Source organism: Hydractinia symbiolongicarpus, chromosome 1 (assembly GCF_029227915.1).
Source record: "Hydractinia symbiolongicarpus strain clone_291-10 chromosome 1, HSymV2.1, whole genome shotgun sequence".
Classification (NCBI taxonomy): Eukaryota; Metazoa; Cnidaria; class Hydrozoa; order Anthoathecata; family Hydractiniidae; genus Hydractinia; species Hydractinia symbiolongicarpus.
The window spans coordinates 19290025-19434203 of record NC_079875.1 but is presented as its reverse complement, the minus strand read 5'-3'; the positions used below and the strand labels follow the sequence as shown (position 1 = coordinate 19434203).

The following is a 144179-nucleotide window of genomic DNA, read 5'->3' as shown; positions in this document are numbered from 1 at the left end:
TCGATTTCGACGAAACGGAAGAAGGGAATTCAAAAGAAGAAAACTCAAAAGGACAGGAAAAAAATGATGATGAACCAGCAAGGCATGGTAAGCTTGACCGTGATGAAGAAGAAAAGGTAGAAGAGGGCGACGATAATGAAGGGGATGACAACGAGAACGATTTTACAACGTAAACTTTGAGGGGAGTCACATGTAGTAAGAGGTTATCAAAATATATAGTGCACGTTTATTTATTTAAAATGCCAACATAGCAGACAGGACATAATTCAGAAGAACCTTATTTCGGACTTTAAAGTAGTTATTTACAGTCGAAGCTTCCCAATAAAAAATGTAGGCAGCAAACAGCTAAATTTGTTCAAGAAAACGTCGAATCTCGCAATACTTTAATTTGGGAAACGTTCGCGAGATTGAAATTTTTCGTGAAACTTTGTCTCGCAAAAGATATTCTGTTCAAATTTTTTAAATTTTTATTTCACGAATTTTTTTAAAAGCCTTCACTTTTGAATTTCCAAATTTGTCTCGAAACTAGGAAATATATTTGCATAAATGAAGCGTTATGCTTCAAACATGCTTATCTTCAGAAAATATTGCAATAAAAACGGAAACACTTTTCCCTATTTTTTATAAATCACGAATCAGGAAAGTTTATCTTGCGAAAACTTCATCCAAAAGATTTTGCGAGTTCTTAGGCTCGCGACTGATTTTTGAAATGAGGGTTGATGTACTGCAACGTTGGTATTTAAAATACCATGCACAGCATTATTTAATATTTATTAAACCTCGTTCCCAGCCCCTATTGTCTTTTGTTTTGTCGCGATATCCTGGTGGGGGCGAGATAAGCATTTCTTATCTTTACTTTTTCTACTATTTTCTTTTTATTTTTTTTTAAAAACAAAGAATAACACCCCACCTTTTTTGTCTTAGGGGTCCAAGTTAAGCCTTTCACGAAAAAACGAACGGTTCGAACGTTTGATGAAGTAACACGACATGAACCTTATGGAGAGGAGGACATAGTCGATTATCGTGATTTTAGCGTTAGAAAACATACTTCTTAAGTCAATTTTCTTTACTAATAAAATATGCAGAGGGGTCTTATTTTTTAGATATTTGTGTGAATTTTTGTTTTTTACTTGGAACATGTATATTTGAATCAGTTTTTCGTAATATTTTGGTAAAATCTTATCCTACTTTCAAAATATGCACGTTGCCACTATATTTACATGCCTGCATGTTAACCACGGTTGTGGACATGCCCTGATGTTAACCACGGTTGTGGACATACCCGAATGTTAACCACAGTTGTGGACACGCCTTGATGTTAACCACGGTTGTGGACATACCCGAATATTAACCTCGGTTGTGGACATTCCTAGATGTTAACCACTATTGTGAACATGCATGGATGTTAGCCACGGTTGTGGACTTGCCGTACAGGGTGACCACTCCTTAAAATCCTAAAATAACCTTAGATAAAGAAAATCTCTTTAAAAGTACTTAAAAATATACTTAAAAAATTGAAATTTTAGCTATTCTCCTTAATTGAATTTCCGCCCGAAGGCGTAGGAAATTCTTTAAAACCGTCGTTTTTTTCTTTCGGAGCATTTTTTGAGAAAAAATCGACCCTGGGATTTCACGTTCCTCTGAGATGAGGATAGATAACTGACTAACTAACTAACCCTGTCCCAAAGGGTCAATTGCAACGTCACAGATTTAAACTTCGTACCCAAGCTCCCGAAGTACTGGGAAGTCATCTAAATGACGTGTCAGGCCAAAATTTCTCCAAAAATTAAAACTACTTTGTTTTTGACAAAATTTGGCACAGTTAACAAAAAAAGTATGCTGAATATAATTGTGACATCATAATTTTGGTTTATGTCACCTAAATGTCATTTTAGGCCAAAATTTCTCCAAAAATTAAAACTACTTTGTTTTTGACAAAAATTGGCACAGTTAATAAAAAAAGTATGCTGAAAATGATGGTCACATCAAATTTTGTCAACTAAATGCCGTTTTCAACCATAAATGATAGGCTGTATTTTTTTGTTAGCAATTTCTTTTGAAATGTGAGTTTATTATGACACGTTTCGTTTTGTTTGCGTTTGTTGTAAGATATAATGTCACTTGTGTGCTTTATCTTCAGAGCTTCATGCACCAAACCTCTTCGAATGTTTGGCATGATTTGGCATGACACAACAAATTAGCAGGTTGTCATCAAATATTTTGGTAGCGAGTGAAAATTCTTAGAGCCCCCAGGGCTTCTTGTTTCTCCTTAATTTTTCTGATCGTAACTTTTTTGAAAATGTGTTCATGGATTGTTTATCACATAAGACGCATTTCTCTGTTACCTGAAATCCTATATTTTCTCTCCTTTAGGGCATAGTTTATATGCATGATTTGTATAATATGTATAATTTTCTTATCATAGAACATAGTATGTAACATAAAAGATAGAGAACTAAAATTGGTTTTCTCCTTAATTATACTTATTTTTTTATCTGTATCAGTATCAGTGCTCAAAAAAGATATTTCAGCAACCCTACTAGCATCTGTTAAAGACAGTAGCCACTTTTAAACTTAACTGCTTGTCTGATAAACAGACTTCCGGCATATTCCTTAAATATTTAAGAATCTGTTCAACATCCCAAATGAGAATAGCAGCCCTTTCCTAATAATTTTTCTGCCTCCAAACTTTTCCTGAAATGTTTCATGACAGTAATTGATTTCTGCCCACCGCTACGCTAGGCGGAATCTTTAAAATCGCCTTGAGGGATACAGAGAGAGACATAAGATTTGATGAATCCCTTTGTTGTCACATGTAACATGCATCTTATTGTTTAAGACTGTTAAACTGTCTTGGAAAGTAAACATAAATAGCTTAAACAATAGCTTAGCTAACTTATGCATATATATAACATGACATAATACACTGAGCTAAATGTTATATCTTGATGTCTGAGTCATATTTATTTAGCTAGTCATTATGCCCACAACAATCCAGTTATAAACATTTCCAATCATGCAACAAGAAAGACTCTAACTGCTTTAAAAAATGCATTCGCTGATATGGTCTTAGTTGCCAAGTAGTGTTGTTTTTGCTACGCACAACAATCTTGAAATGCATAACTTGATTTAATCTCAGCTAGTCATATGCAACAATATGCCAGAAAAAGTTGCAGCAGTTCAGTTTTTTCAATTTATTGCAGTTAGTTTACATTAAATACAAGGTCTTGATACACATTAAGAATTAAAATTTTCGGTAATTTTCGATAATTTTTTGTATATAAATGGGTAAGTCTATTGAATGAATTTTAAGCATTTGGAGTGTACATAAATTTAATCAAGATTTAAAAAAGGGTCTTCAGGGTCCAACCAAATGTGAAAATAACAAAAATAATAAGTTTAAAAACTGCATTTTTTATTGATTTTCTGATTACCCTATATATATTTTCTATGCACTGATCTTTTTTCAAAAAACTTAAAAAAACCAAAATTTTCGGACAAAAACTTTCGGCAGACACGAATTTCGGCTGGAAAAATTTTCGGACAATAAAAACACGAAAGTTGGATCAGAATAGCATTATTATTATTATTATTATTATTATTATTAAACGAAACTGAATTGTCGAAATTAATTTGGAGATTAAAAGACGATGGAACAGACTTTGAAATCTAATATGGAGTATTGAAAAACGCGCAATGCCGTATAGGACAGGAGCGCGCACGTGTGTTTCGTACCTAACAGAAAAAGTAGCAATTGTACGAGCTGAACCAAAGGGACTGTTAAATAAAAGAACAGAACTTGTCAACAAATGCCGCCATCGTAATAAATTCACTTTAAAAAGGTAGAAATGAACTGTAACGAACAATGTATTTATTTGTATTTTTTGTTTCATTACGTTTTATCACGTAATTAAAAGGTTTATACTTTATTTAGTACCAACTTGTATAACTTTTATCAATTGCCTGAAGATTGCTAAGAAGCATGAAACTTTAAGTAACAAAAACGAATGTAGTTGCTCTGTTATACATTGAGCACTCTGTTTGTATTTGTGTTAAAAATAACTTCGTGTTTATATAGCTATGTATGTAGACTATATCCAGTCTTATCATGTTACACCTCACATATATGAGCTGACATTAAAAGAACTGTCAAATAAAAATTGACACTTAAAAATTTAAATAAAAACATTAAATGTTATGTTAAATAAAAAGAAAGCGTTTAATTATCACACGCAGTGTTGTTATAGAACAAGACTCGTTCGATATTACTTCGTAACGGCTGATTTCTTAACCCCTATTTGGTCCGGGGTTTTTCGAACATAAAATGGGGGCGAATTCCGCCCCCGCCCCCTTTGATGTTCTGATAAATCTGCACATGCGCAATATTTATTTTTAAAGTACTACGTAATTTTCGCGAATAAAAATATCTTTTTTGCTTTCATGACGTTCAAATTCCAAAATAAACAAAATGGCGACGTAGTTGAAGTTTAAAAAAATAAGAAAGACCAAGCCAAGTCGAGCATGCACTACTTGACCACGATTACTTTATCTAAGGCAGATTGTCTAGTAAATACGGATGCTTGGTAAATGAAGTAAAGATTTTATCTAGCTAACCTTTTATTGTTTGTTGACTTGATTTTGATTGATTTGATTTCCTCTTTTATTTAATGTCGATTTATAGCTATATATATTTATAAAACAAAATACAACTGTGATAAATAAATCATAACATGGCGATACGGGGCATAGAAATCCCTGTAGCTCACTCTATAATGATGAACACACACATGTATAAAGGATGGTTTTCACCATTGTTTCAAATTTTATACGAATTGTAGCTACATGGTTCTGATCTGACCCAACTATACACTTTAGACTCGGGACTAGCCCATCTTTAGACAGGATGGTCTGTCAAAAGACAGGTAGGTGCAATCACAGTTGAGATGACCTATCTACTGACATGTATGGACATATGTATGCAAGTTTGTCTTAAGTTGGTACAAGGAGGGTGCCGATAAGCCGCAAACACCCGTATATATACGGGCGAGTTCGGGCGACTTTTCAAATAAAATTGGCGGTTGTCCCCCGAAACCGCCCGCACTTTCCCGAACTTGCCCGGAACATTCCCGAAATGCAATTCCTTGTAACAAACCATGCGGACGATGGTTGGGAAGAAGGCGCTTGAAGAGAAACGAGTTAATAAAGTTTATATATAAGTTATTTATAAAGTAAACTTTTTCAAAACCCATCAAAAACAGTTCTTCTAAGAATTTCGCTACCACATAGTAAGTTTATTTTAATTTATATAGTTTTTTTGAATCATATATTAGTGTCTGTTTTTTTATTCTTAGGGCATTGCTCGGGCCTATGGGGGTTTTTCAGGCGAATAGGCAAACTCACCCAAAAAACGCCCGCACTTTTTACGGTGTATGGGGCTTATCGTGTTGGTACATAGGCCTTACTATATTTGGCGATTCGGTTCAGCTTTGTTGCCGTAGTGATAATTGACATTCGGCTTAATTGACGAGTCGCATTTGTGCTACATCCGCTATTTTTAAATTTTCCCTGGGTGAAAACAAGCCTAGTTCGTAGGGGGAATAATGGTAAAAAATGTGGTAATGGAAGAATAATTAACTAACGAAAGGTAATCACAATAAAAATCTGTCTGGAAATGATGCTTAGCTATCTGGATTTTGCTCCAAAAAATTATGTTTGCTCCTTAAAACTCCAAAATCTGCGTAGCTCTACACTCTCTTCACCTAAAATACGGAAACTTTTATGACCTCTATCGGGTGATTGCGTATTTTGTGTTCTAAACCACCAAAGAGTGACTATTACCCGATAGAGGTACTGTTCTGACCCATCTACGGACACCGGCCCAACTTTGGACGCGGGACTGGCCCGTGCTTAAACAGGCCGGCCTGTCAAAAGACGGGTCGGTGCATTCGCAATCGGGATGGCCCATCTATTAACAGGCCCGGCCCAACTTTGGACAAATGTATGCAAACACGTCTTAAGTTGGTACAGGCCCAACTATTGACGAAGGAATATCTTGCTTTTAAAAGTCGTATCATCAGATGGGACAAACTTAACTGTACACAAAAGTCTCTTGCAATTTTAGAAAATGTTTCATAAGATGGGACAGGCCTAACTATTGACAAACAATTCCCATGCCTTTAAAAGACTGTGTCATAAGATGGGACAGGCCCAACTATTGACAAACAATTCCCATGGTTTTAAAAGACTGTGTCATACGATGGGACAGGCCCAACTATTGACAAAGGACACTTGTGTTTTCAAAAATCATAGTAAAAAAGGGACAGATCCAACTATTGACACTTTTTAGAAACAGCCACAGCATGGGTCAGTTTGAAGACTCACAGACTAAAGTTAAGCCTTGATGGGAAACATACTGTTTCAAATCTAAAAAAAATTGAAGACAGGTCTGGCCCAACTGTGGACAAATGCAGTGTCTATAAGAGAGGACAAAAGAAAACAAAAAATATATGGAGGAAAACAAATCATGAATTCTCTAAATATAATCTATTACAAATATAGCTAGCTAAAGTAATGAGCAACACAAATAAAATGTCGTGATTTTTTCCCTTAAAAATTGAACAAACACAGACATAAATTCACAAATATTAGTAGCACAGTCGGTAGAGCATACGACTCATTTCCAAGCGGTTGTGGGTTTGATCCCCACATAATGCTGTTGTCCAGTTGGGCAAGAATTTCAAAAAAGATTTCTGTAGCTCAAATGGGATCTTAAGGACTCTGCTGATACTACTTAAGGAAACTGGTGATACTGATCACATAAAATATAAATTAACTTATAATATTTCTTTAAATCATAGTCCATCTTTCTGTTTCTTGAATTTATAACAAAATATTTCAATCATGTATGCTCCAGCCGAAACGATTTTCGTTTCTTACGTAATAGGTCAAGTTGCAATAATTCCATCAAAGATTATATTGAAAATTATGCATAGCAAAATAGCTTAAAGGTTACCTCCTGCTAAAAATCAAGTTGAGCTCATATGAAAGATCTTTGAAAGTTGTCTAGAAATCTTTTTATTTTTTTCAAAAATCTTTATCTGTTCTCGAGAATTTTGTCTTAAAAGTAGCGCTAATTATGCGAAATTGTGACGTCATGAGTATGCATTGAGCATAATTATGGTAATCTTATTAGTCCAAATTCTAAAGAACCAATCAAGGATTTTATAAAAAATATTCAAATTCCTAGACAACCTTTCAAGCTCTTTCATATGAGCTCAACTTGATTTTTCACAGGAGGTAACCTTTAAACAACAGCTTAGCTATAGCTATATACCTTTAAATATATATAATATGAAATTACACTGAGCTAAATGTTATATTTTGATATCTGAATAATAATTATTTAGCTAGTCATTAAGCACACAAACATCTCCAATCATTCAACAAGAAAGTCCTCAACTGCTTTTTAAAATGCATTTGCAGATATGGTCTTGCACCAAGAGTTGCCAAGTAGTGTTGTTTTTGTTACTAACAACAATCTTGAAATGCATAACTTGATTTAATCTCAGCTAGCCATATATAACAATATCTCGGCAAAAGTTGCAGCAGTTCAGTTTTTTCATTTTTTTGGAGTTAGTTTACGTTAAATACAAGGTCTTGAAGTATGCAAACATCTTTTAACGCCATGTCGCAAGTTGGTCCTGGCCCGTCAATTGACAGGGCAGCATGTCAAAAGATGGGCCACTGTGTCAAAAGATGGGCAGCTTAGCTATAGCTATATACCTTTAAATATATATAATATGATATGTATATATATATATAATAAATATATATATATATATATAATATGTCAAAAGATGGGCAGCTTAGCTATAGCTATATACCTTTTATCGCATTTTAAAAGTTTATAAACAAAAAGCGATGATAGAAATGTTTTTTTAGATCGTATTTTAAAAGTTTATAAACGAAAAGCGGCGATAAAATGTTTTTTAAGATCGCATTTTAAAAGTTTATAGACAAAAAGTGGCGATAGAAATGTTTTTTTACATCACATTTTAAACATTTAAAAAACAAAAAACGGCGATAGAATTTTTTTTTAGATCGCATTTTAAAAGTTTATAAACGAAAAGCGGCGATAGAAATGTTTTTTAAGATCGCATTTTAAAAGTTTATAGATGAAAAGCGGCGATAGAAATGTTTTTTTACATCGCATTTTGATTCACGAAAGATTAAAATCTATTTATAATGTAGCTAGCTTTATGGCAACGAATTAAAACGTGTTAATTTATTTTTTTGCCGTCGGTCTTTGATTTAATTGATAAACTAACAGTCTTTACAATAGAAGTTATGTATCGTGGAAGCCACGATGTAATATTTAATTTTCATTCACGTAGTCCACGAAACATGATCGTGAGGTCCACGATTGTTAAAAAAAATACTCATCGTGGACTATCGTGGCTCGTGCGTAACATGAAATAAACACGAACCACGATGTTAACAAACCTTTTCACAGTACTGTAGCTAGCTAGCTAGCTAGCTAGCTATGCTAAAGATATCAATATTTCTCTACTATACTTTGTTTCAGATATGATAAAAAAATATGCAAATTCTGATTATCAAATTGTTCCTACGCTACTCAGTATATCTCATCATAGCTTTGTTGAAGTACTAACTCTCTTCCTTCAAGGTAAAACAAAGCTTGCAAACACCCCCCAAAGAGCGCCTAACATTTTTCATGTAACTTAATTATTTTAAAGAAGATATAGACTGGGAAAAACTGAACAACATCTTCACAAATATGACTGGCATAACGAATTTCAAAAAAAAGATGTGACTAAAATGCTATCTATTTTTTATTTTTTATGCTATATGTTATGATATGTCTTCAGCGATAGTCCCAAGCAAATCTGCACAAACAACTGTCAAATCAAACATTTAAGATACCGCCGAAATTTCACAAGAAGGAGAAGACAAATCCACAAAATATTGAACAATACCACTTGACCTGCAAAAAAGGAAAAACTAGTCAAGGAACTCCTTGAAATTGAAAAAAATTTACCAAAAATCTTATTTAAATGGAAATCTACAAAAAGAGAAAACAGCTTTAGAAGCTATCAAAAAAAACTCCTAAATACTTTTATTCATATGCAAAAAAGTTTTCAAAAATAAAAACAAAAATTGGACCACTTATGGATCACAGCAACAAATTAAAGCATCAGAGCAGAGACATGGCTGAAATCCTTTCCTGTCAATATAAAAGAGTATTCAGTGAGCCAAAACATGTAGAAGACATAACAATCAACCTACCCCAACATGCATCAGAAATTCCAGAACTCCACTTCTCTCAAAAAGACATCTTCAATGCAATCAATGAACTCTCTGACAACTCTGCACCACGCCCAGATGGCTTCCCAGCAATTTTTTTGAAGAAGTGTAAAACATCGCTATCTGTACCACTTTTTCTGTTATGGCAACAATGTATGGACTGTGGTAAAATTCCCCAAATTTTAAAGCACTCACTAATCACCCATCATTTCAAAAAATCACCCACATTTCAAAAGAGAAAAAAAATCTGATGCATCCAATTACTGCCCAGTAGCCTTGACATCTCATATTATTAAAATTTTCGAAAAGGTCGCCTGAAATCACATTACCTGCTACCTTGAAGCAAACAAGCTACTTGTCGAAAATCAACATGGTTTTCGGTCTGGCTGGTCATGTCTAAGCCAAATCTTAGACCACTTTGATAATGTGATACACTTTTTGACGGAAAACTAAATTGTGACATTGTATACCTTGACTTAGCGAAAGCCATCGACAAAGTGGATTTTACCATTGTCTTAAAAAAACTTGAAAAACTTGGAATCAAAGGAAAATTATTTAACTTTGTTGAAGCTTTCCTGACAAAGCACACCCAATCAGTCATTGTCAATGGAATGGAATCACATCCTGTTGCTGTTATTTCAGGCGTACCCCAAGGTAGTGTGCTTGGACCACTTATCTTCATTATCCTCCTTGGAGATATAGACTCAAATGTCAGTGACAGTATTGTACGGTCATTTGCTGATGATACAAGGGTTACCAAGAGCATCGACTCTCTCAGGGACATGGACAAGTTGCAAAGTGACCTTCAAAAAATTTATAAATGGGCATAAGATGCAGACATGAAATTTAATGATCTAAAGTTTGAGGTCTACGTTATGGCATGAACGTCACCCTGAAAAATTGTACATCGTATCTTTCCCCCTGTGGATCCATCATCACAGAGCGTGAGGAACTTGAAAGATCTTGGTATCATATTATCCACCAACTGCTTCTTTCATAAATGACAGTAAAAACATGATGTCTTGGATTTTAAGAACTTTTTACACCAGCACGAAGGATCACCTTATGACCATGTGGAAATCTCTGGTTCTTCCTCTATAACAGTACTGTTCAGTCCTATGGAGTCCACATAAAGTTGGAGAGATACAGACGATAGAGGCATTGCAATGGTCATATATACGAAAAATCCGAAACTTGACCAATCACAACTATTGGAAAGCATTAAAAGAACTGAAATTGTATTTATTGGAGCGTAGAAGGGAAAGGTATCGAATAATTTATATTTGGAAAATCATGGTACAAATTGTACATTGTACAGTTGGTACAAATGTCAATCTGACAATTCAAAGCTATTATCATCCTCAGCATGGGCGGAAAGCAAAACTTCAGCGTAGTCCATACAGTAGGGTGGCAGAGTTAAGTTTACCAATCCATGGAATAAGGGTCTTTAATATTCTCCCCAAATCCATCCGTAATATGTCTGGTTGCACACTGGACCTCTTTAAAAACAGCCTTGATAATATTGGTGTAAACTTAATGTTCAATCCAGTGGAGGACTGGCACACAACTGCTAATCCTGAAGACTTTCTTCATAAGCCTACAACAAGGTACAACAACAAGGTTAGCTTGCTATACTGGCTTCTTACTATAACTAACTCCAATCACATGTCTATAAGACAACTAAAATGAGCTTCAGAGCTTCCACATGTACGACCTAGACTGAAAATATGCATCATGTAGCCAATCAAAGTCAAGAAGTCATCAATAGCATTGGAACAGCACAGTGAATTTTTTTTTAATCTGTGAATCAGCGCAAAATAAGTTTATAATTTAATGTAAACAAAAATTATATTGCACTTTTGGCCAGCGACTTGCCCTTTTTAAAAGCAATTTTGAGAAAGAAAATACTCACCTGATTCAGGTAAGTCTCTCCCGATCGGTTGGTTGAGCACTCACTTGATCGGGTGATTTACCTGATTGGGGTAGAGGAAGATCCCGTACTGACAAAGGAATCTTCCACTTTTAGAAACTGTGTCCTTAGATGAGACAAACTCAACTGTACACAAGGCTCTTGGAATTTTAGAAAATGTGTTATAAGATGGGACAGGCCTAACTATTGACAAACAATTCCCATGCTTTTAAAAGACTGTGTCAACAAGATGGGACAGGTCCAACTATTGACAAAGGACTTGTGCTTTCAAAAATTGTACCAAAAAAGGAACAGGCCTTATTATTGAGACTTTTTAGAAACAGCCACAACATGGGCCAGTCTGAAGACTCCCAGAATAAAGTTAAACCTTGTAACACAGGCAACACACTGTTATGAATTTTAAAAAAAATGAAGACAGGCGCAACTGTAGACAAATACAGTGTCTATAGGAGAGGACTAAAGAGAACAAAAAAATGTATGGTGGAGAATAAATCATGAATTCTCTAAATATAATCTATTACAAATATAGCTAAAGCAATGAGCAATACAAATACCATGTCATAATTCTTTTTTCGTAAGAATTGAACAAACACTGACATAAATTGACAAATAAATTTGATAAATGGGAATTAGTAGCACACTTGGTAGAGCTTTCGACTAATGTCCAAGGGGTTGTGGGTTTGATTCCCACATTGGGCTTCGTCCAGTTGGGAAAGATTTTTAAAAAGGTTTCTCTAGCTCAAATGGGAGCTTCAAAAACTCCACTTGAAATTGGTGAGATTGATCACATAAAATATAAATTAACTCATAACATTTCTTTAAATCATAGTCATAGTATATATCTGTTTCTTGAATATACAGTACCGCCTAAATGTAACTTTACATGTACGCTAGTTTTAGGACCTCGTGTAACGATCTCATATCTACATAAAGAACCTTCACATCTTTTGTTTACACAGAAACTTAATTGCTTTCTATTGTTATCGTTATGCGCAGGTCATAACAATAAGATTTGATGAATCCCTTTGTTGTCACATGTAACATGCATCTTATTCTTTAAGACTGTTAAACTGTCTTGGAAAGTAAACATAAATAGCTTAAACAATAGCTTAGCTAACTTATACATATATATAACATGACATAATACACTGAGCTAAATGTTATATCTTAATGTCTGAGTCATATTTATTTAGCTAGTCATTATGCCCACAACAATCCAGTTATAAACATTTCCAATCATGCAACAAGAAAGACTCTAACTGCTTTAAAAAATGCATTCGCTGATATGGTCTTAGTTGCCAAGTAGTGTTGTTTTTGCTACGCACAACAATCTTGAAATGCATAACTTGATTTAATCTCAGCTAGTCATATGCAACAATATGCCAGAAAAAGTTGCAGCAGTTCAGTTTTTTCAATTTATTGCAGTTAGTTTACATTAAATACAAGGTCTTGATACACATTAAGAATTAAAATTTTCGGTAATTTTCGATAATTTTTTGTATATAAATGGGTAAGTCTATTGAATGAATTTTAAGCATTTGGAGTGTACATAAATTTAATCAAGATTTAAAAAAGGGTCTTCAGGGTCCAACCAAATGTGAAAATAACAAAAATAATAAGTTTAAAAACTGCATTTTTTATTGATTTTCTGATTACCCTATATATATTTTCTATGCACTGATCTTTTTTCAAAAAACTTAAAAAAACCAAAATTTTCGGACAAAAACTTTCGGCAGACACGAATTTCGGCTGGAAAAATTTTCGGACAATAAAAACACGAAAGTTGGATCAGAATAGCATTATTATTATTATTATTATTATAAACATAAAATTGGGTTCCATATTATACAATGATTCTTTGCCCTAAAATCAAATAAAGAAATAAAATGAATAAGTACATTCAATTTAGATAAATTATCAATAATATTGGTTTAAAACGGATAAAATCAGAAGTGAAGAGTACATAGAAACTGACTTAAAATTGCGTTACGGTAGAATGAAGAGCGTTGGAATATAAAGGCCGATATTGAAACCTGGAACAGAATGGAACATTGAAAAAGAAATCAAACAAGATTGGTAAAATAAAATCAAAAGAAAGAAATTAGAATCAAATTGATAATGCACGAGCAAGACCTTTGTCCCTATAAAATTGATTTGCTTTTGAATAAAAACTATTTTTCTCTTTTATTTGTCTGACCGCCAAAGGAAGTTCATTAAATATCTTCGCTTGGCTTTGGAAGGTTTTCGAATCATTAGTGTGATCGATCATTGGACCTTGAGCATTAGATCGTAATGTTCTCGTGTAGCTAATGATTTTCAGTTTGAGGTAACCTGGCCAAAGCTCGTCGTTGAGCACACGATACGCCAGTTTAACGACATTAAAATCAATGTTTTCTCGAATTGGCAACCAATTGAGGGACAATACTTCAGGAAACTTGGCGTGACGACCAAGAACGTATCCAGCAGCACAGTTTTGAAGCCGCTGTAACCGTGTTTGAAGGTAGATTGGAGATTGTCCATACACAACGTTACCATAGTTGAGAATCGATAGGATGAGAGCTTCTGCTAAGGATTTACGTACCTTATACGGCGTGAATCGTTTGAAGCTTTTAAGTGCTCGAAGGGTACAATATGCTGACTTGAGAACAGAGTTGACTTGTTCTATCCAAGCTAGATGCTGATTAAACTTTACACCTAGTAGCTTTGCAGATTGTTCTTGTGGAATGGATCTACCTCTGGATCGAATAAGGTAGCTCTTCTCTTTTGTTTCTTTCATTCTGGACGAGGAGAATATAATTACTTTCAGTTAATCACTGTTGAATACAAGACTGTTTTCAACTGACCATTGCGAAAGTGATTAGATGTCGGATTTGAGACCTTGTATAGTATGAAAAATATCATTGACTTTGCATGATCTGTGAATTGTTGTGTCATCAGCGTACTGGATAGATTCAGACTGGATATTTTTAGGTAACTCGGTTACGTAGATGTTAAAAAGAACAGGACCCAAAATGCTTCCCTGAGGAACGCCAATGCATATGGGAAGGTGATGTTTTGTCGTCAATTTTTACGAACTGCTTCCTGTTAGCAAGATAGCTCGATAGGATTTTGGTCGTGCTTTTGTCAAAGTTTAAAGCGGCAAGTTTTTGTAACAAAATACTGTGATCAATAGTGGCAAATGCTTTTGAGTAATCAATTAATACTACTGCTGGAACCTCATTTCTGTTCAAGGCTTTTTGGATTTCGTCTCTGAATTTTAAGAGAATTGTGGTGGTTGAGTGTCCTTTCCTGAAACCTGATTGTGTGTTGTTGTAGATGGCTGTTCGTTCAATGTACTCGTTGAGCTGATGCAAAATCACCTTTCGTAGACCTTTGACATTACTGGCAGAATGGAGATTGGCCTGTAGTCCTTCAGATGCAGCGGGTTGTCAACCTTTGGTATTGGGCAGACTCGCCCTGTTTTCCAACTGTTAGGAAACATCTGTTGGTCGATGGAATTGTTAATGATGTGGACAATAGGTGATGTAATATTGTCAGCAACTGGTTTCAGGAATTTTACTGGTATTTGGTCGTATCCAGTGGAGCAGTCGTTTCGAAGAGTGGTAATGATTCTCTTCACTTCGGAAAAGTTTGTATGTTGCAGAACAAAAGCGTCGTTTCTCTGATCAATCCGAAGGTTATTTATAAAGTGATTTTGATCGAACGGTTTATTTACTTTGGTGCAAAGTTCAGCTGCAAGGTTCGTGTAGTATTTGTTGAAGTCACTCTGATGTATTTTGATTCGTTTGTTTGCTGGTTTAAGTATCCTGTGGATTGTTTTCCACATCTCCTTGGTATTTTTCGAGCTCAAGGATTTTTTAATGACGGATGCTTTCTTGGCTTTTAAAGTTTTCTTGTAATCGTTTCTAGCATTTCGGTAGAGAGCTTCTCTTTCTGGTGTGTCATTTTTGTTTTTCTCCGCAGGTGTTCTAGGTTGTTTTAGCTGCTATAACCTTGGGGTCATTCATTCAAGGTGCAGGAGGTCTCGAGAATATGACTTTTCGGATTGGCGCATGTTCGTTGATGCAGTTTGTTATCAGATTGTTCATTACAGAAATCTGATCGTCAGGATCGTCAAAACTTTACACAAGGTTAAGCAGGAATTGCACAAAATCTTTAACAAAAATGTTCATGTCAAGGTTTTTCTCATTCTGGATGTATATTTGTATCTTGGTTCGAATTGCTCTTTTTTGATGTTAAAGATGGTGTACGGGGAGTCGTGATCTGAGATTTCGAGCTTTATAAGCTTGTTTTGGATGTTGCTGCTTATATGGTCGATTAAAGTTATTATTTTTTAATAAGTCAAAGGTTTGGGATTCCTCGGTCAACAAATTAGTTTTTATAATTATTTTTGTTCCGGATTGCAGGAGTGTGATTTTGATAAAAACTGGGCTCCAGATGTTTTTCTTATTTGTTGTTTGTAGTCAAATCTGCCAAATTTTTTTCCTGAAATTTCCTTATGTTCCAAAGTCATGTTTCAGCTTTTTTTGCTTACTAAATTTATACATCTAAAACGTTTGAAGCAGTTTTTCTAATTCCAAAGTTAAGGCTCTACCGTTTTAGCCTGTTGTCCAGTTCAGAAATATATCATGACATGGTCATAATGTACTGGATGACATCAGCCAATTATTTATGCTAAATAAGGTTTAAACAATTAATATGAGATAATGAATTAACTATAGCAATCTTTTTAGATCAAATTTTGAGGATGTAAAGTAATTTTGTCTCCTGATAAGCAAATGGGATTGAATTGAATCGCCTTGTAAACCTAATTTAGACCGTTATTTATTTTTATTTAAATTGTTTTCATTTAATTTTTTTTAACCACTAAATGCAAAAATCAAGTTAAATTGGAACGAATATAGCAAAACTGTACAGACTATAAAAATATTATTATATAAAAAATAATTTGAAGTTGACAATTGTGGGAAGATTCAATAAACTCAGTAAACTAAGCTTGTGGCAATTTTGAAAATAAGCATAATCATGTGTTTTTCATAAGCATACCCATGAAAAAACGAGTTCATGCCAGTAAGCATAACCTAGGCATATTTTGAGCCTGAAAAAGTACTTTTTATAAGCATTACAGTCGAAACAATTTGAAGATTTAATTCTTTTAGCACTTAAGGTACCCATGTTGATTTAAAGCCCAAATTCTGTCGAGGTTTACTGCCCAACCTGTTTTGCAGAATTATTAAAGAAGACAGGGGAAGATAATTGATAGAGAATAGCGTGAAGAAAGTAATAACAATTTGTTTGACACATTGAAAATCCCACGAACATCACAATGCTTTTCTGTATGCAAAGTCAGTGAGTAACAGATTTATGGATTTTTTTGTAAACAATGGGGCAGTAGAATGGCAGTGGAAGTATATTTAGAATAAAAATTTGTATAAAGGAGTTAAAAGTAAATTCTGTCAACAGAATTTCTTTCATTATATTTTCCATTATAAATGTTTCTGTAAAATAGAATACAAATTTAAAACCAAAAAATTGATTGAGCATGTCCATGTAAGTATGGTGTGACACTTAAGAAACCTTGTTTATTGACCTTTTGGTGTTAAATTCATAAAAGAATGTCCTTGCAATGTGCTGATGAAGGAACTGTGTTGTGTTTTCTTGCCTTGAGGTGATCGCATATTGTTCCCGACCAAAATAAGTGAAAGCCATTGTAGGAGCTGGTTAAATGCAACCACTTTCTTCCTCCAACATTGCCACCCCATGACTTACAGCCAAAGATCCAACAGGGTTTGCTGTTTTTGATACATTTCATTTTGTAATTTTATAATTCAATCTATATATATAAAACTTATTAAGATATTTTAATCTTTTTATGGTTGTCTTTTGAATAATTAAACTTAAAAAATAACAAAATAAAATGTAAATCAAAAAAAACCGTAACAGGAAATTGACTGTAACCAAATTTCATGTAATGATTTTATGATTTATTGTTAGATTTGTTAGCTGTAATGTTAAATATTGTTATTAGCCACCACTCTGATTTCAATAATTAATTTACATTAAATATTATTCCACAAGAGTTTTAGTTACAAAGTTTATTTTATGTCTTCCCTTAAGATTTTTTATAATGTGAGTTTAAATTCGCAGCTGTGAACTTTGATGGAACTTACTCTTTGGATGTTTTCCATACCCAAACAGTGTGACATGTTAAGTAACAATAATGACTTACTTTGATTGTCTCACTTGATTACTAAGTGGTATCACAAACACAACCAGCAGGAACACAACTTGATCCATAACACAACAAAACAACTGGATATCAACACAACTGCACAACCACTTGAGGCCCCACCAAGAACATTCACTATTGTTTACAGTCTATATTATGGAGACAACATATTAATATCAACAATCTCCCTTCTCTTTCTTCAATTAGTGAATGTTGGTGAGAATCTGTGTCTTCTCATTTTTATTAGCCTTTTTCAATTTCTGTAAATCAACTCAATCATATGTACACTATTTACAAACTTCTTCACTTTCTCAACCTACAGCCGAGCCTCTGCAATTGCTTGCAAAAGTCGACTTGACGAAGCTCCATTCTTTGTCATTGTATCTGCCATTTGGTCTTTTGTTGTTATACAACTAAGTTTTGAAATTTCTTTCTTTTCTATCATTTCTTTCAAGATGGCAATGTCGACTCTTAATCTTCTGTCCAAAATACCTTACTAGAATGTGCAGCATCTACCAAAGACTTGCAATCCGTATACCATTCCATCACAATCTGGAGTCCTTTGCCAACAAAGACAACATCTCGAATAATACTCGATACCAGTATGACGATTCTGCAGCTTCTATAGGAGCTAACGTTTCTGCTGATAGTGTACTTTTGACAACTCGTCTAACTCTTTTTGACTGCCAAGCTAAGGGGATGGTAATTGACTTATCTTTGTTACTTAGGAAGATAACATAACCTCCTTGTGAACCTCCATCACTCAAATTCCCATACGAAGCATCACTATAACAAATACGTTTGGCTTCTTCAATATTGCCTACACTTGGAAAGTGGAGTGCAACATCATTTTTCTTCACCTTACATACAACTGTGTTTAAATATGTCAGGTCACCAACAGTAGCTTTGCTTACAAGCTTAGCTTTGCTTCCATCAGCTGACAACAATCAAACAATATGTCTGGTCTTGTCTGAGTAGCTACCCAATTTAATTGACCAATTAATTGCCTCATCGTTGTCTTTTCCTCATCACTTCTGATTTGGATAATCTCTTTTTAGGTAGGTAAATTTCTTGGATACTATTTACATATGATATCTGATCTAACATTATCTCGTTGTCTTTACAAATGAGGTTTATACCAAGGTATTTGAACGCAACTGATTTTTCTACACCAACTAACCAAGATTTTTCTTATCTCTTCAATACTCTCTCAAAATATTCGCTCCCTCCCCGACAAAAATCATCAACGTGTGTAGAAATAATACCTGCTAGTTTACCATTGTGGTGCCAATAAAATAAACCAGAGTCATATTTACATACTTTAACATTCAATTTTGTAAGTTCTTCATAAACCTTAAGATACCAAGTCCTTGAAGCATCGTTTAATCCATAAACACATGTCTTTAATTTCCATACTGTTCCCTCTTTGTAGGCTTCCTTGGGTGGACGTATATATAATTCTCTGTCAATAGGCTTTCCTTGAAGAAATGCTGCTTTAATGTCGATGGAATGGCATGCCCAATTCATGACAGACATAATAGCAAACATAATCCTAAGTGACTCTTTACAGCAGGTCAGAGAATCTGTTTGTACATCTGCTTTATCTTCAAATCCTCTTGCTACTAACCTTGCTTTAAATTTGACCAAACCAGACTGGTCACATTTATTGGTAATCACCCATCTTGTCGATATCAATGATTGCTTAGACACTGGAACCTCTTCATAAACATTGTTTTTGATCCAATTTTCCAGCTCATTCGTTTTTGCTTGCTTAATTAATTCAGTCTCTGTGCTGTCAACTAACAGCTTTTCATTTATAAACTTTTAAAATGTGTTCTTAAAAAACATTTCTATTGCCGCTTTTCGTTTTTAAACTTTTAAAATGTGATCTTAAAAATATTTCTATCGCCGCTTTTCGTTTTTAAACTTTTAAAATGCAATCTAAACTTTTATTTTTAATTACTGCAATTAAAATTTTTAAAAGAGTTCGCGCAAAATAGATTGCTGAAATTGATCTTGCAACCTATCGATCATGTGGGGTCATTGTTTATCAGCAAGGCAATTTTTTTCTTAAAAAAACAAAATTTCCTAATAGCCTTCACTACCCATTCTGTCTTGATCTGCATAGCTGACCCTTCTACAACATCATCATCAGACAAATTATCCTCATCCCAATCTAACTCAGTGTTAAGCAACCTGTAATAATAATTTTTCCAAGCTACCCTTTCTACTCCTCTGTGCTAGCCAAAACACCTTCATCATTACGTATACACTTCTCACCTACAACATCTTGATTAGTCTTCATTTGCTTTGCTATCTTGAATACCTCATTGCGCTGGTCTTCCCTTGTTAACACATCTCCAAATCTGTTTCTCTCCGCTTCTGATTTTACACTGCTGTACGAGCATGACGCTTAGCTTCTAAGTAAATATTTTTACTACCACCTGACTTCCACTATTTCCAAAGTTTCCTCTTTTCCTTTATACACTGGTCAACCTCATTATTCCACCACCAGGTCTGTCTATGTCTAGCTGGTCCTTCCGTCCACCCACAGGTATAATCAGAAGCTTCTAGAAGACAATTCTTCAAAGTAGTCCAAGTACTTTCAACATTGTCACTATCACACTGACCATTGTGGGTTAACTGCTGAACTTTTGCTACAATCTCTTCCTTCAGCTTCCAGACTGTACGACGGGGCCTGTACTTTCCCTTGGCTTCTTTAACACTCTTCAAGATAATATCACAAACCAGCAACCTATGCTGGGAAACACACTCTTCCCCCGATATAACTTTCACGTCCTTCACCACTTTCTTGTCTGACTTTCTAACCAGGAAGTAATCTATCTGTGTCTTACAGCCACCTGACTCATATGTTATCAGCCTACTCTGTCTCTTACTAAATAATGTGTTGCAAACCACCATGTCTGTTGCCATTCCAAACTCAAGCAATCTCTCCCCTTCCTTATTTCTGCTCCCAAATCTATAGCCTCCATGCACACCTCTATAACCTTCAGATGACTTCCAAACATGACCATTAAAGTCGCCGCCCACCATGACAAGTTCAGTGTCTCTAAACTTTGATGTGACTGCTATTAACTCATCATAAAACTTATCTTTATCTTCCTCACTGAGTCCACACTGTGGAGCATAAACTGACAGAAAAGTGACAATCCTATTACCTATCAAAAACTTTATCACTATAATACGACTATTAACACGCATAACATCTATCACTTTTTCTACCCACTTCTCTGCAACGAATATGCCAACTCCTCCATATCCATCACTATTACCAATCCAAAAAAGCTTATACCTTCCCTCCTACCTTCCACAAATCTCACTGAAGCTCCTCTCCACCTGACTTCCTGAACGCAACACATACCAACAGATCTACATTCTAACATTTCAACTACTTCACCTGCTCTACCTCTCAGAGTACCAACATTTACACTAGCCATCCTCAACCTAGTTTTATCTACCTTGTGATCTGATAGCTGGGTAACGGTCTGACGATGATCAGACCGTTACCATTACAAATAGACAGACACAGTCTCTGTATTATTATAGGAGATACACTATACTATACTATACTTATGGTAAAAATCATTTTAATTTTTATAAAAATTAAAGCGATCTATGAAGATGATCCTTAACGTAATATATTAGTTAACCATTTTCTATAGGTGATATTGTATTTTATCATAGTTTAATTTAATCTTATTAAAGCTTATAAGAATTTTTAAAGAAAATTGTAAATTCAAACAAATAATAAGAATACTAGCTCTATTCCTGTGAAAGAATCCACTATATTCTCATTTAATCTATACTGAGACATATACATGAAAAAGTAAACAACACAGCCCTGCGAATTTTACAATCTGCCTTATTTCACAACCTGAGCATTGATAAAATACAACTCAAACTGTTCAGCAAAAGTGATAGTGTCCAACAACTGCAGCATATGTGACATTTTAAAGCCAAATATAATTAAATTATTTGCTCTGACAATGCGAAAAAGTAAATCAGAAAATAAGTTTGACCAAAAGTTCACCATGCATAACATTTCAAAATACATCTCACCAACAATACTTAAATGTGAATTTTTTAAAGTCACAATCTGCGTACCCGCTGAAAAAAAAATCCAAAAATATGAGTATGTGCAACAAAAATGATATAAACGCAAAATGTCAAAAGAAATCGAAGGTGTCCAAGGACCGTTGGTAAAGTTCTGGTATACGTGTAACTGACCCATTTTTTGCTTGGGACGAATCCGGAAGTTTATTTTACTTGATATGCAATAACCAAGTAAGCTTCTAATCAAATTTCGTACATCATACAAATTTTCATATTTAAATCAAACAATTGACCTTGGACATATTTTTTTGATACATTTTTAATAAGTTCTGTTTGTGACGTTACATCATCGGACATTTTTCTTCTTTATAAAAAATATGCTCGACAACAACAGATCATTTTTTGTTACATTTTATGTTCAAACTATAATGGAATGTGATAGTAGCAACCTCAGTCCCAGAACACAAATATGGAAGATATAGAAGAAGAAACAAACTTTAACCTTGTTGTGATAAGTTTGTGATGAGCATGCTTTGTTTACAATAACCTTTTCAGGATTAATTTTAAGGTAATGAGTACAAGATAGACAGCTTTCTTCGCTTCAGTTTTCTCTCTTTAGTTAATAAACCACTTGTTTCCATGAGATACGGCACGCGCATGTCAAAACAGGATAAAGGGGTATTATTTTTGCACTGTTACGGCCCTATGCCTTTAACATAAATAGGAAATATACCCCTGTTTTGCCTGATGTGGCAAAACAGGGGTTTATTAAATGTGTTAGTTGCAGTGTCTTCATTGTGAAAAAATTATCGTGAAGGTCCAGGAAATTGAGAAAATAGGTCATACTGACGTTAAAAGTATCACAGTTTGTCCTAAGTCCATTGTGAAAATTCACAAGTTCAAAGTGCCTGCGTATAATATGGAAACGCCGTAAATCATTGCTTTTGACTATGATCTTAATGATTAAGCATTCAATCCAATAATTTTTGGAACATGATTGTACTTACATAAAATCCAATTATTTTAAAATTTTCTCACATAGTTATTATCATTATCAGATTATTGGGCAGGTATATTAATCATCTTCTTTCAATCTGATCTAGGCTGTGTTAATTTCAAACTCAAATTACTCAGCATCTCTGTCTGTCTGCCTACCTGCCTGCCTGCCTGCCTGCCTGTCTGTCTGTAATGTTTCTCGAAAAAATAAAGCAATATTATGCAGATGATATTAAGCTGCGAAGTTAAATCTTAATTTGAAAATAAATTTTTTTGTTTATTTTTCTTTGCTGCTTAAGATTGTATCAGCTAAATATAGAAAACACTAACTGCTTGTCAATCTTTTCTCAGATGTTGTTAGTGACAAAACATTTTTTGTTTTCTTTAGATCTTAAACAAGATAAAGTTAAAGTGAGCAATAAAAATAGTTGTGATAATTATGAATTCTGATATATTAACAACTCTCAAAATTTTAATTATCGGAGAGAGTGGAGTTGGAAAATCTTCATTACTTCTTCGTTTTACAGACGACACTTTTGATCCTGATATTGGAGCCACGATTGGTGTAGATTTCAAAGTAAAAACCATTGATATTGATGGGAACAAAATGAAGCTAGCACTTTGGGACACAGCAGGTCAGGAACGTTTTCGTACATTGACACCAAGCTATTACCGTGGTGCGCAAGGTGTAATTTTAGTGTACGATGTGTCTGTGGCACAAACTTTTGAGAAACTAGAAGACTGGCTAACAGAATGTGAAACATATGCTACAAAACAAGACATCATAAAAATGCTTGTAGCAAACAAAATTGATAAACCTGGCCGTCAAATAACAAGACACGAGGGGCTGCAGTTTGCAAAAAAACATTCCATGTTATTTATTGAGGCGAGTGCTAAAACAAAGGACGGTGTTGAATGTGCGTTTGAGGAACTTGTGGAAAAAATCATACAAACTCCCGGACTTTGGGAACATGATACCAAAAGCAGTGGTAGCATCGGCTTAACAAACCAGGCAGGGGTGTCTGGACAGGGTGGGTGTGGATGTTAGCAAAGAGGATTTTTTTTGTTTAAACAAAGCATGTTTTCTTTCATATAGTGTGCACTTTATTAACTAGTATATAAGCAACTACTAACTGTAGTGCAGCACCACATTTATCTTTTTTTAAATGCTGATTAAAAAGAGCTAAAAGGAGATATTGTGTATGTGAAAAAATACATGTACCAGGGTATGTATGTTTCCAAGATACATGTCAATAGCAAAAGGCAATGTTCAGAAAGATCCTCAACATTAATTACTTCTTGTGCTGATATTAAAAAAAATACCCCAATGCCTTTAACTTCATTAAAAACCTATGTATCATTTAAAATTTTGATATGCATAGTTGAATCTCATAATCATATACACGAACATGTAAAATTGAAAACATCCATGATATATATACCAATGCAATGTTAGTACCACTCAAATTTAATTTCAGTGTTTGCTTATATAATGTTTGATTGTTTTTGATAAAAAGCATTTCTTGAATTTACAATTTCTTGCCCTTGTGTATTTTCGAAACTGTCTTATTTTACTAGCTAACCAAATATAATGCTGGTTTTTGGTTTTTTCTTGCATTTATCATTATAAACTATTTTTAAACTATACGGGTTCAGAGAAAATACGGAATTCAAACAAAAATACAATAGCTTGAAAACAGAAATGTTTTATGTGTTTTCATCTGTTTTTCAACAACAGCAGACACCATGTTTTCCCTTTTTTTATTGAAACTATCAAATTAAGCTGATTAAAAGAGCTGTGAATAATTTTCAGTATGTATATACGTTAGGTGATGTTACATCAATAGTCATTTTTTTCTTTTTTATCATTAACTCCCCTCAGAAGGTGCAAAATCACATTCACATTATGCAAAAGTTATTTGGCTTTGCATTGGCGGCTTGCACTAAAGAAATTATAAAGAAATTATTTTGGTTCAAACAATTCTGGAAAAAACTTTTTCAAAAATCTCATTATAATAATTTTTATAAATTTGCAAAATCTAGCTTAAAAGGCAGTCTGTATAGATTTCTATTTTAATAAAACGACTCACGTGTAAACACAGTATTAATCATTTAAAGTTTAATAAAAGTTGATTTTTTTACCCTGAATTGTTTGAAGCGAGAATAGTCACATTGCTAGGGTTTCTAATAATTATAATAATAATAATATTTTGAAAATTATATTTTAAACTCTAAAATCAGAATTTTTTGTATGCAATTTATATGTTTATTTGCACCGTGAAGGATCCAAACTTATACGGTAACAAATTTTGTAAGTATATCATGAATGAATATAATTCTTTTTGTATGCAACCGAGAGGCTGGGATTTAGGTCAAGAAAACTTGAGCAACTGCTAAACAACTGGCAAGGTTAAAATTTAAGCAAAGATGGCCTAAACCTGAATAATCTTATAAAATATAAATATTGTGCTGAGCAACTATCAGACGGAACACAAAATCTTGCCCTGAGTAACTATGGCTGAAATGAAAAACAGAGTTCTTATAAAGACAAAGATGTTGTTCTACAGTTATTTCACAGGATAGTTGTTAGTTCAAGACTTAAGAAAAAGTCTCCTAAGGGTATGCCATTTACATTGGCTATCTGTGGGCAAATATTGCTGCACATGGTGTGGTGGGTTCGTCTCTGGCTCCCAGTTCTGGGGACTACAGATCAAATCCCACTTGCTGCGAGGCAGTGTGTTAGTGATGCTCAATTTAACTTCTTTGTTATTTAATATTTTATTGATGATATTAATTGACTTATTTAGTGTATATTTGCAGAATAAGTTGGTCTTGTTAGGCTTTCCATTTATGTTGCAATTTTTTTTTGACATTACATCAATAACCCTAGCTTGTACTTAAGTATTTCAAATCATCTTTTATGTGTCCCTTTATGGAATTCCTGATATGATTGACTTAAATAATATGTTCTATTAACCACCTAGTAACATAATAATAAAAAAAAGTCAATAAGCATAAGAGGCATTTCAACTAGTAGCAGGACTGTTGTCTTCAAGTTTGTTCCTTAACGTGCCAAAATTCAACAGCATTAGTAAGCGAGTTAATCTCAGCCTCAGGGAGTTCATTGTAAGCAAACAGAATGCAAATATATTTGTAGAAATTTATGTCATAGTGGAGTATAAAATGTGTCTTTCTTCAGGCTTTATATGTTATTATATAATTTTAAATGGCTTAAATATATTTATTGGATTTGTTTATTTTATCATTTTTCGGCAAAATTTCACTCCAAAGGCTGTCATCACTTAGCAGATGCAACGAATTCAGGAAATGTTTTAGAGTTGAATTTTTCAAACAGAAATTAATACAAAATTTTCACAGATTTAAATAAATTGTTTTAAATAAAAAATAAGCCCTAAATCTTTTTGTTTTTTCTTTTTGAAAAAAGGTTTTTTTGTCCTTTGAGGCCACAAATGAAATGTCCTAATTTAAATCCACAGTAGTTTTTATTTTTCCTTCATAGAGACACAGTTGACTTTGAAAGCAAAGTGCTACCATGAGCCTTTACAAAGTTTATTATATAGCTGAAATCAATAATACCAACATTACTGCTAACAAGAATTTATACTAAACATCAAACGTAATTTTTTCACATATCTACCTATGCACAAATGTTTTGGAAAGTTTATGTTTACAGCTTTTGGGAAAGCAAGTTTAAGATGCAATATATTGATGCAATACGAATGATACCTTCCAATTATACAAAGGAAAGAATTTAACGGGTAGGAATTCACTATCACATTAAAATAGTGCACTCTAACTCAGATGGTTAACTTCAATATCCATTAATCTGTGTCTAAAATACATTACAAGGTACTTTAGGAAATTTTTATTTTTTTTATGGTTTATAAAATTACAATTTTAAATTAGGACCTTGGTAATAAAGCGGAACTGTGTTTAAAGAATGTATTTAGTTTTTAGATCACAGATATTACCTTTTATTTATTTTACTTTTTGTTGTTGTTGTTTTTGGTTGAGAGTAGTAATTTTGGATTGGAAATATTTTATATAGCTTCGAATGATGGTGATAAAAAAATGCATTTTAGTTTTTTTTTTTAGGAAATTATAAACATTATCTACTGTCAAGGCGGAATGCATATTATAAAAAAAACAGTTTGCTGGCTGGATGCTTTTTGAGATGTGTTTGGTGTAACTTCCTTAAAAGATAACGAGTTAACATGTGGAAGTATACAAAATCATCATTGTTGGAACTAGTGGTACCAGTAAATCTTCCATACTAATCAGATATGTTAATGAACAGTACTGTGTAAGTTTACTGGCTACCGTTACCTCCTTACATCAAATTCAGCCATGTTTGTCATGCTGATAGAGATATACGGTTAAATCTTAAGGATTCTGCAGGACAGGAAGTATGCAGATCTCTGACGAGATCATTTATTATAAAGATGCAGATGGAATGATTTTTATGTATGTTGTTTCTAATCGTGCTAGTATTGAGTTGTTGCAGAATTTTTTAGATGACTGTATTGTACTGTATCAAGCCTAAATTTACTAGAATTTTAGATACGATCAAAATAGAAACCGAAGAGCATTTGGTTTCTTTTGTTGAAGGCCGAGCATTTGCCGGTCAGCATGGTATTTTGTTTACTAAAACCAGTGCAGCTAGAAACGATGGTATTTAAAAAGTGTTTAGCAAACTCCTAGAGAAAATACTATAAACACCAAGTTCATAAAAAGTGCATCTTGTTTGTAATACTGCAGGTTATCGGCAGGAGGAAAAAAGTGTGGCATGTAGCGGGGATGTTACACAACAATACAGAACTTTCAGGGGTAGGTGAGGACAAATAAGGGGCTAAAATGACCAACATTATTTCACAATAATTATTATCAACACTTTAAGAAGAAAATTAATTTGGTTGTGAATTATAGCAATTACAATAATGTTGACGGCTTCTCATCGTCTGGAGGTTGGAAATGCTGCGTAATTATGTGATATTGATTCATTTAGGTGCAAGTCAATAATTTTTTTTATTTTAGAAAATTTCAAGATTGTACAGAGGTTCCATTCTGCAGTATTCACTAAAATAAAATGATGTTTATGCAACTGCCAATGTCTCTTCTGCATGATATCTTTATTATTAGGCAAACAAAGCAAGTATTCTTCAACAATAATGTGATTCCCTTGCTTGATGCTGACCAAACTATATCACTAGCAAAATCCTAAAGTTGGCGCTTGACGATAAACAAATTTAAAATACAATGTCTTCACACGCATTTATGCAAATTACCATATAGCTTTTTTTCTTTTGTTTTTAATTTCTAGGCCTGCTGTTGTTTTATTCTTAGCTAAGTAAGAACAGATACAAAAGCATCTAGTATGGATTTAGCAACTTACCTTATGGGTGCTATTTTGAGTGGGTATTTAATTTTGCAGGCTAACAAGAATTACAATTTGAATGTATTTGTTTTCTGGAACGATGCAAAAATATTAAATATTTTTGTAAAAGTTACAAACTTCTCAACTGTATTTTAGGAATAAGCTGCTTAAATCAGATGCCTTACAAAATTGCATTTAATTTCAGTGGAATAAGTTTTACAAAGTTTTTTAAGAATATAAGTTTTACAAATGGTATTTCAAGGGTATTTTTTGGGTATAATTAATTTGAGAATTTGGCTAAATTTTGCTAAAATTGGAACCTTTTAAAATTAGTGTCATTGAAGTTAATTGCAATTTTTTTCAGTTGGATGCGAAACTGTTAGTGAGTTTTTTGCAGTCAGTTTTTGCTGTTTCTGTTTTTATATGACAACATGTTAAAATTCTTTGCAATGGAAAAAACTGTTGGAAAGAATTTATACATTGTAAATATTTATTATGCAATTATTAGTTGATGAGGCCCGTGAAAAAATCAATTTAAAGACAAGAAAAATGGAAAAAAGAACAGTCACTAAAAGGACCTGTAAAAAAAACAGTTTTTTTTAAAATTTGTATACCGTTGCCTTCAACGTATACAGTTCTTCAGACTCTGATCAAGAAAATTTGATTCAAGGGTGTCCCTAGTTACCCATGCAATGAAAAATGACTGACATCAATACTTCGTTTTCAAGTTCTTTGGCCTCAAAGTTATAACTGCAATGCAATGGCTTCACTACTAAACGCACTGACGTCGTGACGTAATGTCAGAAAAGTTAACAAATTAGAGATAACTTTTTCGGCGACAACAAAGGAAAATGAAGATAACCAGTTTGGTGGTCACAGACTTAACTTTTATATTATTATATAGATTGTTCGTACTTTTAGCAATAGTTCATTTCATGTGTCCTTGGATAAACTTTGTATTGATATTTTTTTTTAGATAACCATGACCTCAAAATTTTGTTAAAGATGTGCATTATTCTTTTAATCACGGTCTCTGTTTCAGATTATTCATCTAATTTCGTTATTTTAAATAGTTTAATACAAAGTACCACAGTCTTGACAAATCTCTTATAAATCATTCACAAATATTTTTTAACTACTTTTACTCTCTGCAACAGACAGCTGTTTGTCTTGCCTATCTTTTGTTTTGTCACTTTTTTGTTAATTGTGTATGTATATTCCCCATAATGTTTTCTAGTAAACAAAACCTGGAGAGGAGAGATTTTTGTTGTAGCTGAGTATGGCTACAACGAGAATCGAATCTTATAAAATTATCACAGTTGGTGCAAGTGGTACCGGCAAATCTGCAATATTGACTCGTTACGTTGACAACACCTTTGATGCACGCAGCCCGTATACAAGTAGCCCAGATGTCAAGTTTAAGCCAGTTAATGAGGATGGCAAAAATATACAGTTGGTTCTGTGGGACACTGCAGGCCAGGAAAGGTTTAGATCTATTGTTCATTCTTTTTACCGAGATGCGGATGGAGTAATTTTAGTTTATGACGTGACCAAACGGTTAACATTTGATAGGTTGTATGTGTACTTGGAAGATTGTTTTACACACTGTTCAAAACAAAACTTTGTTAAAATACTAGTTGGCAATAAGATTGATTGTGGACAGCGTTATGTTTCTACTAGCGAAGGTCAAAGTTACGCAGACCGTCATGACATGATATATGTTGAAACTAGTGCTGCTGAAAATAGAGGTATTGAATCCTTGTTTTCCAAACTTATTAAAAAAATCCTCCAGACGCCTAGTTTATCAAAAGATCATCAAATCTGTGATGTTGCTGGCCAACGTCAAGAGGATAGTAATATTGTACCATGCAATAACACAAATGTATCACCATTGCACAGACTGAGGGGACAAATACCTGGACACGAACAACCTAATCAAGTTGTTTCACAAACTGTTAGTCTTAGTACCAAAAATGTCAGCCGTTCATCATGGTGCAGTTGTTAATGAATTGTCTAATAGTGGTTAACCAACCAGTAAACTATTTTTACTTTGTTTCATCCATATTTTTTATACTTTATTTTGCTTTGTGACATTTTCGTCGGACTTTATTAAAGAAAAGGCAGGACACAGCAAAGCTGATCTGCAAGCAGGCTAATAACGTTTGATTTCATTGTTGCTAATGTTACATGTTACACAAAGAAATAATGTTTATACGATTTTAAATTGACTTTAATGATAAACAAATTTAAGACTACTTTACTTTACTTTGGAATCTTTGAGTTTAGTCAATTGGGAATAATCAATTTTTATGAAAATAAATTCCCTGAATTAACAAGTTGAATTCCTTTGCACTGTTTTAAAAAAGTTTATTACGCTATTTTAAATGCACGTTTGTTTTATATTCAGTTAGTAAAAGAATATATCATTTTTAGATAGAAATATAAAAACGTTTAAGTTTAACCATATATTACCAGTCTGACTTTATTGAACACTTGGTTATGCCATCCAATTCTGAGAAGTAGAATAAATAAATTTTGAGTCCATATCCCAATGCTGTGGAAATAATCCTATGTGATCTATGGCAATACACATTACTTATATGGCAATACACATTACTTATATGGCAATACACATTACTTATATGGCAATACACATTACTTATATGGCAATACACATTACTTATATGGCAATACACATTACTTATATGGCAATACACATTACTTATATGGCAATACACATTACTTATATGGCAATACACATTACTTATATGGCAATACACATTACTTATATGGCAATACACATTACTTATATGGCAATACACATTACTTATAGAAAACCAAGTAAAGGGTCTAAGTTTGGGCTTTTAAAATTGTATTTAAATTGTATAGTTTTGATTTCTAGTTTGTAGCATTTTATATTTACTTTCGTCTTTATGAAAAATATGAAAAACAAAAACTTACAACCTTAATGGCCGACACCTGTTCTTCAATTTTAAAAAAAATGGCCACCCTGTTATTCGCGCAATGACATTGTTTCAAAAATTTAAATTAAAACGTTAAGAGAAGAACTTTGCAAATGTCTTAAATTTTTACTAAAATGCGTTTGTGTTATATTCGGCAGAACGAGTCATTTTTATTTAGAGGAAATAATATTTGCCGTTACGATAAGATTTTGTGATTTGTTTTTCAAATTCGACTTTATAAACTTTATTTAATCACCTGCGCAATGTATTATTGATTGTATGCTACTTGCTTATTTGTTTACACGCAGGTGGGAATGTTGTTAAAAGCTATCAGTTGAAACAACAGCCGTCATGTAGGGAATAGAGCATTAAGATTGATGATGTGGCTAGTGATTTTTTCATTTATTTTTGAGTTGACTGTGGAAGATGTTAACTAAGACTTTTGTACTTGTTGGTGCACTTGTTAATGAAATTTTAAAATTGACCTTTAGTTAGTTATTGACTTTGTAATTCTGTTGTTGTTGTTGTTTTGTTGTTGTTGCTTTTTATTTTATTTTGTTGTTTTTGTTTTTGTCTTTGTAGCTGTTGTTGTTTTTATAGTTGTTAAATACGTAAATTCTTGTTTTCCCAGCAGCTAGATAAGACGTTTTAATGTTAACATAATGTTGCACTCACTCATTCGGTGTGAAAGTTACCTCTGTATGGATAATAACAATGTGTTTTATTTTCTTAATCCTTTAGAAATAAACATAATTCTTTCGCTGGTATGTATCAAAATAAGTTCATGGATCGATTATAAAAAGAAATTCTGCGATATTCGTTATTTTCTCAACACTTCGTGTAACGATGTCACGAAATGTCCGCAGTTTGTTTTTATTAATTGTCGGTGTTATCTTCGGCATGTTTCTTCCGATCATCATGAAGCATCATATTACTACGGATTTGACGCGATGCCCTTCCAAGCGCGCGTCGTCAGGTCGGGGAGAAGACACGACGAGTTCGCGTCATGTAATGAAAAATAAAAAGTTACTATTCGTTGGAGTTATGACTGCTGAAAAGTTTCTCGACACGCGTGCCAAGGCTGTTTACGAAACCTGGGCAAAAGAAATGCCCGGTACGTTGAAGTTTTTTGCGAGTAGCAGTTCGAAACGAACTGATCTGCCGGTCGTGTCTCTAGAGGGTGTGGACGATTCTTACCCGCCACAACGAAAATCTATGATGATGTTGAAGTATATGCATGACAACTTTATCGATGAGTACGAATGGTTCTTGCGTTCAGACGATGACGTCTACATGCGCATGGAAACGATGGAGAGATTTCTACGCACGTTAAACAGCAGTGAAGACCTGTATATCGGTCAGGCTGGCACTGGAACGAAAAGCGAGAAGGGCAGGTTAAGTCTTGGTTGGGGCGACAACTTCTGTATGGGCGGACCAAGCGCCATCTTGTCTTCGAGCACGTTGCGAAAAGTGACGCCATATTTGGAGCACTGTTTACAAAATCTTGTGACGACGCACGAAGATGTGGAAGTAGGGAGGTGTATTAAGAAGTTTGTCGGTATATCCTGCACGTGGGCGTTTGAAGTAAGTTATCTTTGCAACGTCGTTTACAACAAGTTTCTAATTCCAATGTATACCATACTGGTCGATAAAGCCCGTGGAAAAATCCACTTAGGCAGAAGGACAATGGAAAAATAGGTTGTTTTAGATTTTTTGCTGACCTCAGCAGTGCAATTACAAAAAATGTTGGCGAATATTAGTTTATTCGTTGCCTCTTTTGTGTAGAGCTTAAACTGCTGATCAAGAAAATGTATATGTTCGTGTGGTTTTGATGAGCGGTTAATGAGATATAAGGGTTTAAAAATTTTGCTAACGTCAGCAGAGACCTGTCAGAACACAAAAAATTTTTTTTAGAAATCTGTATGCCTGTTGCCTTCATCGTATAAATCTTGAAACGCTGATTAAGAAAATGTATAGGATAGTGTACTTTTGACAAACGGATGCAGAGATATTAGGGTTTAAAGGTTTTTATGACGTCATTAACCCGTCCATTCCGATGCGGTGACCCAGGTTTGGAAAACCTACCCAAATTGGTCCCAGGTAGTCCCTAGTTACCCACGTAGGAGATGACGTCAGTTAATTCCACCCGTTTCCAAGTTATTTAGCCTTAGTATTAAAAGTGCAATGCAATGGCTTCACTAATCTTAATATACTTTCCTTTGACGTCAATATTGCTTTAACGTCAAAGTTTGCTAATTTACAGAACAAATTTATAGGCGATGTTTTATAGACTTTATCAAATTTTATCAACTTGGCAAAAGTCACAGACAGACAGAACTGGCGTAATAACTAAAAAAAACAACCTCAGATGTATACATTGACGTGATCTACTGATAATAGCTTAACAAAATTGGGACTCTGTTGTGGAACTCTAGCCGCATTCTTATAAGCATTTTTAAATCCTAATTTAGTATTCAGTCTGTGTGGCTTTACGGTTTGTCTCGAGTTTTAAAATCTATCTAGTTTTAGCGGTTGTCGTTCTAATATCCTGCCGACACATCTTTTTGCCTGTGATTATTTTTATAAAGATATTTTTACACTTAGATGCAATCTTTGTTTTACCACAACCAATCAAAGGAGCAATCGTACACATTCACCCTGGACACGAAGTCGGTGCGGAACGCCATCACGTTACACCCTTTAAAGAAACCTGAATACATGTACAGAATGCATTCTCATTTCAAGGAATTGAAAATACGGGAATTGTCTTATGAGTCCATCACATACCAAAGAAAACTCGATGTGTTGAATACCCTTCTAGATAGAGGTAAGTATTGCTTTGAGAGTTTGCGTGGTTTAGAAGCACTGCTTTTAAGATCTACGTGGGCTGGAAGCATTGGTTTTAGCAAATACGTAGGTTGGAAGGTCTTCCTTTAGCATCTACGCAGGTTGGATGCATTGCTTTTAGCATTTACGTGGGTTGAAAGCAAAACTTTTATCGTAAAAATTGATGATTACGAAAACAACATGTTTCAGGCACTATTTATTTATTCGCCCCTCAAATAAAGGCTGAAATTTATACAACATATTTCCTAACTGACTGTTACAGTAAAAATTAAAAAAGCCCAATACTTTGTCCCTAGCGCTTCTTGTTTCTCTTTGTTATATTACAGCGAAAACTGAATATCATAGGTGCAAAGAGCCCTCAGGACGAGGTTGTGAACTGACCGCCTTGCAGAAAATTCGTTGCGCAAAACACTGATATTTTGTAAATTTGGCTGCGTATATATTTGATGTGCGCGAAATATTTCTTTTCAGAACGTGCGAGATAATTAAACTAAGCGAAACTAACAAAAACGAAAGGTTTTACGTTCTTTTTATTTCACGTATTGAAAGATTACACCACTCACTCCCTTTGTACGCACGTTTCTAAATACACTAAAATCCAGAGCCTTTGAAGGATGGTACTTTAGATTATCAATGACAGTGAGATTCTTTTAAATTGTCCTTACTCACCATGCAAAGAAGTATACGTCATATTGTGATTCTAATATTGCATACATACCAAATTATAACTATTAAGTTTGATGCATCTGCAATTTTGGTACAATACAGCCTTAGAAATTTGTTGCATATTTTTTTGACCATTGAGTCTAAGTAATAAAGATGTTATAGAAATTTTAAGGGGTAGTTTTGAGTAATAGCCAATATTTAAGGACTTCTCTGACATGGGACCGAATAATTTGGCAGGCAGGGGGTTAATTGAAAACATAGGGTACCCCAATTTGGGTAGTGTTTTGGGTGGTAGTTTTATTTTACAGACCAGATAATTATTTTCTCCCTTTCCGCTGACAAATTTTGAAGATGGAAACCGTCCCATTAGATTCGGATTTAATGGTTTCTATTAGAGATAATTTCACTTGTTAACAACTTGAAAAAAAACAGGCAAAGCTTTATAGCTATAAAAGATTAGTTGTATTATTCATGCAGCTACCATTCTTTAGGAACCGCACTGTACACAACATTGCCTAATTTTACGTAAAGTTGGGTTTACAGTCATTCGTTGTAGTCATTCGAATAAAAATAATACAAAAAATCTATCCGTTGCAAATAAAAGAATAGGAAAAACAAAAATGCACATAACAAAAAAGACATAAATTTTAGTTTGGTACCACCAGTTAGTTACTTTACTCCATTACAGCACATTTCAGGACTTTTCAATATTATACTCAATAATAAGATATTCAATGTTTACAATAAATGTTGCCCACAAAAAGTTAAACTTCTGTTTCTTATCAACTTTGTTTTCATTTTCAAATTCTAAACCTCCTTTAGAAATTGGATTTCGAAATCCGATTGGTTTCCATTCGGCGTGATAAATTCTGGCGAATGAGAGAAAATTACGTATTATGCATAAAAAAGATCGCTTATTTGTGTAAACCCGCCAAAGTGGCCAACTTTACAGAGCGGCTCAGTTTTGCAAAGCCATCTGGAATGCAAATTATTATGTAAATTTTAACTGTAAACTGAAAATAAAAGTGAAATTTCTTTTTAAATAATTGGCGCTAAATTCGGTATATTAATCGAGCTAAGAGCCGTCGTATTGGAGTAAAATTGAATATATAATGTATATATACAGAACATATTATTTAAATATTAAAATTAGCTACCTCAACCACAACCCCAATTGGGGTACCCTATGTTTTCGCAAGCAGGTGTCTAACAGATAAATATAAGTATAAAAACTGTGTGTGTATTATAACAACCGCCCTTAGCCTAGGTTGCATGCTGCATGCATGAAGTCATATGAATAGTGGCTAAAATTCTAAGGACCACCTCTATGTTGCTAAAGACTCCATCTGCACGAGGGAAAGCTTTAAGAGTAGCTTCAATGAAGTTTGGAATTGACTCAGGATTTTCTTTTTCCATCTTTTATTAAAATGTTACCCACACCTCTAGCTCATTTGAAATAGTTAAAGGGTTGGGAAAGTCGTTAAAATAGAAATTTACAAATGTGTCAAATTGATTTTTCCATGGCAATTTAGAAGAGTGTTCTTTTTCATATGCAAGGAGATGTAAAAGTTTGGATGGTATGATCACTAGACCATGACATGCAGTCACAGAATGATCAAATGGATCGTTTAGCTCAGAAAGCACATGGTCAATAAGAGGGATAGTTATGGCCTTTTTAAAGTAATCTGAAACATCATAATAAGTATAATTTGGCCTGTGTACTTGTCTTTTAGCAGTTCGAGGAACACTAACTGTTATGTTTACTTTTTTAGCTAATTCCTCTGCAAGTAAAAACCATTTTCATGATAGGTGTCAATATCGTCTCTAATGCAAGAAAACCTATCTTTAAAAGAATTAATTAACATTACAGTTTTAAGCATGTCATTAGTCTTACTCTGCAATAATTTTGTTACTTCCATTGTCATGTTAAATACCTGTCTAGTAATGACCATGGCAATAACAAACTCGAATCTTTCCAATGCATTTCTATGACTGACTGCTCTGGATACAGTATCAGCATTAATTTCCTTATTAGGGTAAGGGGCATCTCATCAAAAGTAGCTAAGATGCCTTCAAATAAATCATTGAAAACACTTATGCCAATCATACGTCCACCCACCTAGTGTTACAAACATCAATAATATGGGCATAATTAGGATTGTTAGTAAAGTCAGCAACATTCGTTCGTAAAAGTTTTAACCTACTTTCAGAAAATTTAAAAAAATATGTTATCTATTTGATTTGATCCAACATGTTGCGGACATAATGTACAGAGCATGAATTACAGACAACTAAATTTAGGCGATGAGAAGAACAGTGTGTGTATAAGCTAATCTGTTTTGCTTTAAAATGTGAGCCTGACAACCATTAATTTTACCAGCTACATTCCCAGCACCATCATAACATTGACCTCGACAATTCTGTATGTCAAGAGGTTCTTAAAATGACCTTCGAAAGAGACAAACCTGAGGGCCCTTCGCTACAAAGAATAAACCTTATGAATTCCTCTCGCAAATTACTAGTTGGTCTACAAAACGAAGTACTACTGACATTTGTTCCTTGGTAGATGTGTCACAAGCTTCGTCACAAATTATTGGGAAAAATTTATTTTGTTTAACTGCAGATATTATTTTCTCTGTTATATAATCACCACAACATGAAATAATTTTATACTGTGTTTGTGGTGATAAGTAAGTTGCATTTTTTGAACAGGCTTTTAAATGATTACCTAAAAGCTATATCACCCACCTCTAACTCTATAATTTAAAAGGTCAAGAAAATTGCCAACAGAATAAGGAGCATAGCCACCAACTTCAGCAAAATCTTTTAAGTTGTCTTTGTGTCCTCTCAGGGAAATGCATAGGCGGCCACAAAGAATAACTGTATCAATAATAACCGCTAAAAAAATTCTATTGGCTTCTGCCCCTTTGTAATAAGATTAGTAGCTAATGCAGATTTTGAATTTATTTTTTTATGCAATAATGTGCAAGGCAGACAAAATGCAGCATCCATGTGATTAGAATATGCTAGCCACGGAAATTGAGCAAACCAAACATATCGGAATCGCCTATTAAGTTTGTCCCTAGGAAAAGTGAATCCTTGATCAGGTTTTGTTACGTTATCAACATATGTGACTATATCATGATCACTAAGGTGTGCGGCTTGCTTGTAATAAGTGCCTACATCATATTTTCCAATACCATCAATATAACCTGGGGGAACGAATTTAATAAAGGTTTTGCAGAAAAAACTTTTTCAGGTGTTTGAAATGGAAGAAGTCTCCTCATTAGTGGCAGAAGTACCCCATTGATTAACTAATGTTGTTTGGCCTAATGAAGATGAAAAATTTGGTGATGTGAAAATATTGAGCAGGACGCTTTAAGCTTTCCTCAATTTAACAGAAACTAAAGGGACAAAATGATTGGGTTTAAATTGTCCAGAATGTTTGCCATTATTGCAAAATAAAATCGAAACAGGCTGTAAATTTTTATTTGAAGGCAGACGAGGAATAATATTCTGATTGAAAAGCGTGTTGAATCGTAGCTGACCATAATCAGGATAAAAAGTTGAAATATTTCTTTTTATTACACTGGTAAGGGCAAGTATGCAGATAACAGATAACAGATTTTACTGCACATAAGAATAACTTCCTTCTGTACAAGATCTGCTGCCGAAAGACCTGTGTCTACAGGCTAACTGAAAACTTTAATGTACTTTCTACACAGGAAAACAAACCTGAAGATTGACATAAAGATACAAAAATTGGATGGTTTGAGTAGAATAGAGAGTTTTCGAAAAGCTCTATGCAAGTTAAAGCTCTAAGCTCATCTATCAAATCATTCGTACCTGAAACAGCCAGAGAAGCACTGCTGTATAAACAATCACCGTCTGCCACTGACCTTAACATACAAAATAAGTTTACTTTACATTAACACCATTATTGTTAAGTGATTCCGTGTGTCGAATGACACGAACTTAATCACTGCATTGTTTAAACAATGTATTGTCAAAGGATTATAGCAATTATAAAATAACCTGAGAGCCCGAATAGAATTATCCTTACAGCTGATGGCTAGCAGATGCTCCTTTGGGATGAAACTTTCAGCTTCTTCGTTTCGTTTCACAGCGCCTTCATCTAATAAAACTGGTTAAGTGGTTCACAAGTCAGTACGTATGCACTTTGATCATCTATACAGTTGAACTCATGTAATTCGAATTTTCAAGGGACCGAGAATCTTGTTCGAATTACATGAGTTTCGAACTAGATGAGTTTTCATATTTTTGACCTAATTCGATGAAAAAAGTCTTTCCCAGGTTTACTTTCGAACTATTTTTTGTATTTTCGAGTTATAATAATGAAATACTAAATTCATAGTTTTTCGAAAAAGTCTTTGATTGTTGATTGTTTCATTTTCTGCTCTCGTTTCTTGGAAATCTCTTCGGAGATCTTCTGAATCAATGGGATGACGTTCGATGATTCGAAAAGGGTCATCTTTTTGAGAGTCTCGATTGCGTCGTCAATCTCATTTTGCGATGGGGGTGGAATTGGTTCATCATCAGGACACTCTGCACTTTCGTCGTCTGAAGAGCCGTCATCGATGACTTCTACTTCCGGATTTTTATACATATCCACGATTTCTTTGACAGACAATGGGCGTGATTCATTAGTAACAACGTTGAAATCTATATCAATGAACGATTCGACATCCAGATCGTCAGGTGCAATGTCAGGTCTAATCTTTCGTAATCGGTCTAGATCTTGATTCAAATCTTTTACAACATTCGTTTCATCATTTTCGTCTGAATCAACAACGATTCATTCAATTTTTCGTACTTGTCAGTCTTAACCCTCTGGCGTTTTAGTGACGAGTTTTTGAAAGCAAGGAATATTTTCTCTTTATTGTTCTTCCATGTTGACAAGGTGCTGCTTGGAACGGAGTACTTGATGGATGCGTCTTTATTGGACATACCATCCTCCAAGTCACGGAGAGCTTCATATTTTGTTTTTAAAGTGAGTTCTTTATGCTTTCTTTTCCCCATCTTGTCTTGATAAGAAATGGAAGCCAAAAGCAGTGGACGAGCTCCAATCGAATGTAAAAAAAAACATTCGATTGGGAAACAAAAATTCGAACGTCGAAAACGTTCGATTGCAAATTATCGAGTTGGTAAGCTTCAAAAACTCAAAAAATTCGAAAATTCGAATTACATGATTAAAATTTCTTGATGGGACCGGAAAATCTGTTCGATTTACATGATTTTTCGAATTACATGGGTTCGAATTATAGGAGTTTTCTTGTAAGGTTTTCAAGGTAAATTCTGAGGGGACCACAGAATCTGTTCGAATTAAGTGAGTTTTCGAATTATAGGAGTTCGAATTACATGAGTTCAACTGTATATATTTCCCTTTTTTACATTTTGACGTCTTTATTAATTTTCTATTAATTTTTTTGCTGCCTTTTTAGGCGCCGTAGCTTAGTGGTTATAACTTTTGCACTTTGTGCGTGAGACCGAGTTTCGATTCCCCTTGGCGGCGATTCAATATGGGCGAGTGAATGTTACCATAGCCCAGGGTTAACCCAAGCTATGTGAGGTAATTAGGGAGATGGCACACTGTGTGCGCCGATGGATGTTGCAGGGAGTTGTCTGGTAGGGCGCGGATTATAATATGGTCTGCGTAGCTCAAAATAAGCTTTAAAATACTCTGAGACTCTCCATCTATGCTATGGCCCCTCCTGGAAATAATAAATAGGGTATATCACTCGCTAATCATGTAAAAAAAATATGCACATATGCCTTTCACAGAAAAAATTGACCAAAATGGATGAGTTCAACAGGACAGTGTAGTGTGCGGACTTTACAACAGTGAAAAATAATTTTGTTTATTTAAGCAGTATGCCGTATTTACTTCTTTATTCTCACATCTCTAATATTCCTACCTCTCTAGTAAACCCCTCTTTTTAGTATGAGTTGTAAAATAATCTTACCTCCCAATAATTTAGCATGCGAGATTACTTCACATTTCCATCAACATTTTCGCTGCATAGCACATAGTCAAAGACAACAAAATAACTGATAATCACATTTTTGTTGACATTGTCAAATACAATCACATGTCTGAATTTCAATAAAAGTTGCAACAGTTATACCATTGTATAACAGAAAAGGTTTTTGCTGAACCTATTCTTCCTGATCCTTTTAATTTTCTGAATGTCTTTCTTAGAAAATAATACTAAATATCAGATTTTTAAGCATTACAAAAAAGCTGCCCCTGTTATATTTCAATGGCATAAATAATAGAACTCGATAAAAGTCGAAATATGTAGAGATTTATTACCACTTATCTTTTTGATGTGTAAAGGCATCTTTCTCTTAAAAAATGAAGTGGAATGTATCAAAAAACGTAATCAAAATGTTCTCCGTTTTACGTGCATTATGAAATAGTTGTTTACTGGACTCGCTGCAGTAGATAAGCCAGGAGATCACGTGTATTTTTTTCTTAACACTCACGGTATCGGAATTGGAAAAATTACGCTGGGTCTCTAAGGACAGAATACTGACGACGCATTTTGATTGCTTACCTTCATTGTTCGTTGCTCACATGTTCTTTATTGGGAAATGTTTTCTTTATTTAATGTTTTGACTGAGAATAGTCTCATTTATCCGAACTAACATGACTAATTCCCCAAAAATAACTTGAAAAGCTAGCTAATAGCTAGAGCTAGATAGCTAGTTGGCCAGCCACTTTGCAACTGGATTAAATCTGATGATTTGGCGCCGTAGATTAGTGGTTATAGCTTTCGTACTCTGTGCGGGAGACCGGGGTTCGATTCCTCTTGACGGCGATTCAACATGGGCGAGTGAATGTTACCATAGCCCCGGGTTAACCCAAGCCATGTGAGGGAAATTGGGGAGATGGCACACTGTGTGGGCCGTTGGATGTTGCCGGGAGTTGTCTAGTAGAGCGTGGGCCCTACTAATTGGGTCTGCGTAGCTCAAAATGAGCATTAAATACTCTAGGACTCTCCATCTAAGCCATGGCCCCTCCTGGAAATAATAGACAGGGTATATCCCTCGATATTTGTGAGGCTAGCCATGTAAAATATGCACATCTATCATCTATGAGCTGCTATCACTGTAAAAATCCTTGAAATTTTAGACATTTCTGTAAAAACAAAACACTTAGCTAACTTTTTACAAGCACGTAAGCAAAAACATACCATAAAGTCAATATTTAAGAATTCTTCCAACCTGTTTTGTACGTTCTTTTGGGAAAAAAACACGGAGGGCAAGATACGAGGTTGACACGTAACCGCATAGCCGGTCACTGTTTTTCTTTCTCAGCTTTTCTGTTCTTATTTTGTCCTTTCCGTATGTTCAGTTTTTCTATTAATTTGTAAGCCTTGGATAACGAATCATGTAGATCTACGGGCAAAAATTTCACCTCCACAGTTGGACCGCCATTTCTTCTGAGGACCAACTCGTCATGAAAAATTTTTCCCATGTTTTAAAAAGAGGGTCCTTTTCAAAGAGCTCATGCTTATTTTTATTGATGCCTAATTTGATGCAGGTGACAAAAGACTTACATCGCTTTCCTTTTTTCTAGTCTTTTTGTTTAAATTTTGTTTTTCTTCTAGATGCAGATGAAATAAGTGACAATGAACTGGCAGCTTTGAACGACATTAAACATTTTCATCAAAAAATGTCAAAAGAAGAATCTCCCGACTGGGAGATGTTTACGCCTCGAAAATTATATTCCTATCGAACGAATTCCCCCGAGATTGGCATGATGAGTCCCACCAAGGACGCACTTAATAGCGTCCTTGGACAAACGATGTCAATTATTAACCGGGAAGCGCGAAAGGTTCTTCATAGAACGCTCGAGTTTAAGCGGTTAAATCATGGTTATCGACGTTACCATCCCCTGTACGGTATGCAATACATGCTAGACTTGTTAATGAAATATCACCGCCATATCGGAAGAAATCGCCGTCGCATGACTGTTCACGTACGACACCACGCTTACTTGCAACAACCCTTCGGGGACATGATGCATTCCAGCCAAAAAATCTCTCTACAAAAAAAGATTCATTTCATTTTACCGTTAGCCGGTCGCTTGGAGCAATTCAAAAAGTTCATGCATACTTACGAGAAGGTTTGTTTACGACATAGAGAACTGACGACATTGGTTGTGTTATATTTCAACGATGTTGCTTCACCCGACAAACATTTTGAGTTGTATAAAAAGTATAAGAAGAAGTATCCGACAGCATCTTTAGAGTGGATAAATATGAAAGGTCGCTTCTCTCGCGCCCTGGCTCTCACAATGGGTGCGTCGCAGTACGAAAAATCGGCTTTGTTGTTTTTTTGCGACGTGGATTTAGACTTCAACTTCGACTTTTTAACCCGTTGCCGTGCTAACACCATTTTAGGAAGGCAGCTTTATTACCCGATTGTTTTCAGTCAATTCGCACCTGAAGTTGCATACTGCAAAACGAAAAAACCAAACACGTCATTTGTGTACACGGACAATGCAGGTTTCTGGAGAGAATACGCGTTTGGTATTACGTGCCAACACCGTGTAGATTTTGATATGATTGGCGGATTTGACACAACCATTCAAGGGTGGGGAATGGAAGACGTTGATTTATACGATCGTTACGTTCAGAGTGACAAATACGTTATATTTCGTGCTCCCGATCCTGATTTGGTGCATATCTATCACGAGGTCGTGTGTGATCCAAACCTAACGAAGAAGCAGTTGGACATGTGTTATACATCCAAGTCGCAAACTTACGGCTCGCAAGCGAGTTTATATAAAGTTTTATTAGAGAAAGGTTACCTAAGCGAAGAATAGTCTTTGGTATAGTTTTAGTAACATGTCGACCAGGAGAGTTAATGGATGTGCTATTCAATTCTTTCATACCTTGGGTGTTATTAATATGAAAAACATCTTTTAATGTGCAATGTACGTCCTGAAGTAAAGATATATAAACGTTCTTCCTGGGACAAAGATATGTCATATTTTTTTTGTTCACAGTGTGTGTTTTAAAGTGAGTTAGAAGGTCGCCCCATCAGATATTATTGTTAACTTTGCATATGTATTCTAGAAATATGCTTGTCAAAGTCAGGCATCTTTATAACTCTACGAATCTTGGTCACATTTACTACTTTTCGGAGAAAGTAGAGATAAGCAACAGGTTAGTTTTCCTTAAACTTCGTTATTTAACGGATTCATGTTTTATTAACTGAATTTCTGACTTCATTTTCTATAAAGGCTTTTACGAAAAAAAAAATATTTATATATGTATTTTACCTGCATGTATGTATATTTTATATTAGAGATTTTATGAATATTTAAAAATGGGAAATAATTAATTTATTTATATTTATAATGTAGACAATAAAACTTAAAAATATTTATAATAAAGATGTTTATGGTAAAGATATGACAGCAAATTTGTCGTATTTTCGTTTTTCGCCTGCATTAATCCCCGCATATTGTTCCCGCATATAATTTTTGTAGAAAAATATTAAAAATGTTGTCAAATCTCCTTAATTTTTTTTACGAAAATGTTGCTCTTCTCGGAAAAGGTTACAAATTCTCGTTAAAAATCCTCAAATCTCAAATTTGAATAAGAAGAGTGAGAACCCAATTTCCTTATAGCCTTATCTTTCAACGTCGACCCTTTTTAGGGTATAGTTACATGCAAGAGGGGTGAATTCGCCCCGGGGTGAGGGTTCACGCGAGGGCGAAAAAAATTTTGAAATACATGGTTAACTCACCCCGGGGTAAAAAACGAATAAGTTCACCCCGGACTGAAAGTAAACAAGAAGCCCTGCGGCTTAAAGATTATCAATAATCTGAAAAAGTACTGAACCTTAAAGAGGACTGAGTAATATGGGGGAACAAAATCATTGAATATTCCAAAATTTTGAAATTCAATTTTTGATTATTTACTTAACTTACATAAACTTCATTTCTCTATAAGAACAATTTTCAAAGAAAAATAATAAACCTGAAAATTGATAAACAATAAAAACAAAATAAGAACAACGGCAAGGCTGAAAATTTATGTATTTTCTCTGAAAAACAACTTGGAAAACATCTTTAAAGGTCGGAGCAATTTTTTTTTACATAATCAGTTACGAAAGGTTATTTTCAGACTACATTTCTTTTTTTTTCTTTTATAAAACACTTGTCACGATTTTATAGCTATAATACATTATCTTTCACCAAAAACATTCAGCCTTAACAATTCCTCTTTAAATTAAAATCATCAATTATTAATTAGTTCTGCTGAATTACGTGCTTGCAAAATTGTACAGAAGGAAATGACGTAATTATTAAAGGGAAACGTTAATAACATCAAAGATGGCGCATTATAAGACGATCTTAATTATGCTACACTGCACGAGCTTTAACTTTCGATAGCATATAAACTTTAAAATAAAGTATTGTTCATTGGATAATAAACAATTTGTTGCACTGTTATGATTCTTATTGGCTTAAAACTCATTTTAGCCTCTTTCTTAGAAAAAAATCTGTCAAAACGAGGATTTAGGCTTTAGCCTGGATAAGTTTCGGGCGTTCAGCCTAGCTGCCCTGTCTCTGTCTATCTCTCTATCTACTTAAATATCTCCTCAGGCGATTTTAAAGATTCCGCCTTTGCTGGCGGAAATCAATTAAAACGTGATCTCCATTAGAATTTGCCAAATACATTAGAGATGGAATGCTTAAACGAAAGCAGACTTCCATTACAGGTCACTTGATCTGGAAGATTATTCCACACTTTTGCAGCTCCTAACGGAAGGGCTTTTTTGCCAAATTTATTTTTAACCAGACAAGTACGAACCTGTTTTTTGAAGCTCCTCTTGTTTGATGATTGTGGCAGTTTTTTGCCATAAGGAATTTTGTACGCATGTAATCAAGAGCAATGTGATTCATGGCTTTAAAAACTAATATAGCATCGTTTTTGATGAGTGAAATCATCCCAGGGCGAAATTTCTCCTTGGCAAACGCATGTAACTAAGTACAACTTGACCAAGTATGGGGTTGGTTTTACCCCGGGGCAAAATTGTGCATGTAACCAGGCCCTTAAAGTCTCGAGGACAACAAGGGACGGCGTAGTCAGGGTCAACAAGATACAAGTCTGTCGAATTGCTAAGAAAAAGAGATTGGTACTATTTAAGAGCTAAAAATTGCTTTTGAAACAATCTCAAATTGAGCCTTTTAAATAAAGAGATAGAGAAATGTATGTTCTAGCACACTCGCGCACGCACATCGCGCGCATGCGCACAGTCAAACCCAACAAGTCCCGATCATTCAAGACCTAGTGGGGTAAATCCCTTATACCGTGCTTAGTCATGCATTACGGAGGTAAAGTCCCTATCATACAAAAGTCAGTAAAAAAAGTTCTAGCACACCCAGAGGGGAAATTCCCTTATATAATGCTAATAATCAACGCATGCGCAGTAAAGAGGTGAACTGTGTTAGTTTTTGAGCAAGACGAAATCGTCTGGGAAAATGAAATCCATACAATAAAGAATGAACACGAATACCGTGAAACAATTACGTGATATCGCGAAAAGGGGTATTACAGGCTACGCAAAGCTGAATTGATTGCCTTGCTTGATGATGTACAACAGAGACCGGTCAGACCTATAACACCGGAGGCCATGGACCTCTTCGAGAAACAGGAGATGTTAAAGACACGTCCAACTATAGGGGGTAAAATCAGCGAATGGCACAACTGGCTATTACCCCCATCCGAGATGGACCTCTTTGAACAACAAGAGTTATTAAAAAATCGCTCGGTTGTAGGGGATAAGATGAGAAGGTGGTATAACTGATTAGTTGATGCTGTTCCCATGCCTATAAAAGAGGGAGTCAAGAGAACCTATGCAGCCTTCAAGCGAAATGTGATGAATCTCTATGGAACAGCTAAAGCGAAACCTACACTTCGCACCGAGGTCGAACAGGAAGCCGAGGAAGACTATTAAGATATTCAAACTCTATATGATCAACCGGTGCAAAATTTCACGCCTCAGTAACACAAGCATGCTCTCCACAGGACCTTTCGAAGTTTCCGCATTCCCGGTATAGGAGGAGCCGACGTAGACGGATATATAGGAATAGTGAGACCCAACGTGAAAATCCTGGTTGAGCAGGTAGGTGATATGGGATCAGCAAGGTACAGCTGTCCCTGTGGATAATGTGGAAGAAGAAAACAAACCCAGGGGAGGCTAACGACGATTACATTGAGGTGAAGAAGATCTTCAATAGTAATATGACGTCAATATTCCAGGGTAGCGACGTAAACGACATGTAGATAGGATGTTTACATCAATCAAAACACACGTAGAACATCCTGCATTATCCCAAAGTGGATACACGATCAGTAGAATCCTGTACCTTGATGTAGACTTTCATAAGCTGAGGCTAACAAGGGGTTCATCGTATATAGAAATACCTAAATTTATAGATTCGAAAAAGGCCGTTATTAACCCAGTGAATAATGATGAGGAATGTTTCAAGTGGGCTGTTTTAGCATCCCTACATCATGAAGAAATTGGAAGGAACCCGAATCGAATATCTCAGATGCATCGCTACGTAGACCTCTACAATTGGGTGTTTGGCAAGACCATGCGGCAAGATATCGAAGAAGACCCTATTATCAGGGATAGCATGACAGACCTCGGGATTCTTGTGTATTGCACTATTGGGAGGTGTTTAGCGCCTATCTTGGTAACGGGGCATAGGGCGCGGCATATTAAGAAAAAAGAGGAGGAGGCGGAGGAGAACAAAGATGGTCAGCGCGTATAGTGGCTTATAACAAATGAGCGAGGAGTCTCGTAACCAAGTTATAACCAAGAAAAACGAGGGTCGTGTTGCTGCTGGGAAGAGACTTGCTGAATGAAACCGGAAGAACAAGGCCAACTTACAGAAGAACGTGGGTAAAAATTCTTCACCAGATGATCAAGAACCTGTCGCAACCGGCCCTCACAAGTCGATGGACAATGTTTACATGTACGGTGTAGGGACTTTGGCTGTGCTTGCCATAGAAGTTGGTGTATGGTGGTACAAATTTGGAAACAAACCCCACAAGCCAGCGGCTCATCCGGAGCCTCAACAGGGCAACAGCCCAGCCAAATATCGAGATTTTCAAAATATAATAAATGAGTACAAGCAACGTAACCCCGAAGGAAAAGGAGATTTTGGAGATGCTCTACGAAACAGTGGTGGACCTTAGTTTCACCTTTGCCTATGCCATGGCAGGTAAGAAATTCCTGGGAATAACAAGGCCATCTACTAAAATGGATACTAACGATGTCCTTAAGATGGTGGCGTACTTCGCAGCAGGTAGGGTGAGTCGTGAAATGGCCGTCAAGAAAGGGTGGTTACCCGCAAGCATAGTCCCCAAACCAAAATAGATTGTCCGATAAAACTCGTGTTTGTCCCTAAGGACAAAAACGAGTTATGGAAGGAACCAAGAGCTGCCCGAGATGTAAACACTATTTATCTATGGACAATTTCAAGATGAAGCGTAATGGTCAACTAACGAGGACATGCATCAAATGCCTTGATAAAAAAAAGTGTCAAAGGAGCGTACAATAAAGTGCCGCCACGGCAACCAGCCTCTACATGAAAATAAGGAGGTCATAGCTATACTGCGAGCTCATATTGAAGCCCAGTTTTCCGAGGGGATGGACTGGGAACACTACGAGTTTCTTAATATTCATCACAAGGTACCCTATAAATATCAAGAAACCGGGAAGCCTCCGACGCTTGCTGAGGTTGCTAGGATATTACACCAACACGGGGCGAGTCTCGGAATAACAAATGAAGGCCAGATGTTCAAAATGCAAAAAACTGCTTTCCCTAGACAATTTTAGAATCAGGGGCAATAGACAAACGAAGAGATGTATAGGTTGCCTGGATAAAGCGAAGGGGAAGCGGCGTACCAAAAACCAAGACTGTAATATTGACTACGAAGTAGACCCTCGTACTATTGACAGGGAAATTAGAGGGTTTAAACAAGACGAGTTTTACCTCACTCATCTCATCAGAGCACCCCCCTGAGCATGTCAGCCAGGAAAAGGGGCGGCTTGTTAAGAGGTACCGCAAAGTATTGCGTTTCCTACAGGGAAAATTAACATATCCTCCAGTACCCCTCGAATATAAGACCCAAAAGACCAAGCTCTGCCCTGTCTCCCAGGGGTTTTTGGTGAACAATCACGGCGGTGTGTTGATATGTTCTGCATGCGCCGCAATATACCCGAAAATACATAAGAAAAAATGAGGCTATCAATAAATGATAGACGTTGTGAATAAACCGCATGAAGCAATCTTTACGGGCCCAACATCATGCGGTAAAACGCAACGTGTTTTAGAGCTGCTGGAAAATGAGTATAAGGGACACTTCCATAACATAGTGATACTATGCCCTATCCTACAATGGAATAAGACATACCTCGATAGAGCCCCGCTCTGGCGCGACAAATATGTGTTCCTAATAGACCTTAAGGCCCAACTGTTTGAATGGATCCAAAAATTATCCTCATTATTGGCAGACAAAGAGAGTCTCTTCATAATCGACAACTGTATAGCTGACGAAAGCCTCGATAGGCGTCGACAGTCCCTGCTTGAATTGGCTATTTCAGGTAGACATAGGAAGTACAGCTTGTGGCTATTAACGCAGTCATATACTGCCTTGCCCAAGAATCTGAGACGACAGAAAAAATCCTTGTTTTTGTGGTATCCTCATAAGAGAAGTGACATGAAAATGATAGACCATTGAAACTCTGTTTGACAAACAAGATCAACCTCTGTTTAAAATGGCCGATCTTTGACGTTTTCTGGGTATTGCTAATATCAAGTCTAATTTTCAATATTTGTACGAAGAAACCAAAACAAGGCAAGAAATTGTGGGGTTGAAGGGGGACGGTGGCACTGTTATGCTAGGAGGGGCCCTAGAGATTACTGTCAAGTCAAGAAAGCCCAAGGCCGTAGCTTTGACAAAATGGTTGGCTGGGAAGGGGGTGGAAAAATTACAGGAGGCCATCCAGGATAGGAATATGGCCCTGGCCTTCCTCGGTGATGAAATTGAGGATAGAGATAGTCAACTCATCGTGCTTGGGGGATGAAATTGAGGAGCTACAGCAACGTGCCGTGCCCTACCTCGAAGATCCTGGAAAAGATAACAGTATGGTAATTATCCAGAAGAACAACGACGATCCCTGGCCATACCCGGCCACATGTGGGCAACATGGGTATGTAGCGCAAAAAATATGGAACAAGATTGTTGACTATCCCAAGGGTGAGATTGTGGTACTGGCAGAGACCCCAAATTTTATTGTCCATTACAACTGGCTTCGAGAACGTGCATGTATCTAGGTAAACTCTGAATTTCCAGATAAATTCGGATACAAATAAAACTTTATTTTAAAACGTGACTATATTTTTAAAGAACGAAATCTAAACTAACATGTGCGAGAATATAAATACATAATAAGAGCAGCTAGAGGACTGGGGAAGATATAAACAAATATGGTAACCACATCCTCCCCCCTAGCTGCCTAAATATCTTATATATAACAAATACGTGATAAACTATAAAAGTGTCAACAAATGTATAACATAATGTCTTTATGTTTCTTATTTAAATGTTCGTTATGATATCATTTTCGTCAATGAATGTGATATTTACTTCTTCTTTCTTTTCAGCTTCGTCTTTCGCTAATTCAACAGGATAAAGTTTGTTTATCGGTCTTCTTATTGTATGTGTGTTTCCATTGAGAACATATCTAACGACAGCTCCCCGTTTCTTGCCGTCACGTGATGGTACGAACTCTTCAACGACTCCCATTTTCCAATTTTGTCTCGGTTGCTTTGCTTCCTCAATTAAAACAACATCGTTGATTCGAATAGAAGTTTCACCACGTGATTTGCCAACTCTGTGATATTCGCGTAACTCTGTCAAATATTCGCATTTCCATCGATTCCAATAGTGGTTTATGATACGTTGCAAATGATCATAACGTTGACACAAATCTTTTTCATTTTCATCGCTATCAATATGTGAGGCTTCCAAATTAATTTTTCTCCCAAATAATAAATGGTTAGGTGTTAATGGTTGCTCACCTATGTTTTCATACAAAAATGTCAGCGGTCTGTTATTAATAACTGCTTGAATTTCAGCTAGAACAGTCAGTAGTTCTTCATACGATAATCTGGTATTGTGTAAAGTCTTCTTTAAACAACGTTTAACGGATCTTACAAGTCTTTCGAACATCCCTCCCCACCAAGGAGCGGCTTCTAAATTAAAATGCCATTTAATTCCTCGATTTGACGAAAATCGTTGCGTATCTTCGGCAATGAATTGACTACCATTATCAGAAATAATTTCAGAGGGAATACCTCGTTCACTGAAAAATCGGCGAAGACTACGAATACAACCTGAAGACGAAGCATCAGGAACTAAATCCAAATGTAAAGCTCTGGTACTGGTACAAGTAAATAAGAACACCCAAGCTTTATACATACTTCCACCATGATAAACATTTCGAACATATAAAGGTCCGGCATAGTCGAGACCAGTATGTTTAAACGGATGATGATTGGATAGTCGTGATTTCGGTAATGCTGGTGAAACAGGATACGCATAAGATTTCCCTTCATAATAACGACATAAATAGCACTGTCGGATTAACTGCTTTATGTAATTTCGTGCTTTTGGAATCCAAAATTTCGATCTGATGGCATTAAGTGTTTCTTTCAAACCATTATGCAAAACTTGAACATGATAATGCAAAATGACTAGCCTAGTTAAAGGATTTTTTTTCGGTAAAAATATCGGAAACTTAGTATCAAAGTCTAAAGGAGCGTTTTCTAAGCGTCCCTTACAACGAATAATACCATCAATATTTTGAAATCGTAAATCTTTTTGTAACTGCTTGTAACTCGGAAGTTGAATTATATCTTTTTGCGCATATTTAATCCACAGTTTTTCTGCATGCAACTGCTCGTCCTTTGTAACAAATGTATGTAAAACCAATTCTTCCTTACGACGCTTTTTTCTGAGGTTTCCAACAAATCGTAAAACCAATGCGGTAATTCGCAATAAACGTGTGTAATTAGAATATCGTGCAATGTTCATAAAATTTAAATCAATTTCTTCTTCGGTGCTCTCCTCTGATTCGTCGTTACCAACAATTAAACAAGTCGAATCATCAACCTTGAAATTATTGAAATTAAAACTCGAAGCTGAGATGTTAGTGTCGCGCAAGAAATCAGGTCCTGAAAACCATAAGTTATTGTTCACCAACTCAGATACCAAACAACCTCTCGACAAAATATCCGCAGGATTTGCCTTTGACTCCACATGAAACCAACTGTCCGGTGAAACTAAATCACGAATGATACCAACTCGCCGTTCGACAACCACCTCATACTTCTTATTAACATTTTTAATCCAATATAAAACAATAGACGAATCAATCCAACACCGTGTCACAGAAATATCATAAACCAAACTCAACTCATCACGAACATACTTCACCAGCTTCGCTAACATCACTGCACCATACAGCTCCAATCGAGGTATCGTGACCGGTTTAATTGGCGCGATTCTCGACTTAGACGTCACTAACTTCGTAAAAAAACTACCATCAGCATGTTCGAACCTCAAATAAACACACGCACCGTAACCTTTCAAAGAAGCATCAGAAAAACCATGCAATTGTACATCAACAATATTCCCGCCATCGTAACATCGTGGTACATTCAAATGTGAAAAACTTTTAAAATCATTGTACGTAACTCGCCACTCGTCCAAAACCTGTCCACTCAACTCGATGTCCCAACCAATTTTACCTACACAGGTTTTTTGAAACAATGTTTTTAATTGCATAACAATAGGGTTAATAAGACCAAGAGGGTCATAAATGGAAGCGGTAAATTTAATCAATTGTCGTTTTGTCGGTATGTCCTTCGCTAACGATAAAATGTCGTCGAATGTGAATAAGAGCGAATCTTTCTTTTTATCCCACAAAACACCAAGAACTTTGGTAACATGTCCGGTATGAGCAACATGGGGTTTGGTAACTAATTGTTCCAACTCTTCGGAATTCGAATGAAATTTATGCAGATTGAAATTTGCTTCAGCGAGACGTTGTTTACATTTCTGGTAAAAATCATGTGCTGCATTAACAGTAGCGCCACCGGAAGTTAGATCATCAACGTGAAGTGAACTCAATAACTTCTGTACAAACAAAGGATCAACATGATTAAACGATTCAGCATGCTTAATAAGAGTGGCACTAAGGAGGAATGGTGACGAACTTACACCAAACAATACTCTACTCAATCTATAAATACCAATTTCTGCAGTTTCAATGTTTTGTTCTGATAAATTATGTAAATCTTTAAACCAAATAAAACGAACAAAATCACGATCGGTTGGATGTAAACTAATTTGTAAAAATGCCTTCTCGATATCAGCAATGAAGGCTACTTTGTGAGATCGAAAGCGCAATAAAACGTTATATAAAGGCTCCGTTAAAGATGGTCCAGCATACAAACAATCATTTAATGAAGACAGTCCCACCGATTTTGAACTTGCATCGAATACCATGCGTACTTTGGTGCTTGGTTTATCATCACGAATGACTGGTCGGTGTGGTAAATAGTGAACTTGTCTTTTGGTACAATCGTCGTTGGTAACTCTTTCAATGATACCTTGTTCAAGCTGTTCTTTGAGGATACTGTTATAATTACGCAATAATTCGGGATTATTTTTCAATTTATGCCTCAATGATTCAAGTCTCTTTGAAGAAACACAATAATTATCAGGGAGCACATCGTGATCATCCTTAAAAGGCAGCCGCACCTCGTAACGTTTAGTCTGCGCGCTGAATTTAACATTTTCACAAAAATTTTCAACAGCTGGTTGTTCCTCGATACCAGCGTTTTCGAAGGACCAAAACTTTTCCAACTGATTATCCAACTTATCTTCGACAAACTCAGCCCCAATCTTCTATACGTTTGCTACCAAGACTGCACTTCTACTACCTTCACTCGACCCTATGCGTCCACTTACAATGTATCCAACCTTTGAATTTAAAGCAACTGGCCCATCCTCACCCCGAACTATACCACCATCAAAAAATTTCCAATAATTATCAGCACCCAACAAGACATCCACCTTCAAATCTCTATTATTACAGTTACTGTCAGCTAAACGTAAGTCTTTCAAGTGTTTATACTTCAAACAATCGTTAAAATTCTGTCCTGTTAAAGGATGACAAATATTTTTCACATAACAATCAACGTTGATTTTATCTCCATCTAAACCGATCACTGAAAACTGCACCCTATCTAAAGTTTCTTTGAACGAATGTTTACCAAAAATACGGATGCAAATCTCACGCTTACCAACAACCTTTAATTGCAATTTTTCACATAACTCGGGCGATATGTAACTTAATTGGGAACAGTTATCGAACAAAATTCTCGTGTTCTCAATTTTTGAAGGATCAGTAGTATTAACAACTTTAACTTTAGCGGTTTGCAACATAACGGAACTCGGAATGTCGAGCGAATTTGAACTTGTAACCAACGAAGTGGCACCAGCAACATTTTCTGGTTTTTCTTGTTCGGTTCCATCCTTATCTCTACGACCTTGGTCAACGTCCCTTTTCTTATCACAAATAGCAACATGGTGTCTACCCGAACACTTTAAACAACTAATCTTAGAATAACAAGACTTGGCTAAATGTCCACCTTTCAAACAAACAAAACATCTCTTCTTGTCACGTAACACGTTTTTCCTTGCGTCGAAATTAGTGATTATTCGGCATTGCTGTGATTTATGCGATTTGTCACAAAATATGCATCTATAATTATTCTGATTATTCTGATGATTGCGATAATTATGCTGATTGTTCTGATACTGATTGTGCGGAAGATCACGGTTCGATTGATGTGAATAGTGAACTGGTAATGCCGATGATGAAAACGGGTTGTTATCGTGTGGCTGTTGTAAAGAATATGCAGATTTCTCACGAACTTCGATCTCCGATTTTAACGCTCTTAAAACTAACTTCATATCCCAGCAATCTTTGTCGTTAAATTGACGACTAATAATTAAATTAAGCTCTTCTGGAAGTTTCGACATAAGTACCGGTATTAATAGCGGACCATAATTTTCAGACGTGACATCTAAATTTTCCAGACTTCTCACTTGTGTCTCAACGTTGTCAAATACATTACGCAATGTTTCTATGTTAGTTAAGTTATTCGCCTGTTCAAGTTTCAGTAATTTTTTCATATGTGCTGAAATAAGTAACTGTTTATTATTATATCTCTCTTTCAGTAAATCAACGACGGTTTTATAATTTTCATTGCTAAGTCTAAACCCAGCGATACAACTTGCAGCGGGACCTTCTACTAGATTTTTTAAATAGGTCATTTTTTGAACGTCGGAAATATCGTCATTAGTGTGTACGGCACATTCAAAGCTATCCCAGAAAGTCGACCAGTTTTCCGGATGCCCATCAAAGGGCTGTAAATGTAAGCGAGGCAATTTTATTAGTTTACTGTGGCTGAAAGTGCTTCCTGCTTCTGAAAAATCCTTTTTGGCTGATCGTTTTTCTAAAAATGATTCAAACAGACGAAGTTTATCCTTTAACATCATCATTTCCTCCGTACTAGAATCTTCTTCCTTGTCGATATCATCCTGCTCTGTCAAGCAATCCATAATCGACTCGTTTAGTTCAGCAACTTTCGCTATTTTTTCCATCAAAGTATCACGGATCGACTCAATTTGACGAACATCTGCAACATTATCGGTATATGACGAAATAATTGTCTCTCCCCTTGTAATTAATTTGTTTGCAGTTCTAACAACAGACTTTCTAACTTTGTTGTACTTCGCGAAATCACCCATTTTTAAAATCAAAACAACACCAAACTTTAAACCAAACCAATAAAAATAAGACAACTAAAAACCACTAAATAAAACCATAGATACATAAGCAAAGTATCTCTCCGAGGGCTCCAATGAATTTCCAGATAAATTCGGATACAAATAAAACTTTATTTTAAAACGTGACTATATTTTTAAAGAACGAAATCTAAACTAACATGTGCGAGAATATAAATACATAATAAGAGCAGCTAGAGGACTGGGGAAGATATAAACAAATATGGTAACCACAAACTCCAAGCGTGTGAGACATTTTATGCTTGGTGAACACTACACGCATGAACGTCTCTTAGAGCTCGCGGAATGATATGTATATCATATAGCATTAAAGGCCTCAATAGAGGAGGGGCTCTAAACCCCTCCTCTATTGACCAGTTTGGCTTCAAGATATGAGGTATTGAAATATTAAAAGATGGAAGCCTATGTACAAAAACAACAATGTACAAGGGATTACAATATTCAGGTACCTGAATTACAATGTTGTATCAATGCAGGGTCGGTAGTCACCGACCCTGCATTGATACAACATTGTAATACAGGTATTCAAACCCCTCGTAGTATTCTCCATCTCGATACCTAAAACTTTTCAGGCAGGTAGGGCAATAACGAGTCGGTTATTGCCCCACCGACGAAGAGCTTTTAAACAGGGGATGGTCAGGGAGGAAAGCATGGGGTACATTTGCCAGGAGCGAGATTGACGAGGATCTGGAGGATGATATAAAAAACCTAGGGCTCTATATCGTTGCGGTTAACAGGAATAAGTATAGTGCACTCTGTTACGAGGTCATCAAAGATAAGGAGTTGAAGCTATCGGATTTGGCTGACTTGACAACAATAGGCGATATACTCAACTTTCCGATACCAGATAGACGCCTGGTCGATATTGATTTGGAAAATTAACCCAATGTTATCAAAGGCATCGTCTATGGATACTACTTGTTCTACACTCAACATCCTTTAGATTATATAAGAGATCCGAGTAAAGAGTTGGAGGATGAACCTTCACATGCTCCGGTGGTACCTGAACGTCCTCTGGTACCTGCATGAGTTCCTCTGACACGAGGCTACGATTAGGCCCATCCTTTAGGTAGCACAGCACGCGACTGCCTGCTACAATACGATCCAACCTATATGTGTACCTACTCCAAAAGGCATCAGTTGCGCGTCTCTTTTGATTATCGTGCTCTTCTCCTGGTTGTAGCAGATAGAGATACAAACCTTTGTGAGGTAAGGGTTTTCCTCTGGATATTGCTGATTTTTTGCGAGCGGGACATCATCGGAGTTTCATCGCCCTGTTGGGCTTCATGCTAATCATGGCAGTCTTTGTATTGTTTAGACTTTTCACTATGGTATATAGGTTTTTCACCCATATACTGCTAGTCTCCCCAGGGACAAACTCTTGCGCATCTTGGGGCTTGAAGAGCCTTTTCCGCAAGTATCTTGTTATAGGACTCTACAAAGGCCGTGAACCTATGGTGATATTTTGTAGTAGCCCCCTTAATCTCCACACCCTTGTCCTCTGGCCTCTTGGTTACATCTGATTTGAACTCGCTACCATTATCACATTGGAAGGTTTTAGGGTATCGCAAAGGTCCTGCTTTGTAAATGTCCTTAATCATCTCTGCAACTTCGCTGGCCTTTTTGGTACGCAGAGGCCGAGCGACTTTATATCTCGAGGCCACGTCAATCCCCGTCAGAATATACTTGTAGGTGTTTCCATACAATCGATCATGGGGCATGTACAGTAGATCAAACTGATGCATCTTATTCGGTCTTGTAGTAGTAAAATGCGGATAATCGATCTTTTAAGGGCCTTTGATATGCCGTAGCCAGAGCAGTTGACGAGACAGCCAATGAGTGACTAGCTTTTTTGATAGACTGCTCTCCTTTCACGTTTACAAATCTGACTTCCCCCACAGTCCTTGCAGCAAGACCTCTGCCTTTCATGTTTACAAATCTGACTTCCCCCACAGTCCCTGCATTGTTTCCTCTGTCTTTCGTGACGGCAAATCTGACTTCCCTTACACTCTTTGCAGTAAGCCCTCCGCCTTTGATGAGGAAACTTTGTACGTTCCCGCAAGGCCTTGTTAACATCAAGGCATTTGATGCACAGGGGAGATAATGTTTACATGCATCTTGGAGCAGGTATACATAGCATCTGAAACCAGGTCGGGCTTTAGTCATATGGAGGGTAATGCCGTCACTAACAGAATCTGCCTTGCTGTGTAGTTGTCAACATTAGACCCGATTAAGGATGCCTTGGCCCCTGCCTGCAACCCAAGCAACACGATCACATAGACGCGAATACTCTCGTTTATCTTGGTCAGACCTTCCGACGTCGACCCTGATCTGCTGGTATGATGAATTTATCCCAATCACCATCAACTTGGGGCCACCATCCACCATTTGTCAATGAGGACATGACAGCTTTAAACTTGTACAAAGCATTGGCATCTGCGCCGTTTTCGCGACACCCTTGCGCATATGCGGATGTTGAGTAGGGATTTTTGTACTGAGGAAAACCGACGTCATACATGCGTTGTATTCTGCCAAGAATTAAGGTACCCACCTTAATTCTTGCCAGAATACAACGCATGTTGTAATAGACGTGAAATTTAAAGATGGAGTTGACAAGGGGTACGGAACCCGTCATGTCTTACCAGAGATGCCGAATGCAGTGGTTGCACAATGGGTAGCGAAATTTACCTGGATATTCCAGTAGTCCAACGCTAGACCTGTCCAACCTACTCTAACAGGGTCGTTCAACAAATTGGTGGGGATTTTTATGGCATACTTGTTAAACTCGGGGAATACCACAGAAATGTGTGATTCTGTAGACACGTACAGGCCCTGGTGCTCAAGGCTCGTAATACCAAGTGGCCATTCTTCCCTGTTTGGTTTGTACTTTGCCTTGGGGTTGTACGAATACACGTTCATCTTTGTTTAAAACTGAAGTCGATAAGTATCCGACCCGTATGGCCGAACCTTTACAGCGACAACGAGTTTACAATACGTAAAATAGGGCCTGATCAGAGGGTGACTCGAATTGAGATCTTGAACGGTCTCTACAAGATCGAGGATTTGGCGGCTATCGTTAACAGTCAGACAGAGGACAAGATTAAACTGTTTGTCCTGAAAAATGGACTCTGCAGGCTCCGTGTCAGTGACGGGTACTCGGTGGTGATTAACAAACCATTGCAAGAGCTCCTGGGTCTGCCCTACGATCCCGCGAAAAAGTACTATATGAAGGGTGATTATGATGCATACTACAGGACTGATATTTACCAAAGATTGAGACTTGTTTGCCCCCATTTTGATGAAGACGACTGCCTACTTGATGGTAAAAAGTCCCAAATTCTGGCCCTGCTTACCACCAAAGAGTTGAATGCCTGGCGGGGGATATGCTGACCTGGAGTTTTGATACCCCGATATACCTTCCTTTAAAGGGCTCGACGGATCGACTAGAGTTCATGTTAACGGACGTCTATCACCATGAGAAGAATGTTTCGTTCACCGGCCTCACAATGCATTTGCTGATAGAATAAATGAGCGATATAGCTAAGCTGTACCCGAATTTACTGAGTGCACCTGCGGAGGACGGTACTACCCACGAAAGCCAAAAGTATAGATTTGGGAAGATAGGAGAGATTGAAAAGTATCTGCGGGATGAAATTAAAGAGCGGAACAGACTCGCAAAGAAGTTTAAGATGCATGGGACCTGGGTGAGCTATTGTGACCATGGACTGCTGAGTATCAGCATTATCACATCGGGCATTGGGATCGGGGCGTTAGCAACGGGTTTGGGAGCTCCCCTATGTATAGCCATGGGGGGGGGGGGGTCACGATCGCCGTCGGAATCGGTCAGGCTGGTCTGCGGAACGCCGGGAAGAGGCTGGGTGTGAAATCTAAAAAACATAAGACTATAAGGATACTCGCGGAGACGAAGCTGAACTCTATAATCCATTTAATCTCAAAAGCAATTGAGAATGGAGTCATCAGCGACTATGAGTTCATCCTCATTACACGGGAACATAAAAGTATATGCTCTTAAAGGAACAGATACGTTAACCTGTTAAACAGATTGTTAACGCAATCAATGAACAGGAGCGTGCCTAGCTAGTTGCGAAAGGCCGGGAAGAGGGAAGAAACGACGTTTTAAAAAAACTTCAGTCTGTGCAGTATGCAAGCGTTACCTAGAGTTTCCACCTGAGTATAAGCTTTAATTTTGTATATTTTATAGGTGTCGTTGGCCTATAAAATGTATTTTTTTTTTTAATCCTCACTCAGCATCCATTCTTTCTTGAAGTCCTTATATCGACATTCCACAACATGTACCTGAGGGTAGTAGTTTTTACCTTGCATATACACGAATGAAATAGCTAGGATGGCACTGACTTGGCAGGGCTCATCATGGGGTACCGGCATACCATGGAATTTAGTTGTGATTGAATCCTTGTAGTATCTGAGTTTAGCGTTCACGCAACGGTCCTTTTTCACCGGCTCCGTCGTCAATTGCTCAGAAATCAACTCTTCGATTTTGGACCAGATTTGACGATACTTCGCAACCCAGTCGGGGTACTCTTCAAAATTAAGACTCATCGCCGGTACCGCATTGGCGTTGTACCGGGTGACCCCATGCGGGGACCATATTTGGTGTTTTTACTCTCAAGGCCACTACGAGGTCTCGTGTATGGTAGCCTATAATGTACCAATTATCTTTACCTCCATTGGCAGGGATGGGATCTGATACTGACAGATAGTCCACATTGATATCATTGATGTCCGTAAAGGTAGCAGCAAATGAGTAGAATAGTTTAGGGTTGACAAGCTCATTCTCAAATTGTAGCATCTTCTTTATTGTAATTCAAACAGGCTCCGATGATTACATACACAGCTACCCCCGTTATACGTGATATATTCCTAGTAGCAGTACCAACACAATATTTTAGCCTTTATTATGAGCCTTCGTCCGCAGGTACATCTGTCGTACCCTTTTACAGTCCTTACATTGTTCCATTTATCTTATGATTCTAGGGCATCAAGACGATCCTCTAGGTCTTGAATCCTCCGTTCATTATCCTTCTCCTTCTCTGATTCTTGTACCTGGGCCAACGCCATTAGTGGCAGGGAGAGACCAATACCGGCTATAAAGGTCATGACTACTGCACTTCCAAATATATCAAATTTTCGCTGACAGTTGATGCACATTTTATTAGTACTATTTTTTTATCCCACAACAAGGTTGTAGGATAACCTTGGTTTCAAACCAACCCCAAAATTCCTTCTGCGTCAAGTCACCCCCAAATCTTCCGAGGCGTCTCCAGTCTGGAGCGGGCCTTCCTTTGTAGCGCCTTTTCAACAGCCACAGCGACGATTTGTACGCACTATCATACACCTTTCGCTCTTCCACGTAAGCCAAGCAGCACGCATCTCCATAAAAATAGCCCTCGTACACGTACTCACAACCATCGCTAATATGAGCAGCCATGTTTTCTTTGATATGAAAAAATCCAGATTTCGTCGTATGTTTTGTACTCACCTGTGGAGGGTTGTATCTCATGGGGCGCCTAACGCCTATTTTGTCGCATAGTTCTACAGAGCACCAGTAACAGAGTACCATTTTATATATACATTCCAACAACATCAAAGGACTTCACCTACATATTGGACACATGTTGATGCGCAAGTCCTGTGTTTTGAACTTGCTTGGCACAAGCCTTAGCAAGCAGGCATGATATTCAACGGCCTTGTTGCACATGTCCTGCGTTTTAAATTGATCCAGAATAAACCAGAATATGTTGGGATCATCCTTAAAAGCCCTGACGCATATGTCATCCGGCTTTGAATGGTATGGTACCCAACATAGTATGTCTGGCATCTTTCCTACAGCCTTGTTGCACATTTTCTGCGTCTTGAATTGATCTAGTACATGCATTAGCGCCCAGGGCATGTTCTAACGGCTTTGTTGCACATCTCTTGGGTCTTGAACTGACTCATCCTTATTATCATCGTTTCCACGTATTCTCACCTTGAAGGGTGGACGTTTTACACCTCTTTACTGCGCATGCGTTGATTATTAGCATTATATAAGGGAATTCCCCTACTAGGTGTGCTAGAACTCTTTTTTACTCATTTTTGTATGATAGGGACTTTACCTCCGTTATGCATGACTAAGCACGGTATATTAGGGATTTACCCCACTAGGTCTTGGATGATCGGGACTTGTTGGGTTTGACTGTGCGCATGCGTGCGATGTGCGTGCGCGATTGTGCTAGAACATACATTTTTCTATCTCTAATAAGCAGGTCTGGCAGTTTTTTTTACTTGCTCGGTCACTGCCTTAGGAAAATTTTCTGAAACTAGAATTAATTTTTTTACAAAATGGAAAAAGTTGACACATTTGACTACCTTATTTGCTGAAACACAAAATTTAAAAAAAAATTTTCCATAGGAAACTTTCTGGTTAAAAACATATAAAAAGATGTTTTTTCTTTTTTTCTTATAAGCTCGTTTCCTTAATTTTTTTCCTTTATTTAATAAGGTAGTGCAACCTAGAAACCATAATATAGAGCGGGGAAAAATAGCAGACTAAAATACGTAAAGTTCGCAGGCGTAAAAAAAAGTTTTCAGGAAACTTCAGCTTATATATGATGTACACGTTCAAAAGGATCATTTCTTGAGGTTGCAGTCATCAATTTAAACATTGTGTACTTACCACTTCCACCGAAAGATCGTTATTACTTTTCTCTTTTCGTTTGAGGACTAGATAACTGAGTGTGGGCATTAAGCCAGAACTTGACATCAAATCAAACAATTGTGATTAAATGAACACTAACTCTTTTAGGATATTTGTATAAGCTCTGGAATTGTTCGACCATTCTCTAAACAGCGTTTCTATCAATCTGGACGTATTGTCCAGTAATATAGATCAAAAATCAAGTTGTTTTTTTAAAAAAATACGTATTGCGGGGAAAATCAAGTCTGCTTCTTCCAGAAATTTACTTTGCAGTGCAATGACCTCTGTGAAAATATATTTTTAAATTTTGCACTATGTAGGCTTCTTTGTAGGAGACAATGACGCTCGTTGCAATCACCAACAGCATTTGCACCGCCAACTTTTAGAAATAATGAAAACCATTGTTTGAAGCTTTTAAACAATGGTTGCCAATGCTGCATTGAAAAAAGTCGTCAGCATATCTGAAGGTAACTTTCATGGCTGCTATGCTTCAAACAAAGCCGAAAAATTTAAATTTCGTCGGTTGTCGTTGGGTCTTGAAAGCTGTGCGCAAGCTCAGGCTTTAAAAATGCGCAAGCAAGAAAAAGAATTGCATAAAGTTTTGCATCAATTAGAAAAGGAGAAGGAGAAGCGCCACTGCGAAAGAAAGGACAATCAAATTTATCTTCACCGTGTCTATGACAGCGATGCATCGAGAGCGGAAAGTTTTGCAAAACCGTCCACAAACCGGATTTCATTAGATTTGAATTCGGGCGAGGTAGTGTATTGTAATTCGCCAAATGCTTCAACTTATCAATGTAACAAAAGAAACATATTAAAAACAAGGAATGCTAGAAGATCATCCGTTTGTGTTTCCGATAGCCAAGAAGTTATTCCGTTTTACATGCAAAATTCGTACGCGAATTATCACAACGTTCTCTATAACAGTAACCTCTCGCCTTCATCAAATGAATTGACCAATCGGAAAAGCTCTGTTGATTGTGATCAACCATCCTGGAAAACTACAACAAGTTTATCTCGTTTAAAGCAAGGTAGAACTGTTCTCAACATACCGAAATCGGATTACCCTCTTCAAACTAGTAAATCGAACGAACCCTCAGGAGATATTTTCTCAAAAGACAACATTCCATCAAACTTCCTTAACTCGTCCACTTATAACTTATCTCAACACCGCGCCCCAAGTGTTTTGGAAAATATTGATAAAACAGCAAAAGCAAGTGCAACCATGGTTGATAGGCAAAGTGTACTGACACCGCTAGAACGTCAGGAGTTAGCAAGGCACACTCGAAATCGTGGCAACTACGTACGAAGACATGAGGAGCAAAAAGCGAAATATACGGAATCGCACAAAGAAAGGCGACACACTATGGATGAAACTGGAAGAGCTTTTCTGTTAAAGAAAATAATTCAAAATAGAATAAAACGTGGTGAAGCGATTGAGGTCAGTTAGTGATTCGCACTGTGATTTAGTTTGATATTTTAGGCTTTCGATAATGCAGTAGCCAAAGAGTGACAATTTTATTTAAGCTTTATATAAGCGTCTTATATTTTATACTTTTAGGATTTGGTTAAAGACAAGACGCTTGACAATTCACTGGATTTATATGATGAAGGGCGTTTGTGTCCTGCCTACAATTCAAATACAAAGATGACATTTCAAGATTTCCGCTCGCTGAGACAATGTAAATATCTGCGATTATCCGATTTGAACAGAAAAAGTTTAAAGCAAGCAACATTGGAAGCTTTAATAAATTAAAAAACGGAATTTGTTTTGGTTACTTTTTTTTACATCTTTTCTTAATGACCCTTCCATTAGTTTATTATTCGACACGAGAAGTCAAATGGATTTTGTTTTCTACCTAGTTGGTTTTTAACTGGAGGAATAGTGTTTGAGATATTGGGACGTGAATCATAAATTTTGAGCATTCCTTCACTGATAAATAATTTTGTTTATAAAAAGAAGTATGCCTTTTTGCGTCGTTTGAAAAAAACTTATTTTGGTCACTGAGTGTTTTAAGCTTCATCCCAGGAACTTTGAGAAAACAGCCAAATTTCGAAAAACGCCACTACAGATAGTCGATCACGCCGCGAATTCTCGCGTGTTTGTGGATGCATCCAACAATAGTGTTTCTGATTTTGTTTTTGTTATAGAAATGACTTCAATAAAAACAGATTCAAGACAATTTTTGTGATAGCATTGTAAATCAGTTCTATGTTCTTAGTTCTATTTTTCTGCAACACATAGTCTCAGTTATCTTCTAGGTGATGAAGTGAAGCTATCAGAATAGTTATAGCCTTTTAAATCAAAAATATTTTGTGGTTTCCTGAACCCAGTTTTACTGATACCAATGAAATCAAACCTTGTGTCACAAGCACTTTATCGAAGTGTAGTCTGAGGGAGGCAATGTTAATGTGAAAAAGGAAGACATGTTTTTTGTTTTTCAATTTATTGATATCGCTTGGCGAGTAGTAATTTGAGTTGTTTTTTAAGGCATTTGCGTCATTTTCGATATTGATTCCTTCTATTTCTTTAAAAAAATTGATATTTTGTGAGTTAGGCTCTGTTTTGAGCTTAGGAAAACAAGAAATATAAATATTTTTACCTTGCACTGTTCGTTTAGTTACTTCATCAGATACATCTGAAAATGGTACAGCCTTCTTGAAGCACTGTATACAACCCCAAAACTTCTTTCGTCATCTTCCAGTTCTACTTCTATACGTTTTGCCGACTTTTTTTACCTATAAGGTACGTGCCTTTTGTAAACCGGCAATAATTGATTTCCGCGGACCGCTACGAGAAGCGGAATCTTTAAAATCGCCTTGAGGGAAACAGAGAGAGACGTGCGGGGAAGGTGATATTACCTGAAAAGCAAATAGGAAAGCTTTTTTTCGTTTACAACTAATAAGAATAAAGATTGTAAATAATCTGATCTTCACGACCTCCTCGTATTCTACGTTCCTTGACCAAATCATAGTCGCTTTGGACTATGACCAAAAGCACTTTGAATTTTGGTTGAACTGAATCGTCCTTTGGCTGTGCCTGTGGGGAATTTCTTTTAGGGTTGGCTTGTTGCTGGGAATTTCAGAGTAGCTAATATTATAGTATACTTGATATGGTGTTATCTCTTTAAAATCGTGTAGTTTGATCACGGAGTTTCAGTTTCAATGGACTACGACGTGCAAAGTCAGCTGCCTCCAAAGGGTGTATTACGGATTTTTGCAGTACAATAAGGGCTCTATACTTTAATCACGTGGTTCCAAGCGCTTAGACAGGTGGCTATCGGTCTAGTCCTCTGATTCTCAATAGACTTAAAAACGTCCCAAATCGCTTTCCTTAGCGCAGGTCCGTAGAACACTGCTAGTACGATTATGGAGATCAGAATCCTGACAGCAGCGATGACGCTCTCGGTGATAATTCCCTGCTTTTTGAACAGAATCTCTAGCTTCTCCCTGAGAGACATATCATTCCCAACCATCTTTATCAAGGTCTCTTTAATCGTCTGTAGCAGCCCCGAATCTTGTTCAGTAACAGTCTACGTGCTTCCCGTGGCGTTCGTCTTTTAATTCTTCGATATCCTTCTGAGCCTCGGCCAAGTTGTTTTCGTCTGAGCTTTTTCTATTATGGTACCGTGGTCTAGAATCTTGCTATCCAGCAGTCTTCTACACTTTTGTCTCCACTTCTACCTGCTTTTTCTCGTCGCCAGAATCTTTCTCGGCATTTTCTCCAAAAAACCCCTGCCCAATCATTTTACACAGAAAAGAACATTCATATCTCGAAAAAGAACAAACAATATAACATATAAAAAATAATTATTTACATTATTGCGACACACAAATGTGATGTGACGACACAAAAAATTTGATTCATACTAATAAACGATCAATTTCAGATACTAGCCGACATAATTTGAAATTAAATATATTTGCAAGACATACACATTCAGACTACGTGCAGTCTTGTTTATATGCATTTTAGTATCCTTTAGGTCAAACAAAACATCTATTGCTAAGGACGTCGATAGCGGGCTAGGCCAATGACCTTATAATATTCCAATACGTAGTTTAAAAAAGCACTTTATATCGAGTTTAAAATTACTGAAAATGAAATTATAAGATGTTTTTAAAAGTAAAACTAGTTATTCATGTGACGTCATTCATATGCACACGAAATAACACAACTAAATTGTTTATTCATTCATCCATCCACTTTATCCATTTATTAAAAATGAAATAAAGTGGAATATTTCTTATTTTAACGTGTCTCCACCACATAGTAATTTGTTTCATCACGTCTTCCACGATTGAGTATTTTGCAACATTCTACACTTCAGCATTCCGTCTCCTCCGCAGGAGAGTAGCTGTCCACTGGTGAGAACCAGCAAGCACTGCACGCCAGGACTGACCTGACGCAGTGACACTGTCGCCTTCGCATGCTCTTTTGGAAAAGACTCGCACAGTTCATGAACAGCCAGTCCCCACACCTAGCAAAAAAATGTATGTTATAAGTTAATTGTACTCATTTTCGCACCTGTCGCAAATTTTGTTGAATTCGCGAAATTATTATCTTATCTTAAATTTAATAAGACCGGCACTTCGTTTACACGTAATAAAAAAATGTATTAAATATCCCACGAAAATCATAACAAAAAGATTATCAAACGTATCATAGAGATATCGTATACTGAAAAAGAGGTCCTTCTCTCAAAAAATATTTGAAAAAATTATTTCATAATTTTCGACATTAACAACACGGCGAAACTATCTACCCGCAAAAATTATTACTATTTAGATAACGACCGGAGGTGGAGAACAAAATCATTCCTGTTACCTTCACATCTCCGTCCACGGAACCGGTGACGAAATATTTCTCAGAGGGATCTAACGTGATCGTTTTAATAATCGTATCGTGAGCTTCGAATGTGTGCAATAGTTTTCGTTGTCGAATATCGAAAATACCTGCACAACCACCGTTAAAGAAAAAAATCAAAGAACAAAAGATGTATTCTACTTTAATTAACGGTTTGAAGCATGTTTTCCAAAACAAATTCCCAGATTGTCAAGCGCGAAAAAAAAATTAGGAAGTATGTACACAATACACCAGGTTAAGGAAACAATTGTGGTGTTACTTCAAACCTTGACTTTCTTGATTTTAGTCTGGCCACTGCTTTAAAATAGGTTTTCATTTGCAGAGGTTTAAAAAACACTTTTTTAAACCTCTTTGGGAAGAAACACTAAAAACTCCATATTTTAGGAAATTTTTGGAAAAACTTTAATAGGAAATAAAGAGCACATATTATATTTTTATAACCCAATAATAAAACCACTCCAAATGTCAGGATTTAAGAGATTTAAAAGGAATCAATACTCTGTTTTTATTAAGGTGTGGCAAGGTGTGGCAACTCTGTTTTCATTACGTTACGAATCTTGACTGATAAATTTTATTTTTAACCTTTACATAATGAAAAATAAGGTCGAAAAGATACAGATGTCGCCTCTTTTACCACCAGATATTAAACAGTGCTGCCCAGGTACATAACAAAGACTCTGGGCTCCATTTACATTATGTGAAAAACCTGCAAGAAAGAAGATTTTACATCAAAAGAACCTGATTCAAGGAGTTAAGATTAGGGGGCGAGAAAATATTAATTTTCAAACAAATGCTACACAACGGAAAAAAATCTTTCCTGCCGACCAGATTACATATGTTAGATGTCATCAATGACCTTAAGTCGGAAAGCGTCTGTTAACACGTAAAAAAATTAACAACCACCAAAATTAAGATCTTACTGTGCACCAGAGCTTTCTTGGAAGGTAGTAACGTGTCCCACACACATATATTCCTACAATAATAAATAATACAAAAATTCAAGTACAATTATTACACAATCGTCAAAGATTGTTACGTTGCTCTTCGAAGGGTCTGGGTAAGAGACTAGGAGACTAGAAAGTTTTCATTGTGGAATTAAACTAATGCAGTATTGACATTCGTTCTTACTAATATCATCACAATTATTTACCCGGGATGGCCTCTTCATTTGGTAATGGTACGTTAACGAGGGTGATGCTTTTTTTGTAGGTGAAGCACCCCTTTAGACATCGGAAGCGTGCAAGTAGAGAAACGAGAAGATATCCTATTCTCCTACTGAACGCAGAACAGATCGATAAACATTTTTATTATCCTTGACATGACTAAGCTTGGGAGTAAACTCACGATCTTCCGCATTAAAACCAAAATTCTATCACAAGGCTAGCAATTGGTTTACTGAAGCACGGTCTACAAATTCTGACTGACTCTTGTTCAACAGCAATAGTATTCTTTCTGAACAGGCACTGCTCCCTTCAGTGTCATATTTTAACTTAGAATTGTTACTGCAACAGTGTAAATACCTCTTATCATTAGTAAAACCAACAGTGGCAATCAAACTTGAAGATCCAAGGTATGCAAAATCCAAACAGTACTTCGAATGACACTTTAGTGTCTACATAAAAGGAGCAAAAAACAAATAAATATTATTTGCCATACAAAGAAAATTAAGTACCAAAAAAGGAGAGTTACTTACCAAATAAGGGGCTGTATCTTGCGTGTTGGCCACCAACCACATGGACAAATAACCACTGTCATCCACAACAGCGAACTAAAATAATTATCAACAGCTTATTATACGAATACAGTACTCATGGCAACAGAAATGGTTATGATTTCGAATCCCAAAGGTAAATGAATTGTTGTATATATGCCCTGTTCCATCACGCGAAAAGGTGTCTATACAAGAATACTAACTGAGAAAAAGACAAATCCTTACTGGCATGACAGTGAGTTTTACAAAAAGGAAGTACTGCTCACACTCGAAACTTGTGAAGGTGTTTTCCGTAAATATCAGACTTATACCACACAATGAAGCCGCACCTTATTTCCGAGTGGATTGAATTGTATCTTATTGACGCGCTCGTTCTGACCTGAACCACGAAATTGTGCAATTTGATCAGGGTGAACGAACTCGAACATACGCACGCTACCGTCTGAGCCTCCAGTCACATCTAAAAACCAAAAAATTAGAAATTATTTAAAAACAAACACGTAATGGAAATGCAAAGAAGAAAATAAAAACCAGCCCTATTTACCAAACCGAAACAATGTTGGAGCGACTTGTTTGAGGCTTTGTTAAAAGTATTCGTAAAATTAGTTTTTTTGCTAGATAATATTACGTCACCGAAAAAAATCAACTTGTACGCAAAAATCCTTACAATATGGCAAGTTTGAGTGTGAATCCATCCTTCGAATGCCCGAGCAGGGACGACGTTGTATCTATGGCAACAAAAATCAGAGCATAAAAACTAAAACTAATTCTATTGACGAATGAACCGTCACCAAGGCGGTGTTTACATGAGAGTTCCACTTCGTCTGAAATGAAGTAAAGTCAGTTCGTTTTCAGTTGAAAAGCTTTATACAACTAGAGTCTGAGTTTTATTTTGTTTTTTTTCCAACGGAAATAAAATTTGACTTTGGGTGTAAAGGCTCATCTCCACTTGCTGGAAAATTCAGAGCGAAATGATTTGAGCATTTTGATTGATTAGTGGGAATGGATTTCCACTTTTGTACGGCGAAAATTTCTGTCAGCCAATCAAGTCTTTCATTATTCCGCTTCGCGCGAAATATTCCACCTAGTGCACTCATTTATGATAGACCGGATGGAAATTCAGGTGAAGTTAATGCAACTGGACATGCACATTTATCATATGGTTGGCGTAAAATTCTGCTTCACTGTGGGGAAATAAAACCTTACTGTGAACACCGCCTGACACAAATGAACACCAAATTATTTGTGATGCGCAGTTGTTAATAACAAATCCGAGCTTCTAGTGAACAAATACTTACGACAGTTACAGTAGACGCTTTACCACATTTGTTCTCACTAAAAAAACACAAATATTACAAAAAAATTTGCATCACAACCTTTTACTTTACAGCTACAAAAAACCCAAACAAACACAAGTTACCTGTTGTCATTGTCATAAACCGTAGACATTTCATCCAATGAAAACATATCAACATCTAACGAACCAGCAATCTCGTATTCTATGATTTCGTGAGTCGTTGACACAGCCATGTAGTTCAAGTTGGACTGAAGAACCGAAAAAAAACATATGTTTATGCTAACGCACAAATATAATTTCGCGAAAAACTATCAGTGACCAGTCACATGATGGTAAACTCGCATCTGATTGGTTGCATATAATATTTGCAATAAAAAAACAAAAGATATCCACTTCTTGTAAGACGTTCATTAAAAAAAGATCTAGTGTGTATCTCAAAAATACGTCGGTTGCTATGGGACTTTTAACCAACGAAATTTATGACCGACGAATAGTTGGCTGACGTATATTATTATTATTTCGAATATTTATACAGGATATAGCCATTTCAGTGTTAGAATTATTATTATTACTATTATTTACCTAGGATAGCCTTTCAGTTTCTAATAGAACTGTTATCAATGAGGGTCCTGTGTGCAAGCTCAACTAAACAACCGTCTAAGATATCAATCCAATTCTCATGTTGAATGCTAAGCAAAAAGGTTCGATGCACACTTTTATAGTCTCTAGCATGACTCGGCCGGGATTTGAACCCTTTGCCTCCGGTACGAAACCCTTCTGTACTAAAGGCGAACGCTTTACAAGGCCACCAGTCTGTCCTGATGAAGAATGTTAGAAGTGTTATAATAAAAAAACTTTTTTAAATTTGTTTGTGTTCGTAAACATTAAAACAAAGATAACAATAAATTTGATCTTATTATTATAAACATTCGTTGTAACGCATGATCGCCCTTCTGAGACGACAATCACTACGACGGGTACTACCTTGTTTAAACAGAAACTGGTCACAGGTTCGGGGTCTTTGTGAAGAATTCGTGCAGAAATGATATCATAGTCTGTCTCGTCATGCTGAAAAGAAAAGCAATATATAACGCTATACAACAACTCAATGCATATCCATTACATTCCTACGCGAATTACACGCTTTTTGAACAGTAATATTTCTACCCGAACTTCGTATTTTTATTAGACAAAAAACAGCATCAGCATTTCCGCTGATTTGAGCAACTCGATATATAGGATGGCCACAGAAATTTGAAAAATATTTCGTGCCTTTTATGACCTTTATATAGCCATGACCAAACAAACGATAGTAAATCTAACTCTTGTTCACTTAACCTTAAAAGACAGATTTAACGTTCTTCACATAAAACTATTTTGGCAAACAAGGGAATGAAATATCAGCATATACAAAAACACTTTCAAAAGCCAAGACGTAAGTGTGCATGATGACTTATTAAAAGCGATTCGTGAAAGTGTGTCCCACGTAAAATCTTTAAAAGACCGTAAGAACTATTTTCATCGCATCGGCCAGAATAGTTTCTTAGCTTTTCGAACCAATATTTTCGAACCAATATTTTCGAACCAATATTTTCGAACCAATATTTTCTAACCAATATTTTCAAACCGATATTTTCGAATGGTTTTACTTTACTTTTACTTTCTGATTTTTTTCTTTTTACACATATAACAGCATACATTATTTTTTTACCTAAACGTGTACACATGTCAAGCTACTTACACCCACGCGTTGTGTTGATTTGAAGGCGTAGTGCAAAAAGAATTGTCGAAGCGAGTCTTGTTGAACCAGCGTGTGCCATAATCGTTTCGCTGGTTTGGCTTTGCCATTGCGACTGCTAAAGAAGTAATCAAAAACAGATATGCAAGAAGTATATTATCATGTGAAACAATAAAATATGCAAACAAGAAAATTGTTTCGCGGCGACGACACTGCCAAGAGAACGGCGACAATGACCACAGGACGACGACCATGACTGACTGGCCGCAAACACGACGACGACGATGACAATGATCACAAGAATGACGATAATTACATGGCAATCACAAAAACGACAAACGACGACTACGGATACATTGACAATGAGCACAAAAACAACGAGGGCACAACCACAAGATGGCGAAAACGACGCCAACGCCGACGACAAAAATGCCGACGGACACAACAACGATGACAAAAACGGCAATGAAGATGGCAAAAACCGCGCACAAGAACGACGAAGATGCAAACCACACAAAAGACACAAATTACAAATTACAAGAACGACGCCGACGACGAGCACAAGAACTACAACAATGACCACAATGACGACGGCGATGACTGACCACAACAATGACGGCGACGACAAACTTACCGACGGCGACGACAATGATAACAGCATATGTAATTTACCTAAAGGGAGTATACTCTGAGTCCAACAATATCTTCATCTTCTGCAACGTCGCGCCGCCTCTCATGACACCATCTTCTGTAATCGAAGGTACGTACTCGATCAAACTTTCACTACGTTCAGGATAAGTCTCCAAAATAGCAGTGAGCAGTTGTTCCCATCGCAACAAGATCTTGGTAGCATTGTATAACTGTGGTGACTGCGTCGGAAGGTCTGCGTTAAGAGAAAACGTTGTGAAAGTAACAGGTTAAAAAAAGGCTTTCACGCAGACTACCAAAATCAAAATTTACAAAATAAGCACAGGATCGAATCTGTGCACGCAATCGCCATCAATACATCACATGCTTAATAACAGGTCTACTGTAAGCTAGGTGGCACAAATACAGAATGAAAAGCCCTTGCAGGCTAAAAGATTTCAGATTCTTGTTCATGTGTAATTTTGTTCCCTATACCTTTCAAGGTCGCCAGTAGCCTGTTTTGTACAGAACTTCTACAATGTTGTTCCGTCATCTCTTATAATAATACGCTAAGTGTGTCTGTCTGTCACTTTTGCAAACACGATATTTTTTACCAAAAAAACCGTGAGAAAATAAAAAGAACAACAAATAATACAGTTAATGAGAAGTGTAAAGGGGATTTACAGATAAAGTTTTAAATACTCTCTCCTCTTTCACTGTTGTGATAATAAATAGGGTAGCTAATACATCTTTGTTTTCAAATATAAAAATATAAAAATGTTGATGGTATTTTTTAAAATACAGAGAACAAATCACATTTTAACAAATATAGCTACAGCACATCAGCTAGCTTTCAAGTTAACTATGAGTTTTACTTTTACTACGTTAAGAAATATCCTATTCAGGCGAAAATGTAGGTGCGCATAAATCAAAGTGAAATAAAAAGAGAAGGGAAATGTTTCTTATACTTTCGTTTTCTGATTTGTTTATAACAACAAAGCTAGCATAATTGTATCCCCAGGTGCGTAACTAATCTGCGTGTTTAATTATTTAAAATGCTACACAAATGTGTTGAGCACATGGATCGTTGTTTACAGTGTTGTATAAAAAGTTTAGTTAAAAGCTAAAGATTTCAGTCATAGTTAGTTAAGAAAAAGAAAGGAAAGAAGTAGCCATAGTTGTAGCCATAGTTGTAGATAAAGACAGCAAAATATCAGTTTATCTACATTTTTTAGCAGTCTAACTAGCTTCTTTACATCACTACTCACGTCATCCTTATCTGTTTGCCTGCCACAAGACTGTTACAAATGTGTGAAAAGTAGCCTGTCTAGCTAAAGTATCCTATATATATATACAGCTAGCCTTTTGTATTAAAGGCAGGTTGTGTTTTTATGTATATGTTTTTAAGACTAGCTACCTAAGTTAAAAGAGTTTCTCTTTCTATTATGGTTTTTAGTATAGATACAAGACCAAAACAAAGGTTATCAGAATCTATATAACTTGGAACATAGAAACTGCGAGTAAGAAATTCTATAGTTCTTAAATTTGAACAAGTTAGCTTCATTAATAATTATACATATATATAGATCATTTTCTTTTCTCATTTTAGGAATTGTGGTATATACCTATAATTTGTTTCATTTAGTTTTAATCAGGATATATATATAATGTCAAATGAGTCTGGAATTAATGACAGCAGTAATACTGTTCGTGGTTTTAGGCTGTTTAATAATTTAGGTAGGTTTGTGTTGCAACAGCATGACAATAATCAAGGTTTGGTAGGTGCCATCTTGAGGCAAAGACCACATATTTCCCAAAATTTTGAATTGCCACAAGAAATGCAAAGAAATGTAGTACCACGTTTATCAGATAATGATGATGTTTCCTTAGCTAGACGCAGGCAAAATGCTCAATGTGTTGCCTCTTTACGTCGATTGGAATCGACTGATCAGGCCAATAATAGGCGGCATAATGATGCTGTTAGACATGCGGCTAGGCGCAATGCAGAATCAGCTCAGCAAACTCGCAACAGACAAGTTATAGATGCTCAACGGCACGTTGTTGCTAGACAATTAGAATCTAATGAGCAGGCTGCCAATAGACGTGCTGAAAATGCTCATAGACAAGCCATGGCTCGAGAAATGCATAATGCGCCGTATTATAATATTGCACGTCAAAATGTATTGCCTAATTTATATTTTTTAGGTGCTATGGACAAAAAATGTGATTATTGTCAAGCTTTAAAGTTTGAAAATGAAAATTGTTTTAAATGTTGTCACACTGGTAAAGTTGCATTAGATAATTTGTCTCCTTACCCTCAGCAGCTTGGGGAATTATTAACAAATACAGATACTGTTCAGGCAAAAAACTTTCAGTCAAATATACGTAAGTATAATAGTGCCGTTGCCTTTGCTTCTTTTGGAGCAAACCTTCGCCCCCCACCTGGCCGTGGACCACCATGCTTTCGTATCTGTGGTCAAATATGGCATCGTGTTGGGGGTCTTCACCCTCCTGAAGGACAAACCCCTGTTTTTAACCAACCTTATATTTATGAAGCAGGTAGGGCTCTCAACGAAAGAATGGTACGCCAAGAAAATAATGGCTGTCGTGAAGACGTGATGCGAACTGTTCAAGATGTTATGGACAGAGTAAGCCCGTTTGCTGCTGCCTATAGGTACATGGCTGAAGTTGAAGCTGAAGAATTGAATCAGGCAGCAGCACAAAACCGTGCTCCATCTGAAGTGCGTATGTACATGAGAGTTGGCAATGACCGAAAGCGCTACAACTTGCCACATCATGATGAAGTTGCGGCAGTATTTGTTGGCCAAGATGGAGCACCTCCTGGAAACAGGGATGTTGTTATCTATCCGCGTGGAGGTGATTTACAGAATATTTCCACAATGTCTGCAAACTTGGATCCAATGGTGTATCCTCTTTTTTTTTTCCAAGGGGTGAACCAGGTTGGCATAATAGGATACCTCATGTTGCTGTACGTGCAACCCGTACTCGCAACACTACTACAATGTTGCAGTATTATACTTACCGTTTAGCTGCTCGGGAATATTTCAGCCCGATTCATTATGGTAAGAAATTGTTTCAGCAGTATTGTGTTGATTCTTATGTTAAAGTTGAAGGTAATAATTTAAATTACATTCGAGCAAATCAAACCAACCTTCGTGTTGATAGTTATGAAGGTTTAGCTGACCATTTGAATGCACGAGCTGAAGAGCGAGGCCTTCAACCAGGTCGTATTGTTGTTCTTCCTTCGAGTTTTCAAGGAAGTCCACGTGCCATGGCTCAAAACTATCAAGATGCTATGGCAGTTATTGGTAAGTTTGGAAAACCTGATTTTTTTCTGACTTTTACGTGCAATCCAAAATGGCGTGAAATTACAGAAAATTTGTTTGCAGGCCAACGTGCACACGATCGGCCTGATTTAGTTTCTCGAGTTTTTAAATTGAAACTAAATGAACTCCTTAAAGATGTTACTGAAATGGGAGTTCTAGGTAAGACTATAGCACATGTGTATGTTATAGAATTTCAAAAGAGGGGTTTGCCTCATTGTCATTTGTTAATTCATTTAGATCCCAATGACAAACTTAGGGATGCAGATGACATAGACAGTGTTATTTCAGCAGAAATTCCTAATCAACAGGAACACCCTGAGCTGTTTGAAATTGTACGATCGTGTATGATTCATGGACCATGTGGACATCTGAATCCTAATTCCAGATGTATGAAGATGGTGTTTGCACAAAAAGTTTTCCAAAGAACTTTTTAGCATCTACGGTAGCTGAAGTCAACGGATATCCATTATATAGACGTCGTGATAATGGTATACATATCAATGTCAATAATGTTGACGTAGATAATCGCTGGATTGTTCCATATAATCCATGGCTTTCCAAGAAATACAATGCACATATAAACTTGGAGGCGTGCATGTCTGTTAAATGTGTTAAATACCTCTATAAATATATTTATAAAGGTCATGATTGTGCCAACATTGAGATCAATGAACGTATTGATCATGATGAGGTGCAGACATTTTTAGATGCACGGTATGTCAGTGCACCGGAAGCCATATGGCGTCTTTTTGAATTTACCATGCACCAACAATCTCATGTTGTCCATAGATTGCCAGTGCACTTGCCAAAAAACCATATTGTTTATTTTCAGCAAGGACAGGCTGAAGAGGCTCTGGACAGAGCTGCAGATCAGGCTACAAAATTAACAGCTTGGTTTGTGTTAAATGCAGAGAATCATGATGCTCGCCAATATATGTATCCAGACATTCCTCTTCATTTTGTTTTTAATAAGAACAAAGTTTGGAAACCAAGACAACGCGGTCATGGTAAAATTGTGTCCAGAATGTATAGTGTGAGTCCTCGCGCAGGTGAGCTTTTTTATTTACGTATGTTGCTATTGCATACACCTGGTGCAACTTCTTTTGAAGATTTACGAACTGTCAATGGCAATGTTGCTGAAACATTTCGTGACGCCTGTTTATTGCGTGGTCTCCTGCAAGATGATACTGAATGGAACAATACTTTGCAGGAAGCTGTTAACTTTCAGATGCCTCGACAATTAAGGCAACTGTTTGCTGTGATACTTACTCACTGCGAACCTTCTGATCCTTTTACTTTGTGGACAAGGTACAAGGATGCAATGTATGAAGATTATATTCGCCAAATGAATGAGGAACATGCTGAGTACAGGCTGCTTCAAGATATTAATTCTGTACTTAGGCAATTTGGTAAATCTCTTACTGATTATAATCTTCCTCATTTAGATGAATTACCCCCAGCTGAAAACATTGATGTAGCTATGGAGGCTGAAAGACCTTTTCAACTAAGGGCTCAACTTACTGACGAACGGACTGCACTGGCTAATGCAGTCATAGAAGCTGTTGTAAATGTTGCTAACAATGCAGCACAAAACAACCATCTGTTTTATTTAGAAGGTGCTGGTGGTAGTGGTAAAACCTTTACTTATAATTACCTTATTTCTGAACTTACAGGTAGGGGTTTTCAAGTTGGAACTGCTGCATTTACTGGCATAGCAGCAACACTTTTGAAAAAGGGTACCACCATTCATAGACTATTCCGGTTACCTGTTCCTATTGTAGAGAACAGTACATGCAAGATAACCCCGGTTTCTGCTTATGCTGCAGAATTGCGACAAAAGAGTCTATTTTTACTTGATGAAGCTTCCATGATTCCTAAGCATGCTTTTCATGCAATAGATCGTCTTCTACAAGATATTTGTAATAATGAGCTTCCATTTGGAGGTAAAGTTGTTCTTTTAGGTGGTAATTTTTCACAGTTACTGCCTGTTGTCAGAAAAGGAAAAGCAACTGAAATTGTGGACATGTGTTTAAAAAGTTCTCCATTATGGCACTTGGTTAAAGAATTTCGATTACATCGAAACATGAGAACAAGGCCAGGAGAACAACAATTTGCTGCATGGCTTCTGCAACTTGGAAAAGGTGTTTTACCTGTTCGGGAGCAAGAACCTTTCCAAGGCGCAATTGAAGTGCCATCCCAATGTGTGATACAAAATGAATGTATTGTTGATACTTTGTTTAGGAATCTTTCACCGGAAATTATGGCATCATCTGTGGTACTAACACCCACAAATGATGACTCACTTACCATTAATGATCAGGTGTTGGCGCTGTTGCCTGGTGAAGAAAAAGTTTATTTTAGCGCAGATGATGTTGTGTATGATGAGGAGGAGGAACGGAATCAATATCCGGTAGAATTTTTAAATAGTATCACACCTTCAGGTATGCCTCCTCATTGCCTTAAATTAAAAACTGGTGCCATTGTTATGTTATTAAGAAACATAAACATGAATAATGGTTTATGTAATGGCACTCGACTAATTATAAGACGTCTTCATGACAACTGTGTCGATGCTGAAGTACTCACTGGCAATGCCATTGGAGATAGGGTAATTATTCCAAGGGTGCAACTTGCACCTTCGGATACAGGTATGCCTTTTGTTTTACGTCGCAGACAGCTTCCACTAAGGCTGTCTTATGCTATGACAATAAACAAGGCACAAGGTCAAACCTTTGAAAAGGTTGGAATATTGTTGCGCAGGCCATGTTTTTCTCATGGTCAGCTGTATGTTCCTTTTTCTAGAGCAAGAGCATTTGGTGATGTTCGAGTAAGTGTTGTTCCCTCATCCAGGCAAGGGTTTTTTAATAGGGAATGTTATACTCAAAATGTGGTTTACCGTCAGGTTCTTACATAATTTATTGAACAATTGTGTTGTAGTATATGTAATGCAAATATAAAGTAAACAAAATAGATAATTTGCTCTTTATATCTATCCGCCGTGTTGTGCGAAATGTACTGCCACATGAGAGTAGCGTGCGCTGTTGATGGGGGTAAATGTTCCTATTCGGTGCACCCATGTCTTATACATTTATAAGGCTCATCAGAATAATTAGGGTTCAGCCGTATCCTAAAGTCAGGGAGGGAGGTTTTTATCTGATAAGAAAAGTCTTGGAAAACAAAATAATATCTTTTGACTGTACTGAACAGGATGGTAATTTCGTATTCACATTTAAAAACAGTGAATTTGGGAAGAGTGCTACAACCCTTACAAAAAGCTGATGATACTACTTTTTTGCGGATATTTATTTTGGCTTTTTCAAATTTATTGTATGCCAAAAATATGTTGTGAATCCTAAAAGTACAGTATTGATACATTTTATTTAAATGTTGTGTTGCACATGCATCTCTTTCTCTTTTAGGTGAAGTGCAAAGTCCTATGGCTTACCTTCGCGTGGTGCACTTTGTTAAGTGATTAGCATATGAACGTATAAATTTAAAAATGATTTATTGTAAACTAAGGACTAAGAAAAGAAATTTGCAACATAAATTATTTCTAAGTCCGCTTTCTCATATATTCTGCAACATCAATTATTGCGGTTTAAGGCTGTGCAAAATTTTGTGCAGTATTTTTAATTAAACTAGCTGTAAATCTTTATATATCAGAACAAACAAAAAACACTTAGAAACACTTAGAAAATTTGAAATGATTGAAATGATTGTGGCTTTACTGATTTTTTGCACCTTTTGAACATGAGGAAACATTAAAATCAGGTGTTCTAACAACTTTAAAAATAATATCAGCGTTTATTTCAGGGTGTTAAACGGTAGTAAAAACTCGATCTTTAAATTGAATTTTAAACTCAATCTTATAAAATGAAAAATATGAGATAAAAAAATCCTTATTTGATTAAATTTTTAAAGTAAGAAGTCTGTAAAAATAGAAAAAAAAACATTCAGATACAAAAAAGGTTGAAGATGGATAAACAGAATAGGGTTAAGTCAAACTTTAACTATACGTCTGGGTTTAATTCAACTGAAATTCATTAACAAAAAAACCGATTGAAGTTTTTAGGATGCTCTTTTTCGTTATGCGAATAAAAGGTTTTTGCCAAAAAAATTGAGCTTAAAAAGCATTTTTACTAATTCAACCAATACTATAACTCACACAAAAACTTTATGTAGAAAAATAGCTGCGTTATATATGCTAATCATGAACTGAAAGCCAAGGCACATTTTCAAATGAATTCACATTGCTCTTATTTTTACATTATTCTTCCTATTCAGCCATATATGTATGTTCACAACAGTTACCACTGAACCATTACTGTCGTAAAATGTACATTTTATTCTTAACATTCTCTTTTAGTCTTATAATAATATAATGGAAATAGTGATGGAGGAAAAATTGTTAAAAACTCCAGAGAAGGATAAATCAGGTATTTGGCATAGCCTTATTTAACCAAACTTAATTTTGTTATCGCCCTTATTTTTATACACATCATTATTATTTAGAGCATAATAACAGCCAGCACAAACATTTCATATACTTACACATCCATGATCACACAAACACAAAGGAAGTATCCATTTTTTATTGTGATTAGTAATAGTTTTTCCTTTTTTTTTAAAAGGTGGACAAGTTGAAAACAGACAGGGTATTCATACTTTTTTACATCTTAATATTTCGTACAGCATGAGGAAAACATTGTGATTAATAGTTCTTATTGTCGTAAATTTTTGTTTTTTAGAGAGTAGTGGACGAGTTGCAGAAATGCAGGGTATTCTTATTTTTTACATTTTAATATTTTCTTAAACTCCAGGCTACAGCATAAGTGAAATAATGGGATTAATATTTTTTATTGTTCTTAAATTTTTTAGAAGGTGAAGTTGAAAGTGTACACGGTATGTTTTGTTGTCCTATTTTGTCACCTCCGCCTTCAATTTTTTAATATATTTTTTTTCCTTCCAGATTATTATAACAGAAATATTTTAGATGACACAGAAAAACAAGTAGAAAAAAAGAAAGAAGGTACGGATATGTTCATAATAAATAGTGTCTATTTTTATTATTTTTATAACATATTCCATTTTGTTTTATCTTTTTTTAGTTTTGACGTATACAGCTTACGTGGCTTATAGAAAGCAAAATCCTGGCCCCCTGTCCAATAAATCATTTAAGTGGTGGAGAGCACATGGGGGTCAGGATTTACCCAATTTTTCGTGGAAAAAAAACACCTAAGACAAAAGCACAAACATCAACACACATACACTGTTCAAACTCAGTACAACAACTGCACCATTACAAACAACAATTATTATTATTAAGTTTTTAAATTATTATTATTTTAAATTATTAGATTTTATGTTCGTGTATGTGTTTAGTTTTTTTACTCTGAGGTATCTAATAATACCACAACGGCAATTAGTTATTCCATTTGGCATTATTATTTATATCTAAGCAATGTTTACAAACACTGACTTTGTAAAAAATGTTCAATCAATTATTCCATTATTTCACCCTGTACGATAATTATTGATCATTGTATACTCTACTTTTATCAATTTCATGCATGTGCTATTATTCAGTTTTTTTGTAATCGATACCTCAGAGGTTCGTTTTTTTGTTTGTCTGTTGAGTGGTTTATTTTAATGATAATTTATTTTTAATATAGTAATTATAATAGTTATTTATAATAGTTATTTTGATAACAAAAAAAAGATTAATTCAACCAATGTTTTATGGTACATCTTTTTTTATAAGAACACTTAAAGAAGGCCTTTCAACTTTTCAAATTGTTCTTAAATTGGTCGTAATTTTCCTCTGATTTTGTCATTTTTTGTGTAAGTGTAAAGGAGCACTTCCGTACTTCGTGATATTGTCAAAGACTTAAATGTTTTTAACATGTTCTAAACTTTTGGGCCTCTGAAGCCATATGTTCAAACATTTTGTTCTTATAAAAACTGTTAATGTTATCTATATTATGTAGTCAAACATTAAAATACATTTAGTTCACTTCAACATTCACTGGTATTGGGGGCTCACAAGCTACTGGAATTGGTCATATTGCCCAAAACTTACCTTATTAACTCTCTTTAGTACAAAAGCACACTACGTACTTTTCTTTTTCTTTTTTAGGTTGAAGCGCAAAGCCCCATGACTTGCCTTCCCGTGGCGCGCTTCGTTAGGTGGATTATTTTCTTTTTAAGGAGATAATTCATGAACTAAAAGTCAGGGCATGCCATGTTAAAATTGCATCACATATTTTTGGTATTGAAAAGACTCAAGAAGCATCAACTGCAGGTAACTTACTTATCAATATATTAATATTATACGGTCTGTATGTAACCATTGAATTAAAATATTATCATCATAATTTATTATTTTTTAGGTTTATGGAGGTTTATGGAAACCAAAATCCCAAGTTTTCTTTTTTGTAACATTATCGTTTTCGTAAGTTATCCTTATTTTTACTGCTTTTTTGTCATTTTTCTACAGGCCTTTACAACTATCAAAAACGCATTCAATTTTTACGTAGATAAACAGGACACTGCTGACGTCATCAAAATTCCTAAAATCTTCTAATTTTTCATTGTTCTTCTGCCTGAGTGGATTTTTCCACAGGCCTAATCGACTAGTTTGAAATAAATAGGTATTATCCCATGGTATTATCTTGAACTTGCAGAATGTTTTATGCAGTACGTGAGATACAGGCTAGAACAAACCAACACGCTACTGTTAGCAGGCAAAGCAAGGGTCATAAGTTTAAGTAGCCCAAAGTGGTAAAAAGAAACGCAAGCCGATCAGACTTCTGTGAAAATAATCTGTGAAAATTAATACTTTAACAATACTGCACTACATTTAACATTCATCAGAAAGAAAGGTAGACGTTTTGGCATATCAATTTATTAAATATTATTGCTTGTGGTGTAGCGATATTTCGGAAATGTTTTATTATACTTGCAACATGACTAAAATTGTTATGAAGTTTAAGATATCTAAGATTTGGCCATAAAGTTTAAAAACAAGAAAAAGAAATAGAAGTAGGCGAAAGAAACAAAAAGGTTATGACTAATATTGAGAAATAAAAACACAATTTACCACTCATTACTACCCTGTCATAGCAAAAACAGTCGGCCAACCTTTATTATTTTTCAGAGAACGTTTCCGCTAAAAGTTCAAAAATAAATATTACTCCGGGCTGAGTGATTAGGACAGGCAAACAATGTCACACATCCATATAGGTATAATACCCTTTTTTAAAAAAAACTTTATCGTAACTTCGGTTAAACAAAAACACAGGAAACAGCCATAGGACTGTGTGGTCAATGCGTTTAGGCGTAATACCCTTTTCAAAAAAACTGTGTTGTAACTTCAGTTTACATAACAACACAGGATACACTTTGTTAACATTTGGCTAAGCACTTACTACATACAGGTTACTGTGTTGCATATTCATATAGGTGTCATGCCCTTTTCGAAAAAACTTATCACAGCTTCAATTTAAACAAAACAACAGGAAACAATCTGTCACTAACAACGGGCTGTGCGCTTGGTGCAGGTAAACGGTATTGCACATGTGTATAGGCGTAATACCCTTTTCCCAAAAAAATTTCTTGCAACTTCGGTTTAAATAAAAAAACAGGCAACAGCCTGTCGTTATGCCCTCAATCTAAATAAATACTTCAACAATTTTATTTTGTCAAGTAATTATTGATTAAGAATTTTGTTGTAGCTAGCTAGCAAGCCAAACTGCATTTGGCTACTTTTACTCTTCACCCAGAGGTAGCTAAAGAGCTACGCTGAGAGCCACAACCCCAACATAAAAATAAATAATAATATACCAAACTTTGAAAGAATAAGAATAAGGCTAGGTACAGTTTAAGCAGGATGCTGCCTTGAAAGCTACGTTTGTAGCTATCTAAAATCTTGAAATTGGTTTGTTTCAGATTTACACATATGACTAGAAAACGTGATGATATTTTTATCTTAATATGTGAAAATATAGACACAATGAAAATAATATACGAACACAGTCGGCGTAACGTACTTTAAAAGTCGTGATGTTACGCCAATCGGTTAAAAAATCGGTCGTAGAAGGAGAAGGAGGAGAAGAAAAAGACCGTCCATTTTAATAAGATCTCGGATGTAATCCGAAATCTTAAATATACACAGGTCAGGGAAATGGTCAAAAAAAAAAAAAAAAATAGTAAGAAAAATAATGGACAAAAGAACAAAAATACACATTTTCTAAAAAACATTTTGTGATGAGGGTCAAGAATAGCAAAGCATGCTTGCAGATTCTAGACAAAACGCCACAACTTACCAGATATATCTAACCCAGCGGTAGAAAGAAACAAATTTATATTCACAGAAGCTATTTTAACCAGCGACAACTGCATGATCAACCACGGGTACGAAGAACTGTTGAAATGCTCGGTCAACTTTACTTTCTTCTTTCTGTTCTCCTCCTCCTGTCTTTGAATGTGAGATTCGTCGACGAAACCGTCGTCCTCAATCGTAGTGTCTTCCAAATCTAGCGTCTCGCTCTCCCCCTCCTCGTCGCTTTCTTCTTCTTCCGAATCGTACTTAAATATAGTGCTTGATGACGGCTAAAACGATGGGAAAATAATGGAAAGGCGAGTAAACCACGGTAACATTCACAGAAAATTAAATAAACGAAAAGAACCAATTCAGTACCTTAAAAAATAATCTTATATAAACTGAGGCAATGAAATGCATGCACAGGCACTGACAAAATCAAACGAACCTTTCTCAGAAAATAATCCGACAAAGACATCCGAGGCTGAATAAACACCTCGTGTCGCATTAACTTTCTACTTTCATCAGCGTGCTGCACCGATGGAGCTTTCTTACCCAGCAGTTTATAATTCCATTTCATCCGAGCTGTATCGTGCTTGCGGTCAGCCTTCGGAGAAAGTTCCTTTTGAGGTGCCTTATCAACACTGTCTGGAGCTGGTACAACAATCTTCGTACCACCTCCAAAAACTAAGCTCCACATATCCTCCGTTAAGTTGTTTTGCACAAGACGATATAGGTTATTGCAGGCCAACCTTGAACAGGAGCTAACCAAAAGGCCTAAATAAACACCGACGGCTGCTTCGCAGAGAAGCAACTTGATGTTATGTGAGCCGTCTTTGTTGCTTGCAGTGAGGATGGAGAGAAAGAACTTCACACCAGGCCACTGAGAAGGCGACGAGGTAGCATCAAGATCAACGTCTACACACCCGTATGGGAGTCGTACTAATTTCCCTTTAAAAAAAGTGCAAGCGTTAACATAAATAATCCTATTCAATATCACACAGGATCGAATTACGGTAAAATTACACTAGAGAGGTGGGAATGGTTAGAATTTACTTCACATTTAAAAAAGAACAGTTTGATTCATCTGGTAATTTCTTCTATAAATTAAAAATTGCAGATATTTCCGGCACAATCCCTTCAATTTTACAAAAACGTTTATTATATTAGTAGAGCGAAAATAAACATTTGACGTAAACGAACAACGCAGGAGATTAAATGATCCAAGAAGCTTACCATCTTTCAATTGTTTTCCAACAAGCTGTGTTTCACCTCGTCTGACACTGGCCAGTAGTTTATCATCTTCTCCACCACAAAGGCTGTGGTATACGCAAGAAGACAACGAACACAACAGGTTTTCTAAATCAGCTAGTCTGGTGACAGGAGTTTTCGGCGTGGGTAGAGATGGTAAATCGATCACAGTTTGCAGCAGATCGTGCGTCATGGACTGCAAGAATGCAGTTGGGCTTGCAACGAGGGAGAAGGAAGCCATTGATGCCAGTAGAAGAGGTGGGACACTTGGTCCGGCAGAAATAGATGTCAATGGTGATGATAACACCCGGTGGTCTTCGATCTCATGAAGCAGCAGTAGAAGCTCCAAACAGATAGCTGGAAATAAATTTCAGGTACATTCGTGAAAGTCAGATGATTATTCTTGCATAACAAGGGTGTTGTTACACGGTATGCCTACACCTTAAGAGAAATCTACCTGACATATTGAACCACGATAATCTTCTTAAATTGCGAGAGAAAAATAATTGGAGTTGAGAATAAGACATTATACCGAAAAAAGAAGAATGCTACATAAAAAACCGAAGCAGACATCATGAACATTTTGTTCAAATATTCACACATTATTTCACATACAAGACCCGAACTAAAAAAATATTAAGAAACTGAAACATGAATTCAGCAGAATTCAATTTTCATGATACAAAAAATAAAGTTTTCACAAACCGGGGATTTCTGCATCTCCTGTGCCCACCATTGAACAATGTTCGTACAAACACGTCAATATTTGCTGGTTTCGTTTCAACCATTCAGAATGGAGAGCAACTTTCTCAACTTTCTCGCCGAGCGACAAGCCTTCAGAGTCGAAAGAGGTTTGGCTTACAATTGAAGCAGACCGTTGCATTTTCTTCATATCTAAAAAAAGAAGAGTACGAATAAACGGACTATAGCGCAATGATAATATATTACACTAGTCTTTAGCCAGTAGAAAATCTACGGGAATCCACCCGTGGCATAGTTTAAAGATTTCGTGCAATGTTATCACGACGGCTATTATTATATCCTTAGCGCATCGAGAACATCTGCAAACATTGGCTTGTCGTTACTCGCAGCTACTATTTTGGCTTACAAACAGATAGGTTGAGCTATATCAAATAGATGCTTTAGGTACTTTGAAATTTATCCAATCATGATATTAAACTACTGTACACAGCACACAGTTAAATTTATACCGCGAGTTTCCTGTTTAAATTTTTTTATATAATTTTATTGCATAACAGTAATAGCACGATTTCCAAAGATCAAATCCCGTTAATGGCACTCAATAGTTAAATAATCGCTAAAACAGTCTTATCTAGGTAACTTTTAAATAACTTTCACAGACCTTCCATTTGCTGTTGTATCAGAGAAATATTAAAGCGGGTTTTATCATCGTTATTGTCATTATGTCCATAATCGCAGTAATTATGCAGAAAATTCAGCTCCTCTTCCAGCAAAGAGTTCAACGAAGTTCGCAGTTTTAAATTGTGTTGTAAACACATCGCTGGCAGCGCTATGAGTTCGTCAATTAAACAACGTATGATGCATGTGTATTTCAGATTTAGTGCAACTATATCAAACATGTCGTCTTTAACACGAGGTCCGCCCTTTTCGACGTTATCTATTGTTGTAGCTGCCTTCGAGAGCTCTGCAATGTCCTCCTTGTTTTCCACATCTTCCTTTTTTTCTGATTCGTCACTGTCGCTGTCGTCGCTAAGTCCAATGCCGATCTTATACTCTTCATCTAAGTCTGCAAATCGATTGGTGGTAAAGTTTAAGTCTACCGCAGAGCTACCACCAACGCTAAGTGAAGAGCTACCAACTAAATAACCATTTAAACGTTCGTCATAGCCGTTGGTAAGACGAGTTACGTTGTCGTTTTTAAAATCAGAAAACGTCCCAGTGATGATCATATCTTCAGTCTGCTTCTTCTCCTTGTTCACATCCTCCGCGGATGTTAATGCCTCATTCCCTTCCCCGTATTTCGGTAACATAAGGATCACCTCAAGGGCAATGTCAGGTAAACCAGAGTTTAAATGAGAACTAGCTGTACGGAAATAGAGCTTCCGTTCCAGCATGTGAAGATCCTCAATATGGTTCTTACTTTGGACTAACCCGTCTGCGATTTGAATACCTTTGTGTTGTGTGTAGTGACGTCGTATGAGAAGTGGGTGGTACCGCAGATAGTGGTAGAAATTGAATATCGCAGGGTAGTCAGCACCACTCTGTTTATGCTCCTCATCTGTTTTAACTGGCACAAGAAGTATCTCCAGCGATTCACTGTATTCTTTAAGAATCCAGTGCGCCATGCTTCCAAGAAAGGGGTCTAGAAGACAACACAAACATCACACGCTAACACAAACACACATTAAAAAAATATTCTCGTAGTTGTTGATCGCATAAAGGTAAACTAGCTTGGTTAATTTAGCCGACATCTTACTTTATTCTATCAACATATGAACTGGCCCGACTATTTCCTCAGCAAAATAAATTTCCTTATAGTGTACATGCTCAATGTGTAAACTATAGATTTAAATTTCCATCCCAGCTTCAGCAGGAATGTAGATTTGATAACCAAGCGTTACATATACAAATTTGGAATGTTGCTATGAAAAACAAGACTGATAAAACAACATCGTCACCTCTTCTTTGAAATTGCTTATCCAAAACATACTGTCTTAAAATTTTATTATGGACTTCTGTGTTGCTCTCATGTAACCTAGATATGACTAGCGCCAGCTGAATATCTCCTAAACGATTTACGCAGACCTAAAAATAAAAGAAAACACGCAGTTATATATATGCCATAAATTAGAGTATAAGATATGTATGATGCAACAAAGAGGGTTGGTAAGTTCTGCTCTCACATGGTGTGTAACGTTTGCAGTTGGAATTTACATTGTGTGTGTGTTGATTAGTAAAATATATTTTTGAAGAAGACTTACGTCCTTTTTAAATAACTGAGTCAAAAATAAAGATGGTCAAAAATAAAGATGGTCTAAAAGTTAGTCTGCCTGTCATTAAATAATATTTCATTGCTAAATGATAGTAAAAATAAAAAATAATTCGGCCATACCTCTACAGCATCCCATAATGCATTTGCAAGCAAGAAGAAAGCAGCTGCGTGCACAAATCTTTGCTTACCAAGCAGTGCGTAGGCGTTTTTTAATGCTGCCTTTCGCCATCTTTCTTGTGTGAAGTCATTGCTAAAAAATGCTGACATTTTTGCATCTCGCATTGACCTGAAATAAAACGGTAAAATAAATAAGGGGCCTTTCATTCCATGTAGCATGCTGAATGCTGTATATTCTCCTCTAACGGCAAAAAAAAAGCCTGGTTGAAGAGAGAAATCAATTTCGTATAACTACAATTACATTGCTTTCCTTTAACCAATTGTCTTCTTTTTTATTTATTTTTCAAGAATTAATGTTTTTCATCATTACCAAAAATAAACATTGGATGCATTGGCGGACACTGATGAACATACAACTAAATTCAGATTTACTTAAAACTTAAATGTTATTGTTTGAGGGGGAATGCTACCACTGCAGGAAGGCTTCGTCTTGAAGGAGTGGGGGACACTATGATCACCTTATTCACCAAATGCCCCTGAAATAAAACATACGTTTAAATCACCTATTTTGCCTTGTATATTTAAGAAAAACAAAACAAAAACATTTAAAATATAGTGAAAATGTACGCAGGATCATAATTTTCTAAAAAAAAACAAAAACGAAACGAAATTACACAGTAACTTCTCTTCAATATGAAATTACACAGTAGCTTCTCTCCAATATGAAATTACACAGTAGCTTCTCTTCAATATGAAATTACACAGTAGCTTCTCTCCAATATGAAATTACACAGTAGCTTCTCTCCAATATGAAATTACACAGTAGCTTCTCTTCAATATGAAATTACACAGTAGCTTCTCTCCAATATGAAATTACACAGTAGCTTCTCTCCAATATGAAATTACACAGTAGCTTCTCTTCAATATGAAATTACACAGTAGCTTCTCTTCAATATGAAATTACACAGTAGCTTCTCTTCAATATGAAATTACACAGTAGCTTCTCTCCAATATGAAATTACACAGTAGCTTCTCTTCAATATGAAATTACACAGTAGCTTCTCTCCAATATGAAATTACACAGTAGCTTCTCTTCAATATGAAATTACACAGTAGCTTCTCTTCAATATGAAATTACACAGTAGCTTCTCTTCAATATGAAATTACACAGTAGCTTCTCTCCAATATGAAATTACACAGTAGCTTCTCTTCAATATGAAATTACACAGTAGCTTCTCTTCAATATGAAATTACACAGTAGCTTCTCTCCAATATGAAATTACACAGTAGCTTCTCTCCAATATGAAATTACACAGTAGCTTCTCTTCAATATGAAATTACACAGTAGCTTCTCTTCAATATGAAATTACACAGTAGCTTCTCTTCAATATGAAATTACACAGTAGCTTCTCTTCAATATGAAATTACACAGTAGCTTCTCTCCAATATGAAATTACACAGTAGCTTCTCTTCAATATGAAATTACACAGTAGCTTCTCTTCAATATGAAATTACACAGTAGCTTCTCTCCAATATGAAATTACACAGTAGCTTCTCTTCAATATGAAATTACACAGTAGCTTCTCTTCAATATGAAATTACACAGTAGCTTCTCTCCAATATGAAATTACACAGTAGCTTCTCTCCAATATGAAATTACACAGTAGCTTCTCTTCAATATGAAATTACACAGTAGCTTCTCTTCAATATGAAATTACACAGTAGCTTCTCTCCAATATGAAATTACACAGTAGCTTCTCTCCAATATGAAATTACACAGTAGCTTCTCTTCAATATGAAATTACACAGTAGCTTCTCTCCAATATGAAATTACACAGTAGCTTCTCTCCAATATGAAATTACACAGTAGCTTCTCTTCAATATGAAATTACACAGTAGCTTCTCTTCAATATGAAATTACACAGTAGCTTCTCTTCAATATGAAATTACACAGTAGCTTCTCTTCAATATGAAATTACACAGTAGCTTCTCTCCAATATGAAATTACACAGTAGCTTCTCTCCAATATGAAATTACACAGTAGCTTCTCTTCAATATGAAATTACACTATTGCATTAACAGGCCTGACAATCTATACAGAAACTGCGGAAAAAACGTAATAAATTTTGATCATACTGAATCCTTAAATATGATAAAGGTACCTGTAAAGGGCGCAGAGGAGAGTCTTCTTTTTCATGGCCAAGTAAAAAATAGCGCAGTCTATTGGATCTTTCTTTAACTGGAAATGAGTCTTCGCAACCTAAACAAAAAAGATATAACTTTAACGCAAAGCATTTGACAAATACTTAAACTCTAAAAACAATAGCACCAGCACAAAACAAGATTTAAATACCCAACCAAATATTATATTTAAACATAGGAGGCAAAAAAAAAAAAACATTGTGGAATTTATTTATTTTGTGGAATTTATCAACTTTAAAAACAATACTACACATCTTTGGCATACTGCCAAAGTTATCGTAAAGCTGAGTAGTCGAAGTGACACTGTTATTCATCAATCGAAGTCACAATGGATTACCTTTTCAATAGTTCTACGAAGGAGATCATTACTTCTAACCCACCAGCCAATGCCATGCGCTCTTAACTCTGCCCACGTAGGCTCGTTTCGAGACATACCAGGGATCATTGCCAACAATTCCTCCTTGCAATCTGAGTGGAATGCCCAACAAAATTCTGATGACATCATACCCTAAATAGAATATTTGCAAATTTTTAAAACATGAAAGGCGGACTCTAAGACATTGCAGCTTATTTAAAAATTCAGGTCTAAAGTCAGATAGATGTAGAACGATACGTTGCAACCAAAAATGTCACAATTTGATTTTACCTGTTGAAACTTTCGCATGCAACGTGTACAAACATTTCAAGAACAAGGATAATTAAAGCTGTTGAAAAGGGCTGCACAAATGACGGAGGTTTAGACGTCATAAATCCATACACTACGCGACAGCATCACCTTTGAATTTTTGTTGACTTGTTATAGAAATTTTGAATTGTCAAGATTGTGCCTTGCAAAAGCATTTATTTGGACTGAAAAGACAGATGGCTTCAATCCCGGCTAAATTAGTAGAAAGAATGCCAAAATATGATCCTTTTCCCCCCTCTCCTCCTTTTTAAATGTGGTGGGTTCTGTATGCTGGATTTTAAGCAGAATAATGTATTGTGTCAACATTAATTGGGGGAAGGGGGTTATAACATGTGTGCTGTTCCAAACCCAACTAATATTGTGTCCGGGGTTGTCTAAAAATTTTGCTATTTAGAAATAGTGTAATCAACGAGATATGCTGTCTTTTTAAAGTATTGCCACAAGGTTTTAAGAATGTATATGAGACCACAATTTTAATGTGATGCACTAAAATCTTTCCCCAAAAATTTTTAGGTTAATAAAGGAAAATTAAAGTCAATATGGCAAAAAGGTGAGAATCCCAGTAAAAGTATCAGTTGTATTTGCTTATGTACGACTTATGTAAAGGGGTTATAATATGCAACAGTATGAAAAGATGTTGCCTGAAAGATGTATACGTTGTTGTACGAAATAAAGGTTTTTATAAAAAAAAATTTCATCTCGTTGCTTTAAATATCGAGTACAGACTTCGTTTTATACTAAATGAAAAGAAGAATGGACCTTATTTTTTCGTTAAACACATTTTCAAAGATAAGTTATGGAATAATGTAAACCCGAATAAAAAAATTATTTTGGCAAGATGGTATGGCGCGCCTGAGGGACAAAATTAAAAAAATATTTTTCTGAACTTTTTTAAAAATGATAATAAAAAAAGCAAATAAAATAAAAGATATAAAAACAAGTTGATTTACATTATTATTCATTTTTTTGAAAAAAAATCCAAAAAAAATTGGAGAAGATTTTTTTTTCGTCATGCCCTAATCAATCAATCATTTTTGTTTGACACGAGCGTAACCTGTTCTGTAAAATATTACGTTGTTCGCTCCCATGCTGCAGTCCTAAAATGGCGCAGAAAGAAAAAAACACGAGCTCTGCACTTAAAGGCGTTAAAAGCAACCTTGTTCGTGCTTTGAAACAACACAAAAGGAAGCCCAGCCACAACATTGAATCTAATAATGTTGAAGATGCTGTACATTCACTCTAAAACTTGATCTTTTATTTTACCACCACTTTCATTTTTTTGGTTTTTGTGTAGCTTATAGCTCGCTAGCTATTTGAAACCAAGTAGCAATAACTACAGTGTATAATTTTTTCCCAAAGAGGTAGTATGGGTAACAGCTATTTTTCGTAGCCTATGTAATGTCATTTTTGAATTACGGTTGAAAACTAAAACCTTAAACTAGATTCATCATTGCTTTTTACAGGAGAATATCTATTTATTATTTCTAGAACAGACTAACAACTAAGACTAAGGTCACAGCTTTGTATCTATATATTGTATCTTTAAAATGAGACACAAAGAAACAGAGCAAATGCGAGAAGGTTTTGAATTCATGCAATCCACCACTAAAATTTGTAAGGATGCTATTTTCGTATCTACAAATTTTATACCATTTTGTGTCATATTTTTTGTGTCTTTCAGCAAACGGCAATGAAGTTATAGTTAATGAAGGTATTTTGTATATTCCTAAGTTACTGAATTATGTGTTATTTATTATTTTACTTTTGAATTTCACTTGTAGCAAATTTTTCCAATTTTGTTATAGGACTAAACTCATAATTTGTAGTTTTAATACTGTTTGCAAGCTGATCTATCTTCTTCAAGTGTAAACCATTTCCTGATGCATGTTGCATGTTATGATACATATAACGATTTAAAAAAGGCGATTACAAAGTTTCGGACGTTTATAAGTTTTGTCTCCCTGAAAGATAGCTAGAAGTTTAAAAAGATTATTTTCTGTTATTTTATATCATGTTATATTATATGCTAAGGTTATGTTTCGTTTTACACTACTTCAGAACACATGCAGTTTTTGTTTACATTTTGTTATATAAAAAGAAGACTGATTTCCACCTAACTTAATTTTTTTAATGCTAACAATAGGAGGCTTAAAATTAAAAAGATTGAAGCACTTGCATGAAGCTTTAACGTTACTAAACAAGATGTAGGTTGCTATGTTTTGTTTGTTTAGTAATTACTAAGGTTATTTCATACGAGTAAATGTATAACTTTTGATTACTGTATTTCTTTGTTACACTAAATACATTTTTAATAAATTCTTCTGTCTATGTTAAAAATTACCAACTTGTTAAGTTTACACACTCCCTTTATATTACTATTGAGTGGCAAATAAACGCCAACCCACCATCCACGTTATTTTTTTGTCCGCATGTTCTATCCCGAGAGCTTTTATAATCGTTTATTTGGTATTCGAACGTATCATAGCACATGTGATAATAATCCCCGGGCTTGGATGTACCTAAATTTCCGTGATGGTTGTCTTCAGAAAGTGGGTCGATATTTTGCATGAAATTGTATGGTAGGTCCAGAGCTATCTTAGGAACATCTATGTTATTGGCCAAATCTATTAAAGGAGCTGGTCTATCAAGTTCGAATCCATGTGTACCAATGTTTTCATCTTCCTTCATTATCTGTTCAAACCGTTATCAGAAGAATGCCAGTTCATATACATACCTTGAGTCCACAACTGATACGGCGTTCAATTGCCTTCCGTTGATAAAAGGATTATTATTCCATTGCTTCGCAAATTGCTCGCAAGCACAAATAATTCTGGGCAAAAAATGACAAATCTACATCATTTATGGGGTCTAACATGTATTGCTGCTCCATGAAATAAAAAAAGCCTTTAAAGTAATTAACCACCTGTATGACCAAGTCGCGCCAAAGCCTTTTAATTCTTTGATTATGCACTGATAGTCAAAGTATGACGGGCTTACTGGCCACACCAAAGTGTCCGAGCATCCATCGTGCCAATTCAATATTCTCTGTACCGTGGCCAGTGCGAATTCTCCTACGGACATTGTATTTACTAATAGCTTCCAGAAATAGATCTAATACAGTAGCGCTTCTGTTATTCAAATTACATCTAAGAATTGTTACTCATCTCGAGTAACTATACATCCGTGAAACACAATATTAAAAGAATATTTCAAGAAATGAATATTGGCATAACGCAAACACCGTTTTTTAATTAGGTAAACTTACTTAACCCAACGAATTTGGCGATTTCACATTGTACCTCCTTCTTTGTATACAATTCCTTTGTCTCATCACCCTGCTCATGATTGATTGTCGCAAATTGTTTTCACACTAATATGTTTGCTGGTAATTGCACTTATTGCTATTCTTTCAATTTGGGTGTATAAAAAGCACTGCTAGAATTATTTCATCGAGTTATTGAGTCTAAATATTCTGCTTCGCCAAAAGAAAAATCGTATTGTTTACGACGACGACGGAGTGATTTGGTACTAATATTAAGCATCTGAGCTATGTCCTTCCATTGATATCCGATCTTTCTCAAGCTAATGACCAGCTCTTTTGGCACTTCATACTTTGGTCTGCCAACCTCACCAGTCGCAGCTGTAGGACTGATGTAAGCATTGCTTTTGTCACCACCTCCACAAATATGTTTCAGTAGTTCTTCTTAAGTATTTTGTAGTGACCTGATGACCTGATGCACTTGTAAGTACTCTAAGTATATTAATGCCAAATTCCATATAATTTCGTCAAACTGTAAATCTCCTGACAAAAAACGTAATTGCAGCTGTCACATGTGGAACATATTCCGCCATCATTGTTTTTGTAACATCCTCATTTTTGCGCAGAATTTTGAATAAAATGCCGAACAGATAATACTTTTCACATGATTGATTGATTCGATATTCAGGTGCCACAGAAAAAAAAAAGATTTTCAAAAAAGGAAGATTTTTTTAACTTAAAAAAAGAAAGTGTTTTCGTATTATTTATATATTTTAATATAAAAAATGTTTTTTCTTGAAAAAAAAGCTTTTTTCGTTTATTCATTTATTTATTTCTAAATTTTGTTCCCTCAGGCGCGAGGAGATGGAGATTCAGTCAAAAACTGGGGCGAAATGGAGCACCAGGGAGCAACAGTGCTACACACAGCAACACGTAGTCTAGACTTGAACCCAATTGAAAATGTTTTAGTTGATCAGAAATTGAAAAAGTTTGTTTTGGAGAAGCAGACCAGCAAGGAAACTTTTAAGTAGTTTTTAACACTTGTAAGGAACACTATTCTCAATACACATGCGCAAGAAATTGACATAATTATTGATACCAAGATAAAAATGAGCTGATCACATTGGTTATAATTTTCTTCAGGTAAATATTTTGCGTTATTATCACTTGCATTAAAGACTACTTTTGGGCATTTAGACCATATTATACCTTTTCCTTCATTGCAGCTTGTAATCTTTGTGAAAGCGATTTCATTAATGCCATATGGTGTCGAACAGACAGCAAAAATCGCAAGCCACAATCATCTATCAATTCACTACCAAAAGAACCAACACCAGTGGCACCTGTAGTCGCATAACCACCTCCGCCACCACTTAGTGCGGAAAACCCTGTGTCTAAAAAACAAAAAAAATTGTAACAAAAGATTTACATTGTGGCTTGTGAAACAATTCTCTTAGATATACCTAATGTAATGGTAATTTGACACATTACAACTTAATTTACAATGCACATCACATAGCTATATAATGTGGATTCTCATTTATTTCGATCTCCCAAAGCTTTTGTCAGAGTAAAGAAGCATTTCTGTTACTCTTACCTAAACTTTCTTGCTGGGAAAATTTAGGCCTCACATCTGTGTCATCCACAGTTCTTTCTAACTCGAACTTTGTAGAAGCAATCGTATCAGATAGTGTTAACAGGTACATCTGTTCTTGACTTGTCAAGCCAGGCAGTTCTTTTCTAGACAGATTGGCTGTCAACAAGTGTGCTTGAGCAAGGCCATAGTAAACAGCACTATTCGCCATTCCTGTAGCTTTATCATTAGCAGCATTTTCTAATGTAAAAGGTATATAACATTATATTTTATAAACATGAAGTTTTGAACACATTTTGAACAAAACTATATTCTTCTACAAGTATTTAAACCATTCTTTGATAAGAGAAACAACTTGGACAAAAAAATTAAGCTGAAATTTTATTTCTAGGAATACTGTAAAAATATCTTTAGCATAAGTGCTCATGGATACGAAAAAAAATATGTAAATTTTCACTTTTAAATCTGGAAAAAGTTGTGATCAAGAAATGAGTTGATACCTTGACTAAGTTCACTGTACTTTATTCCACTTTCATCTTTATCAGCTGCAAGTAATGTTGTTAGTTTTAATGGAGGAACTACATCTATGTCAGGCCCTGTAAATCACGAAAAATAAATATAAATAACTAAATCTATGAAAGGAAATTCTGCTGTAAAAGTTCAAAGGATAAACATTTTTTGTTGCAGATAGTATTGACTTTTACCTGAATCGTTAATTTCTTCGAAGTATACCTCTGTTGGACTTGCAGAATATTCGGATAAGTTGCTATGGGTTTTGGTAAGTGTTCTTGCACGCGTTCGAGATTGCTGTTGGGCTATAACATCACCTGATTCGGCTGCTGCATCGGCCGCTGTAATACCAGCTACACAACGAACCTAAGATATACCCAAAGAAGTTTCTTAGGCATGTTATACACTTTTATAGTTTTAAAACAGCTTATTTCTATTCTTAAGAATAGCTGCAAATAGAAAAGCTGACTGTTCAAATAAAGACATGCTGATAAACTTGACAGGGCACAGAAAATCATGAAATGCAACTGTATTTTTAAGTCACAAAAAATGTGATAAAAGCTCTGAATCTACAATAACTCTGTAAATAATTGCAAACAATAGATCTATTTCCATATCCATTATTGTAACCATAACCAAGGATAGTCTCCCAGGATCTCTTTTTACAGGTGTAACATAAAATTTTTTGTGTAGTGGCTGCAATGACACTTATGTAGGTAAGACTTTACGATATTTGAAAGTTGGATCTTGTGAACACCTAGGGATTTCACACCTTACAGGTAAAAGAGTTTCTGGTCACCAGCACTCAACAGTCAACACACATTTGTTATTGACGTCACATTATGGAGATTTAAACAGCTTTACTGTTCTGACGTCAAAGGCCACCTAATTATATTCTGGAGATCAAGAAGGCTTCACTTCATTTATTTAATTAGTGTATTTATAGCTTAATTATGTAGTCATTAGGGAATGTATCAGTTGTATTTTTAAAATAACTGTGCACATACTTTGTAAACACAGATATGAAAAGTCTATTAAAGCAATAAAATCTCACCAGATGTCTTAATATGGCTCTCACTCTCCTCATTTTGCCCAAGTTTAAAAGTTCAAGCAGGTGATGTGGGTGGTACTGTGGCAGGTTTTTCATTCCATTGCAGGCAACCGTAAATGAGTTCTGAGTTAAAATAACCCCAGCATCAGCCTAAAGGAAAAGAAGTAATAGCGTAATAAAAAAATGAAAAGTTGCATTAAATAGTGAAGTTTAACTTTTCTTTTCATGTTGCGAAGACTGTGTTTAAAAGACAACAGAATACAAATCCACCTACGTTTTCCATTTCACTTAGCACACTGGTCGATGGTGTCCTTTTAAATTTCACTTCACAATTATTATCCCATTGTGAGTACACTTGGACCTCATTTTCAACTCCTATTAGAAAAAAACCACCACTTGTCCATGAGGTAATTGTCAACCTAAGCATGCTTTTTCCACTGTTTACTTCAATTTTCTTCAATATTTCCCACTGACATGTATATTTTCCAGAACTTTGCACACGTTTTTTACTGTATATAAACACAGCATTGCTAAGTGCCACTGATATGAGGTAAGAACCATTTCCCATAGATAACCATGACAACTGTACTGTGTGTTCAAAATTATCAGAACAATCTTCTGATACTAAAACAGTAGCTTCAGTGTTCCAGACAAGTTCACCTGAAGATTCACATTCTTTGATGTGAAGATGATAAATTGATTTCCCAGTGTCACCTTTGGCTTTAGTAATACAACCAAAACGATTCGCTCCTGCACATGCAATGCACATTATTTCCCCTGAGAAAACAACGTCTTCATTTTTCATTCCACTAAACTCCCTAACCATAATGTCTTCGTCTCTAGTAAGAGTCAGATCCCAAAATCTTATATGACCATCAGGCATAGTACCGACAAAATTGTACTGCACAGGACAGGAAGAGTTTAAATTAGTCGAACAATGTATATCAGCAGAAGAGGCAAATTTAGATACTAACAAATCACATAACCGTTCATCATACATAAACTTTTGCTGTAAACAATGACTAACCACTAATGGTTTTGGTGACATTGGTGAAGTTATGGAAGTGTCACTGTTTACTGATTTCGGACTTTGAATATTGGCATTTACACTAAACCTTCCATCAAAGGTTACATTAATGCACCAAACATACAAACGTTGCTCTCCAATCTCTTCATTTATTACAACGATATAAAACGACCCACCTTCATGTAGGTGACTATTGGTGGTGTGCCCATTTTGGCCACTTATATTTTTGTTCAGCAACGATTTCTTGTTGTAAACATGTAAGAACTTGATGTTCTTAAGATGTTCAGACTCTTCCAGCATGCATAGTTTCATGATACACGCTGAATGAGAACCTGATTGTTCACTGTTTATATATTCAGAAAGTGATTGCACATCATTTTGAAGAGGAGTAATTCTTTGAACAGAAAGATTCGACAGCAAACTTTTTGCATCCAATAATATTTGATACAACTCTAAGCCACATTCTGAAGCAGCTACAAAACACGCACAAGGTGCATCTGGTAAAAGTTCTACCGAGTCACTGGCTATGGACAATAAGGAATGATGGTATAAAACAGGAACCCAGGATATGGAAATAAACTGGGAAGGGTTTGGTGATGATATGCGTGCCATTTCAGTTATGCCTTTAAATTCTGATAGAGGACTGACATGACTAGCATGCCAGAGAATCAACTCAGATTGAATATTTGCAACACTTTGAGAATCTGAGCCATGGGTTTGCTGAGATGTCCCAATTATTAGTGGTAGGATTGGATGACTTACAATTTGAGTTGTTTCAAAGCGGGGGCCGCAACTTCTTGTAATATGAGTTATGCTGGCTATACCAGTAAACGAACCACTGTCTGAAAATGTAACTAACCATAAATTCAAACTACCATTGGCATGTGCTGAAACTAAATACGATACTTGCAGGACAGATAGCTCACTCTTTACATTTCTGTTGCTGGAAAACAGATTATTTTTCATACCATCAGAACTTTTACTCCTTGAAATTGAATCGCTAAGACCAGCCAGGGGATACATTGTGCTGAGAACAGATTGCGTGTAATGATATGTGTGTGTCCAACACAAAGAGCTTGCATCAGCTTTTGAAAAAGTTGCTGGAATCCTTGATGCGAAGCTAACTTGAACCTGCCTATAGTATGCGCTAGTGAAATCATCCAAGTAATCAATCACCCAAATTAAAAGTGAACCATCAGCAGGGTGAATGCAGTACAGAGTATCGCTTGAAGAACACCAATCATGCAGTAGGTTGTTTATCTGTCCTCTACCTGCAAACTGACTTGTATGCTTAGATGCTTCCTCTTTTTTCTCCTCAAGAACAGCAGTCATAGATAAAGATTGGGAAGGCTCAGGTTTTGTATTAATCGCTTTTGCTGCATCAGCATCCTCTGAAATCAAATAAAATGAGATAAAGTTACCTGTATTTGAAAAGGAAGGATGAATTAAATTTTACTATTGAAAATAAAGCAGAATTTTCATAGTGTGTTTTAATTTTCTTGTTTTAATCACCTAAATCCAGATAATACTGAATATGTTACTTGCACATTTAAGGTGTTTTTTAAGCGAGTTTGACAATAGCCAATAGCTAATAGCCAATAGCAATATCTTTCTTAATAATAAGGACTAGCCATGTTTAGTGGCCCTAGCATAGGTTAAAACAATATTAATCTGTTTTAATTATTTACATTTAAAGCTGCCATTACATGACTCAACAGAGCAGCCAGTCTTAACTACCCAGACATATTATGTCACAACTTCATGCTACATAATAAAATAAGCAAGACAGGATTGTCTTGATGAAATAAAATATATTTTGGATAAGATAGAGCTACGTACAAATCAAATAACCCCCATTTGAAATGCAAACTTCAGATATAACATGTCCCCTTATAAAGCATATTCTTGTATCAATCAATCATTGTTGCTGCAAAAGAAGTAAGTAACAGTTGTCAGGACTTAAGCTAAAATGTCTTATATAAAAACTAGACTCCAAAACTGTTCAACTCGGAGAGTGGAATGCACATTTAATTTCTTTTTATGTTACTTATTTTGGAATTCTACACTACCCTTTGCACTCTGTGGTTAGAGTTCGTTTAAATTAATATGATGTGGAATACAATACCTTCATCAAATGTTCTATCTAAAGTTTTTTCATTGTTGTCGTCTACTTCTTCGTTGTATCCTATTTCACCATCTAATTCATCAACATGCAAAAATGGATCTGTTTCATTAGTCACATCATCAGTTGAATTGTTTGCAGTAATTTTACGAAGGGATGCATAAATAGCCTCCACGGCCGTTGTCAGTTGCACTTCCTTGTTGTTTAACCACTGTAACTGAAAGCTTCTTCCAAAAATCGAAGATGTAGGAATCATAGACAAAAGCGCAATGTCTGAGCTAGGATTTATAACTGCAGCCAAGTGGAAATGAAACATGCTAACTAAATGATATCGCTGTAAAATGTTGAGTTTTTCCTCAGCTTTAACCTGACCATCTGTTTTGTGTTTTATGTCTGACTCAGTGCGTGATTTCGTTGTGGCAGACTGTTGTTGCTTATCATGATGAGATGGCTTATATTTCACTGTTTCTGACCAAATGCGACAAACATTATCTGCACAACACGTCAACAAAACATTTGGTACAGAACAACTAAAAGAAAATACAAGTTTAGAATGCCGTAAAGAAAATTAAAAAAAGAAAAATGGTATAAGTCTTAAAATAGAAGGAGCCATCAAGGGTTTGTCTAATATTAAAATACAAGTACAATGAAAACTGCTATGTTTGGATTTAACCCATTTAACCATTTGAATACTAAGCCATTTTAAATGTAAGATTTATCTTACATGAATGTTGTTTACATGAATGTCACAGATGTATATGTACATCCATGATATTGTCTACGCTGCAATCAAAGTGAACATAACAAAACTTTGCTCAGCAACCATGGACATATAATATAATAATGACATCCGTCAGGCAAATAGTTGAAATACTGTTTTAAAAACATGATCAAATATGTTTTCCTGGTGGCTAAAAGGTTAATTTGTCCAAAACAAGAATTTATTGCATTGTACGTCAACAAATTTTCAAATAGTTGATGCAGAAAATTACTGTAAAAAAGGCATTGTAAACATGGGTTGGTATTCAATATATACATACATGTCTGTGATATTCAAATGATAACAAATATTTTTTTAATACATTCAAGAATCCTTACAGGGGCATGTGTTTGCTTGTTTTCCTCCAAGAAAAGCTTTGAACGGTAGTTGGATGCAAAATGTAAATAAAATTGTAGGCTTCTACATTTTGAGGACTGTCTGTGGAAGGACTGACAAGATCAAATTCAACTACAACAAAGAAGAAAAATTATTGAGAACTAAGAACTACTAACAGTTCAATTCATTGAATATTAATATATCATACAATTACAACAAGATCTCAATTTTGGCGTTGTACATTTAACTTTTACTAATGCTATGTCACAAATGTTGCGATAAAATAGGTTGATCATTGGAGCGAACTTCGTTTTTAATTAAATTTTAAATTATCCAAAATTTAATATTGAAAGATATGCAAGACATTGCGTGCACATTTTTCACTGTGCACACAATGCACGAAGACCTTCTACCGCCAATAAAGCACACAATACAACTCTCACCTCGCGGTGCTCTGAACCAAATTTTTACCATGCAGTCTTTTTGACCAGCACTTGCGAAGTAATGACCGTCAGGGGAAAATTCCAAATTTTTTGTTGGAGTTGCAAGTCTATGATAGCAATAATAGTAATACAATATAATCTGTAAAAGACATTATACCCAAGATAAAAATATAGCCAAAGCTTGCAAGATCAACACACCGACTGAATTCGCAGATTGTACTTGCTAAAAAAAATTAATCAACATTCTAAAATAACATTGACAAAGGGATGATATCCTAATTCTTAAATTTTGTATTAAGGAAGTTACCATCCTATATTTTTTCAGGCGAAAGAAAATTTTTAGTGACTTTGTCCAGTCAAAAACATTTTTTCTTAGAAATATCACGTCACAAAGCAATTTAAAAAATGCTCCTTGACATACTGCCTAGAAAGAATTTTTTAAATTTTTTTATTTTCACAAATCAACACTATCGAAGACTTCCATATAGATAATTTTCTGTGAATAAACGATTTAAACAATTCTACAAGATTAATTTTCAAGATTTTATATATTATATAAGCATAAATACATAAGGACATCGTTTTTAAGAACATTGAGACTGAGATTTTTCGAAATATTAAGAACGATTATAATGGAAATTCAAACATTCTTAAGGCCAGGATACACATGTATAATATCATTAAATACATTTTATAATACAGTTAGAAATTTTCTACAATACTTATAATTTGTTATAATATCGTTATACTTTCATTTCATTTTATATAATCATTGCCACAACAACGCTAGCAGATAATAGATCTATTGACACACAAACAAAAGGCATTCGAAAACCAGATCACCAACAACATTATTAAAATCAAACTCGTTTGATTTTATTCATCATTATCATTCTCGGCTTAACGTCCGTTTTCCATGCTAGAATGTGTTGGACGGGGTATATTAATGACCCTCTTCCAATCTGATCTAGACTGTGTTAGATCTAAACTCAACTTCCTCTGTATCAAGTCTGTCCTTATAACCTCCTGCCAAGTCTTTCTCGGGCTGCCTCTGGGCTTTGCCCCAGGAACTATTAAATCTCTACACTTTCTTACCCAATTATCCTCCTCCATTCTTTCCAAGTGCTCCAGCCAATTCAATCTTCTTATTTGGATAACAACTTTAATTCTACGGATACTTAGCCTGCTTCTTAGCTCATCTGAACTCTTCTGTCTCTCAGCATGGCATTACACATTCAACTAACCATTCTCATATCATTCCTTTCTAAACTGTCAAGATCTTCCTGCTTCACTGCCCATGTCTCACTACCGTACAACATAACACTTCTTACACAGGCCTCATACAACTTACCTTTTGTCTCAATTGACAGGACTCTGCTAGTCAACAAAGGAAGTAACTCTCTGAACTTTTTCCAAGCAGAAACTATCCTGCAAGTAACACTTCTTCCAACACCCCCTTCACTGCTCAAAATATCACCTAAGTAACAGAAGTTCTCAACTATCTCTAACGAGCCACTGTTGTACATCATTAAAGCTGGAAATACTTCATTCTCTATAATCTCACCTTTGCAATGCTTGCATACAAACTGAATGTCAGCTCTTAACCTTCCACCAATACTAATGCACTTCTTTTGTACCCAGTCTTTGCAAGTCTGACAAAAAATTAAGTTACTACCAACCCCTTTCCTGCAAACTACACAAGGCCACTTTCCAACTACAAGGTCACACTTGGCTGCAATGCTACTAATCATGACTTTAAACTTGGCTGTGTTCACCCTTAGCCCTTTCTCTTCTAGTCCTTTCTTCCACTTCTTAAACTTTTCAACTAATTCTTCCATCGACTCTGCTATGAGAACCAAATCATCTGCATACAATAACTCCCATGGACGACTTATTCTGAACTCCATCGACAGCGCTTCTAAGACTAGAACAAACAACAAAGGACTAAGTACAGAACCCTGATGTACACCAACATTTACACTAAATTCATCACTAAGTGAATCATTATCCTGACTCGAATTCTAGCATTGCTGTACATAGACTGTACCATTGTAACTAGCCACTCTTCCACACCTAATATTCTCATAGCCCACCAAATAACTTTACGTGGCACTCTATCAAAAGCTTTCTCTAAATCTACAAAGGCAAAACAAAGATTCTTTCTCTTTCCTAAATAATTTAATCAATTATTATAGCCATGCAGCAAATTATAAGGTTGACGCACATGTCAGATGATGAAATTATTTATACGTGATGGATGCTCTCTAGGAAAATCGACCACTTCTCTTTCTGTATTTAAAAATACGAAATACGGAAATTTCGTATTAAAAAATACGGATTTCATATTTTAAAATACGCGTACTTTTATAAATACAACGAAATGCGAATTTTCGTATTTTTTAAGAATATGAAATTCTATTTTTAAAAATACGGAATTCCTATTTTGTATTTTTGAAAAATACGGAGTTCGTATTTCGTATTTTTTAAAATAAAAAATACGAAATTCTATTTCTAAATATAGAACATTCAAAATTCTAATTTTATAAATAGAATTTCGTATTTTTAGAAATGTTAAGTGTATCAAGTGAGTGGTTGAATAAATTGAATAGAACAATTACTCAATTTTACAAGTTTGGTTTTAATAGGTTTTTAATTGGCTCAATGATTTCACTTAGAAAAAAATACAGCAACTTTGAAGCTTCGCAGGGATGTTTTCTCGCCATTTTAGAAAAAAAATACGGCAACTTTGAAGCTTTGCAGGGATGCTTTCTCATCATTTTAGAATGATATACGACAATTTTGAAGCTTCGCAGGGATGTTTTCTGGACATGAGTGAAATACGACAACTTTCAATTCGTATCAAAAATGAGACGTACCCTAAGCAGACTACTTTTTTTATGTCTTTGTATTTTAAATCTACAGCGTATTTTTAGAAATACGCATATTTTTTAATACAAATTTCCTATTTTTAAAAATACAAAATTTGTATTTAAAAATACCAATTAAATACGAATTAAAAATAGAATTATAAGAAATTATAACCATATTTTAGGAAATTATATTGATATTAAGGTATATTTCAGTGATATTATAGAAGTGTATCTGGTCCTTTATAAAAATTCCACAATGCTGTAAGTATTAAGGTTAACCACAACAATGTTTGAGGGAGAGAGAGAGAAGTGACAGAGGGCACATAATCAGCCAATAGTTTGAAAATATTAATTTTAAATGTCATTGTACCCAACATATGTTGAAAATGCTTTGTTGATTACTCATGCCCTTAAGCTATAGCTACAACCCTGTAAAAAATACTTTCGAAAATGTGATAAGAAAATCCAGCCTTAATGTTACTATTTCTAGTACTATAGTTTTCTGGAGTACTGCTGTTAGCATCAGCCAAGCATATTCGATTTTTAACATTGTTAAATTTTAATTCTAAATTTACTGGGAAATAGTAAAATAAAAAAGTATTTACAACATTCTGAAAACGTTGCTGGGTTTTAGGTTTAACTAGCTTACATATACCAAAAGAATACGCTTCAAAATCTACAATATTTGAACTTTTTTGTCACACTACCACCACCAATACACTATTTATAATTGTGTTAACTTTGACTTTTTAAGTTAAAATTTGTAAAAGTCAACATTTTGTTAATACATTTTTCAACCTTCTATATGTAAACAACTAGCATTCCGAAATTTGCTGATAACCAATCTCGTTTTCATGTTATTTTCGTATGCATATGTTGTGAACAAATTGGATATGGAAATAGGTCTAATAACATTGTATTTATCAACTCATAGATCTTTTCCAAAAGCTTACACAATGACTGAATTCAAAAGATTTTGTATAATAAACAGGTTTTGTTAAAAAGAAAATGTTCAATTTGAAAATCCATGCTGTACTGTTTGAGATGTTTTCTAAAAGATGCTTTGATTGAAAAAAAGCTGTTCTGTAGAAATACAGCTATAAACATACTTCAGATTTCAATCTATGCACGTTTAATTTTACAATTTTACTTGCTTATATTTATAGCTATAGCTACTACTATAGTTTCTAAGAGGATGAAAGTTTGCAATGGTGAAAACTCATTGTTAAGGCCTTTTTAGCCAACAAACGTCAAAAATTGCTCATATTAACTGGATAAAAATAGCTAACAATGCATTACCTCTAATTACTAGTTTTGGTACTAGCAACTAATCGCAACTGACTGCCAGAATAACAAAAATAATATTATTATTCAAGGCTGTTATTATATGAATTCTTCTTAAGCTAATGCAATATCACATTACAAAGAAATATCCAAGATGCAAAAATTGTCACTTAAAGAGTGATAGACATTGGGTGATACCAGAGACCTATAACCTACATAAATCAAATATCTGGGGCATAATACCACATTAGTGAAGCACCCTATTGAGTTTTTGCTACTTTAATACTCAGACACTGCTATAAGACCTACTTTCTTTTCCACACACATGTCCATTTGAGAGAAAGCTCATCATCTCCTTCTCCAAGGGTAAAAGATGATTCTTGCCTCCATATGTGTAGGCTGTCACTTCCAACAAGCAATCGTTTTGCTAAAAGGATCACAATAATATTCTGAAATCAGCAAAATTTTTGGATATCAAAGAAGATTTTTCATGTATGTGCTTAATATTGTTCCTACCATCCTGGTCCCAACATAGTTTTTCTACTTTACTTTCAAAACTGAGTATAGACATCTTCTTCCACTGAAACGGCAATTTCTAAACAGAAAACAAACCACAAGGCTGAATAATAGGTGGGGATTATACCCTATTCAAATAGTCAGTTTTAATGCAAAAAAAAAAAAATAGAGGCAGGCAGTAATAGCTTTGCTTTTATGTGTGGCGTTTATTAAATTTTAATAACAAAATTTATGGTGCTATTATGGGCAACAATTTCTAAGATGTTTCGATGGGTTATATCATTATAAGTCTTTATAAAATTTAGAACAACGTGCAATAATAATTCGTCTACACATTTTCTAATTTATATTTTAATTTTAATTTTTTATCTTATATAATAATATAAAGCTTGTCTGTCTATGTTTTACAATTTTTTTAACAAAGTCTATAAAACATTGCCTATAAAATTGTTCTGTAATTTATCAAACTTTGTTGTTAAAACAATAATAACGTCAAGAGAAAGTATAATAAGCCACTACACTTTTAGTTTAAGGCTAAATAACTTGGAAACCAGTGGAAATAACTGACATTGTCTCCTGCGTGGGTAACTAAGGACTACCAGGGACTAAATTATAACCAATTTTCTGAAGCTGGGTCAACCCACCCGTTTTGGAAAAGATGGGTTAATGATGTCATCAAAAAATCCCCACATCTCTTTAACTGTTCATTAAAAGTACACGATCCTATACATTTTCTTGATAAGTGTTTCAAACTCTATACAATAAAGGCAACAGTTACGAAAATTTCTGCACATTGATGGGAAATTAATGAAGTCAGCTTATATCTCCATAACCGCTGATCAAACCTCATGATCCTATACATTATTTTGATCAGCGTTTCAAGCTTCACACAATATAGGTAACAACTAAAACAATTGTGAAAAAAAATCTTTGCGCATTGGTGGGTCATTGCTGACATTAGCAAAATTAAAATGACAGATCTTTATTATTTCTTTTTTTGGCTAAGTGGATTTTTCCAGGGGCCATATCAGCAAGTTTTTTAATAATTCACAGCACAAGATCAATTTTAACAGCACAGATCAAGTTCAATTTTAGCTATTTAAAGAACTTATTTTTTTCATAAATTTGAAGATATTTATGGTGATTATTTATTTATCAAGTTTTCCTTTCTAATAAATTTCTAAGCAATTACAATAGTATATTTAACTTTCATAAGGTCAAGTTTTACCAAACATCTGTAAAGATCACTTGACTACGATTGGGCATGTCTATTTTTTCTAGTCATTTAGTTGCCACAATAGTTGTTTGAATGTTAGGTTTTTGTGCTGGATGACAATAAACCCTGAAAGAAATGTTTGTAACTTTTCCTCATACAAGGTTTAAACTAAAATAAATAAACAGAAAATATAAAAATAAGAAGAAAAACACAACGTCTAAATTTGAAAATAAATAATAAATAAAATAAAATAAAACTATTCTTTACAGGTCTTAAATGATTGAACATTGTTAAGTTATATTTAAATCTCCTTCAAACTTCTTGAATTATTAGAATTTAATAATTGTTAAAATTCTTGAAAAAATGCACTTTACCATGCACTGCACAAAGTGTCCTTCAACAGGGCATGTCTCAAATTTAATTCCCATCTCTTTGTGAAGTCTGCCCTTCCAAAAACGTGATCCACTTACTAATTGACTCCCTTTGTCTGGTAAAAAGGTTTTTGGATGTCCAACCTCACATAAAAATTAAATAAACACCCGAGGTCCTATAATCTTCCATAACTTTTATCAAATTTTTACAGTGGTTTTTGTTGTGACAAGAATGGCTCTGCTAGATCCACTTGACACACAAAAACCCAGGACCATATTGAAATTGTTATAAGAGATTGGTCCCATAACGATTTTTGATAGTGCATTTAAGTAAGATAACTTTTGCTTGTCCTCTACCTTCGATATGTATACTTGCTTCATGAGGCATCGGTGAACAGTTTCGATACCAGAATGCTTAACAACAGGGTGATACTAAGTGAATACTTATCAACAATTAGTACAAAACTTGGAACTTGTCAAATCTAACATCTGCCATAGTGCTCACGCTAGTAAACATCTGATCTGGTAGTACACTACCAGATCAGAAGTGTCCTGTATAATACAGTATGTTGTTGCTTACATTTGATATCTTAGCATGTTCCTCTTTTTGTGAATTTCTTAATTTCAACAATTTCCTTTTTTTTTAAAAGTACTCTATGACAGCTTTTAATTCATCCCTGGACAAGATAATTCTTTCCACTTGACAGATAGGCTTATTTGATTTTATAGTAAAACATTTAGTTTTTCAGTTACTGATAAATCTGTAAACAAATCCAAGTCAAGTTATCCATTCGGATAACTTAATTGAATCTGTGTTTCATCAGATCGATAATGTAATTTGATAATTCATACCTGACTATTACCTTGTAAGATATTGTTCTTAAAGCTGTAAAAGCAAGTAAATTTGGTGACTCTTCATGGTGTGCAAATTCTTTTATTGCTCTTGATAATTTTTTTTCAAATTGAGTCTGTTAACGTTGTATGCAAGAAATTTTGATACATCTGACTTCATCCACTCGAATCCTTCTATCCATGTAGATTCTCGACAGACATCTGAGACAGTGGCACCTGGTATAGCTCCAACATCGGCTCATATCTTTACCTTTGACATACATCCAATCATCTCTTTTGCTAAAATCTGTTGATATCAATTACTTGATGCCTCACATATTTTTAGAGGTTTTTTACCATTTCTTATCCAAAACAAAGCAATTTGACTGTCGGTTGGTTTGACTGATCCAATATGGTATTTTTTCCAAAGAAACTTTTTACAACAAAGCCTGTGTGTGCATTTAAGTTATCTGCAATTATTTCAGCTCTCGGCTGAGTTGAAATTTTTTTCGAGTGTGCAAAAATAAGTTGACAAGAAAATGAACCATCCTTTTTCAGGTAACAAGCATAAATAGCAGAACTTGTGATTGATTGCCTAGCATCTGCAGTTTTGATTGTATTCACATAAATTTACAGGATGCTCTGTTGCACCATATTGTATTTATTTATTTTATCATTTCGAACTATGTGAAGATTCTAAGTCAACAGGAATGGCATCATCCCAATCCAGTTTTCGTTGTAATAATGTGTGCAGATCCAATTCCAAAAAAGCAGTTAGTGTTGTCAATTTTCCTGATAGATCAAAATTTCTGCCACCTTATCAATAGAGATTCACTAAGTTAACCTTTTTGGTATGGTTGCTGCATGTTCTGGTTTTCTTCCTAGAAATTTTTTGGTGCAATTGAGTTCCATATCAAACTTGATTCAATCATTTTCAGGGTACCACTTCATTCCTGAAACCCATATGTTCTCTCTATCTTCAATTTATCTCCTGGTTTCTGGTTTGAAAATGTAAAACCTTTTAACATAAAAACCTCCATGGCTTAACTTAACTAAATAACATGAAGGAAATGTTGGAAAATAAATGGCCTGGAATCTAATTAAAAATGAATTTTTTAAAAAATATATTTAAAAGCAACAAAATCTGACTTTATGTGTACAATCAATAACATGGGTAAATTAAAACCCTAAGCAAGCATGATAAGGCCTGATAATTTTTTACAATGTATGATAAACAAACAAACAACTCTTACAGTTTCAGAATTTTTCGTAACTGAAAATGGTTGGTAGAGCACCACCTTTTTTCCAAATGAAACAGCCACCTAAACGACAAAGAAAATTATAGTGAGGGACCTGTCACACGCAAAAAAGTTTAAATCACAACACATATGGCCTGTGATAAGAAGGATACTGGCAGAGGTCGGATTTGTATTTGTATCTGTAGGACTTTTTTTTGCACTTTTAGAAAAGGCTTCCACAACCACAGCAATTGCTGAGTAACTGCACAAAATTCGGGAGCTAAACGACAAAGGTAAATTGCATATAACTTTGAATAAAATTTCACATATGTGTGGGTTTCTTATATACTTTCTGTCTTAATTTGTTTTTTGTGTTCCTAAAATCTAACAATCCAGAAATGTTGTTTTTCCATCTACTTCTTCCGTAGTGAATTTTATCATAGGGTGAATCTCATTAAGACTTGATCAAGTGTCATTGAGACCAGTTTAGTTATTACAAATGTATCATCAACCTTTCTGAGCCATATTCTAGGAGCATGTAATAGTTTATATTATGTTCACTTCTTTAATTCAATAAATGTGACTGTCCAGAGGAATTTGATAACAAACAATTAGCGTTAATTTTAACGTTATATCGCTACGAACAAAAGAAATAACGCTAATTAACACTAGAAAAAGTCCACTTTAACGTTATAGTGTTAACATGAAATAACACTGCATTTATTATCATTGCAAAATAGCGCTAAAAGCATTAAATTAACATTAAAAGCATTAATATAATTCAAAATTGTCTACATTATTCTCAAGCTTAAGAAATTTTTAGAAATTAATAGGGCAACGTCGTGACTTAGTATAAGGATTGATCTTTGTTGCACATTTATTTTGCGGTAGAAAAGTGGGGGACGTTTTGAATTGTGAACCCCAAACACGATAATCAAGCGTCTACTGGTATAGCAACTCTCAATCTTAACTTCCTTTTCAACATGTCTGAAATAGTATGCATAACTACACTGTCAGTTTTATAAATTTATTGTTTATTTTTCAGATCATCACAAGCAAATAGGCAAAAATATGCTTCGTTTTCAAATTTAAAAAATCTTTATCCGCGTGACTTAAATAAAACTTCAAAATACATTCGGTAATTTCAGCTACATTTTAACAAAATTTATACAGAAAAAAAAATTATACCTAGCAGACTAGCTTCATGCATGCTCCGTCGGCGTTCACCTCCGCATTAGTTAAGAACTGCATGGCTAGATTTCTTGTGTAAGACCTGGTTACCAACGACGAAGGGGCCAGGCAAAAGAGATTTATGTCTACATAGTTCTTTTAACTAAGTCAGGAGTCTGTGAATTAGCTAGGATGGCCAGGTCGGCTATGAATATGCTTGCCCGTGGATTAAAAGGACCAGGACTATTCAATAATTCTGAGATCTAAAAGTGTGCGATTAAGACGGAAATCTATCGGACGTTTTGTCCGATGAAAGTTCGAAACGAGCTACGGGCAGTCAGTCGTGCAGGAAAGGTCTCAGCTCTGTTTGCATTATTTGACATTAAAGGAGAAACAAATTTTGCTGGCACACAAAAAGTCAAAATGGCATACTCACGCTTTTTATTGTTAATAGCATTATTTTAACGCTGATTATTATTATCGTCTTAACGTTATTATCATTACAAAAAAATTTGTATTAGCGTTATTAACGTTATGTAAATATTAGCGCTTGAAACGCTAATGGACGCTAAGTGTTTGTTATCAAATTTCCCTGGACAGTCAGAAATATAGATCTCAGAAAAACACGGAGACACCTGTTTTGAAACAAACATCTTTGTAAAAACCTTTAACCCCTTCAGTGGCAGTTAGTGGAAGATTTTAATTTTTCTAAGAATAAGTAAGTGTAGATAAAGCATGACTATCCTTCTATATCATCAGACAGTATTTGTAGCATTAGCTCTCATAAAATTTGGCTCCTCAAGATAAAACTGGCACTTCTAGTTTACAGAAAAAATTCAAAAACCTAAAGCTTAAATGTTTCACAATTTTTTCATTTATTTCTTTATTATATAATACTTACGATATTTGACCTTCAAGAGGCAAAGTGTATTAAAAACCCTACTTGTTTATACGTGGGTTGAAATTCTCCCTTCTGTAAGACTGGGTAAAGTTATTTTTTTTACCATTAGGTTCACTGAATTTTTTTATGTTGACTAAATAAAAATGAATGATTTGTGCAACTTTAGATTTTTTTCTTTTGTTTTTTGTCCACAAAGTTTAGGTTGAACAAAATACGGCATTTTTTAAGTTTAATGCGATCACAATTTGGCCAGAATTTAATAAGATTAGAATAAAATTCGGTGAGGAAGATAAAGATAAGTTTTATGATAAGGTAATAGCAGTCACATCGAAGTTTGGAGACACTGAACTTGTCATAGTGGGCGGCCCCGTCGTAAAGCTGAAGGAAGGGATTGTAGCAAGACAATTTAGTGCAAAAGTTCAGCAACTAGCCCACAATGGTCAATGTGATAGTGACAATGTTGAAAGTACTTGGATTACTTTGAAGAATTGTCTTCTAGAAGCTTCTGATAATACCTGTGGGTGGACGAAAGGACCAGCTAGACATAGACAGACCTGGTGGTGGAATAATGAGGTTGACCAGTGTAAAAAAGGAGAAGAGGAAACTTTGGAAAGAGTGGAAGTCAGGTGGTAGTAAAAATATAGTCGTGCTCGTACAGCAGTGTAGCAAAATTAGAAGCAGAGAGAAACAGATTTGCAGAGGTGTTAAGAAGGGAAGACCAGCGCAATGAGGTATTCAAGAGATAGCAAAGCAAATAAAGAAGACTAATCAAGATGTTGTAGGTGAGAAGTGTATACGTAATGATGAAGGTGTTTTGGCTAGCACAGAGGAGGAGAAAAGGGTAGCTTGGAAGAATTATTATCAGAGGTTGCTTAACGCTGAGTTTGATTGGGATGAGGATAATTTGTCTGATGATGATGTTGTAGAAGGGCCAGCTACGCAGATCAAGACAGAATGGGTAGTGAAGGCTAATAGGAAATTGATGATTGGCAAGGCTGCAGGGATATCAGGTATTGTTGCAGAGATGGTAGAAGCATCTGGGTATATTGGAGTTGAGCTTATTACAAGTCTTGCTAATCACATTATAATTGGTGCTATTCAGGGTGAGTGGCAGTCAAGTGTAATAGTGAATTGTTTCAAGGGCAAGGGTGATGCATTAGAAAGAGGTAACTATAGAGGTTTGAAGTTGGTTGATCAAGTAATGAAAGTTATTGAAAGAATGATTGATAAGTTATTTAGAGAAAGAATTGATATAGATAAGATGCAGTTTGGGTTTGTTCCAGGGCGTGGCACTACAGATGCAATATTTTTAATCAGACAACTTCAGGAAAAGTATTTAGGAAAGAGAAAGAATCTCTATTTTGCCTTTGTAGATTTAGAGAAAGCTTTTGATAGAGTGCCACATAAAGTTATTTGGTGGGCTATGAGAAAATTAGGTGTGGGCGATTGGCTAGTTACGATGGTACAGTCTATGTAAAGCAATGCTAGAAGTCGTGTCAGGATTAACGATTCACATGTATTTAGTGTAAATGTTGGTGTACATCAGGGTTCTGTACTTAGTCTTTTGTTGTTTGTTCTAGTCTTACAAGCGCTGTCGATGGAGTTCAGAACAGGTTGTCCGTGGGAGTTATTGTATGCAGATGATTTGGTTCTCATAGCAGAGTCGATGGAAGAATTAGTTGAAAAGTTTGAGAAGTGGAAGAAAGGACTAGAAGAGAAAGGGCTAAGGGTGAACACAGCAAAGTCTAAAGTCATGATTAGTAGCATTACAGCCAAGTGTGATCTTGTAGTTGGAAATTGGCCTTGTGGAGTTTGCAGGAAAGGGGTTGGTAGTAACTCAATTTTTTGTCAAACTTGCAAGCATTGGGTACATAAGAAGTGCAGTAGTATTGATGGAAGGTTAAGAGCTGACATTTAGTTTGTATGCAAGCGTTGCAAAGGTGAGATTATAGAGAATGAAGTATTTCCAGCTTTAATGATGTACAACAGTGGCTTGTTAGAGATAGTTGAGAACTTCTGTTACTTAGGTGATATGTTGGGCAGTGAAGGGGGTGTTGGAAGAAGTGTTACTTGCAGGATAGGTTCTGCTTGGAAAAAGTTCAGAGAGTTACTTCCTTTGTTAAGTAGAAGAGTCTACTTAATGATACGAGAATGGTTAGGTGGATGTGTAACGCCAGTCTGAGAGACAGAAAGAGTTCAGATGAGCTAAGAAGCAGGCTAAGTATCCGTAGAATTAAAGATGTTATCCAGATAAGAAGATTGAATTGGCTGGGGCACTTGGAAAGAATGGAGGAGTATAATTGGGTATTAAAGTGTAGAGACTTGATAGTTCCTGGGGCAAAGCCCAGAGGCAAAACGAGAAAGACTTGGCAGGAGGTTATAAGGACAGACTTGATACAGAGGAAGTTGAGTTTAGATCTAACACGGTCTAGATCACATTGGAAGAGGGTCATTAATATACCCCGTCCAACCCATGCTAGCATGGAAAACGGACGTTCAGCCGAGAATGATGAGAATGATGATAAATACAGCATTAGGTTTCTTCAATACAAACTAGGCGTTTTTGCAACAAGTCTCAATGTCTATGTATCTTGTTACATAAACTACAGCAACCGAAACTACTATTTTTAATTGTGGTAAAAAAGTATTAAGAGCTGTTAGTGTGAAAATAAGGTAAGTCCCTTTCTTCAAATATATATATAAAAAAATTTTAATAGCTTTTCCCACTGTTAATGCTCTTATATGTAGCTTGCATGCAACATGGGGAACGAAATATTTTATGTCTTATGGTTATGGTTCGTGTATGATAATAACAATTCATGTGTAAAAAAAAGATATACAGAGGTTTTTAATGGAGATGCAGGACTATTACGCTACATAAGGGATGTGAGCTTTTTTTACCTGTTGCATATTTTGTAATAATAAAAAAGGTAAAAAACACTGAAAATTAAATTTAGTGCAGTTTCTATTTTTAAAATATTAGGTTTTAATCTGCAAATTTTACGTTTAGTAGGTAAATTTAAGAAGTATCTTTAACATCATAAATAATACAATCATCCTACCTTGCCATCATCACTAGAGCATGCAATGCATTTAACAATACTTGTGATTGATACCTCCTGGTTGGAAATAATTTGAAGCCTATTGAAATGGCTGTCCAAGATAACAACTTCATAACCAGACCCATACACCTGTCAAAATATAATTACAACAGTTATTAATAAATTTTATTGTGCTTTTAAGCTATGAGACAACAACTGTAATAGCTAGGATTCTATGTCATTCTTTTTTTATTGTAGACACATTGATCAACAGTCTGATTGCATGTTACCACATTCTGTTTGAAAAAACACTTGTAGTTTGTGTACTCTGGAGTTTTTATCCATGTATCCTATGAAGCGTAAACGCTACTCTTTTGTAATGGATGGGCTTGTAGAAAAACAACAACATAAATTTCCACTACAAAACCCCAATCTCATCCCCTGCTACTGTTTTCACTTTTTCAATTCATTTCTTATTACAAAGGCTATTGGAGAAGTAATTAAAAAATTTAAGAAATAAAAGATATTCAATGGTTTAGAGTAAGTGCAGGGACTAGAAACATTATGATATATTTTAGAGAGCTGACCTTCAATTTGTGTGAAAGCATTGCAAGATTATAGACAATCAATTATTCCCAGTACGGTACAGTAGTGGCTGGGTTATATAGGGATAACTGAACTGTTTCATTTGACCCGTTTTGCAGAAACAAAAGAAAAAGCTATTGACATTATATTCTTAAAGCTACTAAAAAGGAGAAAGAAAGAAATCAGAGCAAAAACTTATGCATGCATTGTTTTTTTCTTATTTAATAAGAAAATACAGCACGATTCGAATTTATCTATCATGTACGTGAAACTTGAAAGCTCAAAATGTTTGTATGTTTTTTTCGTTATATGAACGCTACAAAGTACTTCGTTTCGTTACACGAATGTCATACGAAATGCTTTGATTAAAATAAAAAATATAAACCAAATTTAAACAAACTTTTTTAATACATGATACAAACTTAAAAGAAATTTTTTTATTAGACAAAATAAAATGATACGAACTTTAAACTAAGTAAATTGCTATACAAACTGAAAGCGAACTTCAAAAGTACTGGCGTAATTGCGCATAATTATTTCAATTCGAAACCAGAAATAAAAAAGTAAAATATACGAGGTTGATTTCTTTGAAAAGACTAGCAAAATTGCGTATTCATAGGTTAAATCTACACAATCTACACAATTACAAAATTATTTTTATGATTTTTAAACGATCTACGGTGATCTTTTCGCTTTATACGATCCTGTTTTCATGATTTTTAAACCATCTAAGGCGATCTTTTTGCTTTCTACAGACCTGTTTTCATGACTTTTAAACAATCTACTGCAATCTCTTAACTTCTACGATCCCGTTTTCATGAATTTTAAACGATCTACGACGATCATTTGGTTTTCTACGAATCCGTTTTCGTGACTTTTAAACAAACTACGGCGATCTTTTCGTTTTCTACCATCCTGTTTTCATGATTTTCAAATGATCTACAGCGATCTCTTAGCTTCCACGATGCCATTGTCATGATTTTTGCTTTTTACGATCACGTTTTCATGATTTATAAGCGAACTACGGCGATCTTTTGGTTTTCTACGATCCCGTTTTCATGAATTTTAAACGATCTACAGCGATATTTTCGCTTTCCACGATGCCGTGGAGACGATCCCTAAAGACCTTATAATAATTCTATTAAAATAAACGAAGTTCGTATAACAAAACAAATTTTATAACTGTTGAAAAAATTGCAATATAAAGACTATAGATACCAGTCCAATTATAGCTAATAAACGAACTTCGTATAAGCAAATTTCTATATGAACTTCTTTGAAATGATACAAACTACATACAAACTTTATTAAAAATAAAATGATACGAAAGATTTAATAAATCAATACAAAGTTTTTGATACAAATTATACGAAATACATACAAACATTTTGAGACAATCCCTCATTAAATTCAGACAAACGAACATATACCATACAAATCAATTTTAAACATGTTTAGGACAATGCTTTTGAAATTACAAATTGTTCTAATTAAATTAGTCGTTAGCTCACGGAAAAGTCCACAGCAAATAGTTTCTACATTGCTATTTCATGCATCCCTGCGTACCTGTTAGCATAAAGTAATGCGATTTGCTTGGACAGTCTTATTATCAGGTTTGTATGTGCAATTTTAACAACATTTTCAATTACAAAACCCCCAGTTTTTAAATTGCATGAGGGTCATTACATACCAAATGTGTTTGGCCCTACACTCAGATTTTGCTTATTTTTGCATGTAAGATAGGATAGGCTAGAAAAACATGGCTGATTTTCCTAACTTTTGCGTTAAATTGACAATAACTAAAGGTCTGTTTATTATACACTAATTGTGACTTCATTTTCAGATTCCTCACCTCAAAAACTATGGGGTACCAAATTTCCGATCCATAGTACTTTAATGAAATATGAAGATTTGCGTGACGCTGAAATTTTTAGAGTGTCTGTATCTCAGGAACTGTAAGGAGTTGAAGCTAAAATTTGGTACACTTTCATTTCTCTAGAAACCTACCTTACATGCAAAAAATCAGCTAAATCTGAGATGGTGGGTGTCAAACTCACTATTTTAGAGCTGATTTGACATGGAACAAGAGCCTTATGGCGTGAACACGGTTGCAATTTCCCAAACAAAGATGGCGGATCGAAGCTCAAAAAAAAAGGGGAACAACTATAAAAAAGTTAGAAAAAATGTTTCATTTAGGGGCCGATTACATGGAGAATTTCAGCTTGGGTCGAAATTTCAACTCGGGGCAGGGCTGAAAAATGTTTTGCTATTACATGGAGATTGAGCACATGCGCATGGTTGTTTTCAATCCTGGTTAAAAATGATTTTGCGATTATATAACATTTCCGCCCGGGGCGCAAATCCTAGCCCGGTTAGTTAGCTCTACCCAAGTTGAAATTTCAGCCCCAGCTTAAATTCTCCATGTAATCAGCCCCAGACTTACTCCTGCTTTTCTTACCATACAACCCTAACCCACTAACATACGGGAGAGTGACCCGGCGTTAAACACTCTGTGGAGCGCTTAATAAGAGCCGTAAAATGTGCCACATAGTCAGGTGGAGCGCTTTAGTGAAGGTATACAGTATGTCGTAAATCAAATGAAGCGCATGCACCATTATAACACTGTAACATATTTTTCAAAAAATAAATTTCCCGCAACGATAGCTGAAATAAAAGTAGAGTTTACAAACTGTTGTTACCCTGTCATAGCAAAAACAATCAGTCAATATATTAAAAAGCAGACTGGGCTAAGCACTTAGTAAAGTTAAACAGAGCTGAACAGGCGTATAGAGGCGTAATACCATTTTCCAAAAAAACTTTATTGCAACTTTGGTTTATATAAAAACAAAGGGAAGATCCTGTTGTTACCTGTCCAACTGAAACAATTGCCCAGCCATTTTATTTGCAGAAAAGGTTTTCAGGAAAATAAGAAAAGATATAGCTACTTAGCTATAACTGCATTTAGCATAAGAATTATTGCTTAAGAATATTACAGTAGCCAAACTGCATTTTTTTACCTCACTTTTTAGTCAAAGATAGGAGCTAGCTAAATGGCTATAGTATCAACATAAAAATAAATGTGGGGTAGGATAAAAAGCTCTTTGTACCATATAGATTAGTAATAAGTAAGACTCTAGCTAGCTAGCCTTCAAAATCTTCGTTCCCAGCCAAAAATCCTAAAACTGGTGTTTTTAAGATCTGTACGTGACTAAAAACGTGACAATATATTTATCTTAACATTTTAGAACATGCAAAAAACAAATATTACAAAAATAAAAAGGTTATAGAAGACAAAAAGGTGAAAGACACTTAAAAAAAGCATAAGAAACAAAATGAATAGACACAGACCAACAATTTGAAGTCACGTTTTTTTGTGTGTTTATTTTGTGATCTGACTCACACAATTTAAATTCCATAATACACATAGAAAACATAAATGCGTAAGTTCGACGAATGATTCAGCATGTAGCCTCGACCCCGTTAAAGGCTAAAACACAGGCTACATTCCCATTTCGCGCGTCGTAGTTGTAGGAGTTGCCCGATGATTTTAAACACGATTCCATTGCGTTGCAACCGTGAATGACCCAAGAGTATTATAATATCAGTCTGTAACAAATAAATATAGGTGAGTGATGGCTTGCGAATTTTGAATTGTTGGTTTTAAAGATAAAAAAAATAAAAATATCTTTAAAACCTTTCGAGCGATAATGCTTTTACATTTGCAAACCATTTTTAAACATATAGACGTATAAAGTTTAAAAAAACGACCACAATCTTTCTTTTTACTATGAGGAACTCAAGATATAGTCTGGTAGAGAAGGGACCCTAACAGGGTCTGCGTAGCTCAAAATGAGCATTAAAAACTCCAAGACTCCCAAATAAAGCCATGGCCCCTCCTGGAAAAAAAAGACAGGGTAGGGATCCCTTAATATGCACATCTATCTATCTACCATCTATCTATCTTCACCTTAAGTCTGCATTTTATTGCCTGTCAATTTTTAGGATATTTTTTACACATACCCAAAAATCTTGTCAAAACATAGCTAGACATTGAAATTGTCTATGTGCAGGAAAAGAGGATACAGGGCATCATGTTGTGTCATTAATAAACACTTTTGCTACTAGGAAAGGCAAATTTGGCCTACACATTTTTTATTGGTAGACTAAGTAGATGTCGACATATATTTTGTATTTTCTGATGCAGAAAGTTTCTGACTGCAGGGTGATTTACTTTAAGCAAATATAACTTTTAAACTGGATGCAGGCTTTTCCAAAATCCAAATATTTAGTATATAGCAGAACAAAATAGTTACGTTTTTATTAAAATAAGAACATCTAAAACTGTACAAATAGCTTAAAATATAAAGCTTTTTATAAGAAGAAACAGTTATAGAGCTGACACTTAGAGACGGTTTATTTAGCCATATATAATGATAAATAATATCTACACTACAAAACTAAGACAAGACTATAACTGAATAATTGAATTTTGGGTAAGAAGAAGCTAAAACAGGGTAAGAAGGGTAGAAGCTAAAACAAAAAACATACCGTGAAAGGGAAACCAGTCACAGTTCCATGAGCTACGGCCACAGAATCGTCTGCAACATTTGCAGCGCCTGTTAAGACTTGATGAAGCCTCATTTTAAAAAGTGCAACTGTTGACTTAAACTATACATAATTCACCATTTTCTATAGCTAACTTCTGCAAAGATGTGAGGGCAAGTCAGGTCAAGAGGAAAGATGTAACTCGCAACAGCGCAATCTTGAATAGTCCATCATAGATGTTATTTGTGACTATACCTTTCAGTCTGCAAGGTGTTCGAAAAACCTTGGTAGACATTCCTCGGTTGTTCTCTTAGCGCTTTTTAAGATATTGTTAGTCTAAAAGTAATCTATGTCCGTTTGTCCAATGAAATAGCCTTATATGGTTATCTTTGCGGGGGATCTCCAAACCTTCATATTAGTGTGCTCCTTTCTCGAGACTATAAAAGAGGATTCATTTGCTCCAGCTGGCTCAACAGATTACATCACGGAGATTGTTATGTCTACGTCCAATCCCGTGGTATTTATTTGTTTTTATCAACTTTTACTGAACTTAAAATGTCGTCATTTTTATGTCACGATATTTTAAGATAGACGAGTTCACGAATTTCATTTTATGTGTTATGTTATTGTTAGTTTTAATTACTTTAATAATTTTCGCATGCTATAACGGCTATACAAACTGCTTTAGCTGACAGTCGGGGATAACTTTTCAATACGGCTTGTGTATTCCACAGGTCACTGTTCAAAATATATTACCATATATTTTTAGCTTGCTTTCGTTATTTTTTAACGTTTACTATGCACAATGATTTTGGTAGCCCTTTTCTGTGATGCAACACCATAAACACATAAATTCCACCTGTGATTACGTTAGACTAAAAAAACCTTAGGACGAGGTTGGTATTTCATTTCCAAAATTATCCACAGGCCCTTGATGATATGAGAAAATAAATTAAAACACAACACACAGAGCCCTGGTGTCATATTTGGCGATGTTTGTTCTGCAAAAATTATACAACATTTTATCTCCAAAATTTTGAGGGTAGGTAAACTTTGAGAACAGCTAATTTGATGTGGTGAAAAATGGTTGAAAAAAAATTTTACTTTGCCCTCGAAAATGCGTTTACGTTCCATGTTTTTATAATTTGACATGATTATCACTTCGCTTCATTAATGTAACATGTGCTTATTATAAAAATAATTTCACTTTCCATTGCCCCATTTTCAATCACTTGTGTATTCGAACCCAGCATGCTTGAGACACTTTGAACTATAAATGCCGGTCTGGGGATAAAGCGGTTAAACAGATATGGCTAATTCTTACAGAGAAAAGTCGATCAGGAAGATAATTGGGTAAGAAAGAGTAGAGACTTGATAGTTCCTGGGGCAAAGCCCAGAGGCAGACCGAGAAAGACTTGGCAGGAGGTTATAAGGACAGACTTGATACAGAGGAAGTTGAGTTTAGATCTAACACAGTCTAGATCAGATTGGAAGAGGGTCATTAATATACCCCGTCCAACCCATGCTAGCATGGAAAACGGACGTTAAGTCGAGAATGATGATGATGATTACCTTTGGCAAAGGTGTATTTCCTGTTTTTGCTGTATTTTCCAGCATAACCATTGTACCACAAAAGCATCAGTATTGCTCCAATATTCATAAAATATTCTTCTGGGTTGTTTCCTGGATCGCTTTTCATTGGGTAAATTTTTTAGTTTAAAATACTGAGTTCGTCCAAAGCCTTTATTTGGGCTTTGCGGCATTTCAAGTGGGATGCATATTATTTTTGGTGCAGTTATAAACATAACGTGTTTCAAAAAAGTTAAAGTTGTTCTGTATTCTCAGAGAAAGTCATAGGTCATCTCGTTTCTTATTTTTCTGTGCAACACGTCACACTTTTACTTGTTGCCTGGGATTAGATGACGATTGCATGTGAATTGTATAATTTATTACCACAAAGAATGGTTCAGTCTTCTATTCAAAAAGGTTGAGCCTTCATAATCAATGTAAAAAGGTTTTTTAAAAGACATCACCAGCAAAACTTTAACATCTGTTCTTAAATCGATTTGTGAGTGACCCTTAACTGGGTTTGCTGCATTGTTGACTGACCTATCCTGTTAAGGCTCCTTTAGGACCTCTAATTAATCTTTCTCTTTAGCCAAAAATTTATCGTGCTGTAATAGATGATGTCATAAAGAATGTTCGGGAAGCCTTTCTGAATGAAGGTGTTGATGATCAAGTTTTAAAGGAACTGAAGCAGGTAAAAACGTAATAGTAATAAAAAGGGAACTATATTTTGTCCTTTTTCAGTATGATTCACCCACTCAGCTACACACAAGGATTTATACTCTAGAATGACAGTTCAAAAGGAACAATGATGGAGAAAAAATATTCTAAGCATTTGTGCACTCTAAAGATTGTTTTGATATGACAATTCTCAACAAAGTTTTATCAATTTAGTCTTTTTTTCTAATTATTCTTTTCTAAACATATCAAATCAGTCTTACGTGACTTTACTGTTGCAAGGGTGCCAATATGACGAGAATTTGCTAACCGATCTGAGTTCCTCCTACTGCCCAGCAATTTGTTTTGTCAATAATAATTAGTTGTGTCACACAGCTTATGAAGTTATAAAGTCTTAGTAGGATAACTTTACAATAAATATGTGGGTAGGTTACAAAATGTTGAGTAGAAAAAAAAGATAAACCTTTTTTTAATATGTTTTTACATTGTTATTGTGAATAACTATTTTATTTTCAGCTATGGGAAAGCAAACTTTTGCAATCACGAGCTATAGAATTTATGCCGGCAGATGTAAATGTCAGAGTCAGCCTGACTTATCCACACAACATGCCACAAATGCAAGGTATGGCATCATTTTTTGTTTTTGCTTTGTGGATTAAGTCTAATTTTAACTTTTAACAAAACAAACTAATTTAGTGAGCGTTTTGTATATCAGGAATCAATCATGAACGACCTGGCCCTTCTCAAGCAAGTCAAGCAGTACCCCAATCCACAACTCATTTGATGCAAAATCAATCTGGACAATTGGTTTATGTTAGCAGCCATCCAACCCTTGGGAATGTTGGCCCAATGGTAGGTCAAACAAATGATTTTAACTCTGTCAGACCACTCAAATTACACTTATTTGCAATTGAGGTGTTTATTTTTATTTTGTTGTCTGTTGTTTTATTTTATTCCAGAGAGATCATTGGAAGGTCATGGATTTTTTGTATAGTTTTAATTGTATATTTTTTTCTAGCTAAATACCAACCTTTTGTTGAAAAATAAAACATGAGCCTGCAGAATTTAACACAAAATTTTTATTTCAAGTTTGAATTTTGTGAATCAGGGCAAAATATAAAAAGATGAATGGAAAATCTAGCAATGATAACCCTTGACTAAATGTAACTTTTAAAAGATCCCATGGTTAAAAGTTACTTATACAAGTCTTTATTTTTTAAAATATCTCTTTACATTCTTGATACATTTAAAGTTTTATATTTAATATATACAGCTTAAATTATAAAGCCATGTAGTCATTTTAGACCTGTTTTAAGATAAGTATTTAAACATCATTTTTCTCCATTCAAATTAGTTTCAGTTATTATATGCCATTTCTTAAATGTTAACCTAAAATTATTTTTTAATATTTAGACAGATGCGGGTGCCCAAGCTGTGATGGCTTTACAAAATGCACCAAGAACAACTGCACCTTTAATGCCTCAACAAATACATGGTATTCCACAGGCTCAAGTTATTCATGTTCAGGTAATTGTGTACATAAGATGTCTGTTTTATTAGACTAAAGTTAATATATAGCTCGTAATCAATAAATGAAATTACCCTTTCAGACAAGCGCGCCTCATCACCAGCAGCCAAACAGTGAGTGAATTATTAAAATTTTAATTTTATCAGTTACCGTAATATTTTAATTTAACACAGCGTACGTTTGAATGTGTAAAACAAACTTAAGTTTCCTGTAATACTTTAGTGTTTCCAGGATTTCATGGAGCCAGAGTGGCAACAGCTGCTGGCCCAACAGTAATCTATACACCTAACACACAGCAACAGCACCAACAACAACCTCTGACAGCTCATGTAAAAGTAAAAAAAAAGTTGTATCCTCTTAAACCGTAAAGTGTTTTTGAAATACCTTTGTTCTACCCACATTTAAATTTATTTTTTAGCAGCCTGTTATTCAGGTTGACGGAGCAGCTGATAATGAAATCACTAATTCTCAGTGTGCAGCTTCTGTAAATAATAAGAAAATTTTAAAACAATCACAGAATCGATGGAAGAATATGAAACATGATGAAATTGTAATACAACTAGATGGAAATGGAGATTTAAGTTCAGACGAGCTTGATGACGATGACGAAGACTTCGACCAAACTGTGATACCTGGTGCAGCAAATGCTGAAGGTGAAGATAATGTGCCTGAGGTAATTAGTTTATTTTTGTTAAAAAACCTTGCTAATTATTTGAAGCTTTAGTGCTCATCCTTTTTCTTTTGTAACTTTAAGGAAGATGATGAACCTTTAAATAGCAGCGATGATGTATCTGACGAGGACCCAACGGATTTGTTTGACACCGACAACGTTGTTGTATGTCAGTATGACAAGGTATCTTGTTAATACATTTTTGAATTTTTTACCACTCCTCAATTCTTCTTATGTTTGAAAGCCTCGATTTTAATTTTGCAACCTACCACCTGTTTTATTGCAAAATGCGGTGGAATTGCTACATTTGTACAACAATAATTTGTTCTTTAATCCAGCATCGTTTAAAATCCAAAGTAATCTCAATACTTATATATAAAAAAAGTACATAAAGTAAACTACATCAACTTTGCCAAAGCTTTGTAAAACCGTTTTTGTGTGTAAATATTGATCTGTTATCAAGATTGCAAGAACGAGGAATCGATGGAAGTTCCACCTCAAGGATGGTATCATGAATTTGAAGTCAAGAGATTTTGTTTTCCATAAAGCGAATGGAGATTCAGAGTGGTGATGTGATGTAGCAAGTACATTCGAATATTTGCTCGTCGTATCCAGTTGGTGTTCATGAGTAGTTATTACAATGAATTGTGTTTCGGCTGAGTCCGTTGAAAAAAATAAAGGGTAATGCATGTCGGTTTTGAAAATGACTATGAGGGAAAAGGAAATGTATAGCATTTGAAATTACAATAATAATGCCTAACCGCAAAAGGTTGGCGGGATAGTTGTGCGATCTGTTAAGTGTAATTGTGGTATCAATGTTTTGTTGAAGTTAAATACTCATTTTTCTACTTTTTTTATTCTTTTTTTATTTATTAGACTGTATGTATGCATATTCACGTTTTTCTTCATTTGCAATTTATTTTTGTGTTTCAATCAGATTGTTTTTTCTTTTTTTTAACATTTGGAACATTTTCTCGTGCGTGCTAAAAGATGTTACATGGACACTGCTACATAAACTAATAATAATAATATAATAATGGTATATTTCGGGCATATCCATATATTACAATGGCTCTTCATCCCTAATTAAAAACAGCTATTTATAATAAAAATTAAAGAAAATTTTAAAAAGCGTAATATATATTTCAGTATAAACATTAATCAACTAAAATTTGACTCGAAATGGACATGAGAATAGAGTAGATAGGACTAGTGGAGAAATGGCTAGAGGCATCAACTAAGTTTTGTTTGTTGCACATTTCTGCAAAACCTTTTTCCTTTGCAAAGGTATGCATGGACCCCTTTGTAATCACCTTTGCCTTCCCTAAATTAAGTCCAGCGACGCGATGGTTCACAGGTTTACTATACTTGCGTCTAATACTTGCAAACCTCTCCACCCTTGCATACAATATTTGCAATCGGTTAATGTAAACGCGAAATGGCGCAGGCAATGCAACAAGTTTCTCGTCTCCCCATGGTTTCCAATTAAGGCTAACGACTGGGACACCGTAGTCCATTGGGACTAAAAGGACTAGACCGATGGCCCCCTGTCGGCGCGTGGAACCACGTAATTTACGTTTAGGGCCTTAATTAGCCTGCAAAATGCCATATTGCAGTGTTTGGAGGCCAATGCACGTAGTTAGCGATATTCTACGGACCTGGCTTTAAGGAAAAAGACGTGGGACGTCGTAGTCCATTTTGTTTAGTAGACAGTTAGCCACCTGTCTAAGCGCGTGGACCCGCGTTATTTACATACAGGGCCTTTTCTTAGGTGCAAAAGACCATATGAAAATTCCTTTAGGAAAATTTTTTCCTAAAAATACGGAGGCTAAAATGTGCTAGTATCAGCAGCAAAGTTCTAAAAATCATATGGCAGAACCACATTTTTTCAAATTAAGCCACAATCTCGGACAGTGTGAATGGGATTTAAAATAATTATGACCTCCTCCCCCTTTCCCCCACAAACAGTGTTGATTGAGCACACCATCCAGGCCTCCCAACACTGTTGCAAAATACGACGACTTACCGGTTTCGGTAACTCGATGTTGTCCACCCTATTGGTTAGCGCTAAAACTTGTGAATGCGACACAAACTGAACTCCGCGATTGAAAGCTAAGGAATCATGACTTTGTGCAGAAGACAATGCAAAGAATTGCCATGAGTAGCGCAAGGAAAGAAGAGAAAGTTTTGAGCATTTTTTTTTTAATTCACACAATCCCTTTGGTTTAACCTTTCTTCGTCTCGGAATAAAAAATGAACACATTGGTAAATATTTTACGCGGAGCCAATTCATGTGCAAGATTACATAAGAAACTTGCCGGGGCAGTAAAAAAATTATTTATAAAGCGGGTTGACATTGATTTTTAAAAGAATGTCTTAAGATCTAGTGCTCATATTGTTGTATTTGTTATAGTGTAGTTAAGTCTAGCTAAAGATAAACGTATTTCATATTCCTGTACAAGTTACCGACTCACACCTGGTGGCTAGTGTTTGGAAACGAAACTAAAGGCTGAAATACACTATCATTTTTCAATGATCATTTTCCAATGATACATTCCAATGACATCAAAAATGACAAATTTTGGCGCAAACACACTATCATTAAAAACATGAAACTTGAGCATGTTTTCTTTGCAACATGGACTCTGAAGAAGAAATAGCAGCTGCTGTTGTTGTGTATATGTTATCAAAAAAGAGAGCTAAACATAAGAAAGAAAGCAAAGAAATGTATGGGTAAAGCCGTAAAGGCGAAATGAACTTGGCATCTACAATACTCTCATGTATGAACTGCGTGTAGAGGAAATTGCAGAGTATACGCGATTTTTAAGAATGCCGCCGAATATTTTTGAGGAGCTCCTAAATTTCATAGAAGTTGACATTGAGAAAAAAACAACGCATTTGCGAGACCCAATTCCTGCTAAAGTCAAAGTAGCTGCAATTTTGAAGTTTTTCTTATGTGGGATAAATTACGCCGAATTACAGTATTTATTTCGCGTTCACAAAAGTACTTTGTCACAGTTCATCGCTGAAGTTTGTAAAGCTATTTACATGCGATTAAAAGAAAAATACCTCAAGGTAAATATATATTTCGTTCAGTAATTTATCAAACAAACATACTAAACTAGCAGTCACACATTAATAACCTGCACTTTGTGAGCCCTCACTTTCTGGGTTGAGACCTGACAAACTTTCTCGACTCTGATAAGTGTTTTGATATATGTTCACTGGGTGTCGGTACATATTCTGTAAAACAGGCGATAACGGCGGAGACACAAAGGGTGGGTAATTTTGTACGGCATGTGTTGAAGAGTTCCTTGGGATCGGAGATTGAATGGGCGGTGTTCTGAAAGAGGGTACGGCGAGTAATCTCATCTGAACAACTACAGAAATGATGCGAAAGATATCAGGGATAAATTTTGTGCGGACTTCAACTCCACCGGTGCTGTTCCCTGGCAAGAAAAATTTGTCTGAAATTTATACCCACCATCGAAGAAGTTGTTGGAGTCACGTAGGAATAGCAAGGACTGAAAGTATGGTCATTTACTTTCGTAAACATCATCTCGTCCTGCTCCACATTTGTTGCTGTTGTTTACTTTCTTCAATTCTGCGATAACTTCGTAGTGTATTCATTTTACTCCTCACTAATTTCTCTAAAAAAAAAAAACAGATAAAAAAAAACATGCATGTTTTTCTTTTCTCATACAAACCATTCGAAATAACACAAACCTTCCATTCCTAGTCTGCCTTTGAATGTCTCATAACTTTTTGCCTTCTCCTTTTGTTCTTATAGAACGGGGATTTCACATCCCACAAACTGGGCTAGCTTCTCCAAATCTCAAAAAAAATTTCGGTCGCTTCTTGCGTCTTCATTCTCGGATGAATTACTTGTTCAAATCTTTGTTTTTATCTATGCTGCCTAAACTACATCGCGTGCGTCATTGAAAAATTAAAAGTTGAACATGTTCAACTTTTAATTTTTAAGGATCATTGGAAATGAGAGTGTAAAAAATGACATTTTTTTCTGTATACATTGTCATTTTTCAATGATAATTGGAAAATGATCATTGAAAAATGATAGTGTATTTCAGCCTTAAAAGTTGTTTAATGGCGCGCCGTTTATTCATTTTTGTGCAAAAGGCGCATATTTCGCTTTCCGTACAAAAGTTTGACTGATTTTTTCTGCCATTTTACAATGAGATACGAGATATTACAGGGAAATTACTGGAGGAAGTATGTAAAGATGTGAGAAAGGAACCACTGCTGTTACGTTTAAGCGGTGAAAGAATCCATCAAAACGGTATTTTATCACAGGAAGCAAGATTAGACGTCAGCGCAGTCGGTTTTTGGACCCCTGGTCAACGAGTATTTTTAGATGTACGGGTCTTTGACCTCAACGCTCTGAGATACAAGGGTCTCTTGACAAATGCTTCAAGAAAAACGAAGAAGAGAAGAAGAGAGGATACAACGAAAGAGTTATGCAAGTGGAAAATTGAACATTAACTCCCCTTGTTTTTGCAACAAACGGTGATATGGGAAGAGAATGTAAACGATTTTATCAGAGACTGTCTGGAATGATTTCAGAAAAAAGAAACATCAGATTCGCAGAAGCCACGAAGTTTATTAGAACTAAGATTTCCTTTAGTCTGCTGCGATCAACACTACTTTGCCTGAGAGGTTGCAGATCCTTCGCTCGGGACCACCAACTGACAAATATGGAACTCGGAAATGTTGTATCACTCATTCGATCCTGAATAATCAAGCGTTGTTAATTATTAAGTGAAACCATGTTGACCTGTAAATTGTTAATAACTTTTTATTTTATTTTGGTGTTGTTGTAAGTTTATTTATTTATTTGTATTTTTTTTCTGCCATTATGAGTCTTATCCCACCGTGTTGAGGATGTTGGATGGTTACTGGTTACTTGTCGTGCATTTTAATGTATGTATTTAGTCCTTATCTTAGTCTTTCAACTATGGTTTTACATTGATTTAATATCATTTTGGAGCTTAAAACATATTGATTGCATCAATTAAAAGGAATCGGCGATTCGGTTTGACGTCATAACAATTTTTTTGGCAGTACGGCACTTTTTTTCCCCGATCAGGTGAGTCTCACCCGATCGGGGGAGTCTGCAACTTTCAAATTAGTTGAGACTTACCCAGATCGGGTGGGTACTTTTGTGAAAAAAATTGTTTTGTAAAAGGGCAAGCCGCTGGAAACATTTTCTAATTTGTTGGATTTTTTTCATGTTCCCTAAAAGAAACAAAAAAGATGAGAAATTGAAATTCGTCTCCATTTTTATATTTTTAACGGACAATGCATTACCCCCTCACCCCCTAACGGCCAATTTGCCGTTAACGGAGACAAAAACTGTTTGTCGATGGCCCCCAACTAGGAAAAATTTCTACTTTGTTTACCTGCATTTTTATGGAATTTTATGTTATTTTATGGAATAAGAACTATGAGGGTGCCGATAAGCCGCATACACCGTGAAAAGTGCGGGCGAGTTCGCCGTTTTGAAAAAAAAATTCAGGTATGCGCTGAGAAAACCCACATAGAACCGAACAATGCCCGAACAAAAAAGAAGATTCACCACAAAAACACTTAATGATTCACCACAAATTATTTAAAAAAGTATAAAAATTAAAATGAACTAGCTATGTGGTAGCGAAGTGCTTAAAAGAACTGTTTTTCCTCATCATCATTCTTGGCTTAACGTCCGTTTTCCATGCTAGCATGGGTTGGACAGGGTATATTAATGACCCTCTTCCAATCTGATCTAGACTGTGTTAGATCTAAACTCAACTTCCTCTGTATCAAGTCTGTCCTTATAACCTCCTGCCAAGTCTTTCTCGGTCTGCCTCGGTCTGGGCTTTGCCCCAGGAACTATCAAGTCTATACACTTTCTTACCCAATTATCCTCCTCCATTCTTTCCAAGTGCCCCAGCCAATTCAATCTTCTTATCTGGATAACATCTTTAATTCTACAGAGACTTAGCCTGCTTCTTAGCTCATCTGAACCCTTTCTGTCTCTCAGACTGGCGTTACACATCCACCTAACCATTCTCATATCATTCCTTTCTAAACGGTCAAGATCTTCCTGCTTCACTGCCCATGTCTCACTACCGTACAACATAACACTTCTTACACAGGCCTCATACAACTTACCTTTTGCCTCAATTGACAGGACTCTGCTAGTCAACAAAGGAAGTAACTCTCTGAACTTTTTCCAAGCAGAACCTATCCTACAAGTAACACTTCTTCCAACACCTCCTTCACTGCCCAACATATCACCTAAGTAACAGAAGTTCTCAACTATCTCTAACGAGCCACTGTTGTACATCATTAAAGCTGGAAATACTTCATTCTCTATAATCTCACCTTTGCAACGCTTGCATACAAACTGAATGTCAGCTCTTAACCTTCCACTAATACTACTGCACTTCTTATGTACCCAATGCTGACAAGTCTGACAAAAAATTGAGTTACTACCCCTTTCCTGCAAACTCCACAAGGCGACTTTCCAACTACAAAGTCACACTTGGCTGCAATGCTACTAATCATGACTTTAGACTTTGCTGTGTTTACCTTTAGCCCTTTCTCTTCTAGTCCTTTCTTCCACTTCTCAAACTTTTCAACTAATTCTTCCATCGACACTGCTATGAGAACCAAATCATCTGCATACAATAACTCCCATGGACAACCTGTTCTGAACTCCATCGACAGCGCTTCTAAGACTAGAATAAACAACAAAGGACTAAGTACAGAACCCTGATGTACACCAACATTTACACGAAATTCATCACTAAGTGAATCCTTAATCCTGACACGACTTCTAGCATTGCTGTACATAGACTGTACCATCGTAACTAGCCACTCATCCACACCTAATTTTCTCATAGCCCACCAAATAACTTTACATGGCACTCTATCAAAAGCTTTCTATAAATCTACAAAGGCAAAATAGAGGTTCTTTCCTTTTCCTAAATACTTTTCCTGAAGCTGTCTGGGTAAAAATATTGCATCTGTAGTGCCACGCCCTGGAACAAAACCAAATTGCATCTTATCTATATCAATTCTTTCTCTAAGTAACTTATCAATCACTCTTTTAATAACTTTCATTACTTGATCAACCAACTTCAAACCTCTATAGTTACCCCTTTCTAATGCATCACCCTTGCCCTTGAAACAATTCACTATTACACTCGACTGCCACTCACTCGGGATAGCACCATCCTATATAATCTGGTTAGCAAGACTTGTAATAAGCTCAACTCTAATATATCCAGATGCTTTTACCATGTCTGCAACAATACTTGATACTCCTGCAGCCTTGCCAATCTTCAATTTCCTAATAGCCTTCACTACCCATTCTGTCTTGATCTGCATAGCTGACCCTTCTACAACATCATCATCAGACAAATTATCCTCGTCCCAATCAAACTGAGTGTTAAGCAACTTCTGATAATGATTCTTCCAAGTAACCCTTTTCTCCTCCTCTGTGCTAGCCAAAACACCTTCATCTTTACGTATACACTTTTCACCTACAACATCTTGATTAGTCTTCTTCATTTGCTTTGCTATCTTGAATACCTCATTGCGCTGGTCTTTCCTTCTTAACACATCTGCAAATCTTTTTCTCTCTGCTTCTGATTTTGCCTTATACACTGCTGTACGAGCGCGACGCTTAGCTTCTAAGTTAATATTTTTACTACCACCTGACTTCCACTCTTTCCAAAGTTTCCTCTTTTCCTTTATACACTGGTCAGCCTCATTATTCCACCACCAGGTCTGTCTATGTCTAGCTGGTCCTTTCGTCCACCCACAGGTATCATCAGAAGCTTCTAGAAGACAATTCTTCAAAGTAGTCCAAGTACTTTCAACATTGTCACTATCGCATTGACCATTGTGTGCTAACTGGTGAACTTTTGCACTAAATTGTCTTGCTACAATCTCTTCCTTCAGCTTCCAGACTTTTCGACGGGGCCTGTACTTTTCCTTGGCTTCTTTAACACTCTTCAAGATAATATCACAAACCAGCAACCTATGCTGGGAAACACACTCTTCCCCCGATATAACTTTCACGTCCTTCACCACTTTCTTGTCTGACTTTCTAACCAGGAAGTAATCTATCTGTGTCTTACAACCACCTGACTCATATGTTATCTGCCTACTCTGTCTCTTACTGAATGATGTGTTGCAAACCACCATGTCCGTTGCCATTCCAAACTCAAGCAATCTCTCCCCTTCCTTATTTCTGCTCCCAAATCCATAGCCTCCATGCACACCTCTATAACCTTCAGATGACTTCCCAACATGACCATTGAAGTCACCGCCCACCAAGACAAGTTCAGTGTCTCCAAAGTTTGATGTGACTGCTATTAACTCATCATAAAACTTATCTTTACCTTCCTCACTGAGTCCACACTGTGGAACATAAACTGACAGAAAAGTGACAATCCTATTACCTATCAAAAACTTTATCACTATAATACGACTATTAACACGCATAACATCTATTACTTTTTCTACCCACTTCTCTGCAACGAATATGCCAACTCCTCCATATCCATCACTATTACCAATCCAAAAAAGCTTATACCTTGCCCTCCTACCTTCCACAAATCTCACTGAAGCTCCTCTCCACCTGACTTCCTGAACACAACACATATCAACAGATCTACGTTCTAACATTTCAACTACTTCACCTGCTCTACCTCTCAGAGTACCAACATTTACACTAGCCATCCTCAACCTAGTGTTATCTACCTTGTGATGTGATAGCTGGGTAACGGTCTGATGATGCTCACACCTGACATCTGTCCTACCGTGCGCGACACCTTCACTCCTTAGAGTTCCAGTCCCGTTTACGCAGTTTGTCTGATCAACTAATCTTACGGCCATTAATAAAGAGTTTTGGCATTGTTTTACAGCTGGATGCCTTTCCTAGCGCCAACCGTTCACAGACCGGACTGGGTGTTTTTTAAAGTGACACCATCACTATGTGGCATTTCATGGGACTTCCACAATCGCCCCTTTAAACTAAGGTATGGTGGAGGACGTTCAACTCCTCTCTTGTCTCTTAAAGAGACCCTTCACCCTTTTTTGATGGTTTTTAATAAGATTTACTTGATAAATAACTTATACAAACTTTATTAACTCCTTTCTCTTCAAGCGCATGCTTTCAACTGTTGTCCGCCATGTTTATGTTACAAGGTGTTGCATTTCAAATTCGGGCGTGTTCGGGAAAGTTCGGGCGGTTTCGGTGGACAACTGTCAATTTAATACGAACAGTTGCCCGAGCTCTCCCTTATATATGTTAGCGTTTGCGGCTTATCAGCACCCTCGTTAAAAATGTTATGTGGTGAGATGAGTCACCAGATCGTCGCTGGAGTAATAAAAGGATGGTAGAAGACATATATTTTTTTTCACTTTCGAAATATGCAAAAAATATAAGAAATTCCAGCCCCGTGAATCTAGGTCGGCACTCGGCAATGACGACCTGAAAACCAACCCTCATTAAATTGAAGTCGGCTTGTACATGCCGATCTAAATTCTTTCCCTGGCCGGCATGCCAAGAAAATTAATTTATTACGTCGGCAAAACCGACCTTCTTTCACAAATAAGTATCAAAAATGTCGCTTCAGCGAACTGTTACCGTTTCCATATTTCGCTCAGAGCTTTACTTGCTATTAACAAGATTCTTCAAGAGCACTCAGTATAGCGTCTGTATTTTGTCAGTGTCAATCAAGTTTCCTGCATTTATCAGGCCTGGTCGAACGAACAAAGGAATGTTGGCTTGTCGAAGTGATAACTTTTTAACATTCGTAATTTACAGAATAAATGATTTACTTGACCAGTAAAATCCCCCGTTATGGAGCCCCCATGACAGAAATCCGCCGCAACAGGTTTTATCTACAATTAAATCCATGATATATGTCTGTTCCGCCTGAGGTGCAGTTTTGCAGAATTGCTTCATCCGTGCTCAGTCGGCGTTCAACTCCGCATTAGTTAAGAACCGTATGGCTGGATTTCTTGTGTTAGATCTGGTTACCAACGACGAAGAGGCCAGGCAATAGAGATTCATGTCTACGTAGTTCTTTTAACTAAGTCAGGAGTCGGTGAATTAGCTAGGATAGTCAGATTGGCTATGAATAGACTTGTTTGTGCCGACCTGTCAGATCAGTTTGCTGATCTAATTTGTGCTTTAGGTCGGCAAAATTTTGGTTTGAATGCTTCAGTTTCACAGGGCTGAAGAAAGAAAAACAATGTGGTTGCCTAATATATTTTATGTATATATATATATATATTAATTATTTACATAATATTGTTATAGAGATTTATGAGAATAGCTGTCGGCTCCATTTTCTCAGTTTTAACGTTTATTGTTGTATTAAATAACACAATTTTTGAGGATTAAAAGTCAGAAGTACCTGTACTTGTTTTCTGATGTTACTTCTATTCCGATATGTTTGTGAAGATTTTTGAGAATCACATCCAAGCTGCTACTTTTTATAAATTCCTTGTCTTTCATAAGTGATATTTTTTTTCTCATTTGCAAATGTGTTACTTTAAAAGAATAGAAATAAAAATAAATATAGCTATAGCTAGCTGCCTCAAAATGTACGTTTTAGCTAGCTAAACACTTAAAATTGTTTCGTTTAAGATTTATACATGGCTAGAAAACGTCATGTTATACTCACCTTAACATGTAAAAACACACAGAAACTAAATAATCCTATAGGATACAAAGTACTCAGAAGAAAAAACGATCAAAAGGAGACGTACAAATTTCAAACCATCACTTCCTAACCAAAATGACCTCCGTTGGCATGTTGAGGCCGCAAAGCACTAAGATTGGTCATTAGTGAAAATCGAGCCTCGTGATTGGTCTTTTACGCGATCAAAACAAAGTCGGTAAAAAGGGGTCTGCCGTGGATCCGAAATAAAGCTGCAGGGCCGCGGGTATGTCTTGCTATTTGCGACGCCATGTTGCGCAGGGACAGACAGACGGAATATGGCTTCTTCTTCTTCTTCTTAATTTATTTAACGTCGGAGAAATAACTATGTACATATAGCTTCCTGATATAAAAAAAATAAATAAATACATACTTATAAATATACAGGAAACTAATCAAATCCGACAAAAATTTGTTTATAGTTTTATGAAAAATGTATAAAAATTATGAAAAATTATTTAAGTGGACCGAGTGACTGAAATCATACTCCTTTAGTTTCGTTTTAAATTTTTTAAGGCTGTTACAACTTTTCAATTCGGAAGGTAAAGTATTCCAAATTTTAGGCCCCAATGAGCGAAGACATTTTTCCCCAAAATTTTTAGTATTAAAGTTCAATGTTTTAAGATTATTTAAATATTGACTTCGTACTGGCCTGTTTGTTTCGCTGCGTTGAAAGATGTCTAACATAAATGGCGGATTAAAATTATTAAGAGATTTAAAAATCTCTATACATAGATTTCGTATTCGCATAATTTTCATGTAGTTACTTTTGTTCTTGCTAGAAATGTACTTTTCTTTTCTCTCTGAATATCCGCTATCTACAAATTTTAGGGCTCGCTTATGGAGTTTTTCGACCCTAGAAAGTGATTTTGAAGATGAGAAATTCCAAATAAGTGGACAGTAGTTAAAGTTTGAATACACAAAACTTTCTGCTAAGACACTCTTAGCTTTAAAAGGAAGTATGTTTTTAAATCTATACAAAGCATTTAGTTGCGCAGATGCTTTCTTGCAAACCTCATTTAAGTGCTGATCAAATCTAAGGTTATTGTCAATTTTAACTCCTAACAGTTTGACTGTGTCTTGCGAATATATGTTTTTATCTCCGATTCTTATCAGTTTACTACTTGTGTTTTCTATCCTATCTTTGCTGATGATAATGCATTGAAATTTGTCAGGGTTAGCAATCGTTTTATTTTCATGTAGCCATGCTAATGCCTGCTCAGACTCACTTTCTAAAATTTTAATGAGGTTTGGAATTGAATTGGAAAAGCTTGACAATGTATTATCATCAGCATAGTTGTGTAGGTCACTTCTGATTATAAAAAGAAAAATATCGTTAAGAAAAATATTAAAAATTATCGGGCCTAAGATTGATCCTTGCGGCACACCTGAAAGAATCATTTGGAAAAGACTGTAGTGTCCGTTTATACGAGTAGATTGTTCTCTGTTTGTTAGGTATGACAGGACAAATTTCAGGGCATTAATTTCAAATCCATATGCCTCAAGTTTAGCGATTAGTAAATCATGTGGCACGCAATCGAAAGCTTTTGATAGATCCATTAAGACTGCACCAACCACGTAATTCATATCAAGTTTTTTTTCCATTCTTCTAGTAAACGAATTAAGACATGCTGTGTGTTATAGTTTTTCCGATAGGCTGACAAAAATATTAAAAGTTTCGATTCTATGAAAGACATGATTTGATCCTTCATTATGTTTTCATAGAATTTTGAAAATACATTCAACACACTGACAGGTCTAAAATTTCTAATGCTATGTTTGTCTTTGCCTCCTTTGTCAAGAGGTGCTACCGTTGCACGTTTGGCTCCATCGGGAAAAATATTCAATTTTATGCTGCTGTTTATAGCATTTTTCAATGGGCCAATCAGATATTCACTAGCTAACTTTACAAACTTTGGGGGTATTTTGTCTCTACCTGGAGAGGAATTTATGTTTAAATTAGTAAAAAGTTTTTTGATTGTGTTGTCATCTACCTCCTCAAAGTTAAAAAAATTTATATTTTCGTTGCAGGCTTTAATTTTGACAATACTCGGATGACTCTCGTATGTTTTAATTATCTCATTAATTAGTCTCTCTTTGTCTAAGGAATTTCGATAACCAATTGATATTGGCTTGGTTCCACTACTTTTTTCTACAATGTTAATATAGTGTTCATTAAATAATTCAGCAAGCTCACTGTCATTAATCATAATGTTATCATTGTTCAAACCACTTTTATTGGTTATAAACGGCTTAATAGTTTTCCAAAAAGTTTTATTTTCTACAATCCCAGAATCTATAACATTTTTAAAATACATTTTTATGGCTTTCTTTCTGAGGCCAACACACTTATTTCGTTGTTTTTTATATTTAATCTTGTTTTCTTCAGTAGGATCTTTATTGTATCGATTTTTAAATCTTGACCTGGTATAAATGGCTTGCCTAAGTTCTTTATTCATAAAAGGTGCTTCATTTCCCCTGAGCAGTTTCTGTTTTAAAGGGGCATGCTTTTCAATAATAGAACTAAACGTTTTTGTCAAGTGGTCGTAATTTGAAGCAGGGTCATTTTTATTAAAATCAAAACGTGTATTCCTAACATCAGAAAGAAACTTTCTCTTATCAAACTTTCTGTTACTTCTATAAACAATTAGTTTTGGTTTCAATCTCACCAGATGAGATCTTAGGAAAGTGGTAATCATCAGATGATGGTCACTGAGTCCAGTCTCAGTAACCATAGTGTTTTGAAAAGACCTTTGTTTATTTGTTAAAATAACATCAATTGATGTTCCTTGTTCACTTGCAAAACATGTTTTGTCTTTGACTAAGTTTTTCAGGTCAAAAGTATCGCAAAGAGAAGTTATGTAATGATAATTTATTATTTCATTTTTTTTATGAGTATCAATGTTTATGTCCCCCATCACAATGATGTTATCACAAAATGAGAGTGTTTTGTTTAGAATTTTCTCCAAATCTTCAAAGAAACTTTGAAGATTAGAATGACGTGGTGGACGATAAAGGGTGATAATAGTCCATTTTTTGTTTCTGATGTTTAGCTCAGAACATATAATTTCATTACTTGTAAGGTTAGCTATGTTTATTTGCTTACAAACCACTCTCTTTTTTACATACTCAATTAGCCCACCCCCATTTTTATCCCGATCTTTTCTAGATCTTAATTCATTATCATCAATAGTAAAATGACTATTTGGAAAAGTACTATCTAATTTTGTTTCAGATAATACGAAATAATCTGGAGCAAATTTCACAAAGATTTCCCTTAAGTCAATTATTTTTTTTCTTAAACTATTTATGTTCAAATATCCTATCAATAGATTGAAAGGATTTTTGATTCTAATATCACAGACATTTTTCAGAGAATTTTGTAAATTATATGTAGAATCATGTGATTGGTCAGTCTCAAATTGATCATTTAATTCCTTATTGCATTCAGAAGAAGTAACCCCATATGGATGTGTTACACCCTGGGAGCAGGATGCCGTAAGTTAAATTTTTCTGCAATTTCATTAACCGATGATTTATTTCTCTTTATATCCAGCAAGTCGTTTATTCCAACATGCACAACTACTATTTCTTGATTCTCATCTACTAAGGTTGGTAGAGAGTAATGACCCAAATTTTTAATATTTGAACCAGGAAAAACTTTAAATCTTGCATCACCGTTTCTCAAATGATTATTGAACTCTCGAGTGTTTATGCCTTTTGCGATGCTATCACTGATGATTCTAATCTTCTTTTTATTTTTACGGGTTTCAGATGATTTGATGTTACGTTTTAAAAGATCTCTTTCTGGAGAACGGTTAATAACGGGATTTGGTCTTCTTATAGATTTATTTGGTTGTGGTGGTGCGTAACTTTGATTATTCGTAAGTGGTTGTGCGTCATAGTGATTATTGTTGTTTTGTTCGTTCTGAAGTGTACTAAACCGATTTGAAAGACTGAATCTATTATTATATCGTTTCTCTATTTTTCCCGAGGGACCTTTCTTTACTTCGTTCCATTCATTGGTTTCTGATTTGTTTTTAATTTTTTTATGATTATTTTTGTTTATGTCTTGTAACAAAACGTCCCTCAACAAACTTTGAAATTCTTTTATCTCGTTTTTTAAAAAATCGTTTTCTTCCTTCAAGTGAACAACCAAATCATTTACCATATTTCTTCTTAATTTACCGACTTCATACGAGACGTATTCTTTCAGGTCCGATACCATTTTAACTATTTCTTTTAAAACTTCAAAGTTTTTAACCTGTTGTAGTGTATTATTATAGAGACTAGCCGGGAAACTCGGCGTCGAATCGCCGGGATGAGCAACAAGTAACTGTTGTTGAACGCCCTAAGGAGCGCTTAAAAAGAACTGCAAACTGTGCGACACAGTCAGGTGGAGCGCTTTAGTGCAGGTATGCAGTATGTCGTAAATCAAGTGAAGCGCACACACCATTATAGTGTTGCAACTATAACATATTTTCAAAAAATAACTTTCCCGCAACAAAGGCTAAAATAAAAACACAGTTTAAAACCGTTGTGACTCCGTCAAAGCAAAAACAATTGGTCAATATTATTTTATTTTGCGGAATAAGTTTTTGTAAAAGTTAAAAAATTAATCGTGACACTGGACTGAGCGCTTAGTACAGTTAAACGGTGTTACACAGGTGTATAGGGAAAATACCCTTTTAAAAAAAACTTTCTTGCAGACTCTATTTAATTGAAAACACAAGAAACAGTTCTTCGCTTCTTGCACAGGGCTAAGAGGTTAGTCCAGGTAAACATTGTTGCACATTCGTACAGGCGTGATTCCCAAGAAAGTTTAAAAATTAATTGTCACGGTGGGATTACCCGCATAGGCATAACAGCCTTTTCCAAAAAACAGGCTATTGTTAACACTGATCTAACCGCTTAGTACAGACTTGAACAGTACCCTTCTCAAAAAAAACTTTATCAACTTCTGTTATAATGACAACACAGGAAACAGCCTGTCGTTACCCCTCTAAAGCAATTGCTCAGCTATTTTATTTGCAAAAAAGGTTTTAAGAAAAATAATTAAAGATGTAGCTACCTAGCTAAACTGCATTTGGCATAAGATTTATTGCTGAGAATATTGCCATATTGATAGCCAAACTGAATTTTTATACTCTCACTTTTTAGGTAAATATATGAGCTAGCTAAGTGGCTACATCCTCAACATAAAAACAGATGTTGGGTTGGAGAAAAACCTCTTATACCAAACAAAATTAGTAAAAAGTAAGGCTATTAGCTAGCTAGCCTTCAAAATATTCGTTCCTAGCCAAAAATCCTAAAACTGGGGCGTTTAAGATCTGTACGTAGCTAAAAAACGTGACAATATATTTATCTTCACATTTTAGAACATAAAAAAAACAAGAAGGTGAAACAGACTTAGAAACAACACTGACCACCATTACTTTTTAAAAAACTAAAATGGCCATCATGTTTCTTCGTTGGCATGTCTAGGCCGCGAAAGTCTTAATTGGTTTTTCAAAGAATCAGGCGTTTTGATTGGTATACACGTGAGAGCGGTCAAAACAAAGTCAGTTAAACTGTCAGTAAAACCATCCTACTTGTTTTCTGTGGCTCCTAGGCGGAATCGGCGATTAAGGTCACGGGGGCAAATTATTATTAAAAATAGCGCATATAAATAATGAATTCATTTTAATCACTTAATTTGTTTTTTAAATTAGAGGTTTATTAATAAAATTAATTAAATTATGTAAGGAAATAAATTAATTTCTGTAATTTATTTTGATAAATCATAAGATTTCTAATTAAACAACCCCCTGGTTTCTAAAAATTCGTGGAATGATCAAAGGAATATCGGTAACCCTTTTGAACACACAAAATACGGCTATTATTATAGAGACTAGTCGTTAGCCCGTGGAAAAATCCACGGGGTCGCCCGTCGCATTCGCTCGTCCTTTAAATTTACCCGTCGCAACAAAGTGGATAAAAATATATCGCATTTGATATTCGTGCGCATTTTAAAAACTTTGTGTTTCCGTTACGGGACGCCGCTTTTGCGGACACAAAGACAGACTACGGATATTATTAAAGAGATATACTTATATATATAGTTAATTGTGTATTTTTTTGTTATTCGTGGTTTTTGAATTTATTAAAAGAAAATAAATAAAAAATATTACTGATATTTTTTTATAGTAAAAGTTCTTTATATACAGTGTTTTTTTACCACCATCTATATGCAAGTACTGATGCTACCCCTTATAATAGAACATTTCCACAAAAGCGTAGATAGTTGAAAACCTTGTTTCAACTGACAGAAGGTCAGAATAGCCTTCTAGCAGTTGTGAGTGTTTAAGCCGTCCCACTTTCTTGCATAGGCAGATTTTAACCATGTTCTAATTGATTTATTAGGATTGGATTGTGTGTTCAAACAGACAGGTTTTCTTGTTGGATTTAAAAGGCGCCCCACAATAAGAATTAAAGAACAGTCTCATGATGAGGGATCGTCGCATCTGGATAACATTTATTTGATTTTAAGCTGATTAGTACCATGCCAGCACTCCAGGGGCACATTTGTTATTTATTAAGGATACGGTGGACCCTTAAAGTTAAAAAATTTCAAATGTTTTTTTAACAGATGTAACTTCAATGCTAAGTTTCCAGTGAGTTTTGCAAAAAATATATTATAAAAGTGTTATTTTGGTGGGATAAAACAGGGAAAATGTATTTCTTCATAACATTATCTTTGATCTTGCCCCGAATATGAGTCACGAATTTAATTTTCTTTTAAACACCCACGCTCTATATTAACCCTATTTGGTATGGGCTTTTTTTACCCTTGTAAGTATGGGGGGGGAAGGGAGAGATAGAGAAATGTTCCTTCTGGCACAGTCGACGTCGACCAAAGGGAAATTCCCTAAAATGCTAGTAACCAACACATAATCATATGAAATAATATTAAATGCCAATAAGCAACACATAATAATATATAAAAGCTAGTATATAGAGGTAATTAAAGTACAGTTGCACCCTTCTACGATCAAACCCCCCATTAAAAACGCTGCTTTTAGACCCCTAAAACAGCTGTGACGTCACAGATTTCATCATTCCTCAAATGAGTAAACAAGTCACGTGACATCATGACGGCACTCGACAAAACTGCTGACATCAACAAACGCGCATGCGCAAATCTGTTTGAATAGAAAGGGAAATCGCCTACTCAAGTTGCGACCGCTATTAGTTGAAGTTTGAATGTACTTATAATAAAAAGAAATGAGTTGGTTCAAGAATGCAATTAGTAAATTATATAGCGCTGTCTCAGCGCCAGTAGCAGCAACTCGCGATGCTCTTGCCGATCGCCTGAAGAGCGTGCGAGACACTGTTAGGCATTATTATAACAGGGCGAGGGAGCAAATTGCTGGAAGGGCAACGCTGCACGATGAAATCGAAGCCGAGGCGCGAGAGGACTTTTACGATGCTGGAGACATACAAAACGAATACAGCGGAGTCGAAGACATCAAGCACATGTTCTCACAAGAGAAAAACCGATCCGAAGGCGTCGAAGACATTCAGCATATTTTTGACGAAAATGACACACAGATGTTGGAAGACGGAAATCATGTCAAGACATGGCGGTTCAACAAGAACCTTAATCAGCCATTGGTAGATGCTATCATGCGAAAAATTACGCCCTACATAGACAGGTAGTCTACAGTTTTGCTTGCACCATCTACGAAGCAGGAGGTGGCACGGCTCCGTATCACAAAACCAAGGGAAGCGGAGGATCACTTAAGACCCTAGCTAACATCGAGGCATTTGTTGGAAAATGTGAAATGCAGCGATTATATCTTGGAGATAACAAGTTTTGGGGGAAGGCGTACTTGCCACCAGAAAGAACAATCGAGACCCCAGGATCGTACGAAGGGAAAATAGTCTTCAACCATGTGCAGATCAAGATCATCTTCACAAGGGAGCCCCTGTTAGGTTGTGGACCTTTGTCAGACTGGTTGCGGGGCAAAAGGTGCATCTACAGCTTTGACAAGGAAGATGAAAGAACC

At 35.5% G+C, this 144179-nt stretch overlaps 11 protein-coding genes across 12 annotated transcripts in view; 6 read left to right on the top strand and 5 right to left on the bottom strand.

The window, feature by feature from the left end:
* The window catches only part of LOC130660459 (golgin subfamily A member 6-like protein 22), a 19456-nt gene extending 18258 nt beyond the window's left edge, over positions 1 to 1198 (top strand). Inside the window, exon 6 of the mRNA XM_057461083.1 lies at positions 1 to 1198. This exon is cut by the window's left edge and continues 486 nt beyond it. Coding sequence (XP_057317066.1) covers positions 1 to 173 — 173 coding nt within the window. The 3' untranslated portion in view covers positions 174 to 1198.
* Positions 1199 to 14111: 12913 nt separating this feature from the next.
* LOC130660293 (uncharacterized) lies at positions 14112 to 15080 on the bottom strand. Its single transcript, XM_057461082.1, has 3 exons — positions 14688 to 15080; positions 14326 to 14598; positions 14112 to 14273 (listed from the first exon to the last, which is right to left on the bottom strand). Exons 1-3 carry the CDS (start codon positions 15078 to 15080, stop codon positions 14112 to 14114), a joined length of 828 nt encoding a protein of 275 aa, XP_057317065.1.
* Positions 15081 to 22889: 7809 nt separating this feature from the next.
* On the top strand, positions 22890 to 25810 carry LOC130645352 (ras-related protein Rab-18-like). The gene has a single exon (XM_057451325.1). It carries the CDS (start codon positions 22993 to 22995, stop codon positions 23599 to 23601), a length of 609 nt encoding a protein of 202 aa, XP_057307308.1. The 5' UTR covers positions 22890 to 22992; the 3' UTR covers positions 23602 to 25810.
* Positions 25811 to 28312: 2502 nt separating this feature from the next.
* On the top strand, positions 28313 to 30917 carry LOC130645342 (ras-related protein Rab-18-B-like). The gene has a single exon (XM_057451314.1). It carries the CDS (start codon positions 29228 to 29230, stop codon positions 29951 to 29953), a length of 726 nt encoding a protein of 241 aa, XP_057307297.1. The 5' UTR covers positions 28313 to 29227; the 3' UTR covers positions 29954 to 30917.
* Positions 30918 to 31105: 188 nt separating this feature from the next.
* Positions 31106 to 43889, top strand: LOC130645332 (chondroitin sulfate synthase 1-like). Its single transcript, XM_057451302.1, has 3 exons — positions 31106 to 32495; positions 33516 to 33738; positions 42059 to 43889. Exons 1-3 carry the CDS (start codon positions 31758 to 31760, stop codon positions 43276 to 43278), a joined length of 2181 nt encoding a protein of 726 aa, XP_057307285.1. The 5' UTR covers positions 31106 to 31757; the 3' UTR covers positions 43279 to 43889.
* Positions 43890 to 49860: 5971 nt separating this feature from the next.
* Positions 49861 to 53056, bottom strand: LOC130645324 (uncharacterized). The gene is made up of 2 exons (XM_057451290.1): positions 50842 to 53056; positions 49861 to 50739 (listed from the first exon to the last, which is right to left on the bottom strand). The coding sequence occupies exons 1-2, from the start codon at positions 53054 to 53056 to the stop codon at positions 50084 to 50086; spliced, it is 2871 nt and encodes a 956-aa protein (XP_057307273.1). The 3' UTR covers positions 49861 to 50083.
* A 402-nt stretch (positions 53057 to 53458) lies between these two features.
* LOC130660127 (uncharacterized) lies at positions 53459 to 55369 on the bottom strand. The gene has a single exon (XM_057461081.1). It carries the CDS (start codon positions 55367 to 55369, stop codon positions 53459 to 53461), a length of 1911 nt encoding a protein of 636 aa, XP_057317064.1.
* Positions 55370 to 62449: 7080 nt separating this feature from the next.
* On the top strand, positions 62450 to 63922 carry LOC130645318 (uncharacterized). The gene is made up of 2 exons (XM_057451277.1): positions 62450 to 63585; positions 63706 to 63922. The coding sequence occupies exons 1-2, from the start codon at positions 62566 to 62568 to the stop codon at positions 63898 to 63900; spliced, it is 1215 nt and encodes a 404-aa protein (XP_057307260.1). The 5' UTR covers positions 62450 to 62565; the 3' UTR covers positions 63901 to 63922.
* Positions 63923 to 65915: 1993 nt separating this feature from the next.
* On the bottom strand, positions 65916 to 121243 carry LOC130645294 (dmX-like protein 1). The gene is made up of 36 exons (XM_057451245.1): positions 120954 to 121243; positions 115842 to 115970; positions 110724 to 110792; positions 107053 to 107131; positions 106846 to 106963; positions 102383 to 102489; positions 101942 to 102071; positions 100847 to 101373; positions 97969 to 100112; positions 97698 to 97844; positions 96838 to 97009; positions 96634 to 96729; positions 96137 to 96373; positions 95749 to 95933; positions 90933 to 91103; positions 90556 to 90653; positions 88397 to 88562; positions 87963 to 88089; positions 86666 to 87646; positions 86008 to 86196; positions 85288 to 85659; positions 84500 to 85002; positions 84056 to 84341; positions 72430 to 72640; positions 71761 to 71875; positions 71004 to 71087; positions 70143 to 70267; positions 70021 to 70057; positions 69390 to 69450; positions 69052 to 69182; positions 68705 to 68779; positions 68532 to 68623; positions 67932 to 67984; positions 67628 to 67717; positions 66973 to 67100; positions 65916 to 66625 (listed from the first exon to the last, which is right to left on the bottom strand). The coding sequence occupies exons 1-36, from the start codon at positions 121044 to 121046 to the stop codon at positions 66431 to 66433; spliced, it is 8523 nt and encodes a 2840-aa protein (XP_057307228.1). The 5' UTR covers positions 121047 to 121243; the 3' UTR covers positions 65916 to 66430.
* Positions 121244 to 121314: 71 nt separating this feature from the next.
* LOC130645302 (TFIIA-alpha and beta-like factor) lies at positions 121315 to 126325 on the top strand. Of its 2 annotated transcripts, none has more exons than XM_057451265.1 (10): positions 121315 to 121467; positions 123109 to 123210; positions 123711 to 123816; positions 123910 to 124046; positions 124608 to 124721; positions 124805 to 124835; positions 124945 to 125057; positions 125141 to 125395; positions 125477 to 125575; positions 125856 to 126325. In XM_057451265.1, the coding sequence occupies exons 1-10, from the start codon at positions 121330 to 121332 to the stop codon at positions 125961 to 125963; spliced, it is 1203 nt and encodes a 400-aa protein (XP_057307248.1). In that variant the 5' UTR covers positions 121315 to 121329; the 3' UTR covers positions 125964 to 126325. The 2 variants fall into 2 exon arrangements, with proteins under 2 accessions (XP_057307248.1, XP_057307240.1); XM_057451257.1 differs by lacking the exon at positions 121315 to 121467 and adding an exon at positions 121508 to 122652.
* Positions 126326 to 135540: 9215 nt separating this feature from the next.
* On the bottom strand, positions 135541 to 140359 carry LOC130659960 (uncharacterized). Its single transcript, XM_057461080.1, has 8 exons — positions 140320 to 140359; positions 139611 to 140160; positions 139261 to 139407; positions 138556 to 138768; positions 138278 to 138327; positions 138029 to 138067; positions 135826 to 135961; positions 135541 to 135643 (listed from the first exon to the last, which is right to left on the bottom strand). Exons 1-8 carry the CDS (start codon positions 140357 to 140359, stop codon positions 135541 to 135543), a joined length of 1278 nt encoding a protein of 425 aa, XP_057317063.1.
* Between the last annotated feature and the right edge of the window lie 3820 nt (positions 140360 to 144179).

What these genes read in the sequence shown, in the direction of transcription:
- LOC130645302 (XM_057451257.1), top strand. Translation starts at nt 122,473, where the DNA reads ATGCTAGCATGGAAAACGGACGTTAAGTCGAGAATGATGATGATGATT. An exon ending in TTTTAAAGGAACTGAAGCAG is followed by an intron (nt 123,211 to 123,710) that starts GTAAAAACGTAA and finishes TTTTATTTTCAG; the next exon opens with CTATGGGAAAGCAAACTTTT. An exon ending in CTCTGACAGCTCATGTAAAA is followed by an intron (nt 125,058 to 125,140) that starts GTAAAAAAAAAG and finishes TTTATTTTTTAG; the next exon opens with CAGCCTGTTATTCAGGTTGA.
- LOC130660127 (XM_057461081.1), bottom strand. Translation starts at nt 55,369, where the DNA reads ATGGGTGATTTCGCGAAGTACAACAAAGTTAGAAAGTCTGTTGTTAGA.
- LOC130645318 (XM_057451277.1), top strand. Translation starts at nt 62,566, where the DNA reads ATGGTTGCCAATGCTGCATTGAAAAAAGTCGTCAGCATATCTGAAGGT. An exon ending in AACGTGGTGAAGCGATTGAG is followed by an intron (nt 63,586 to 63,705) that starts GTCAGTTAGTGA and finishes TTATACTTTTAG; the next exon opens with GATTTGGTTAAAGACAAGAC.
- LOC130660293 (XM_057461082.1), bottom strand. Translation starts at nt 15,080, where the DNA reads ATGTGGAAAACAATCCACAGGATACTTAAACCAGCAAACAAACGAATC. An exon ending in GAGTCTGCCCAATACCAAAG is followed by an intron (nt 14,599 to 14,687) that starts GTTGACAACCCG and finishes ATTTTGCATCAG; the next exon opens with CTCAACGAGTACATTGAACG. An exon ending in TTGCTAACAGGAAGCAGTTC is followed by an intron (nt 14,274 to 14,325) that starts GTAAAAATTGAC and finishes GGCGTTCCTCAG; the next exon opens with GGAAGCATTTTGGGTCCTGT.
- LOC130645324 (XM_057451290.1), bottom strand. Translation starts at nt 53,056, where the DNA reads ATGGTATTCGATGCAAGTTCAAAATCGGTGGGACTGTCTTCATTAAAT. An exon ending in CCGATTTTTCAGTGAACGAG is followed by an intron (nt 50,740 to 50,841) that starts GTATTCCCTCTG and finishes ATTTTAATTTAG; the next exon opens with AAGCCGCTCCTTGGTGGGGA.
- LOC130645332 (XM_057451302.1), top strand. Translation starts at nt 31,758, where the DNA reads ATGTCACGAAATGTCCGCAGTTTGTTTTTATTAATTGTCGGTGTTATC. An exon ending in CCTGCACGTGGGCGTTTGAA is followed by an intron (nt 32,496 to 33,515) that starts GTAAGTTATCTT and finishes TTTTACACTTAG; the next exon opens with ATGCAATCTTTGTTTTACCA. An exon ending in GAATACCCTTCTAGATAGAG is followed by an intron (nt 33,739 to 42,058) that starts GTAAGTATTGCT and finishes TTTTTCTTCTAG; the next exon opens with ATGCAGATGAAATAAGTGAC.
- LOC130645294 (XM_057451245.1), bottom strand. Translation starts at nt 121,046, where the DNA reads ATGAGGCTTCATCAAGTCTTAACAGGCGCTGCAAATGTTGCAGACGAT. An exon ending in TGGAAAACAATTGAAAGATG is followed by an intron (nt 85,003 to 85,287) that starts GTAAGCTTCTTG and finishes CTTTTTTTAAAG; the next exon opens with GGAAATTAGTACGACTCCCA. An exon ending in CCGTGGACGGAGATGTGAAG is followed by an intron (nt 66,626 to 66,972) that starts GTAACAGGAATG and finishes TTTTTTTGCTAG; the next exon opens with GTGTGGGGACTGGCTGTTCA.
- LOC130645352 (XM_057451325.1), top strand. Translation starts at nt 22,993, where the DNA reads ATGAATTCTGATATATTAACAACTCTCAAAATTTTAATTATCGGAGAG.
- LOC130645342 (XM_057451314.1), top strand. Translation starts at nt 29,228, where the DNA reads ATGGCTACAACGAGAATCGAATCTTATAAAATTATCACAGTTGGTGCA.
- LOC130659960 (XM_057461080.1), bottom strand. Translation starts at nt 140,359, where the DNA reads ATGGTATCGGACCTGAAAGAATACGTCTCGTATGAAGTCG. An exon ending in TATTAACATTGTAGAAAAAA is followed by an intron (nt 138,068 to 138,277) that starts GTAGTGGAACCA and finishes ATTCCTCTCCAG; the next exon opens with GTAGAGACAAAATACCCCCA. An exon ending in AAAGTTTGTAAAGTTAGCTA is followed by an intron (nt 135,962 to 138,028) that starts GTGAATATCTGA and finishes ATTCTTTTAAAG; the next exon opens with TAACACATTTGCAAATGAGA.